We start from the raw sequence: 107500 nt of genomic DNA on the forward strand, positions 1-107500 counted from the left end.
TGTGTGTGTGTGTGTGTGTGTGTGTGTGTGTGTGTGTGTGTGTGTGTGTGTGTGTGTGTTGTGCGTGTGTGTGTTGTGCGTGTGTGTGTTCCTGTGTTGCAGTGCTGAGGGACTCACTGAATAAGAAGTTCTCGGTGGCGTTCTCCATCATCGGGATGTTCTCCTCCCACGCAGTCAGCAACCTCAGCATCTTCTTCTGCGCAGAGATCACGCCCACCGTCATCAGGTCAGAGGGGTGGGGGAGGGGGGCGGGGCTCAGAGACCACGCCCACCGTCATCAGGTCAGAGGAGTGGGGGAGGGGGGCGGGGCTCAGAGACCACGCCCACCGTCATCAGGTCAGAGGGGTGGGGGAGGGGGGCGGGGCTCAGAGACCACGCCCACCGTCATCAGGTCAGAGGGGTGGGGGAGGGGGGCGGGGCTCAGAGACCACGCCCACCATCATCAGGTCAGAGGGGTGGGGGAGGGGGGCGGGGCTCAGAGATCACGCCCACCGTCATCAGGTCAGAGGGGTGGGGGAGGGGGGCGGGGCTCAGAGACCACGCCCACCGTCATAAGGTCAGAGGGGTGGGGGGGTCGGGGTAGAGGGGAATTCTTGGAGAGCAAAAGACTCATGGAGAAGGGGTGGTAGGGGACACAGGTGTGTGTGCCTGTTTGTGTGTGTGTGTGTGTGTGTGTGTGTGTGTGTGTGTGTGTGTGTTTCTCTTGATGTGTGTGGGAGGGGGGGGGGGGTGGAATCTAGTCAGGATTTAAGAGAGGCGTCCAGGATTTGGGGACAGGGAGGGACCAAGAATCTGAGAAGCGGAGCCGATGGAGGCTGGAGGTGGGACCAGCCTTAAGGGTGTCTAAGTGGTGAAGGACACACAAGGTCTCAGTTCCGCAGGTCCAGTTGTGGCGCATGCTTAAGCTCTTAGCTGTCAGCAGTAGTGTGGACACTCTGCCAATCAGCGCAAGGACAGAAGTGTGTTTTAGGGATTAGCCGTCGCATCTTTCCTTATTAATTTATGAATCGTGTTCACACTGTGTTTTCTGATCACAGATTTGTCACGGCAGATGTTTTTTTGTATCATGGGTTTAAAAAGTTAATTAGAACTTAATCCTATAAAAGCGTTGCGTTTTAATAGTACCTGTGATTTTCTGCGTCGTAATATACTCATTATACACATGTATATTAATGGCATTACATTTTTAAATATTTGAATATGGAATTATGGTATTAAGACCCTATGCTAATCATTATGCCACCATTGTAGTGACCACCAGCCAAACCCTTTCATTGTCATCACAACTATGATACTAAGCGTGAGATCGATGTGTTTTATTTTATCTTCAAACGATCTTGATCAAAGGAAGAACCCTGGTAGCGCATCCCTTGCGTGTGAACATCTAAAGACCGATTTAACAGCCTTTTACCTTCTGCCATATGGTTATGTGTTATACTGCAGAGCGCTGTGTGTGCCTGTGCCTGCCTGTCTGTTGGTCTGTCTGTGATAGCAGTGATATCAGTGGCCAGGGGTAGACCAGGCCTTTCTCCTCCAGAGAAGCTCTATTGCATCATCAGCTCAGCATCGGAGCGAGGGGACAATGCGCCTCTTTGATCTCCGCTGTTTACCCGTTTGGCTGCCGTGCGTCCGAGCTTTGTGTGACCGCAGAGCGAATTATAAAGGCACCGGACGAGGACAGAGAGCCTAAATTGTGTGTGTGTGTGTGTGTGCGTTTCTGTTTGTGTTTGGGTTTGTGTATTTGCGTTTGTGTGCGTGTGTATGTTGTGTGTGTGTGTGTGTTTGCATTTGTGCTTTTGTGTGCATTTGTGTGTTTGGGTTTGTGTGTGTGCGCTTGTGTTTGCGTTTGTGTACGTGTGTATGTTGTGTGTGTTTGTGTTTGTGTATGTGTGTGCGTGCATATGGTGTGTGTGTTTGTGTTTGTGTGCATATGTGTGTGTGTGTCATCCAGTTATATGCTATGACTATTTCTAATTTTAACAGTGCTGCTGTATATTGTGTGTAGCAGGCACTTCTATGTAGTGCGGTATAGAAGAAAATACTGGGCTGAGTTTTGGCAGGAATAATGTGCCAACAGTGCCACCCCATGGTTGATTCTGTGTACTGCAGAATCGCTGATCTCAGGATAATAAATCCTCATAGCTTTTAATTTGGCTGTTCACACATGCGTGAGTGAGGTGAGGGATATGTGGTGTCAGTGGGGGGATGGGAAGGGGGGGGGGGGGGGCGGGGGGGGGAGGGCTTTGTTTGTGAAACGTTCAGCATTTTACCAGTCAACTCTGCTTTTTTTTTCTGCCTTCTGAATTAGCTGTGTGTGCATGTCAGGTCAGCACATCTGACTCAAGATTCAGCTGAGAGGCCAAGAGGAGGCCAAGCGGTTTCGAGGGGCCTTGTGTTCCCCTGGGGGGGAAAGGGTTCTAGGGTCAGCTGAGGGTTCCACACGGGGGAACGTGCAGCAGTTTGCAGACCCTTCATGTGACATCATATCAAGCAGACAGGCGTTTGACTTGTGTTCTGCTGAGTGGCCCCCTGTGTGCAGATGTGTCTGTGCTATTGAAGGACTGCACTGTGTTTGTGTGTATGTATGTGTGAGTGTGTGTGTGTGTATCTGTGCTGTATGTGTGTATGTGTGTGGGTGAGTGAATGTGTGTGTGAGAGTGTGTGTGTGTGTGTGTATGTGTGTGTGTGTGTACTGTACATGTGTGTGTGAGTGTGTGTATGTGTGTCTGTCTGACCCTGTGCTCTGGTGCTCTGTGCTGTATGTGTCTGTCTGACCCTGTGCTCTGGTGCTCTATGCTGTACGTGTCTGACTGACCCTGTGCTCTGTGCTGTACGTGTCTGTCTGACCCTGTGCTCAGGTGCTCTATGCTGTACGTGTCTGTCTGACCCTGTGCTCTGGTGCTCTGTGCTGTATGTGTCTGACTGACCCTGTGCTCAGGTGTTCTGTGCTGTACGTGTCTGACTGACCCTGTGCTCAGGTGCTCTGTGCTGTATGTGTCTGACTGACCCTGTGCTCTGGTGCTCTGTGCTGTATGTGTCTGTCTGACCCTGTGCTCTGGTGCTCTGTGCTGTACGTGTCTGTCTGACCCTGTGCTCTGGTGCTCTGTGCTGTATGTGTCTGTCTGACCCTGTGCTCTGGTGCTCTGTGCTGTACGTGTCTGTCTGACCCTGTGCTCTGGTGCTCTGTGCAGGGGCGGGGGTCTGGGCCTGGTGCTGGCCAGCGCGGGTTTCGGGATGCTGACGGCGCCCATCATGGAGCTGCACAACCAGAAGGGCTACTTCCTGCACCACGTGATCTTCGCCTGCTGCACGCTCATCTGCATCATCTGCATCCTGCTGCTGCCGGAGACGCGCTTCCAGCCGCTGCCCGAGACCGTCGGCGACGGCGAGACCTTCACCCGCCAGCCGCTGCTGCCGCCCAGGAAGCCGGGCGAGCAGCACCTGCTGCTCACCAAGCCCGAGACGCGGGACTACTCGCGCGTGCAGGACACGCCCGTGCACCAGGCCGCCGCCATCGTCGCCACCGCCGCCGCCGCCGCCTCCGCCTCCGCCTCCGCCGCCCAGGCCTCGGAGAACAGCACCGCCAACGGCGTCCGGGCGTCCTGATCGCGGGCCCCCCCCCGCGGGCCCCTCCCCCTCCCTCTCCCTCCCCCCCCGACCCTCGAAACCTCAAAGAACGGGGAGGGGTGTGGGTTTCAGTTCCCTGTCAAACCTCGTCATGTGACTGAGGAGCGGACGGCTTGTCCCGTACACACGAGGGACTTCAGCTGCACCGCAGGTATCAGGTCAGGGGTGAGGAGGAGGAGGGAGGAGGAGGCAGGAGGAGGAGGAGGAGGAGGAGGAGGAGGCAGGGTCGGTTAGGGACGTTCGTTGGACCCACACCCCACCGCTGCGCACCAGTTCTGCCATGAAAGGACCAGAGAGGCAGGGATAATCAGGGATAGTCGCATGCCCTGGGGCACTCGAGCAGCGTCGGCCATTTTAACAACGCAAAACAGCTGCGGAATGTCACCGCTTCCTGCACTGCACGCGCTCAGTATCAGCAGCAACCCAGGACAGGGAGGGGCTTGTGCTTACTGCTCAACTGGGTGGGGCGGGGCGGGGCGGGGTGGAACGGGGCGGGGCGGGGCGGGGTGGAACAGGGTGGGGCGGGGCAGGGAGGGGGTTTTGGGACGCACCAGAGGTTTACCTATTTGGCCCGTATTTCTCCAAAACCACGTGGACATTTTCTGACTTTTTTTTGAATGTGAAGTCAAAAAGGAGAGAAGCAATATCGCCAAAAAAGCGAAACAAAAAAAAAAAAGCAAATTTGAACAAGCGCTTGCTTGACTGGTTGGTTTGGCGGCAGCCAAACTCAATTGTAAATAAGTAAGAATTGCCCTGTGATGGCAACATTTTTTTTGTACAAGTACAAAATTTGATGAAATTGAGACAGCCCTCATGTCTGGGGAAACCGAGGATGGATCTCTACTGGACCGCGGTTCTCTTAGTGATCCTGCAGGACGTATTCTCCGGAGGACGAAGGGAAAACCCTGTCTGAGGACGCTGAACGGCGTTGTAGTCAGTTTGGAGTAGAAGCTGGTGGGGAAAAAAATTGCACAAAAAACTCGTTTTGTCTGAAGTATTGAAAGTACGAAGGTGCGAAGAGATGATATGACGTTCTCTTGCCCACGTCTTTTGTTGTTTTTTTTTAGGCCATTACGTGAAGTGTGTTTTTCACTTTAATGCTTTTTGTTTTGCCATCTTTTTTAGTTCAGAGCTTTTAACGTACTTTTATAGATACTAATGGTCTTGTCACATTAAAAGATTAAAAATCAGGGCTTAATTAGGGAGATTCAGCCCTTAGCCATAGATGACGCAGCACCTTAAAATGAATTAAGCTCACCAGTTTAACAAGCTGAAGGCAGCATTGCAGCTTGGATGCACAACTTGTTACAGAAAGTTGTCATTTTTGGCTGTAAATCAACTATTTCTCTGGCTAAACGCTTTGGGCTTGACTTGATCACCCTTTAAGTTCAGAATGTACAAAAAGTCCTAGAAGCCAGCTTCACATGACCTTCAATCAAAGGCTTGTGTGGCTGTGATTGAAATGGGTGGTTATTGCACCATGAGCTTTTATGTTAATTAATTTTAAATTTTTTATGAAGCATGCCGATAAATTGTTCTTAAAGACTGAATTGCCTGTGACAAGACTTTTAGGTTTGCTTTTTAAAAAATAACATTCCTTGAGTTTTGCACTAAATTCAATGACACAATCAAATGTTTTTGCCAACTTGCTAACTCTCGTAGATGTAGTGTCAGTAATTTTTAAATGTCTTGTGCTGTGTTGCTTAATTGCTATCAGCTTAATAGCAAAAAAAAAAAAAAAAAAGATGTTTCACCATTTTAGCATTTGAGTGACACAACCCTAATACATAAGGATTCTGTCGCTATGAAATTGTTGAAACTGAGGAGGCCCCCCATCATTAATTTTGGATTGTTAAAGAAGGACATTGTTGACTATGACTTCAGATCATTGTATAGAATTAGTTCCAGGTCACAGGTCATCTCTGGCTCGGGATACGCAACACTACATGCCGTAAGGACGGTCTTCACAGACTGCTTATGAAATAACGCATCCCTAGTGCTATATACTTGTCAGTACTGTAGCATAAGGTTACTGGATCAGTACAGTTATTCATTTTTAAACTACTGTTTACAGAAATGTAAAGAAACACAAGTACTGTACAAACTTGACTTTTTCTCTCATTTAAGTTTGATTTCATTTCATTTTCGCTTTGGTTGGGCGCAGGCTGTATCTTGCCAAGTTTCATTAAAGTGTGACAGCTGTAGCCTTAATCTATGGGTCAGTTAGTGCAACTGGACAGGTTGGGACCGCATAGTCGTTTTTCCTTACGCTCGCGTGAATTGTGTGGCGCTCCCCTGACAGTTCTCAGCCTTTCTCTCCAAAATGTGAACGACGATTGTCAGAGGAATTGACCCGAAGCACAAACCTTTTTATTGTCCCCGAAAACATTAACCGTTTCACACACACACACACACACACGACTAGCGCTTCTCTTAGTCACGTGGGCTAGGATGTAGATGTGACCGAGTGTAGGAATGCCACTGAATTTTTATGTTATTTTATTTTTTTTAATTGGATATGCCACTCTCACTTCACTGCATTCTGAGGTGAAGTGCTAACTACAGTTGCAAAGTGTGTGTGCATTTGTGTGTGTGTGAGTCTGTGTAAGCAGAAATCTTTTCAGATGCCGGAGACTGGAAGTTGAGCGTTACCTCTTTTCGCCATGAATGCTGCAGTTTCTCGAACGTTAAAGGAAGGTTATTGACCCGTTGCAGGCTAAAATATTAAATTAAAATATGAGATATATTTTAATATATGCAAAAATATGTATGAAATATGAGAAGTGTGCCGATTACTGTCCCTTTCAGCAATGTGGTTCTGTTCATTTTGTAGAATGGAAAAAATATATTGTTTCCAATATATGCTAGAGGATGTGCAGAGAAATACATTATAAAATGGCAGTTATCCACACATTTCTAATGACTCCTGTTGGTGTATATTAAAATAATATTCCTCATATTTTGAATGTTTTGAACGTGTAAGTAAGATTTGGTGAGCGATTACTAAGAGTGAAAGAATGTAAACCACTAATTTTATTCTTTTTTTAAAAAAATCAGTATGAACGATGCACTTGTACATAAGCCATACATGTTGTTGTAATAATAAACTCTTTTATTTATTCATCACACATCAATAAAAGAACATCCCTCATGCGATTCCTCCGGTCGATGACACAAGAGTGAACCTCCAGACTGTGGCCAAAACAGTTTCAGCTTCTTCGAGAGGAAAAAAACTAAATTATTAGCTGTTGACTGTTGATTAATTACAGGCAAACCATTTCATGGATTGGCTTTTTTTATTCAGTGTGATAAACCTACACCCACAGGTAACAAGCAAGACCAGCTTAGGTACTGCATCTGATGGCAATTATTCAAGAATTCCCTTTATTTTTCCCTTGTCCATCCATTATCTATACCTGCTTATCCTGAGCAGGGTCGTGGTGGGGGCTGGAGCCTATCCCAGTGTGCATTGGGTGAGTAATTCCCTTGTGTTATAGCTAATATTTCTAATGTAGCAGTGTTCGAAGTGACTTAAACACTACTCCTCGTGAGAAGTTCTTTTTGTTTTGAGAATGGTACAAAAGGACCGTTTCTCTTGCACACATGCCGTTTGTGGGTCTGTGTATGTTCTGTAAGTGCGTGTGTGTGTGTGCTGTGAGTGCATGCGTGTGAGTGTGTGCAGGTGCTGCGAGTGCGTGTGTGTGCTGTGAGCATGAGGGCGTGTATGTGTGTGTGCTGTGAGTACGTGCATGTGTGTGTGTGTGCGAGTGCGTGTGTGTGTGTGTGCTGTGTGAGAGTGCGTGTGTGCTTATGTGTGAGTGCGTGTATGTCTGTGTCAGTTTTTGCTGTGTTCTATTAGCGTTATCCTCGAGCAAGAAGTTGCATTCAAATAGTCTGACACCAATTGCTTGATAAGAAGGACCATTTTCGACGACACCTTTTTTTTCCCCACTCTTCCATTATGAAAGGTTTAAACAATACTTACCGCTCGAGAACAGCAATGTTCTCATCCTTTAGAGACAGCTTCCCTAACGACAGCAGGCAAACACTCAGGTGTCATTTATTTATATCTTTTAACAGGTGTTGCCAGCTTTGGGCTTTTTTTTTGGCCAAACTAGACAGACACAGGCAGAGTCAGATTTCACACTCATACTCACAGGATTGAAAAGCCATCTGGCATTCTATCATTTGCCCCTATAACAGTATCGATACAAATGTACATTTTGATTTAAAACGGCAAGACTGACTCATTCCTTAACATGGTCAGCCCAATAATGCATCCCCCTGTGCCTTGTATGAATGCAAGGAGGCAGCTGGCAGTTTGTTTAACCACATGACATCATGGTTTTGGCTTCTTTGGTATACAGATTCCACTTTGGCCTGGGATTGGCTACCCCGATTCAAACCCATACTGCCAGACCTTCCATCACATTTCTCCATTGTAGCATTCCAGATGGCTGTGGTGTAAAACACTCTTAATAATAATTACTTTAGCGGCACAACACATACTGCATGATGTATGTAAAATTTGATATGGTAAATTGGAGAACTGGCACTGGCCGCCTGTAGCATTCGGTCCGCCGGAGAGGCGGATTGGTCTCGGCTGCGCCGGCTGGTGGAGAGAGCACACGCACCTGGGCTGCGTTAGCTAATCAGCCCAGGTGCTTAAAGGTGTGCTGCTCTCTCCGCAGTTCGGGGGCGAGAGCAGGAGCTAAAACAGAGAGCGTGATTCTTTATTTGAGTTGCGTTTAATTTCAGTTTTGTTTCTTTTAATAAGACGGGGAACAGTGAACCCCCACTGAAAAGTCGGACGAGCTGGTCTGCTGGAAAGCAGTTCAGCTACAGAGCGGGAAACGTAAATAGTTATCGCTCTGTTTTACTTTCTTTTGTCTTTGTTATCTTTTTAGTTTGCTGTTTTAGTTCATTGTTTTTGCCTGGAATCTGTGAGGGGGAAGGGTGAAGATGGCGTTTATTTTATTTCATGTTTGTGTGGGTACGCTCTCTCTCCCTCCATGCGACAGACAACGGTGTTCCCCGGCACTGCCGCACCTCCCTCCCCTCCCTTGGCGTGTGACACCACCCTCGTGGGAACAGTATCCCAGAGTAATGCACTCATCACGGTCAACACCTGAAAGCGCTCAACAGTTTTTACATCAGGTACGGTTGACTGGAAAAGCCATTTTGAAAAATAATCTGTAATGACTCTATTCCACAAAATATGTACCAAGATGATGTCTGTCCTGCTTGGCACTTCTGTTTTGAAACCGCTGCACTGCCATGGCAGACACCTAGCTGAATCTTTTCTGGGTAAGCATTTATCTGTCAGAGAGGAGCGATATCACTGTTTTGGAAGCAGGGTTATTTCAACTAGCAGGATATGACAACATTAGCAATTTCAACATGACGACCAACTGCAATGTCACAGTATAATAAGAGCCATCAGTAAAATAATTAATACATTCGTCTTAGGATTGTCTTGATCTCTTTTATTATTAATACTTTTAATATAAAACAAAAACACAAATTAAAATTTTTCAGGGAACTGCTCCATTTCTTTCTTTATTCGGTTCTCCACCAGTAAGGTTAAGTTGGCTTCTGTAGTGGGAAGACTGTAGCTGACAAAAACCTGCTTTTTTGTCTTCCTGGCTGAGATAGAAATAAAAGAATTGTTCAGAATTAATATAGTTTCAGTGCATGAATATATTCCAATAATATACTATCAAAAAAGGAAAAACTTGTGACATCACTAGGTTTTCCTACAGAGTAGTCTAAATTGATGGTTCAGTTCAACTGACTTGTTGAATCAGCATACTATCACATACACAGATATATATGACTGTGTATTACGTCCTTGAAATTGAGCTTACTGTCTTTTGTAGCACATCAAATCAGCTGTGGCGATATAAAAGGAAGGTAAACATTCAATTCACTAGCACAACAGGGAAGAAATTCAGCACCTGACGTCGAGCTCTGTGTATTGACTAAGGATGTCGGCTTACGGTTTGGCGAGTCTCCTTTTTTTCCCCCAAACCTCAAGTCTAATAATTATATTCTCCACTTGACAGACGACATCTTTAAAACCAAGAGAGAGGGCGAACGGTATAATGACACTCACCAAGTCTTTGAGACAATGAATTTGGAGTGGTGTCTGACGGGTCGCCCAGGACTAATGTGGACAGCGGCGTTGCGTCCTGTAAGTGCGAACAGAAATGATGGCTGGCTGTAGTATTAGTTACATCGATCACACACAGCCCGGTCCACCTTGACTCCAAAAGGTGTTTTCGTGTCTTAAAACTCGGTTTGTACACCACAAAACACTCAGTTTGCACGCTACACAATACGCTGGTAACTGGCGTCCTGGACAGTTAATTAAACTCATATGCTTTGGGGAAACAGTCTTCCTACCATAAGGATCTATATCTATAACACTTCAATACGAAGCTAGTTAGACAAACTCTGCTTCGCTTCAACTAGCTAGCGAAGTTATGCTAGTTCATTTATGTTGAAGTCAGTTCACTGGCTATGTGAACTTGTAGCTTACATAGAATGTATAATACGAATAATAATAACACTGATATAGCCACGATTACTTTATCATATGACATGCTTAAATGACCCGTTATTAAAAATTAAATAGGTCGTGATGGGAATGGAAAATGCGATGTAACAGAGCTACCTATGCAGGATTCCAATAACTGCCCACCACCATTCTCAGCATCAAGATACCGCACAGTTGTTATACGAGATAACAGTAGTAGTCCACGGTTTTTTTATTTAATTATTTTATTTAATTGAAAGTAGAAAAGGCACTGGTACTCACGTATTTGCTACTCATTGCAACAGCCAAATTGGACAGATTAGGAGTTGTACCGACCCAAAGGAAAAATCCCCCTTTCATTTTCATAACATGAAAATGCACAACCTGCTCCAGAATCTTTTCGGAAAAATCGTGGACAGAAATTGCATCTTCTGTAGCCACTGGATTTGAACTACAACTCTCCACGTTGTTCATGTTTGTTGAAAACAAAGTCTGCAAATATAAATAACTAAACCGTTTAAATCAAGCACGAGAAACATCAGCCAGGCAGCTCAAGCCATGTCTGAAAGACGGCACGCCAGTCACTTCCTGCTTTTTACTTAGTCCACTGCTGTGTCTCTCAGCAGGCAAAAGTAATCAATAACTGTTCACCATAGGCAACTACAATACATTTCTCAAATACAATTTTAAATAAAATGCAGAACCGCACACTGTATGCAAAAAATATTCTCTATTTTTAATCGTTCACAATTCTTTACCAGGCTACTACCGGGTTATCTAACGATACAGCTAGTTAAATTCCTACAAGTCATTGCTTGTCTAAATCACCCACTATAGAAGACTGCCCCTTGTGGTGGGAGGGTTTAAGTACAGACGGAAAAATTCAACACTTATTCTCTGATATTGTACATTGGTTTCTAGTGAGTAGCCTACCTAAAAAAAATACTATAAACACATTACTCATTATACTGATAGCATATAATATAAGTAATATAGTATAAAACAATATATACTATATACTAATAGTTCCATGTTTATTGAGAATTCATTGTAGATGTCGTTATCCATAGCACCGTATTGATAGTGGGACTATAAATTGTTATAGCCTGAATATAAACCGCTCGGCTACAATGCACTTTGCATTGCACCTGATCATTCGTGATCAGAAAAATAGCATAAGCCTACTTCGCCCTTTTCTTTCTTGTTTTTTTAAAAATTTATTTTATTTTATTTTTTACCGATTTTGAGGTGAAATTAGGGATTACAGGCAAAAAATGTGACTGTGGCCCAGTGTTAATGGGTCACTTTATGTGTGAAAGACAGTAACATTGCATAAAGCCTGCACCTCCCACGTAGCCTATCAGAGCAGTGCTCTAGAAATGCACTGATTAGACTTCGCCCAATCCGCTGCTGTGCGGTGTCCGCGTGGCTGCGCCGGTGAGCACTGGAATTTATAAACGTTGAAATCCGGGAGCCGGTCGCATCCTTCTGGACCGTGGGTACCCAAACCGTGAAGGGCGCGGCCATCAGTGGCGTGGAGACAGCTCAGCACATCCGACTCTCACCATGCGGGAAATTGTGCACATTCAGGCGGGACAATGTGGGAATCAGATCGGTGCTAAGGCAGAGTGAATTGTTGTTGTTTTCTCCCTGATTGTCAATAACCCTGTGTATCTTTTCTAATGTCGCACTTTGAGAAAACTGTCTTATTAATTCTGATTTTAAATTATTTACGCTTAGCTTACCCTGGGAAATGATCTCTTCTGCGTTTCTTTCAAATGTAATTGAGTATGGAAACTTACAAAAATATAAATGCATTGATCAGGAAAACAGGACCATGACATATAGAGGCTTAAAGTAATAATTGCTTGCATTTTGCATGAGCACATGGATTCATTACATTAAGTTCCAGAAAACCTGTTATATTCTTTGGGATATTGCATGACTATTGTTGCCGTTTCAAAATCATAATATAGCTGCAAGCAACAACCATAGAAAATGTACAATAAATGCATGTTTTTTTATGGAGAACATTTTTGTTTTTTAAATGACCTCATACATATTATTTTGCATTTGAATTATAGAATTCATGATATTTACCTTGTTTTCCATCCATTTTAAATGGGTTTTCTGATGTTTTCAATGGTACCAATGGCTTCAATTAGGGTTTAGGGCTCAAACTAGGGTACAGCTAGGGTTAGGGTTAGGGTTAGGGTTAGGAAAACAGTAAGTCTCAGGGTTGAGGCAAGTTTACGGTTGTGTTTAGCAGCTTGAAGAAAGGTTAGGACATGGGTTTCTTAATAATTTTGAATGAACCAAAAATGTTCTCTAGTAGCATGTGTACCTATGACCATAGAAAATGTTTAATAAATGCATGTTTTTTTTAGGGAGAACATTTTTGTTTTTTAAATGACCTCATACATATTATTTTGCATTTGAATTATAATATTCATGATATTTACCTTGTTTTCCCATCAATTTTAAATGGGTTTTCTGATGTTTTCAATGGTACCAATGGCTTCAATTAGGGGTTAGGGCTCAAATTAGGGTTCAGCTAGGGTTAGGGTTAGGGTTAGGAAAACGGTAAGTCTGAGGGTTGAGGCAAGTTTACGGTTGTGTTTAGCAGCTTGAAGAAAGGTTAGGACATGGGTTTCTTAATGATTTTGAATGAACCAAAAAAATTCTCTAGTAGCATGTGTACCTATGACCATAGAAAATGTGCAATAAATGCATGTTTTTTTAGGGAGAACATTTGTTTTTTAAATGACCTCATACATATTATTTTGCATTTGAATTATAGTATTCATGATATTTGCCTTGTTTTCCATCCATTTTAAATGGGTTTTCTGATGTTTTCAATGGTACCAATGGCTTCAATTAGGGTTATGGCTCAAACTAAGGTTCACCTAGGGTTAGGGTTAGGAAAACGGTAAGTCTGAGGGTTGAGGCAAGTTTACGGTTGTGTTTAGCAGCTTGAAGAAAGGTTAGGACATGGGTTTCTTAATGATTTTGAATGAACCAAAAATTTTCTCTAGTAGCATGTGTACCTATGACCATAGAAAATGTGTAATAAATGCATGTTTTTTTTAGGGAGAACATTTTTGTTTATTAAATGACCTCATACATATTATTTTGCATTTGAATTATAGTATTCAGGATATTTACCTTGTTTTCCATCAATTTTAAATGGGTTTTCTGATGTTTTCAATGGTACCAATGGCTTCAATTAGGGTTTAGGGCTCAAACTAGGGTTCAGCTAGGGCTAGGGTTAGGGTTAGGGTTAGGAAAACGGTAAGTCTGAGGGTTGAGGCAAGTTTACGGTTGTGTTTAGCAGCTTGAAGAAAGGTTAGGACATGGGTTTCTTAATGATTTTGAATGAACTAAAAATGTTCTCTAGTAGCATGTGTACCTATGACCATAGAAAATGTGTAATAAATGCATGTTTTTTTTAGGGAGAACATTTTTGTTTTTTAAATGACCTCATACATATTATTTTGCATTTGAGTTATAGTATTCATGATATTTACCTTGTTTTCCATCCATTTTAAATGGGTTTTCGATTGTTTTCAAAGGTACCAATGGATTCAATTAGGGTTTAGGGCTCAAACTAGGGTACAGCTAGGGTTAGGGTTAGGAAAACGGTAAGTCTGAGGGTTGAGGCAAGTTTACGGTTGTGTTTAGCAGCTTGAAGAAAGGTTAGGACATGGGTTTCTTAATGATTTTGAATGAACCAAAAAAATTCTGTAGTAGCATGTGTACCTATGACCATAGAAAATGTGCAATAAATGATGTTTTCATAGGTTCCAATGGCTTCAATTAGGGTTTAGGGCTCAAACTATCATCTATAGGTATCAACGTATAGCCAAGACACCTATATACGCACACACAAGAATGATAAAAATAAAAAAAAATGTATTACTGGATCGCAAGAAAATCATAGTAACATTCCTTGGTACAAATGTATTTATAATTATGAGAGAGACCTAGATTACAGTCCAGTGGCTACAGATTGAATCAGGCAATGAACGTGAATGCGTTTTTTTTTTTAAATTTATCCCCTTAGGATATTGGCACTCCTGAATATATGGCTGATGAATGAGATGGTTGCAGTTCCTCCAGGCTGCCGCTAGGGGGCACCCACCCCTGAGCCTCGACCCCTCAGTCGCAGAGGAACTCTTGCACCAGCTGGTTGAACTCTGTGGCAAACCTCAGGTGCAGATTGTGCTTTCCTTCCGGCATCAGGTGCAGGCTGCACAGACGGCGTAGAGGGAAAGAGGAAAAGCACACATTCGTTTACCATGTACATACCCTGCTTTATAATTTACAACTAAAAAGGGGGGGGGGAGGTCAAAGGGTTTCATTATGAAAATTTAAATAAGTATGCCCACCATATACACATGTACACGATCAATTACATCCTTGCATTTCAGGAACAATAATCTGCATTTTTGTCTAAATGAAAAAATACAAGTACAGAAGTTAAGAAAAAGACAAAACCAGGAAGTAATGTAGATTCTAAACCCCCCCTCCCCCCCTGTGGGAAAATGTTTAAAAAAAGAACTGCTGAGCCTACAGTAGTCTGACATTGCACCATCGTGTAAGTGGCTCTATGTTGGTCTTCTGCTGATTCATGCCCTTCTCTGTGCGTTTTCTCTGGAGTAATGAGATTCGGCATCACTTTCCGCCACAAGGGGGCGCCGTTTCTCACCGCGAGTTCCGGATGTGCTCCAGGAGGTACTGCGGGTGGCAGGCTGGCACCACGGGGTCCTTCTCTCCATGCACGATGAGGGTGGGGCAGCTGATGTGGGGGAGCAGCTCGCGGCAGATGTTTCCTGAGGAGGTGCCCAAAAACAAACAGGGTCATTCTGTCAGCAGAGCACCACAGAACCGTTCTGATCAAATGGGGGAGAAAATGCACCTTGAAAATCTCTGGCACACGTTGGCACACATAATCGCTCAGTTATTCTAATTACACACACAATATACTTAAATTTGATACCCATTGATACCAATATTTAACTCTGTGCCATTTCTTCTCGGAGATACTGTAATTACTTTTGCGAGATAGTGCCCCCCCCCCCCCCCCACACACCCCACACTCCACCCCCCACCAATGACATGGTTCTTAAGAGCTGAGTCCACATTCTCATCAGCTCTTCAGAGGGTTAAATGCCCCCCTCAGTCTGAACGTCGGGGTGCATGTCTCTGCTCACCGTCCGGCCTCTGCGCGAACTGGCTGATGCCGTCCACCCAGGCCCCCCAGATTTTGGGGAAGCCCCAGGCCCTGTACACGTCCTCCATCGGCTTCCTCATCCTCGCGCTCCAGACTGACACGTCTCTCAGGCCTGGGGGAAGGACAAGCTCGTGAGCCACACAGACAGGCATACACTCACATGCACATACACACATACACTTACACACACTCACACATGCACATACACTTACACACACTCACATGCACATACACACATACACTTACACACACTCACACATGCCCACTCACACACACACACACACATGCACACACACACTGACACGCACACACACACACACACAAACACACACTCACATACACTCACGCACACTCACACACACAGAATTAAATCAACATTAATCGTGGTCGCTCATAAAACCGTACAAGAATGGTGGCAGTGCTGTCAGAGACTAAGGGCAATAAAAGCATTCACCGTTGTAAATCTTCAGGTCCTGTTCTGACACGTAGACGTTGGATCCCCACACGACCAGCTTCCTGACGAGGGAGGGGTTCCGAGCTGCGGCAATCAGAGCACAGATTCCACCATCGCTCCACCCCAGCAAGGAAAACCGCGGAAACTTTAATGCCTGGAGAACAAAAGAGCGAACGATCTAAACGCTAAAATCGGAAATCGATTTCTTTCCTTCTAAAGAGTCGTTAAGAGATTGACGAAGACGGGGTTACTGTGTCGACAGAGTCTTTGTTATCAGAATGACGGACTGTTTAATCTGCCAGAGAGGGTTTCACTTAATAATTAATACTAAGCGCTTTGCCACATCTGCCACTGGAAAGATTTAGTGCAAGTGTTGAGCCGAGATGCCACAGGAGGATTGATAGGCAGATAAATGGCTAAGTGCATCATTTTCTTGAGCACTATATTTGGCTGGACCGCAACAGCGGGTCTGTGAATGTCTGTGACTGAGTGACTGAGTGAGTGATGAAGTTACACCATTGGTCGTACAGACACTACCACTGACTACCCCTGTAACAAATTGGCCACAATTTCGCACACCCATACATGGTCCAGCCATATAGTAGGTTTTGACCTGGTCTTGTCTCCCTGCAGACATCATAAATATGCATTTATACGACCTGTGTACGCAACACTTTAATAACACGAATACGAGCACTGACCAGCATCAGGTCCACCGCGTCTTTGGCGTCCCGCTCAAAAAAATCCAAGGGGAAGTCTCTCTCCGGGGGTCGCGAGTTTCCATATCCCCGAGGGTCCAGGCTCACCACCGTGAAACGATCTTTATCCAGGGACTCCAGCTGAGGCCCAAAATCTGTCTGTCCACTTCCTGATCAAAAACAGCAATCCCAGCAGTTACCCGTTTCTCTGCTACAGCAGGACCGAGCAGGGAATACGTGAATTTCACGGCAAATTGTGCTGTGACATATACAATTCGCTCTGCTATTAGCGCGACCTGATAGGTTAGCTAAATTTCTTGATAGGGTCACAGGCAGCTGAACACGTGCATCCTCATATGAAACTCAGTCCTGTGATCTCATACTTAAGTGAGCCATAGTGCTGTAAATATATGACAGCCAAAAACCTGAACTTGAATTTGTACTGCAGTAATCTGATAATCCCAGCAGACATGGGGTGACAGGCAGGAATACACCCTGGACAGGACACCAAGCCAATGTATCCTCCTTTGCTCCACTACCACCTCTCCTCTCCTCCATGTCCCAGAAACCGATCTTTGTGTCCTCCCACCCTCCAGTGTCCCAGTGTTGGAGGAGACTAGCGAAGCGCACAGAACTTCAGGTGTGAAGCGGCTTCACACTCATCTGTTCCCCTCCTTTCCTCCACATGCTTTCGGGCAGGAGACAAGTGGTAGTGGGGGGAGTGGAGGAACAAGTAATGGGGCACACCCCCTAAATACAATTTCAACTCTTTTTGGGAGGAATCTAGAGAACCTGGAGGAAACCCACGTGGATCCGCGGGGAACGTGCAAACTCCACACTGAGGGGTCAGGATTGAAAATCGGTACCTTCTTGCTGCGAGGCGTCAGTGCTACTCACTACACCACCCTACCGGCCAACCCATTATATCCCATTTTAAATAGTGAAAAACAAATTAAATCTATGCAATTCAAATTTATCTTCTGCTGCCACAAATTTCTGCCCATTTGTATGCAGCAGCTTTCCCTCTCTCTCTCTATCACCCCCCCCCCCCCCCAAAAAAAAAAAACCCAAAAAAAAAAAACAAATGGTGAGTTTATTATTATTATACCCAATGCTCCAGGAATTAGCATGACTGCGTGCTGCCCAGTGCCAGTTTGCTGGTAAAACAGATCCACGCCATTTACGTTCTGTTTCGCTGCTTTCATTAAGACGCTGTGAAAAAGAACACGAGAATAAATGACATTAACTGACTGACACCGTTGGCTAAGCTGATATAAAGAACAGATCTTTCGTGTCCATAGAAGTCACCGTAAACTGTCATTTTGAAACCACGTGATCAAAGGTTCTTGGTTACAGAATGTGGCCAGCTAATCAGGCAGTTGCAAACAATTTCATAATTTACTCAAATTCTTCTTCTCGTCTATTTAGAGACATCAGCGCGACCTACAGGTTCAATGTGTTAACTGCATGCAAAATGCTTAAAGCACTTTGTACTAAAATAGCAGTAATACACAACGCTACCAGCTCTTCCTAAATTATTGTAAGTAAATCACCGATCACCGATTCAACACTTCGATTTATGTTTGTAAATATCAAATGTTTATAAATAAACTATCCTGCAGATTAACAGTATTAACTGCAATTGAGCAACGCTTGCCATTGCAAGCTGATTTAGCAAAAAACAAAAAAACAAAATACGGACCAAATAATGCTGACTACAGCAGACAAGGGCAGCCTAAGAGACACAAATACACACAGGCTATTATCCTTAGTACCTGTAGAACCGTACTCCTGGTGCATTAGATGCAGTGCTTCGCTTTTTGCAAAACGAATTTAGTCCTCTTCTCCAAACGCGTAACGTTATTGCAAACGTAGCCATTTAAGTTGCATTTGCAATGACCGATCTAAGCTATCTATCGATTATCTAAACTGCACCATATGCCTCAACGTGTCGTTAACAGTTTGCTGGAATTTACCCACAAGTAATACTAGAATAAGTTCTGGAGCAGATTCTGTAAATTATTATAATTTTTTTTTCTCGAAAGTGCGGAAGTAAAACGTGTGTTGAGTTGCAGGGGGATTGTGGTAAATGCTGTCACAGTAGAAACTTTGTTGAATCAGTTCTGTTTTTTTTTTTTTAACTTTAAGAAACGACGTTGTTACATATTTGTATGTATGTGATTTGTTGAGAGTGAAACCTTTAAGTAGAAAATATTTTTTATATCGTTAATGAAAAATACAGTACCCACCAAAGTTAGTCACACCTTTGATAAAGATGAGCAACCACTCAAATAGATAATACAAGTGCATATATATTCACACCAGAGCCAAAGACAAACATTTTTACAAACCTCTTAATAATAAATCATTATTAAACATAATAATATTACACACAAGTAGCTACAATAACACACACCACAAGGTTTTTCTGTCATGTTTTATTTGTTGGCATGACATTTGCATTGTACAAATGCACGGTAATCAGTGCTGAGAACATTTGTGTAAACACTGATGAGATGATCTAAAAATCTGGGCTGAGAAATGTACAGCAGATTGGGGTAAACTCTGAAATCAATGTATTCCTGGTTCTTATTACAAAAACGCTAACAAAAAAAATATTGGCTGTGAATGAAACTGTTGCACAGTTAAGTGTCATACAACAACAAAACAGAGTAACAGTTGTCGGCACTGTGCACATTAGTTTTATAAAGCATCTTTGGTATAAAAATATTTAATGTAACTGAATAAAATATGAGTGATTATCCTAGTAAACGTGATTCAATGCAAAGTATTCAGGGGATGAGGCCTTCATGATACAATGATGTAACAACCGTTATGAGCTGCATCGGAATGTTCAATACTTTTAAAGGGGTAATGCGAATATTATTATTTTTTTAAATAAAAAAAATATATATATTTTTTAAAATCAGTCATTAATAATATTTACACGGTGCCCAGTGAGCAAATGCCAGAACCTAGACGTGTAGAGGGGTGGAAATCTAGGTTGAGAGACATTTTGACGTAAACGGACAAGGTTAACCCCAATGTACCCGATGTAGCCTGGCTATGCGATAGTCAGCCAGAGAACGTTCACCGTTCAGCCAAGCGTAGCTGGGGTTTTCACCTGAATGCCTAGATGGGGTTTCACCAACGTTTCACCGCAGAAATGCTCACTGGGTAGGCTAACGGTTTGTCTTGAGTTAACCGCGAGTTCTAAAGCCGTCACATTTTAAAAAATATTACCGTACACGAAACTGAAATGAGAGCAGCTTTTCGTTGTCGGAGTGGAAGACATTGCCGTAAACGTATCTTCACTCTCAGCGCGTTACCATAAGGCGGCAAGGTCTACGGCCCGAGCATAAGGTTGCGCCCAAAGACGGGGGGGGGGCGGGGGGGGGGCGGGTAGGGAGTCGCCCCGCCCTGGCACATCCGCAGCAGCTGGCAGAGCACGTCCACGCCAACGCTGCCCCTGAGCGCCCGGCAGAGGGCGCCCGTGGTGCACCCGACGGTGCCCGTCTTCATCCGCCACTTCTCCAGCGTCTGGTGCACCATCTCGGCCAGCCCGTCGCGGCTGTAGTCGTAGCCGATGGTCTGCACCTCCACGTCGGTCAGGCCCAGCGCCCGGGCGCAGCTCTTCCAGTTTCGCCCGATGTTCCGCGCCAGCAGGTCCAGGTGCTCCCGCCGCACCGCGCGGTCCTCTGGAAAAGGGGTGGGGGTGGGGGGGGGTAAAGGGAGAGCGTGCCGTCAGGGGTGTGCGGCGCCAAAAGATTTTTTGGGGACCTGTGCATGTGTGGTGTCTGTGGCCTTTCTTGTCCAGGCCTCTTGAGGCCCCCCCCCCACCTTGGGGTTTTAGGTAGTCAGTTTCACTATCCCTCCCCCACCCCACTGTGACCCCCCCGCAGCATCAAACATGTCCTCAGTGGCCGATATGGGGTCAATGCTCGATTAGATTTTGCATGCATTTCACCCTTGAATTCAGGGCTGCAGCTATGAACTCTCAGGCCTGGGGGAAAATGCTCTATATTGGGAGGCACCACCCTCAGTTACAAAACAGTTACACCCCATATCCAATCCCTTGGGTTTGGGCCCCGGGACAAAGTGTCTCAGATACCTTTTAAATTTTATATTACCCTTTATCGTTAAAATAACTTTATTAGTAAACCATCCTGTCAGATCACGACTGTAATGTTCCTGCTTTCTCAGACAGTCTGTGCAACTGTTTTTTTTTTTAAAGGAGATCAGGACAATCCACTCACCCTTTCCTTTCCACATTTTTTTTGCTTTATTCAGGCAGACAGAAAGACATAGAAGGGACGGGCATCACACCCCTGCCCATGCCCAACGAGGGCAGTCGGTCGAGAGCCGAATGCCCGAATGGACTGTCCCGCGCGTCTCGCCCACGTAACATTTTAAAATTGCCGCCATCCACACGCGCAGTCGTTCGTCGCTTTCGTACGTCGCTTTGGATAAAAGCGCCTGCTAAATAAATGCAACGTAACGTACAGTAATTTGCAAACTCAACGCAAACTCCCCTCGACTCGACCGGTCCAGAATCGCGACCGACGGCAGCTCAGAAAAAACATTCTTACCGTATGTCTGCAGCAGCTCTTCATAATGTGGACAGTCGGCAAAACTGGGCTGAAAGCCCTCCTCGCCCGAGTCCCCCATTTCGAGGGTTAGCCGGTTGTTATCCCCAATCTGTACCGCAGTTGCGTATTGTATGACCACGCCTGCTGTTGAAAAGACACCAAAAAAAAGAAGAAGAAGAAAGAGGCATATTTTTTTACGAGAGTTGATTTGATTGTGTCAGTGCGGTAAGGAATACAGCGTTTACCCACGCGCACAGTCAAAAGTTCAGTGTTAAATCAACTCTTACAGAGTACATATGGTCCCTATCGGGCTCACATGTAACTTGGACAGTTACGTTAACACTGGACGTCTTACTGTGCAGCTTCAAAGCCCATAAAAAAAGGCAAGTTTAGGAAGGCCAGTCCAGGAGATCCTAAATTATTATTATTATTTAAGTTTTAGTGTATGTTTTGGCCAACAGAATCTTCGTGATAAATATATTTTTAAGTACTTCCAGACGTTTCTGACTTGCAATGGCTAGTACTGGGGGATTCACAGGTTTGTGGTCTAAAGCAAGAAAATACACTTCAAGTAATTCCAAACAGCTTGTTATGACTGCAGAGGTTGTACATGAGTATATTACCTGACTATTATTATTATTATTTTAAATGACTTTTAAAAATCATTTTCCATTGGAACTATTTCTTATGGCACTTGGAACTTGAGTCTGCTGTGCTCAAAGACTGCAGTACTTGCACAATAGAGAAAAGGGATGAACAATATACGTTTATAACTGAACAAAACACTAAAATGAATGTGTTCATATGCCCCACCTGTGGATGCATAAAGACACTGTACACGCTGCTTTGAAGTTTGCTTGAAGTGTATTTCCTTTCTTTAAACCATAACAATCATGCAAATGCCCCAGTATTACCCACTTTAAATCATTGTGTAAACAACAGAATATTTTTCAGTGTGAGTCATATCACTAGAACCGAGGGAGAGATACCTCAGGGTATTCAAGTTCAGGCTTGACACGGTGTCTGGATTCTCTCTAGTTTCTCTGGTTCTAAATCGTCTTTCATAAGTATATTTTGTACAAAATTTTTTAAACATTACACTTCAAAACATCTGCATTTCAGCACACGTCTAGGCCCTGCAACACGAACTCCCTGGGCTGTGCTCATTGACTGCATAAATAACATGGCCAAGGTTTTCATGCGCCATATTGTGCAAATTGGAGCCAGAGATCGCACAGTGGGGAAAAGGGGGGGGGGGGACCCTTATATTGGGTATGTGCATTAGATACCACCCTCCTGAGTGACATGCAGTGGCTAAACACTGTCCCCCGATTGGTCCTCAAAACATTAAAATATTGCCCAAATGACACACGATGACTTAACAAATCAGCACACATGAGAAGACATTAGATGAAGAAAAAACTCCAAATTGCAACGACGTGTTCATGTGGGGGGAGGGGGGGGGGATTGACTTTGTATTTTTTTTAACCGTATTGGTACCGCTGACTTACGCTGACACGGGTGGCCGAAGGAACGACCCCTGGGAGCCGATCGCCGGAGCCTAAGCCTAGCGCTACGGAGCGCGACCCGGACGCTACGCGGGTTTCGTGTAGCAAAAACCTTACTAACTAACAAAAACTAACTCGTTTTTCGCGCGGGTTACCCGAGGGCGGGGGGGAAGTTACCCGAGGGCGGGGGGGCTACCCGAGGGCGGGGGAAGTTACCCGAACGCTGGCGGTGCAGCGACCTGGCGGAGTCGGCCCCGGCCCCGCAGCCGTGCGCCCCAGGTTCCGGGAACACGGGCCAGGACCGGATTCGCTGGCTGGGATGCTGCGGGGCCCAGCCGGGCCCGGTCTCGGCGCCGCCCGGCCCCTCCGGCTTCTTCCCGCGCATGGTCACGTCGGGAGGGGCGGCCGGGGGGTCCTCTCCGGGCCAGGGCTGCGGCTTCAGGCTGGCCTGCGTCGGGACGGGGGGCCGACCGGCGGCCGGGGCGGGGGGCGCGCTCAGGTCGGGGGAGCTGAGGAAGCTCCCGTGGGGCGCCCAGCGGCGATCGAGGAGGCGAGCGTCCGTTTGGAGCGACTCCAGCCGGAGCGCGTCCCGAGGAACCTCACGAGACCCGCCTGGAGCATCTTTTAGAGGACGAGACAGAGGGAACCAGGGAAAGAGAGATTTAAAAAAAAATAATAATAATAATTTAAATGTATGAAACAGGCATAAACTGTAGAGTGCAACATACTGGAATTTGAACTGTCGCTGGGGCTCGGGGTGAACGTTACTAAACTGTACCTGTCTGCCAGCACGGCTCACTCAGCGCAACAGCGCTCATCTTGGTCACAAGATCCGGGCTTTCACGCTGACTCTGCCGGTTAAATAAAGAGCTGAGTCAGCGCACATCAACAGGAAATGGAAGCGGTTTGCGAAATAAGGCCTAGTGTTATTTAAAGATGCAGTATGTAAGGTTTGTGTTAGCTATGTTTATGCTGTTCAAGCTGAAGAAAAAAAAAACATACAATCCAGTTCCAGATGCGCTTAGTAATGTTTATTTGACCGACGTTTTGCCTGTAATTTCGTCTGGGTCTCACACAAGCAAAAATGCCGGTGTTGTCATGGAAACCCCGGAAGAGAATAAGGGGGGATTAAATTTGTTGCGGGGATGAAATTTGGCGTGACAGTGCCTGCATTTAATGACTGTTGTTACAGTTCAAAGCTGTAAATAAAAACTAGAGTACTATAGCAATGTTCATTGTTTACGTGGATTATAATGACGTTATGCGTGTTATTTTCTACCTGTAAATGAGGCATGGTGTGTTCATTCATGCTCCCTACATTCCAACGCTCTTGTCCTCCTTACAGTTTGCAGTTGACAGGCAGCGCATGCATGGTTTTTGAGGGTGGGGCTAGTTTCCAAACTTACATACTGCACCTTTAAACAACACCTACACTGATCCTACTGTGCACACTTTTGATATTTACATTATTGGTATGAATTCCAGCGGAGTCCACAATACATTTCTTAAGACGTAAATCTTTGTCCAAATTTTTTTCCAGTTCATCGCTGTAGAAGCACTGGAAGATCTTATAGCTTTCTGTTAAAAGAAGAAAGAAGAAAAAAAAACAATGAAATGAAGGCAGAATTATATATTTTTATGGAAGGCTTATCTAGTGTATGAATATGGAGAGTGCATGCAAGGTATGTAGGTTTGCTCTCACAACCTCAAACATTTCCCCTTTTAAAAGGGGAATTTGTCCCACATACATTGTAGAGTTCCTCCTTCTGTGGCAGCTGCATTGTGTGCCCCAGTTTTTTTTTTTTTTACTTAATTACGTACACTGGCATAAAAAAGTATTTACCCCGTTCCTGATTTCTTCTATTATTGCAAATTTGTCACATTGAATGGTTTCTAAAGATCTGAAATCACAGCACTGTGTAACACATTATACTGATGTATTCAGTACATTAACAGCACTATATTCATAGTCATTTTTACCCCTATTATGATTTAAGAAAGCAGAAGCAGAAGGCTTATCAACAAAATTTCTTTCAGAGAAGAAACTGCACTCGACATTTTTAGTTAAGATGAGACAAAAAATATTGAAATGCCGAGGACCACAAGTGCGAGTTTCAAGCTTGTTTGTTTTTGTGGGCGGAGTTTGCGACGAGCTGAAACTCCGCCCACAATTAACAAGACAGGAGACGGAGCTGGAGGTGGCAGAGTTGAAGATGCTCCGAAGATTTTCGTTGGGAGTGACGAGGTTGGACAGGATTAGGAATGGGTACTAGTATAGGTACCTATGACCATAACAAGATATGGAATATATACAGATTTTTTCAGGGAAACATTTTTTTTTAAGGCCTCAAATATATTTTTTAGCATTTGTACTATGGAATTCACAGTCTTGACTTAGTTTTTCCACAATTTTAAATGAGTAATCACATGTTTTCAAAAGTTCCTATGGCTTCAATTACGTTTTAGGGCTCAACTTAGGGTTAGGGTTATGAAAACGATAAGTCTGAGGGTCGAGGCAAGTTTACGGCTGTGTTCAGCAGGTTAAAGAAAGGTTAGGACATTGGTTCTTTTTTGATTTTGGACGAGCCAAAAATTTTGTATATACTAGTATAGGTACCTATGACCATAACAAGATATGGAATATATACAGATTTTTTCAGGGAAAACATTCTTTTTTTTAAGGCCTCAAATATATTTTTTAGCATTTGTACTATGGAATTCACAGTCTTGACTTAGTTTTTCCACAATTTTAAATGAGTAATCACATGTTTTCAAAAGTTCCTATGGCTTCAATTATGTTTTAGGGCTCAACTTAGGGTTAGGGTTATGAAAACGATAAGTCTGATGGTCGAGGCAAGTTTACGGCTGTGTTCAGCAGGTTAAAGAAAGGTTAGGACATTGGTTCTTTTTTGATTTTGGACGAGCCAAAAATTTTGTATATACTAGTATAGGTACCTATGACCATAACAAGATATGGAATATATACATATTTTTTCAGGGAAAACATTTTTTTTTTTAAGGCCTCAAATATATTTTTTAGCATTTGTACTATGGAATTCACAGTCTTGACTTAGTTTTTCCACAATTTTAAATGAGTAATCACATGTTTTCAAAAGTTCCTATGGCTTCAATTACGTTTTAGGGCTCAACTTAGGGTTAGGGTTATGAAAACGATAAGTCTGAGGGTCGAGGCAAGTTTACGGCTGTGTTCAGCAGGTTTAAGATAGGTTAGGACATTGGTTCTTTTTTGATTTTGGACGAGCCAAAAATTTTGTATATACTAGTATAGGTACCTATGACCATAACAAGATATGGAATATATACATATTTTTTCAGGGAAAACATTTTTTTTTTTAAGGCCTCAAATATATTTTTTAGCATTTGTACTATGGAATTCACAGTCTTGACTTAGTTTTTCCACAATTTTAAATGAGTAATCACATGTTTTCAAAAGTTCCTATGGCTTCAATTACGTTTTAGGGCTCAACTTAGGGTTAGGGTTATGAAAACGATAAGTCTGAGGGTCGAGGCAAGTTTACGGCTGTGTTCAGCAGGTTAAAGAAAGGTTAGGACATTGGTTCTTTTTTGATTTTGGACGAGCCAAAAATTTTGTATATACTAGTATAGGTACCTATGACCATAACAAGATATGGAATATATACAGATTTTTTCAGGGAAAACATTTTTTTTTTTAAGGCCTCAAATATATTTTTTAGCATTTGTACTATGGAATTCACAGTCTTGACTTAGTTTTTCCACAATTTTAAATGAGTAATCACATGTTTTCAAAAGTTCCTATGGCTTCAATTATGTTTTAGGGCTCAACTTAGGGTTAGGGTTATGAAAACGATAAGTCTGATGGTCGAGGCAAGTTTACGGCTGTGTTCAGCAGGTTAAAGAAAGGTTAGGACATTGGTTCTTTTTTGATTTTGGACGAGCCAAAAATTTTGTATATACTAGTATAGGTACCTATGACCATAACAAGATATGGAATATATACATATTTTTTCAGGGAAAACATTTTTTTTTTTAAGGCCTCAAATATATTTTTTAGCATTTGTACTATGGAATTCACAGTCTTGACTTAGTTTTTCCACAATTTTAAATGAGTAATCACATGTTTTCAAAAGTTCCTATGGCTTCAATTACGTTTTAGGGCTCAACTTAGGGTTAGGGTTATGAAAACGATAAGTCTGAGGGTCGAGGCAAGTTTACGGCTGTGTTCAGCAGGTTAAAGAAAGGTTAGGACATTGGTTCTTTTTTGATTTTGGACGAGCCAAAAATTTTGTATATACTAGTATAGGTACCTATGACCATAACAAGATATGGAATATATACAGATTTTTTCAGGGAAAACATTCTTTTTTTTAAGGCCTCAAATATATTTTTTAGCATTTGTACTATGGAATTCACAGTCTTGACTTAGTTTTTCCACAATTTTAAATGAGTAATCACATGTTTTCAAAAGTTCCTATGGCTTCAATTATGTTTTAGGGCTCAACTTAGGGTTAGGGTTATGAAAACGATAAGTCTGATGGTCGAGGCAAGTTTACGGCTGTGTTCAGCAGGTTAAAGAAAGGTTAGGACATTGGTTCTTTTTTGATTTTGGACGAGCCAAAAATTTTGTATATACTAGTATAGGTACCTATGACCATAACAAGATATGGAATATATACATATTTTTTCAGGGAAAACATTTTTTTTTTTAAGGCCTCAAATATATTTTTTAGCATTTGTACTATGGAATTCACAGTCTTGACTTAGTTTTTCCACAATTTTAAATGAGTAATCACATGTTTTCAAAAGTTCCTATGGCTTCAATTACGTTTTAGGGCTCAACTTAGGGTTAGGGTTATGAAAACGATAAGTCTGAGGGTCGAGGCAAGTTTACGGCTGTGTTCAGCAGGTTTAAGATAGGTTAGGACATTGGTTCTTTTTTGATTTTGGACGAGCCAAAAATTTTGTATATACTAGTATAGGTACCTATGACCATAACAAGATATGGAATATATACATATTTTTTCAGGGAAAACATTTTTTTTTTTAAGGCCTCAAATATATTTTTTAGCATTTGTACTATGGAATTCACAGTCTTGACTTAGTTTTTCCACAATTTTAAATGAGTAATCACATGTTTTCAAAAGTTCCTATGGCTTCAATTACGTTTTAGGGCTCAACTTAGGGTTAGGGTTATGAAAACGATAAGTCTGAGGGTCGAGGCAAGTTTACGGCTGTGTTCAGCAGGTTAAAGAAAGGTTAGGACATTGGTTCTTTTTTGATTTTGGACGAGCCAAAAATTTTGTATATACTAGTATAGGTACCTATGACCATAACAAGATATTGAATATATACAGATTTTTTCAGGGAAAACATTTTTTTTTTTTAAGGCCTCAAATATATTTTTTAGCATTTGTACTATGGAATTCACAGTCTTGACTTAGTTTTTCCACAATTTTAAATGAGTAATCACATGTTTTCAAAAGTTCCTATGGCTTCAATTACGTTTTAGGGCTCAACTTAGGGTTAGGGTTATGAAAACGATAAGTCTGATGGTCGAGGCAAGTTTACGGCTGTGTTCAGCAGGTTAAAGAAAGGTCAGGACATTGGTTCTTTTTTGATTTTGGACGAGCCAAAAATTTAGTATATACTAGTATAGGTACCTATGACCATAACAAGATATGGAATATATACAGATTTTTTCAGGGAAAACATTTTTTTTTTTAAGGCCTCAAATATATTTTTTAGCATTTGTACTATGGAATTCACAGTCTTGACTTAGTTTTTCCACAATTTTAAATGAGTAATCACATGTTTTCAAAAGTTCCTATGGCTTCAATTACGTTTAGGGCTCAACTTAGGGTTAGGGTTATGAAAACGATAAGTCTGAGGGTCGAGGCAAGTTTACGGCTGTGTTCAGCAGGTTTAAGATAGGTTAGGACATTGGTTCTTTTTTGATTTTGGACGAGCCAAAAATTTTGTATATACTAGTATAGGTACCTATGACCATAACAAGATATGGAATATATACAGATTTTTTCAGGGAAAACATTTTTTTTTTTAAGGCCTCAAATATATTTTTTAGCATTTGTACTATGGAATTCACAGTCTTGACTTAGTTTTTCCACAATTTTAAATGAGTAATCACATGTTTTCAAAAGTTCCTATGGCTTCAATTACGTTTTAGGGCTCAACTTAGGGTTAGGGTTATGAAAACGATAAGTCTGAGGGTCGAGGCAAGTTTACGGCTGTGTTCAGCAGGTTAAAGAAAGGTTAGGACATTGGTTCTTTTTTGATTTTGGACGAGCCAAAAATTTTGTATATACTAGTATAGGTACCTATGACCATAACAAGATATGGAATATATACAGATTTTTTCAGGGAAAACATTTTTTTTTTTAAGGCCTCAAATATATTTTTTAGCATTTGTACTATGGAATTCACAGTCTTGACTTAGTTTTTCCACAATTTTAAATGAGTAATCACATGTTTTCAAAAGTTCCTATGGCTTCAATTATGTTTTAGGGCTCAACTTAGGGTTAGGGTTATGAAAACGATAAGTCTGATGGTCGAGGCAAGTTTACGGCTGTGTTCAGCAGGTTAAAGAAAGGTTAGGACATTGGTTCTTTTTTGATTTTGGACGAGCCAAAAATTTTGTATATACTAGTATAGGTACCTATGACCATAACAAGATATGGAATATATACATATTTTTTCAGGGAAAACATTTTTTTTTTAAGGCCTCAAATATATTTTTTAGCATTTGTACTATGGAATTCACAGTCTTGACTTAGTTTTTCCACAATTTTAAATGAGTAATCACATGTTTTCAAAAGTTCCTATGGCTTCAATTACGTTTTAGGGCTCAACTTAGGGTTAGGGTTATGAAAACGATAAGTCTGAGGGTCGAGGCAAGTTTACGGCTGTGTTCAGCAGGTTAAAGAAAGGTTAGGACATTGGTTCTTTTTTGATTTTGGACGAGCCAAAAATTTTGTATATACTAGTATAGGTACCTATGACCATAACAAGATATGGAATATATACAGATTTTTTCAGGGAAAACATTTTTTTTTTTAAGGCCTCAAATATATTTTTTAGCATTTGTACTATGGAATTCACAGTCTTGACTTAGTTTTTCCACAATTTTAAATGAGTAATCACGTTTTCAAAAGTTCCTATGGCTTCAATTACGTTTTAGGGCTCAACTTAGGGTTAGGGTTATGAAAACGATAAGTCTGAGGGTCGAGGCAAGTTTACGGCTGTGTTCAGCAGGTTTAAGATAGGTTAGGACATTGGTTCTTTTTTGATTTTGGACGAGCCAAAAATTTTGTATATACTAGTATAGGTACCTATGACCATAACAAGATATGGAATATATACAGATTTTTTCAGGGAAAACATTTTTTTTTTTAAGGCCTCAAATATATTTTTTAGCATTTGTACTATGGAATTCACAGTCTTGACTTAGTTTTTCCACAATTTTAAATGAGTAATCACATGTTTTCAAAAGTTCCTATGGCTTCAATTACGTTTTAGGGCTCAACTTAGGGTTAGGGTTATGAAAACGATAAGTCTGAGGGTCGAGGCAAGTTTACGGCTGTGTTCAGCAGGTTAAAGAAAGGTTAGGACATTGGTTCTTTTTTGATTTTGGACGAGCCAAAAATTTTGTATATACTAGTATAGGTACCTATGACCATAACAAGATATGGAATATATACAGATTTTTTCAGGGAAAACATTTTTTTTTTTAAGGCCTCAAATATATTTTTTAGCATTTGTACTATGGAATTCACAGTCTTGACTTAGTTTTTCCACAATTTTAAATGAGTAATCACATGTTTTCAAAAGTTCCTATGGCTTCAATTATGTTTTAGGGCTCAACTTAGGGTTAGGGTTATGAAAACGATAAGTCTGATGGTCGAGGCAAGTTTACGGCTGTGTTCAGCAGGTTAAAGAAAGGTTAGGACATTGGTTCTTTTTTGATTTTGGACGAGCCAAAAATTTTGTATATACTAGTATAGGTACCTATGACCATAACAAGATATGGAATATATACATATTTTTTCAGGGAAAACATTTTTTTTTTTAAGGCCTCAAATATATTTTTTAGCATTTGTACTATGGAATTCACAGTCTTGACTTAGTTTTTCCACAATTTTAAATGAGTAATCACATGTTTTCAAAAGTTCCTATGGCTTCAATTACGTTTTAGGGCTCAACTTAGGGTTAGGGTTATGAAAACGATAAGTCTGAGGGTCGAGGCAAGTTTACGGCTGTGTTCAGCAGGTTAAAGAAAGGTTAGGACATTGGTTCTTTTTTGATTTTGGACGAGCCAAAAATTTTGTATATACTAGTATAGGTACCTATGACCATAACAAGATATGGAATATATACAGATTTTTTCAGGGAAAACATTTTTTTTTTTAAGGCCTCAAATATATTTTTTAGCATTTGTACTATGGAATTCACAGTCTTGACTTAGTTTTTCCACAATTTTAAATGAGTAATCACGTTTTCAAAAGTTCCTATGGCTTCAATTACGTTTTAGGGCTCAACTTAGGGTTAGGGTTATGAAAACGATAAGTCTGAGGGTCGAGGCAAGTTTACGGCTGTGTTCAGCAGGTTAAAGAAAGGTTAGGACATTGGTTCTTTTTTGATTTTGGACTAGCCAAAAATTTTGTATTATTAGAGGGACAGCTCAGGTTAGACGGTTTGGAGACAAAGTGAGAGAGGCGAGATTGAGATGGTTTGGACATGTGCGGAGGAGAGATGCTGGGTATATTGGGGGAAGCATGCTGGAGATGGAGCTGCCAGGCAGGAGGAACAGAGGAAGGCCAAAGAGGAGGTTCATGGACATGGTGAGGGAGGACATGCAGGTGGTTGGTGCGACAGAGGAAGATGCAGAGATGACCTGCTGTGGCGACCCCTAACGGGAACAGCCGAAAGAAGAAGAGGGATAGAAGAAGAGGTGTCCTGACCTTCAAATGTTGGCCGCTTGTTCGGATCCTGAACCCAGCAGTTCTTCATCAGTGTCACCATCCCCATCGGAGAGGAGGGAGGAACGAGGTTCTCATCTGGTCCACTGTCCACTGAGGACAGAATAGAATTTTGTTCACAGATTTAGCGATCTGCATTACATTCACATCATCAACCCCTGACCTTCGCTCTTGGAAGATGTTATTTGTAGAAGTGAGGGAAGGACTTGACCTGGAATAATTTCCTGGAAAATCTGAACCAATTGCAAATTTGGGTAGTAAGATTTTCCGATCTGGACCTGGGGTTTTGATCAATTTGAGCAAGGTGTCTCATTCCGAGACCGCACGGGGGTGGGGGGGTGGGGGGGGGGGCGGGCAATTACCGACAGCCATTTCCAGAATAGGCAATCTGAAGAAGTAGCACAAACAAACATGGGCGCTAGTGTGGAGAAGGATGAACAGAACCTGGTCCTTACAGCTATCGGGCTCCTTGTGGGTAAGAATGACCCAGACGATGATCGCAAAGCTGTACACGTCAGATTTTTGGGTGAAGGGGGCATTGATTGTCTCTCGGTTTTCGGGGGCTATGTAGCAGAGGGTGCAAGCTCTGCGGGACACGCCCTTCCTGCTCCGCCTGCGGGACTCCTCCATCGTCAGCTTGCTCCAGGACCGGCAGCTGGCCAGTTCCAGGTCTGCGATCTGTATGTACACACAAACATGCACACACACATACACACACACACACACACATACACACACACATACACACACATACACACACACACACACACACGCACGCACACACGCACGCGCACACACACACACACGCACGCACGCACACAGACACACGCACACATGCACACACACGCACACGCACGCACACACACGCACGCACGCACACACAGGCACACATACACACGCACACAGACATACACACACACACATACACACACACACACACACACATATACACACACACACACACACACACACACACACACACACACTGAATTGCTTAAATAACATATAACTGGAGTTACACTGGATGACAAAAATTCTAGCTGCATTCATTTTGAGACAGTAGCCTAGCTCAAATTGTTAACAAAATGTATTTATTTTGTACTTAAAATCATCTGAGGTTTTATACCTGCCCATCACTTATCAACGTCAAGGCTCTTAACTCACAAGAAGGATCAGCCAAACCTTTATGTGAAAATCCTCTCCAACAAGAATGTTTTGTGGCTTCAGGTCCCCGTGTACGATATCGCTGTTTGTTAAGTACACCATTCCGTCAAGGATGTCCAAAATGATCCTCCCCTTGATGGACACAGGTACAGTCCCCTGAAACAACCAACAGAGGTCAAAATGAGAGAGGAATCTAACTCTGTTCCCATAAGCTCAATAACAACAGTTACGGTTTGCTGTTACTCCACATAGCCAAATTCTGTTCCTCACACGTCTTAACTCAACATCATTAAGACTGACACGGAAGCACGGACGAACACACTTAAAACATACGGCTTTCCCCTTTTTGCCTCTATTATCTGTACATCCCTTTGCAGGTGAAGGGAAAAGGGTGCAAATGAAGAATTCTCCAGACAAGACATGACTCTGTTACAAGGTACACGTGCACACACGTACACACGCGTACATACAAAACACACACACACGTACACGCACACATTTCACGGTACTTACTTCTTCAAGTACAGCCGAAAGGTTTCCAATGGGGGTGAACTGCATAACCAGAAAAGAGGGCCCGTCGTCCAAAACAACCCCGAGGACTCTTAGAACGCGACTGTGGTTCAGCCTGAGCAGCGGCTCAACTTCTTTCAGAAGCGATTTCCTCTTACTCCTGAATTAAGAGAGAAAAAAGTGAGAAATCACTGCACCCAGGATTTTTTTTCTTCTTCAAAGACAAATCACTGTGTTTTAGTTACCTTCAGACTAAATTATTATGATACTAGTTTGCTCTGATTAAAGAATTCAGAATTTTTTTTTGTTTTCAATAGGTACACTAAGGAATTGTTGCAATTTTATTTTTGTGAATTTTTCAAGATATACAGCCCTTTATTGCCAAGATGGCATGACATTTTGTTCCTGCAGTGAATTTTTTTTTAAATACATGATTCACGTGACCTTTTCAATCTATGTGCTTTTTTTTCTCCGTCCTTCTACGTAGTCACAAAGAGGAAGCGAACGAACCACCGTTTCCGTAACGCAGGACCTTTGTTCCATCGCACTTATTTCAGCAGAAGAAAAAAAAAAGAGAAAACAATTTTTTAAAAGTAGCTTTTTAAAAAGGTTTATAAGGAAATAAAGGAACGTCCAAAGTCTTCCTGGAGAACGGCGAGGGTCGGAAGCGGTGAACGCGAGGTGGGCCTTACTCGTTGAGCTGCCGTCCTGTGTAGAGCGTTTTAATAAGCACCGGGCCGTGGGTCTTGTGGTGACTGAGGTAGAGGTCGTGCCCAAAATGGGCACTGTCCAGGGCAACCTTCTTCAGTAGGTCTGCTGGTGCAATTAAAGGGGATCTCTGATTCACAGCCATGATGACTGTACGGTACTGCACACCTGCACAGCTGCCACACAGGTGGCTGATGGGTGGGGGGGGGGGGGGGGGGACAGGGATAAAAACAATGAAAACACAAGGCCAAAATAGCAAAGCAACAATAAGCACATTGAACACCGTCTGTATAGAAAACAGAAGCCACAGAAGCCTGCTCTTTCTTTCATTCACCTTATCACGTGGATTCAGAGTATCTTCACCCTAGTCCTTCTTGTCTCATACAAGTTGCAGCAGGCATTGTTAAAAAAAAAAAGGGGGGGGGGGGGGGGAGGAGAGAGAGAGAGAGACTTTGATGATGCCATTTTAAAAACTTTTTCTGAAACAAAATTAACACCAACTTATTTACAAAGAAATTAATACTATGACCACAACCACAATCATGACAGAATATTAAACAGTACAATGTGAGAGAACATCTTAAATCTGAGACTTTGCCATTTGCCTCCGTTTTATATGACAGAAGATGATCCAACATGACTTAAAAATGCCATACACGCCAATATTAACAACTTCTGTCATTTACAGTAATTGTAACAACTCGTTAAATAAATAAATTAATAAAACACAATCAAATACCCCTGGGTAAATTCCTGATTAGTCTTTGTGCACGGTGAATATACGATAATTCCGCGACAGTTATTCTCAAACATAATTTAAATTTTCTGGTACTCCAGATTGCAGCGTGTGTATTAGAATTTTGCTGCCAAAGTATATCTGCCAATAAAAATCACAATACTAGTTGGGCACTGACTGAGATCGCTATAGCCTACACCACGTATTTCGTCGCGTTACTACAAATCGAACATACAGATCAAAGAGGACTAAAAAAACCGGCATGAAAGAATGCGTAATTTCAATATAGGCTACTGCTTTCATTAAACGACTTAGGAAAATTAATGCTAACGTGCTAGAAGAGACACATAGGCTATAGGCTACTGAATTAAAAACGTACCTGCACTCACACCATCCCGAAGTGCAAAAACATGTTGGCACTTCCTAGTTTTTCTATTTCCACCCGAAAGTGAAAGCAAATTTCAACTTCAGGAACGCCAAATGTTTAGAATGAAATTACACTTGTGTTTGACTCATTCTGAGAAAATATCAGTCTTTGGGTAATATGTAATATGTATCAAATGTGGCTTACTTTCGGATTTAATTGGATGATTCTTGATGAGACAATATTATAGCCTATACTAAACGTACAACTATAATCCCAACAAGACAAATAATTATACGAAGAGAACCGTAGTATTATTGCTGTTGCTGAATATTATTGTTGTTGTTGTTATTTTTATTAGTTGTGTGCTTGGTTGGTATGTAGGCTAAAACACAACTTAGTAAAACGACGTAATAATTCAGATGCTCTTATAATCATAATGAACCATTGAAATGCCACTATAGATATAGTACCAGATTTTACCCTTCTCGTCTCGCCTTCTATTAAAGAGATAGCGCTGAAATCAGCTATGGTCTCTAACCCACATCCGGTGTGTAGGATAGACTGAGTTGAACAGGAAGCGACTGCGTTAAATATTTTCACCTTGAAGTTTTTCTGCATCGTTACTTGTACAAACCAACAACAAAACAACAACAAAAGACTGCACAAAGCTACACGTAAACTAGCGCTCGGTGTGGGCGGTATCTGTAGTAACGTGTGTCACGGCCACGAGTCACGACTAATAACTGCGAAGGTGTGCTTTTCCAGTGATTTACAAAGAATTATGACTGGAAAAATCACTCTACAAACATCATAATATCCGGTCTAGACAGAGGGTCACTGGGGTTTAGAACAACGAAGATTATTTCCCCTCTATGTTAAAAAATAGCCACGACATTCAAGAGCACTGATTGCAATCTTCTCTGTGTTGACAAAGTTTATTCTGTCAGGCTACAAAGTTTAGTCACAGGTAAGTAATTAAATTGAGCCCCAGGGCAAAACAAATGTGTGACTTCAACGGAGAGCTACTTCATACCGAGGTTTTAAAACACACCCAAGTTACTTAGGCCTTCAGTCGTCCTCGGCGAACTAGGCGTCGCAATTTTTTGTTTGTATGTATTGTACTGCCATCTAGTGACAGCTACACGTATTACAGCCATTCAGAAGGTTTCGGACGTTTTTTCTTTAAATGATAGCTTAAGTTTGGAGTTTCATTCATTCATTTATTTATTCTGAAAAAATAATTTAATCAGTTGCATTTTGGAACTGTAAAAAAGTGGTACAAGTGACAAACAGATGAATAGCAAAGATTTGTGTATGAAAGTTAACTAAATGTAATTACTGTCTTCATGGCCAGGACCACTTTGAAGACTGAGGTATGAACTCAGGAGTTCAGAAATTGACTTTAAAGGGCCAATTGACGTTTGTTTACAATACACCGTAGTCGAACTGCAGTCTTACATACACAGTTTTCCCGGCACTGGAAATTAGTTATTCAAATTTGAAATGAAGTAATTTTAAGTCAGTTCCATCAATCATTCCAATGTGAATCCCTTCACTGCAAACATTTGCAATTGCTGCTCTTGAATGTCTTGAATTTTATTTTTACTGGTTGTGTAAACAATGTTGTCTCTCCAATTCAATGTTGCTTGTTATTTTCCATCTGATCCGGGCTGGCTGAGCAGCTGTGTGAGTCTGGTGCCAATATATCACAGGCCTTTCCTGACCTAGAGCTGCCAAAAGGCAAAAATGGAGTATGCAGCTGCATGGTGGGAAATTGAGTTTTACTATTCTACCCAATGAGGCGGTTGGCCTTGGTACTACTGACACACAAACCCTCACACAGCCTCTCTGGGAGGGTATGAAGGATTGTGTAAAATAATGCTTTTTCAGTCCTGTCTTGATCTCGTCAATGTTTCCTGCTTTCTGGCTTTCCCCGTCCTCGTTTCCCCACCCCACCCCACCCCACCCCACCCCACCCCACCCCACCCTACCTCTCCCCACCAGAACTGCCTCCTAGCTGACATTAGTTCATTAACGTGAACACTGACTGACCGACCGTGTCGGTCAATAAACCTCGCAACCCTGAGACGACCAGAGGAGGACGGGCTCTCCCCTTTGAGTAATAAATAAAGACCCTTTATAATTGGATCTGGTGTGAAGCGTTTTCTCGACTAGATTGCCTTTCTATCATGAGGCAAAAGTGGAGTTTTCCTTCTCAATATCTCCTCCAGCACAGTGGTCCCAGAACGAGGGAAATACGCCCCCCCCCCCCCCCCAGCCAATCAGCAACCACATCAAATAACCAATCTTTGGTGTCCGTGGTTTCGTATGCAAGAACAGTTCAAGCCCTGGATCACTCTTTATCTGGTCCGTATATCCAGATAAGGCCACACACCGCTGAGTCATTTAGACAGTAGAGCATAGTGTTCAGACTGAGGTTAAGAAAGCTGCTAGTGAAGGCAGCGGTATGAATGGTAAGCCTTTTCTCTGTCAGCTCTTTGACTTTCATTAGAAGGGTCCCGTCAGGTTCTCATTCACAGTGGCTCTGTTTTAAACCAGAGCACACCATTTCCATGGAAAAAACAGTCACAGTTTCCTTGCAACAATCAAATTTTTATTAAGTAGGTGCACAACCACACCTTGGTGCACACACACACACACACGTGCACACACAGACACACACACACTAACAAACACGCTCACACACACATGCGCACACACACACATGCACAAACACGCGCACATAGAAACACACAAACACACACACGCACACACATATATGCCAGCACACACACACACATACAAAAATGTGCGCTGACACATACACACATACACACACACAATGAAATTTCCTCCATTCCCTTCACCACAAGAGCAACTCCCCCCCCCCCCAACACCCCTTGCTTCTCTGTTCACATGTCAGCCATTTCCTCAAAACACAGCTGCATCCACTCCCACCTCCAATCCCCCACACTTCCCCCCCCCCCACCCCCAGCTCCTCTTCAGCTCTGCTTGCCCACTTCCCTTCCTCCCTCCCATCGCTTCCGGCCAGAGACTTACCCCCCCCTCCCCACCAACCCAACCCCCACCCCCTACCCCTACCCCCACCCTCACGCCACCCCTACCCCCCACGCCCACGCCACAGCCCCGCTTGTGATTCAGCAGTAGCCCCGGCAGTGCCAGTGAGAAAGAGCAGCGGGGGTTTCCTGTTGCCTCGTGTGTGACCCGACCAGGGCGCGGGAAAGATCTGGGGGGTGGGGGGTGGGTGGGTGGGTGGGTGGGGGGGGGGCGGGGGGGGGGGGTGGAGGGGGGAGCGTCAGTCAAGATGTCACCGCTTGCGTGGTTGGTTTCAAGTGATTTATGGTCACACACTATTTTTTTTGCTTTTTCTCTCTCTCTCTCTCTCTCTCTCTCTATGCCTCTCCACCATCTCTCCCCATCAAATGTTAAAATTTTCAAATTTAAAAAAAAAAAAAAAATCTTTATTGGCAAATGCAGGCACTTGTGTTGTCAAAAGCACGGGTTACACAACAGAACTCTGTACAATACGCTGGATGCTGGATCATGGATCGTAGATGCTCGAGCCGTGACGCATCTCCCATCCGAATGACTGCAAATCCCCTCTCGTGAGCCAGCCAGCCTGTGCCGTGCAGCCAACTACAACTCACCCGAAAATGCTACTGCGTGTCTTGCCTTCAATCTGGTGACCGCCCATGACCTTTCCTCTCATGCCACCCTGGGTGGGGGGGGGGTGGCGGGGGGGGGCGGGGGGTGAAGGTCTGCACTCCACTAAGTGCGTTCTTTCTAGTTTTAGTGTTAGATTGGGATACGAATCTCAGATTTTCAATGGGTGGCATGTACAGACTGGTGCTTGCGAAACGTTCGAAACGTTCACACACTTCCACATTTCCACTTCTTGGTTTTTTTTTTAATGCACACGTGGCGCAACACAAATGTGACTCAAATCTCTGTCTTCTAAGAACACAGATATAGTGATTCGTGCTTTTATGTAACATGGGTGGACTGTTACAATGTCCTTTTCTCCCCCCCCCCCCCCCTTTAAATGCAAACTGTCCGTCTTGAACTGATTAAAAAAATACTGTCTCTTGGCCTTTTCCAGTCATGAGGGGAGGAGTCTACATCATTCTCTCCTGGTTTAACCTGAGTTCATTTGGACATTATTTTACTTCTATCAACATGTAAGACATTAACCAATGAAGAACCCAAATATGTATACTTATATATACTGTATATTCTATAAATATCGTGTTACGATGTGTATTTCTGAGTCGCTGATATCCCTGTTCCAATGGGACCATCAGATCCTCTATACTGTGGATCCCAAAAGCCAGAAAAAGTTGACTTAGCCTTCTCAGTTCAGACCCCCAGTCTGAGTGTATTAGGGCTGCACGGATTCTCCAGATTCAAGTCGCTTAAGTAAAGACACACGAGCCACTGTAAAACACTATTTTAGCATTTAATTTTACACTTCTTTCAAAGTTGTCTTGTCTTTTCTTTCATTGTTCTCTGCCTTTGTTTTCAATGTATTTTTGTGATATGTTGTATTTTAGTGTGTTATTATTTGTAAATTATTATTATTGCTATTATTATTATTAATAATAATAATAATAATAATACATAGTTTATATTTTTTATTATATTATTATTACTATTATTATTTTCTGTACTGATGACAATGTAGTGAGAAATATGTATTATGACACCTAATGCAGCTCAGATTCTTAAATGGTACGAGATCATTCAGCGGCGTAAAAAAAAGAACAATAAATAAGAAAAATGACTTTCACTGTTGTGCCATTGGAAAACCACTACACTGGAACATTATCCAAATGTTTGATGACAAGGCCGCAGCAGCGGTCGCTCGCGTTTGACCACTATAAAAACAACACTTCTGAACAACGGCTGCCTGCTTGCTGTAAATACCTCGCGGGATTTTCTCCCCGCCTGTCACCGTACACAAGAAAAACCACAGACCGGAACTGCCAAGCCCGACGCGACAAGCTGCTATAAATACAACGATACGGACCGGAAGACGGATGAGCACAAAGCTACTGGAAATGACGCGACGCTACATGTGACTGTAGGCGTGCGTTACAAACAAATACACCCCCGTTAACTTGAGAGAGAGAGAGATAGAAAAAAAAAGAAAACAGCGGAGTTACAGGTAAGATACAAATGACGCTATTGCATTCCCGTTTTTAATCATTTAGCAAGTACTCTTATCTAAATAATGCAACCTGCATTTAAGCAAATGTGTGTGTATACAATCCCTTTATAGAGCATATTCATGAGCACCTTGCCCAAAGGTACAACAGCAGAGCAGTACCTGAGAGTCAAACCCACACCCTTTCAGGAGTAGACTCCCTAATTGTTGTGCTACACAATGTTTTTGCACTAAGTTGGTAAACCTACAACAATTGCAATGACAACAATTTCCTGCTTCTCGCCCAATGCATGCTGGGATAGGCTCCAGCACTCCCCGCGACCCTGCCCGGGATAAGCGGGTATAGACAATGGATGGATGGATAAACTAATTTATGTACATTCATCTATTTTTTTATTAATTTCCTTTGATATAAAAAAAAACTCAACTAACCTTCCATTTACACCCAGACAATACTGAGACTAAAATGTATCGCAACACAAAATGTCATTTTGTTGGAGATCACACCTGTAACCTGTAAGTTGCCATAGTGCGCAGTACTAAAAAAAAAAAATGCTGACGTATCAGAGTGCTCCTTTTGCTTCCTCGGTCAAGTGTCAGTTGACATCATGGGCATCACGGGGTCTTTCGCAGTTCCAGAGCTTCCGAACTTCCTGAGCCCAGAACCTGTTGAATGAGCAGACATGTACAATTCCAGCCTTCCCTAGCTAGTGTGCTGCCTTGGAGTGAAAACATTTGCGCAAGGAAACAGTCAAGCATTTTGAAACTACTGCACGTGCGCTGCACCTACCTCTCTGCGTCCAGTATATAACCATGGCAGAAGTTCATTTGACATCTGTGTCTGTCTCTGGAACATAGCTAGCACATACAAAACTATGTTTTCTCCCATATTTCATGACCCACCTCTACCCCTCCTGGAACCCACCTGCGGGTTCCCACCCTGTGTGCGATCTACAGCTTAATTCCCTGATTCCCTCGCCCAAAGAATCCGGCCAAACTGCAGCACTGACTGCGGATTGAGTGACATCAGCAAAAACACTGGTACTGCAGGAGGTCCTGTTTTTGAGACCCCTGACCCCAAAGGTATAACCCACAAAAAAGCACCTTATAGACAAAAATATGAGAAGACTGAGGATGTTGGGGCAACCCCAACACACGGAACACACTCTAGCCAGCAATGAATTTTCACAACAACAACAAAAAAACAAAAGAAAACTTGCGGTGAAATATAACGACTCGTTTGTTTGTTTGTTTGTTTACCTCTCTGTGCAAGGCGAACGAACGTGTGCGGGGGAAAACCGGCGGGACGGAGAAATTTCTCTGGAAAAAGCGCCGTGTCGCTAAGACCGAAAACAGAAAACAGGATGCGTATTTTGAAAGAGTGGGCGCCGAAGAAAGTACCGTTCTGCAGACCTTACGGGCAACACTTAATCACCGCTCAGTTTTTTTTTTGTTTTCTAGTAAAAGTTTTGGCCATTTTCCATCGCATGTGCAAGCACCGCAGATGCGGTAGACGGCTAATGCGGTACCTGAGTAAATTCTGTATGCAATTTGTATAGACTGAGAAGATCTCATAAATTAACCTTTGCCGTCTTTGAGGGATGTTGGCTTTCTTCTAGACGCAACGGAAGCTGCTTATGCAGTGCTATATAAGAAATCAGATACCATGAAATAGACAGCCTCTGCTGTGGATTTCTAAAATAATGTCGGCCATTTAAAATGCCATGAAAAGCCTACTTACTCGGTACAGTTTGTGTAGACATTCAACAGATTTAGAGGTTTTCTTTCAGAAATGTAAGAATGCCTTTTTTGAAAAATCTAAAACATTTCATCATAAAGGTCGTCTAAATTCTTTTATATATAATCTTTAATAATTATCTTTCCCCTGCCCCAGATCATTGTGATTATTGAACACCATACAATGAATGTATTCTTTTTTTTTTTTATCATGCAAAGAAATTAACACACAATTGCCGAACTGAACGTGGTCCTATCCACAGTGGCCCATTAGATACGCACAGGCATAGGTGGTGACACTTCTGATCGTTAACAACTACAGTAAACAGGCTGGGACAGAAGACAGAAGGGTTTTTTTATTTATTTATTTATTTTATTATTTATAAAAAAGGCCCCAAAACTGTGGGATGATTTCCCTCACAGTTTGCACACAGCAGAGACTCGTCAGGTCAGTATATAAACCCAGAGCGAAACCCCCGTGGCTTTAGTCTAACTGATGGTGTGAAAGCTCCTTCTCTCTCCGCTGCCGCCGCCGCCGCTGCTGCCGCCGTTCTCTTTCCTTTAGCCACAGCCCAGCTGCCGCGGTAAAACTGCTGCCGAGGTCTCCTGGCAACGCCACGGCGTGAGGCTGAATGATGGCGCCGCGTGGCTGTCACATCGCTGCAGTAAATTACGGGGGGGGGGGGGGGGGGGGTGAGAGGGTCCCCCCCCGCATACCTGACTGGCTTCACCTTCAGCTCCTGGGACGCGATGCCTCTTAAATCTCCTCGACCCCGCCGCTGAGCTGGGGAACGATGGCTCTCGGTCGCAGCAGCTGGAGGAACATACCTTAAAAAAACAATTTCTTTAAAAATAGCTTGACATTATAGCTCTGCGTGACCGGAGTCACCTTTGCTTGGACTTAATTAATACTGTGTTGGCTGTTTATGTATTATAATTGATCTGTTTTCATGTGAGCCATTGCCATAACAAACCGGTGCCTGCCCTGCGGCAGATGGGTTCCCCCTCTGAGTCCGGTTCTGCTCAAGGTCTCTTCCTGCTATCAGTCAGGGAGTTTTTCCTTGCCACTGTTGCCTTAGGCTTACTCTCTGGGGGCCGGTTCTCTGTAAAGCTGCTTTGTGACAAAGCTCCTTTGTTAAAAGCGCTATACAAACAGAAATTGATTGAATTGATTGATTGATAACTCAGGGTCTGAGATGACTGGGTCAGATGGCTGGCCTCAGGGTGGGTGTGGGTGTTACCCAACACTATTATCCAGAGGGGCTTTTAAAAAGTGTGTCGATTTTGACGATCATGAGATCAGAGTTGATGCCTGGGTGACAGGGAGGGTGACCGGAGATTGAGAATGTCGTGTTTTAAGCCTCAGATGGGTTGGATTTTTAGCAAAGCCCATTGTGCCGTAAACGCTCTCATCTCCAGCATTATTTGAGCCATGGTTCGGGGCAAACAGGTGCGTTTTCAGTCTACCAGCAGAAGACCGGTGGTGACTCGGCTGTTCTGAGCTGTTTTTGGGGAGCTCATTCCACCGCTAATATGGAGCAGAGTGATTTGACAGGAATGTAAATGTTTAATAGCGGACTGTAGGCAAAAGGGTGCAGAACCTTCAGTCCAAAAACCAAAAACTAATAAATGATATTTTTTAATTACTCGCCAAAACAAATTTACCAAGCCGAGAGCAGCAGTTTTCTAAAACAGTGCACCAGAATTGGAGATTAGTCAGATTCTTTCTCTGGAGAAGGCGTTATATCAGGCAGTTTTTCGCCTTCAAAGTCAGGTGCTTTTCGGTGGCAGAAAATATGTCTGCCATTACAGCCTCATGGTTGTGGACTGGGCTTGAAAAAAAAGAAAAGAAAAGAAAAGAAAAGAAAGATTGGCCCTGCTCTGTGAAAGGTGAATTAGCAGAACAAGCTGTTGCCGATGGCGTCAGGTGGGTAAAAATGCAACTGAGGAGCCGGAGGGCTGCGGGTTTGAATCCCAACTGAGGCACTGCCGTAGCCACGGGCTCTATTTAGTCACCATGGGTTTCGATAAGAATTGTTTTCAGCTGCATGAACAGGCTGTTTTTTTAGTGCTGCTCTGTTACATTCTGGAACCAAACAACAGAACAAATGGGTTCTATTTTTTTCTTTTCTTTTTTCTTTTCTTTTTAACCACAATGACAGCGTGAATCCGTGGATCTTTAGAAGGATCTTTATTTTTTTGCAGTGTGAACTCAGCATTAAGAAATGTGTATGCTATTCCATAAGGATCATAACTGTTCAGTAACTGAATTACTGAAAACCTAAAGGATATTGATTACTGCATCTCCATTTATGGTGTTCCATTGCATGAGCAACGAGTCAGGCATATCCTTAGAGAAATCCATCTGCACATCCATCCATCTCCAACTGCACAAGAAACTTAATTCAGTTCAGATGTATGTAAATTCCTGAAATAAGACTTGTTTAAACCACTAGTCGATGATTAACATAATATATGAGTGCTTATCCAGTCCAATTCTTTTAAAATTATCATTGTTTTTCCTGTTGTTGGCTTAAACAAGGGAAATAATATACTGTTATTGCAACTGTATGTGCGACAGATCTTGAAAACATGCGCCTCATCTTGAACTCCTTAAATTACACAATCATACAAAAACGCATGTTTGAAGCTAAGTAATTGAGGAAGCATAAGCCTGGTAAATGTAGTGTTTATGGCTTTCCGAATCGAAGGCAGGCGGCTATAAAAAACTACATTTCCCAGGATGCTTTACAAACCGCTGTCTTTCTGGTGGTTTGTCAGCGGGCGCTTGACAGCCACCTCCAGGGAGGTGAATGTAACCAAATGTAGTATTTAGCCTGCAATATCAAAGCTTTTAGATAAGGGACAGAAAGTTAACTTTTGCGTTACACCGTCACGCGCCTGTCAAACCTCGGTGAAATGGGAAACGGAATAAATAAGGTAGGTTGCATCTCGAGCGTCGGTTTTGTGCGCGTTGGTAAACTGCTACTGGCTTGCTAAGTTTGTGAATCCGCATACTTTTCTCAGTGCTCAGTGAGATATTCGAGAGGAAAAAAACGGCGAAGAAAAACAAAAAAATTGACTTGTTTTCATACTTGTAAAGGTTTTACATTTTAACACCAAATACGTCTGTAGGTATGCCAAGTAAGCAGCCCAAGTCTATACAAGGATTTGATGCTGCTTGTTCCGAGCTTTCCCCTTTATTTTGGGCGTATTGACATTGCCATGTACAAATTGCTTTGAATAACAATTTCCTTGCATATGCCTGCGAGTATTACGTAGTATAGCCTATAACAGCATTTAGCTCTCACTCTCTTTCACGCACACACACACGCAGGCACGCACACGCACACACACTCTCGCACACACGCACACACACTCTGTTATGCATAGCATCGATATTCTCCAGACTCCAGAGCACATTGAGAACAGTTCAGCACGGTGACGGTACTTGATTCAGCGCTGGGAAGGAAATGACATTTGTGCCTCCCAGTGCGCTTCTCCTATTCGAACGACGTGCCACATAATTACTGACGCGTCGGGTGGTTGCACCGTCCCGTTTCGCAAAAGCCTGGCAGAGATAGATAAGTGGATAAGAAGATATCGTATGCCACAAGGAAACCCGTATGCTTCCGCATTTCTAAGATTCACTTTAGACATTGTGGTGGTGTTTTATTTATTTTTTTCAACCTGCCATTTTCCACCGGCGACAGTTTCTCACAGCGCCGACCCCCCACAGCAATGACGGCATTGAATACCAAATGTGATTTTGAATACCAAGTGTTCAATTATATTTTATGAAAATCGTAATAATCCCACCCAAGGTCACGGATAGTTAAATTCTTCTTTTGTGTGCTCCTCTTGGATTGTTTTCTTAAGCATTTTCTAAAAAAAAAAAATAGAGCTAAATAATTCCTCTTGGATTATGTCACAAAACAATGGAATGATTTCACTACAGGTCGAACTCGTTCCTGCAAAATGGTTGGTCCAAGAGGCGCGTGTTGTATGCGCGCTTGCTGGAGCTCTGGCCGCCGTTGTACATTGTTTGTGATCGCCGTTCATTTTCACGTGGATCCTTGCACGTTCTGGCACGAAAGTGCGCAGTCCGTGCGGGCTGCGCTCGTCACGTGGGCTGTTGCTGTAGATTACGTAGGGCCACATTCTTCCAGGGTATTATCGCACCGATTTAGGACGCGTTCCCAGTGAGTTTTTAATAAGTGTTAAGGCGAGGTATGATGGATTAGCTGATGGAGTACTCCTTCCGCCACACGTGCCCTTTTACATTACATTACATTACATTATAGGCATTTAGCAGACGCTCTTATCCAGAGCGACGTACAACAAGTGCATTGGTTCATGCTTTTAAAGCGAACTTAAGCCCATTTACTAACCGGGATGTCCTGCCAAATGGGGAAGAAATTATTGTGGACAGAAACATGCACTCGCTGGGGTCCTGACTCTGTGCAGTATCACCATCGCCCTACTCCTGCTGGCACACAATGCTACATCATTTGATCACAGCATGGTTGTGTCATTAGTCAGTGCTCAAATTCAGCTTCGGGGCTTTGTGCCATCTGTCCCCGGGGGTTAAATATAACCCCTCTCCCTGCATGCATGAGTCATTGTCCCAGCCATTGTCAGGGATTCAGAAACAAAAATTATTTTTACAATTTGATCTGTTCTTAAGTGCATTAAGTGTCAACTGTGTGGATGACAGATTTACCAGATTTTCGAGTGTAAACAATTCAGATGCATTATTCAAATCGAATGAAATTCAAGTTTTTTTTCCCCTATTATTTTATTACATAATTGTTTGATGTGGCAGTGTTATGCAATATGTTATTATACTTTGGTAGTTATATTCACCGCTATTTAGATCTTATTTTTAAAGGATGACGATAAAAGGAATATTGTGGGCAGTAGGAACTCACTGAACAGCATGGGCACCCGTTGAGAGGCATAAAGTACTCAAGGCAATTGCAAATGCACTATTTATACATGCAAATGATCTCTTGTTGCAGGTTCTGCCCGATTTATACCTGGGGAACTTCAAAGGTAGGTTTGTTTGCCTCTTTCCCTTAAACGCAGAGATAAAACGCTGTGCTGTGTGATGGTTAAAAAGTTTATGTGACTGTTGTTAAGATCCTGGCTGGCAACTGTTTTTTATAACTGTGCAGATGCAAATGGACTGACTGGGACAATAACGCTATGGCCAAACTTTTGTGAAATTAAATGTCAGGAGAATGATTAAACTGTGTCCAAAGAACAACGTATGGATCTCTTAAGGAAATTAAATGATGTCTTGACGAGAGAAGGGTTGTCATCATGCTCTGCAGAAGCCTGATAATGACCCATTCATTTGAATCAGGTGGGTTGGAGCAGGGAAACATCTAAAACATGCAGGGCAGTGGGTCCCCAGGACCAGGGTTGAGAAACACTGATATAGGGCATGATCACATATATGATAACATGCTCGTATGTCAGTCCTTAGCGGATATGACTCCAGAACGAGGGAAATCTCTTCGCTAATTAAGTAAAAAGAAAATTTTTTTTTTTTTAAATTTAACACTGAGGGTTTGTGACCGGGTTCGAATTCGAAACCACAGAGGGGCACTCTCTGCAAGCGTGAGCATGTGAAGGGGCTGCACCCACCTTGTGGGTTCCCCCCTCCCCGTCCCATCCTGGGATGTCCCATGAGACATCGAAAAGCATAGGGACGGGGAGGACTGGGGGGTGGGGGGGGGACGGGGGGGTATGGTGAAAGCTGCACCTCACTGAGCCAGCTGAGCTTGTTTCTAAGCTGCACTGGCTGCTTTTGTCTTCTGCTTAATTTTGTGAGTTTTTAGCATGACATTCTCCCCTCCTTAATCGGGACACTAATTTCACTAATGCGCACTATATTGCTGCATGAAAATATTATATTTATTGCATTGCAATATATTTTATTTATTTATTTATTTATTTGAATTTATAAAACCAAGGCACATGCCATAATGTCTCATAATGTCATCTCTGTTTTGGTCACAGCTTTAGCTTAGATTGTGTGAGGAGTTAATTCCCTTCAAGTTGCGTGTGATATTTTTTTAGTCATTTTGTTATCGTGTTGTGTGGACATAGCTAGATATTAGCTCATTAAAGTGGTGAAGGTTAAATCCTACGATAGAGCACATTACTGATTCACACATTGTGGTTCCAGAAGAGTAAACATTCTGAAATATAATTCATTCACTTTTTAAATTTATTTTCAGTCCGAGATAGAACTTTATGCAAATGTCCCCCTAGACATAAATCTGTCCGATTGTTTAAAGCCTCCATTATTTCATATGAAAGCTCAAAAGACATTTATTTATTTTCATTAATAACAACGTTGGTGATCTGAACCAAAGACTTTAATGTGCCTTGTCATAATTTCGTCAAATGTGTTTATGATCACACATTATTTTGAGGAACAGAAATTTTCTGCTTGGTCGCCAAAAAAAAAAAAAAGACCCGAAACCAGGTTTGGTTTTGATCTTGAATCCAGAGCAATGCCCAAGTGGCTTCACAGATTGGCATTTTGTATTGTGCAGTTATTCTTTAACAAATGTGTATATTCATCTTTCTATCTTATTTATATTGTTGGACTAACAATACACGAGCAATAAAAAAAAAAAAACCTGTCTACAACGGTAATGGCAATAACAAAACAAATCAAAGGGTGAAAAATGAAAGCAAACCATCTGTATATCTGGCGTGCAGTTTTCAAATTACTTGTGAAATAACTGTTCTGAATCATAAGAAGTTGTGGATGCAGGCAGTATAAACTGTGTGCATTCGGTCTTTGCCATAATCATTTGCCTGTATCCACTGTTTAAAGAAATACAGGTTTTTCTTTGAAGAATTAATTTTTTAGACTCAGTGAAATTACCAAACCAGAAAATGGCTGTCGTGACAGAATGTGTCAGGAAGAAATAAACATTAAACTGCCACCCATTGATATTACTGATATAATAATTTAATTAAATGTCTTCAGCTGTGGTTTTTTTGTGGTGGCTTTGCAACCATTTGTCTGCATAATAGAAGTTATACTGCATTGGAAAATTAAGAAAGTAAAATAGCTGCAATTTCGACAGCTTTAGGACGGACTTAAACCAAGAACACACCTATTCTGTGCTTTTTTTGGATTTTTAAATTTTATCACGACACTTGATCACCCTTCCTCTTACAAATCCTTAATTCTCTTTTCATTTATTATACTTTTGCTCTATAAATCGAGTGTGATCTCAGCTATCAAATCTCTGCAGGGCCCAAGAGGACTATTTCACAGAAATAAAATTTTATTCCTCCTCTTCCAATTAAAAATGTCCTGGTTTGAGTGCTGAATGCACAGTGTGACTACAAGGGCATGTCTTTCTTAGGAGTATCTTAAGGTATCTTACATTATTTATGATGTGTGTGTGTGTGGGGGGGGGGGTGTTTATTTTCAAGTAGTGCAAATAGTTGTTCATTATAGTTCTAATTTTCTAACAGTGTTTAATATCTATTATTTTCACATCAATGTTGGTAATAGATTTGCCTGTTCTCCAAGCTGTAGGTCAGTACTGCAGGTCTGTTTGTTATGTCCTTTCATGCTTAACCCTTTAAGGTGTAATATGATAAATATAAATATATTTTAAAATAAATATGTGTTTAGAATGTTCTTATATGTGTTTAGAATGTTCTTAACTGAACATTCTAATGCTGATGTAACAACCACTGCTGGTTACTGAAAGCAGTGGAGTTCTAGAACACTTAGAATTTCGAAAAAAAAAAAAAAAAAACCATTCCAAAAAGTGTTAAATGAGACAGTTATGGCCTGATTTCTGTCAGTGTGTGATCATTTTAATCAGTGTGATTCTGTATATTGATTTGAATGTTGCAGCAGCCTCTTGTGCTTATGGGATATGGTGTACTGTATATTCTGTTCATCATGTCATACACTGTATATATGAATTCACCTCCTCATCAGGTGGTTGCAGAGCTGCTTGAAAAAAAAAATCCAAAGTACATCTGTACAAAGCAGAAAACCTTTGGCTTCCTTTTGTAGAACAAAATTTGATTATAACATTTGCTGTTTGGTGCTTTTGAGCCAAGGTGTTAGACTGTTTTAGAAACATTGGCTTTCCGGTTTTTTCTTTCAGTTCAAAATGAGAAAAGCTGTTTTTCTGGCCAACTGGGGAGGTGCAGGCCTGCAGTTTCGTGGGGGAAAAAATGGCATCAAATCTATCTCACGGACACACGACGGGCCTACCTGATTGGTCGGCTAGAATCTTATGATTTTGTTTATTTCGCTCCTATCTCCCCCCCCCCCCCAAACCCCCTCCCCCACCCCTTCACAGATGCTCGAGACAGGGAACAGCTGGCAAGGAACAACATCACCCACATTCTCTCCATCCACGACAGCGCCGCCCCGCAGTTACAGGTACGACCCCCCCGCTCTGGCCCGGTCGCCCCCACCTGGGCCCCCGGACCCCCAGCTGGCGAGGGACACATGCTCAGTGCAGGGTACCTGAAACAAGGTGGTCAGAGCGCAGCAATGTGCGTTTCTGCACTGCTAACCCTGCCACAATGCAGGTAAAAGCAGGTTCTGCCAACATCCCAGCGTCCGGTGGCACAGTCTGCAGTCTCTTCTGGGTTGCTAGCTCCACTCCAGAATTAAAGACATGGCGGCACCCTCAGTTATCCTGATAGCCAGACCCGTGTTACATTAGCAGAACTGAGGGGCTCTCCTGAGCCTGGTAATGCGCTTTTTCTTTTCTTCTTTCTCATTGAACACCCTTGAAAATGGCAATATTTGCCCATAGAGTGGGTTGGTGACTGATTAACGCATGGTAGTTTTTAATCAGTCTGGTGCAGCCTGCAAGGTCAACCTCTCCGATCACAGTTGGCATTGCTGACGTCATCACTTTGCGCCATGTCCACAGAGCGGTCAGTGATGATGTCATTGATGCCGACTGTGATGAGAGGTCGACATTGCAGGTTGGACCAGATCCAACCCCTGTCTTACCTACCAACATTTCCTGCTGCTTATGGTGCTGTATGAGATGGGCCTTGGAGTGATTAGCCAACTTTCATGTGTAGTTTGTGAGTGATACGTTAAAAGAACGAAAACAGTCCTGACAGGACATTGGGCATTGAGCTTCTAGCGTGTCAGTTTACTTTAATGGAACTAACTATCCAACGAAAAGCAGAATGCATCACAGTCATCTCCATTACAACAGTGGCATACAAATGACTTTGTTACGGAAAGGTTCCACTGTGGTCCGTTTGTCTATCCCATGTCTGTCTGTGCTTTTAAATGGCAATTTTATCTTTATTATTTTGTATGCTTGTTTTTTTTTCTCTCCTATGACGATCTGTGCCCTGATATTTATATAATAGTTCACAGTGCAGCAGTAGATTGCACAATATACACACGTTATGCAATTAATTTAGAATAATGCTTTCAAATGGATTGAGAGAGGTTTTCGTTCATCAGTGTGAAAACTGCGCTAAAGCTGGGATCTGCGCCTACGACATGCTCGTTCTCTCGCTCTTGCTTCTGAGCTCGCTTTGAAAGTGCCCCTTTCTGCCATTTCGTTGTCGCGAAGAAAGTGTCAAGTGTAAGTAGTCTCGCTAGCAAGGGTTGGAGTTTTCACTCCTAGTTATGTAACGGGGATGAAAATACAGTACCAACCGACCCTGCCCTGGTCAACGCGCTCCCGCTGCTGTTCGTGTCCTCGGCTTGCTTATAACTCGCACTGTGTTCGGCTACGGGACGGACCGGGCTGCAAGCGTTCATAAATTCAGCGTACATTTCTAAGGATCTAAAAACAAATATGTATAATATATGTATTTAATTCTCTATGTTCCGTAAGTCTTGAAAGTGCAACTTTCTAAAACAGTCGGGTTCGGTTTCTCGGGTGTGCTGCCGCTTTTAGAGCCGAGATGCGAGAGCGAACTCATACTGAAAACTGCCAAAAGTAGACGGGGGTGCGGTTTGGCGTCCCCGTCGTCAGCGGCACCTGAACTCAGCCGTTTCGGTTGCGGGGCCGCTCCGAGCCGGCTGAAACAGCCGGTTCTCATGGCGACCAGGGGACCTTCCGTCGCGCCGAAATCGTCCCGAAATCGTCCCGAAAAGAGATTCGCGTCAGCAAAAAAGAAAGATTAAGTTCGGTCGGTTCCCGGACATTTTCTCATGTAATGTGCAGCAGTGTACGGTCTGACTGGAAGACTTTTGCTATATTGACGCTGTAAACTGTGTGTGTGTGTGTGTGTGTGTGTGTGTGTGTGTGTGTGTGCGTGTGTGTATGTATTGTCATTTGTGTGAGGAACACAACAGGTTGCAATAAATACACAGGTTGACTTTTTTTCACGGACAATAATTCCTGGGTGTTTCACCAGTGAGTAGCGGTAACTAGGCAGATGCTGTCTAGCTTTGTCTCACCTTCACTGTGTCTACCCAGGTCTGAATCAGGAATCCTGCTCACAACCCCCCCCCCCTCCCCGTCTGGGGAGAACCTGTTTGTCCAGCTGTCACACCCAGCAGCCTACTTCTGCAAAATTTGGGGCTTACTGACGTGGAATGTTTGCTCTCCCTAGTGCTCATGGGAGTTTTTTTTAGGCCCGGAGCTCCACTCCTGTTTTCTGAGCTCTTTGGGGTGAAAGGTTTTTCAGTATTCTGGGGTTCAGAGTGGTCAGCTGTCCCACTGATTACAGCAAGGGGTGTCCATACTTATCCAAAAAGGGTTGATGTGGGTGCAGCTTTTTGTTTAAGCCTGGCTTTAAGATACCTGATTCTACTTAATCAAGCTTTTGATTGACGACCATGATTAGGTAATTAGTAGAATTTTTGGCTGGACCACAACCTACAAATGCAAATGTCTGTGACTGACTGAGTGTGACTGGGTGATGAAGTTACACCATTGGTCGGCCGAGTTATGAAGTTACACCATTGGTCGGCCGAGTTATGAAGTTACACCATTGGTCAGCCGGAGAGGTCCAGCCATACACTAGGTTTTGACCTGGTCTTGTTTTGCCAGTTTATCTGGGCTAAAACAAAAACCTGGTCCCACTCCAGCCCTTTCCTGGTGAGAATGAACGCCCCCGGGTTAGAGGAAGCAGGTTCAGGGAACGCAGTGTGTAGATTCAGGTATGGTTTTTTGTACAGTACAGTAGCGGACGTGTTTGGGTTGACAAACCCGGCAAACGTAAAACCAAACGCCCTACATTTATGGGAGCGGCATGCTCGCGCGGAAGAACCGCTACCATGAGCAGGTACACAGCTAAAAACAAAAAATAAATAAATAAATAAATAAATAGTGTCTTACTAAGGACGCAGGTTTCTCTCAGTTACAGTTCTCCTAAATAATTTCCTCCGGTCAGCTCACATCAGGAGGAAATGATCCTAAAATGGCTGCTCTGTAGAGCCCCTGGTACCTTCTCTAGCACTTTCCCCCTGCGGAGGCGGCGACGGGGGGGGGGGGGGGGCGTCTCTCTCTGGTGTGTGCGACGAGGACGCGCATCTGAAAGGCCTGGGTGGTTCTGACCCCCTTTCTCACGACTTTCTTCTCTTTCGCTCGGAGAACAAAACTGAAAGCCGGGCCCCATTTTCAGCCGGGCCCTTTTTTCGAAGACGGCGACACACAAGCTCTGTAGTGGTAGCTGCTGAATTGCTTTCTCTGCTTCTGAGCTGGGTGCTGACTGGGCTGTTTTTTTTTTTGGTGTTTTTTTTTGGACCTTACTCCCCCCATATGGGGACACATTGCCCGATGTTGTGTAGCCCTTGTATGTGTGGCGTGCCAGAAGTGGTAATACTTCTTTGTCACAGCCATGTCTGTTCATACACCTGTCCTGCACCTGCTAAGGTGTTGTGAAACCTTATTTAACTTATTGACTATTATTGTTTTGTTTTTTTCTCCCATGGCCACTAGGGGGGAGAAAATATCTGTATTTTTAGTTATAATTATTGAATAATTTGGTCTGCTGTAATATCCAAAAGCTTTTTTTTTTCCTTGCAAGAAGGCTAGTGGTTGTTGGCTAAGGCTCCTGGTTTGCTGAAAATACCTGAATGTACAGTAGCTGTCTGCGGCTTCCATGCTGAAAATAACGTTATGCGTTTTCATGATCGGCGAAGCCTTGCTCCGTGAAATGTCGGTGAACTTTAATGCTTGGCATCTGTTGGCATGTAGAGTTAAGCAACTGTGCTCACCAGTTCTAAACTAGTGTCTTTCAAGATGTATGTTGAGCACCAGGTTGCATTAGGTTTCAACAGCAGCCAATCAAGGACAGGTATATGCTAATGTGTGGCATGCAGTAATATGTTTTGCTGTTCAAGAGGATTGACTTGAGTAGAAGTGTGGTAGTTAATTAGCAATATTTGTTAATGTAATGTTTGTACAGAGTGTAAGTGTGTGGTAACTAATGAGCCGTATTTTTGTTGATAAATACTGGGTTAGAGGCATGTGGTAGTTATTGAGCAGTGTTTCTCTGGGTATATATTGAATATAAGTGTATGGTAGTTAATGAATAGTCTTTCTCTGGGTGTATATTTAATATAAGTATGTGGCAGCCAATGAACAGTGTTTCCCTGGGTATACATTGAATTTAAGTGTGTGGTAGCCAATGAACAGTGTTTCCCTGGGTATATATCGAACACAAGTATATGATAGTTAATGAACTGTCTATACTGTTTTTATCTATACTATACTATTTTACTTTTTATCTATACAGAAGCATGTGGTAGCCAATGCCGCGTATATCTGGCTGTACATTATGTATAAGTGTGGGGTAGCTGACAAACGGTCTCTCTGGATGTTTTTTGACTAGTTTTCTGGAGTTAATGAGCATCTCGTTCTGCGGCTTGCGTGACTCGGCACTTTGGTGGTACAGGGATGTATTTTGGGGGGGGAATTCAAACGATCTTTTGGCGTGCTTGACTGAGAAACGAAAAGTCAGTGGCCAAATTTACATGCGAGCCGTAACGTTTCACCAGCATTACGCGCAGAAGGATGTCCAGTGGGGTTGACTTTGCGCTTTTTTTTTTTTTTTTTTTGGTTAGCATGACAGATGAAGCCAGGTGTCTGGGGGTTTTAATATTTGCATACCTGACTGTTACCTCTTAGACATATTTCTTGGAAGTCAGATGGGGGGGTGGGTGGGGGGGGGGGGGGGTTTGTTCAGTCCGCAGCAAAGCTGTGAGCCCTAGTTGTGTCCAAACACTCTTCATTAAGGGGTGTCAGCCAGAATTGGTTTGCTGTACCTTTTAAAGAGATACTGAATTATCGTTTTTCAAGATATATGTGACGATTATATGCAGTTAAATGCAAAGTATCGGGACAGAGACACAATTTTTGTTCCTCAAATCTGGCCCTCAAGCTCTGTAGCAACTGCTGCTTTTCTCTTCTGCCTGATAGTCCGCAGTTTCAGCGGTGTCACTGATTGGCCGGAGATTCAACTCTCCTGGTGCGGCAGGTTTAACGCGGTCCCTGATTGGAGGAGAGGGGAATGAACGCCAGCGGTGCTTCTGTTCCCCCCATGGGCCCATATTTGAGCCCAACGAGCGCTGCTGTTCTGGGTGAACTGTTTGCCGTTTTCAGAAAAAAAAACCCCTTTTTGTTGTGATGAGACGAGCTCAGCTTCGATAACCCTGCAATTACTAAGCATTTTAAGCATAAGTGAAACCTATGACTAATTACTCTGCATTGACAGGACACGCTACGACCGAACCAACCCCCCCCCCCCCACCCCCCCCAAGAGACTCATAGGCAAGTGCATCTGAGACAGCTGTGGGGCGTGTCACAGTTTGGGTGGGGGTGAGTTCGGGGGGGGGGTCTGTTGGGTAGAGAGCTGCACCTCTCGTTAAGTCCAATGACGGGACGATGCACAATATACTGCATTCAACTTTCCCATTCAATAAAGTGTCTGTGGATGTTCCACCACACAGAACTGTCCAAATGGCTAAATGTCGTCGTATTCATTGTAAAGTAACCGAGTGAAAGCTGAATTTATTGAGTGTAGTCACACACTGATAATCATAATTGGGTTTACAATCAGGGATATAATTTATCATATTTGTTATTCCCTGCCTTGAAGTTTTAGGTGAGAAATTCTCTGTTTCATTTAGTTTTAGTTTCTTATCTTAAACCTTTCTCAAATTTGGAGTGCTACCCCCAATACAGAGCAGGCCCAATAACACCCCTCCTTTATCAAGAATAACTTGTTATTTTATATATAATAACTTGTTAAGTTTAAAAAATTTCTTGACATAATGTATAAGTATCTTGGATGACAAAAACATGTTGCAGTGAAAATATTTCCCAAACTTATTTATAATTTTTTTTTTAAATGTAGCTTATAGTATAGGTTTCAGCATAGTAGAATATGTGGGTAAATTAATTGCTGGGTCTTTGGAGGACATACAGCTCGCCCAGGTAGACTACAGGCACCCCTTTGACCAGAGAAGCAGTTCCAGTACAGTGAGATGGGGGGTGTCCTAGTAACCAGATCCCTCCACCCCTAGGAGCTCGGCAACGCTGTGGCAACGGCAAGGCAAACGCCACAGCTATGTTTTTTTTTTTTTTTCTCCCGCGGTGCAGAAATGTTCTGTTTGATAGCCGATAGTGATAGTGATTTTCACCTGGAAATGAAGAGAACACAATACGGCGGTTTCAAAATCCTGCAGTGTCACTTTCAAATGCGCGCAGTGACGCACGCACACGCGCGGGGACAGTACTCCGAAATAGGGGTGTGGTGTGACTCGGCAAATTTGGAGTTTCTGTGTGTGTGTGTGTGCGTGCGTGTGTGTGTGTGTGTGTGTGTGTGTGTGTGTGTATGGCCTAGTCTTGCGGTAAGGTCCTTGCTTCCTATCTCGTTACTGATTTAACAATGAATCCTTTCTGCGTATATTAGAGAAAATTGCCGTTTTTCGGTGAAGTTTGTTACTTTCCTTTCCGGTGCAGTTCTGTAAGGCTTGAGCCCCGTTCGTACAGCAGCGAGTCCGTTATCACACAGTACCTACAAAACCCACAGGAAAGCCATCAAAAAATGTGCTTAATATCTGACACAAACGACCGCTTTATAGGAACAGTTGAGCTTCTGGTTTTTGTGTGCGTTGAAAAATGTATTAGATATTTCATACGCTGCGGTTGGCCAACCAACCGGCTTTATTTTGGCAAGTATAGGAGCTTTTGGGGCTTATGGTTTAAAGAAACCACACTTCACGTAACTCCAAAGCAGGTTGTACAGCAACGCCGTGCCGCCAAAGGTTTTATGCGTGTATATTACACAAGCTGTATTCCAAAAATGTATGATTCATCTTACGTTTGGTGTGAACTATTTCCTGTGATGCAAGCAACCTGAGAGAACCTGCTGCACTCAAGGAAATGAATACCAGCGTGATGTTAAAACGGATAATTTTATCTATAATTGAGAATAAACTGTTAAGTTGCTCATAATTGACAGCCTCTGGAAATGTAACACATGCCCGAACTCACACACGCACACACACGCACAAGCAGGGCATACTAATAAATAGGCTGCTTAATAAAATTAACTTCAACTTTCAACTGTATTTGTCCCCGGAGGGCAATTTGTTTTGCAGCAAGACAGAGATACAAGACGATAAAATATAAACGAAAGCCTACGTAGGGTACCTGAAAAAGGGGGGGGGGGGGGGGGGGGGGGGGGGGGGAGGGGGGGGTGGGGGCGGTGCACTGAAAATAGCATTATATGTCCAGCCAGTAGGCTGTTGGAGTTAGCTCTAATTAGTGGGCGTTAGCTCTGCAGGTCCTGCCAGATGCACATCCCTGGAAGGAAGAAGCGTTGCTCGGCAGCAGTCACACGGCGAAAAGTTTCTGCGCACGCCAGCACTCGTTTAGCGGGTTTATCGTAATCGTCTGCCAGGTGCAGGTTTGGGGGATTCGGTTCGTCTTGTCCCTCCTTGTGTACGCTGGCTAGCCGCACTTCCGTTGAAGAGTAACGCGGCGAATTTACCAGTCTCAGAAAACCCTTTAAAAAAAAAAGATGTTCCGAATTAACCTCTTTTTATTGAAAGAGGCGCCACATTTAGCGATTTATTAACTTTTTTATGTAAACATGACAATGGTTGATTAAATATGTGTGTATATATATATATATATATGGAGGTTGTTTACATTGCATTGCATGATTAATATTTTTTGTTTGTTTCCATTTGCCTTAATGCACATGTATACCAGTTATTTCACATTTTGAGCTGTTTAGGCTACTTGATAAATGTAACAGTAGCAAATATAAACCTAGTATTGATTTTATGTGTGGTTGAGTTGCTAAGGGCTATTAAGTTAGCTAGTTAATTTAAAATCTGTCAATTTAAATGTGCACATCAGAGTTGTGCACCATTCAGAACTGAATTGTGAATGCCTCTAATTCTTAAATTTGAATAGAGTTTGAATTGAAACAGCAATCGGGATTCGGAATTGCAATTCGAATTTGACTTCGAAAGGATTCAGAATTAAAATGAAATGAAATTAAAAGAAATTCATAGACATATTTTAGGTGCAGCTTTCGCTGTCAGGCTTTATGTCCTAATATTAATTTTTACATTAACCATGGCATCTTATAAACAGCATATGAAATTCTGAACCTTATTATTTTCATTATTATTCTTAATTCCTAAAATGAATGTTTTTCTCCCTAAAGTGAGTGTTTAAAGTGCCCATTAATTAATTAATTCCAGTATGGTGGAAAATACTTCATTTCCCAAAATGCTTCATTGTTATGGCATTGTCAACCCTAAAGCCTTCAAAATGGACCCACTTGATACTGGGGAATGGAAGGGAACTATTTCAAGAAATTAATGATGTAATTGTCGGTGTTTGGTCAATTGTCAGATGTAATCAAGTTCTCTTGTTGTGTCACTAAGTGGAATTTCTTTAAATCCCACTTCTTTGCTTTCCAATTCAAATTCCAGTTCATCATCCTGTGTGGTGTGGCCAATTCAGTTCAGATTCCAACTCATGAACTGAATGGGAGTAAATTCCCTAAAATTCAGATTTTTGCACAACCCTGGCGCTCGTCTCGTAAGTTGCCCAAACTGTGGGATTGCCCTGCTGAATTAGTGCAAAGTAATGCTGATTTCATGCTGCCTGCTCTTAAGTACGTTATTGCGGTGGAAACGATAAGAACCGCTTGAAGGAACAAATGCACCTCCCATCCGCGTGTATCATATTATTACCAGTGACTCATACCAAAAGCACCGCGATGTCAGATTTGATTAATGTAATTCAGTAATGCATGTAGTGCAGAACATCGGTTTGGTATTACAGCCTGGTGCGTATAGGCAATAATCCGGAGTCGGTCCCTACCAGCTGTGGGGATCTGATTCGGAACGTCCGTTTAATTTTAATCTTGAATTTTAAATTATCTCAGTGGGCCCTTTCACCATTCTCATAAACCCATTTTATGTGGCTTTGTGTCATCTGTTAATATTGCACTTCTGCATTTAGCTGATTTCTGCACTTATCTGAAGTGACTTAGACAGATTCATTTTTTTACAGGATTCCTGTAACGCGACGGTTGTGGTTTTGGGGAAGTTCTCCTTGGCTGCTAAATGGCTTTCTATTTTGGTAGGGTGGGAGCTATCGTGTGACTGCACTGCCTTGCTCTTGGGGGTCACACAGAAGGAAACTCACCTGTTGCTGTGGGAGACAGATTATTCTCTAACCAGCACCCGATCTGAGCTGGCCCTGGAAATCGTGCTCTTAAAGCCCTTTCAGGTGTGACATCACAGACACTGTATGTGATCAGAATGTCCATAACTGAACATTCTAATGCTGATGTAAGAATTTCGGCTGGCAATTGAAAAGCAGTGGAGTTCTAGAACACTGACTAAAATTTATTGAAAAACCTTCCGAAAAAACTGTTCTTCAAAGGGGATTTGTCTTTTTTAGACAGTCTGACTGCAAAAACCCTGTCATTCCCATTCATATCCACAGCGAGAGAGAGAGAGAGAGAGGATATCACAAATTAATGCAAACTGTGACGCACACAGGCCAAAGTTAACATTTGCTCACTGACACGTGTCCTGTGAATTCACATGCTTATCGGTTCACGCAAGATTGAGCGCAGCAACAAAAATGTTTTAAAAATTAAAAAAAAAAAAACACCCCACTCAGCCATATCACTGGTCCCAGGAACTGGTCTACAAAATGGAGGCACTTGCCTGAGTGACAGTCATCAGCTGCAGATAATGGACACAAGATGGTGAAAGATAATGAAGGCTGTATACATAAGAGCTCTTTTTGAATATGCACATTAAAAGGCACTTCTGTTGGTCATACAAAACTGCCTGGTTGCAATATATAAAAGTTATGTGTGCTTTGAAAGGAACATTGACTTGTTTGTGTGGTTGTGTGTGTGTGTGTGTGTGTGTGTGTGTGTGTTTATCAGCATGTGTGTGCACACTGGTGTGTGTTTGTGAGTGCTTGTGATTGTCTGCGATGTGACCTCAGAATCCCCGACCAACCTTCCAAATACATTTTTCAAGTATTTATTTAACTTGCGCGTAGCTTTAAGTTAACGATAGCTGTGAACTGAGCCTGAAAATAGATGCGCTGCGCCTCAGAACATTGTGTCCCGGGCTGCGCGCGCGCTCGTCGTCTGATGCTGTCGGTCGCGCGCGCGCGTCAGCCCGTTCGTCTCCGTGCCCCTGCGTTCCCCCGGCTCTGCTCTGCAGATGTTGAGCTTCGGAAAGGAACAGGTGCCGATCTCCTGACCGCATGACCTCTCTCTCTCTCTCTCTCCCTCCCTTACAACGTTCCTCTCTCTACTTTCTTTGGGTTTTTCCTGATTTTTTTTTTTTTTACTTCTTTTTTTAAATTTTTTTTTAACGTGACTTACTCTGAGGGCCAAGGTGGCAAAGCACCGGCACCATATGCTTGAGTGACCTGGGCTAGAAAGAGAGATAGAGAGAGAGAGAGAGAGAGAGGAGTTCTTCCCCAGCTTGCTCGGCCAAGCATATCTAACAGCCGAGGGTCTGTCACACTCACGGGAGTTCCCAGGCTCAGTGTTCGCTGAATGTTTCCGCTCTTACTGTCAGTCACTGCGTTAATTCCTACGCTAAAAGTTTTTAAAAATTTAACTTCCACAAAAAAAGAGCATGTCACTGTTTATGTGCTGTGTCTTACATATGTTTGTTCCAGACATGACGCTCTCACAGATGAAGATTTATTGTTTAAAATTTAGCTGATTTACTGTTTAAAATTTAGCTGATTTACTATTAAAAATTTAGCTGATTTACTGTTCAAAATTTAGCTGATTTACTATTAAAAATTTAGCTGATTTACTGTTTAAAATTTAGCTGATTTACTATTCAAAATTTAGCTGATTTACTGTTTAAAATTTAGCTGATTTACTATTCAAAATTTAGCTGATTTACTGTTTAAAATTTAGCTGATTTACTGTTTAAAATTTAGCTGATTTACTGTTTAAAATTTAGCTGATTTACTATTCAAAATTTAGCTGATTTACTGTTTAAAATTTAGCTGATTTACTATTCAATATTTAGCTTATTTACTGTTTAAAATGTAGCTGATTTACTATTCAATATTTAGCTGATTTACTGTTTAAAATTTAGCTGATTTACTGTTTAAAATTTAGCTGATTTGCTATTTAAAATTTAGCTGATTTACTGTTTAAAATTTAGCTGATTTACTATTCAAAATTTAGCTGATTTACTGTTTAAAATTTAGCTGATTTACTGTTTAAAATTTAGCTGATTTACTATTCAAAATTTAGCTGATTTACTGCTTAAAAAGTAGCTGATTTACTATTCAAAATTTAGCTGATTTACTGTTTAAAATGTAGCCGCCTGGCAGATGACTGTAAACCAAGTGCGTTTGAATCATGGCTGCAAAGTCGCCACTGTGGAGGTAGGCGTCCGTGGCGTTGCCTGACCATGTTTGCTGGAGTGCGCGCGCGCCCCAGGAATATTTTTCTGCGGCCCACCAAAATGATCATGAAAAAAAAATTGAGACCGCTCTTGCTGTCAAACAAGCAGTTTGACACCTAAGAGGAGTGAAAAAAGAGTTTACCTTGTCAGCCGTCGACCGCGAATGCTTGTGAGTGCGAGGGTGCGAGCACACGTGAGGCTGACTTATAGAATGTGACGTTGCTTTGAGTCAGTATGGCTTTATGTCCAGCGAGGCCCCGATCATATCAGGGGAGTCTTGGGGACCTGTGCCACGAGGTCTGTGAAGCAAAGGGCCGGGAGCCCTACAGCCCAAAGGTTGCAGGGCATCAGTGAGCATGCGCTTGTGTATTGTGTGTGTTTACACGAGCGATTAGTAAACACCGTGGGCGGCTTGGTGCTCAGACGCACACAGGGGAGGGTGTGAGGTCACTGAACTTGAGTGAACCCAGCAGTAAAATCTGTGCGTGAGAGTGTGGGTGGCTTTTGTTTTCGGTGCCTCTGTTTGATAATGTGCTAAACTTGTGGTCGAGACCCTTTCGGGTTCTGAACTAAAACAGGCAGGGGTGTCCAGTCATATATATTTTTTTAAAAAGGCCGGTGTGGGTGCTGACATCTGATTGAAGACCATGATTAGTTAACCTAAAAAAAAAAAAAAAAAAACAACTGTGGGATGCTACTTTGTGGCCTATGTGGAGTCATGGTCCTCTTCACCAAGTACTGCCATACAGATGTGTGTATCACATCCAGTGCATGACACTATTTCAGTTCCTCTTCTTCCAGATGTCTGTATCACTTCCGGTGTTTGACACTAGGTCAGTTCCTCTTGACCCTGTATCTCATACAGATGTGTGTGTATCACATCCAGTGTGTGACACTAGGTCAGTTCCTCTTCTTCCTGTAATTCATACAGGTGTGTGTGCATCACATCCTGTGACTCTGGCTCTTCCTCTCTGTCCCCAGGAGATGACATACCTCTGCATTCCAGCAGCCGATCTGCCGACACAAAACCTGTGAGTACGCGTGCCTGCCCAATCACCTGACCCGCCGCGTGCCTGCCCAATCACCTGACCCGCCGCGTGTTGGCCCAATCACCTGACCCGCCGCGTGCCTGCCCAATCACCTGACCCGCTGCGTGTTGGCCCAATCACCTAACCCGCTGCGTGTTGGCCTGGCCTAGGAGCTTCAGCCATGGCTGCTGTGCGGCTCATTCGATTTGGGCACCACGTCGTGGTGCGTGGATGAGCCCCCGCGGTCTCACACCAAATCCAAATCCGTACCCGTGCCAAATGTGGCCAATGAGTACCATAGGGCGACGCGATCCCCATTCCAGCACCTTTTGTCATTTGTATTTTCGTCCTAATATTGTAGCTTGTTCTTCTCCCTAGTTTGACTCGGCATAAGTTAGGTCAGAATAATGTTCACTGCGTGAACTGAACTTGGTTCTTGGTTATGAATAGATGTACAAAATGAGTATTGTACCTTATCGAACCTGTGTTTTGTAGTTGTTTCAATGACCAATGATATATGCACTTTTGTACGTCGCTTTGAATAAAAGCGTCTGCTAAATAAATGAATGTAAATGTGTGGTCGGGTTCAGTCGGTTAGGGATCCACGTTTCTTCGCTGACCAGCAACCCCTACTGGTCAATCAGGTGCCAGTGGGCTGCATGTGAAAGGTCTTCCTCCGACTCCACCCTGCACAAGCTCACCCTCAGTCTGCAGTGGAGAAAAGAAGTTGGCTGGAGACCGCACCACATGTTTCACGGGAGAAATGTGGCCCGAATGACACAAGATGCTCAGATTTATTTCCTTTTTTCCCCAACGGTTACATCATCCCTTTGTAGCAGTGTGTAGTCTCTGTGGTAGCGAGCGGCGTCTCGTCTTGCTCGTCTGGCGTCTGGGCGAATTTCGCAATCGACACTCGAGAAATGAAAACGGACGAATCTTGTGGTGGCGCGTGGGGTCTTTCGCCAGGTTGTTTTTGTTTTTGTTTTTTTGTTTTTTTTTTTACATCGGCGAAGCAGCTGCTCACTTGGTTTTTGGTTTTTAAAAAAGTGAATTCGTTTTAAACTGAAAATGAGATTGGCGACTTTTTTGCGAGAGAATTTCTCCTGGATGGCTGTTTTGCTGTTGTACGTGTGGCCCGGTGGGAGTGGTAAGGCTGGTGGCGATGGCTGTCGAAAACAAAAGTTTCTTTGGCTCTTCCGTCCCACCTCCAAGGCCTCGTTTCAGTCTTCCCTGCACTGAATATTTTCTCCTAGGGTTGGCACGACATCACATCCTGTCCGTCTCTGCAAATGGGTGGAAGTGCGCTCTGTCAGGGCTGATCACCCCCCTGATACAGCACAGTTTGTGCTTTTCTGCCTAAAACACAGCGGTGGTGCTCAGATATGTAGATTATAGACACACACACACACGCGCACACACACATACACACACTCACTCACACACACATACACCGGGAAACCCTGGCCTCCATCAGAGGAAGGAAGCCCTAGTCTCTGGGCTGTGACTCCACCCCACCTTCTGCATGCCACTATTTTTACACCCCTACACCACTGCTCCCCCTCCCCCTCCCAACACCCTCCACCGCTGCCCCCCTCCCAACACCCTCCACTGCTGCCCCCCCACCTCCCCCCCAACACCCTCCACCGCTGCCCCTGCCAACCCCATCCACTGCTGCCCCCCCACCTCCCCCCCCAACACCCTCCCCCGCTGCCCCCCCAACCCCATCCACTGCTGCCTCCCCAAAACCCTCCAGCACTGCCCCCCCCACAACGCCCTCCAGCACTGCCCCCCCTCCCCCCCAACGCCCTCCATCACTGCCCCCCCTCCCCCCCAACGCCCTCCATCGCTGCCCCCCCCACCCCCCCCCCCACCCCAAAAAAAAACCTGCGGCCCGGGTCCTGAAACCCGTCTGTCAGGCCTCGAAACTGGCCTTCCTGACCATGACGCACACCCCAATGGGTTTCTCTTCCGGGACACTCCCCGTCAGGCCGGGGCGGGGGTGGACTGTCCTGCCTGGCCTCTGCCGAGCTCCCTGCATCCTCTGGCTACCCCTTCAGATCTCAGGAGAGGAGTTGGCCACGTACCCGTTAGCTAGGGGCTAGTACCCGTTAGCCAGGGGCTAATGCTTTAGCAAGCCAGACTGAAGAACAAACACGGTCTGCCTGGACTGAGATTAAGACATCTGCTAAACACATAATGTTCTGCCATAGGCTGACTGTGAAACATGTTGGGAAGGTGAACTCATGTGACACACACACATACACACACACACACACACAAAACTTCCTTGTATGGGAATCCTACATTTAAAATTAATTAGAAGACCTTATTAGGAAACGTCCATGCCTGGCCATATCAGAAGGGAGATTATGTTAGTCCCTCTGTGTCCATCACAGCCCAACCACAGCGCTCTCAGGAGGATTGTTAGCAGCCCACCGCTGGGGCGTTCTTCATCCTAGACGCTCCCTTCCGAGGGGATATTCACTGGGGGTTTTTTTTTCCCTCCTGTGTCCTCAGGACCCAGCATTTTAAGGACAGCATCGCGTTCATGCACGAATCCCGGCTGAAGGGAGAGGGCTGCCTGGTGCACTGGTGAGTGGGACTGCTGGGGGACCGCTGGGGGACCGCTGGGGGACCGTGAGTGACCGCGGAGGACCGCATCCTGGTGGTCGGAGGCTGTCTCTTTCCACATACCGCACTGTACACACACAGCCCCTGTGGATTGTGCAGTCGATGGATGTTCACTGGATGGCTTGCCTCAGTACATGCAGACACAAACGCACACCCACACACGCACGCACATATTTACAGCGCAGTCGTAAGTATTTGGACAGGGACACAATTTAAGGGACACGCCCTGCTATATTCTGCTATACTGGGCTCTGCTTTTAGGGCTGGTTACCCAGACATGGATTAAGCCTAGTCCTGGACTAAATAACAAAATTTCAATGAATATCTCCATTGAAAAAGAAATGTAGTTTAGGACTAAGCTTAATCCATGTCTTGGATACCAGCCCATACTGTACTAGTAGAGGTGTACATGCCATTCCAGGAGACTTATTTGTGATAGAGTTTCTTGCCTGTTCATACTGCTCTAGTAGGTAAATTGACTAGCCACAGTAGACTGAATGGGCTGTTCTTTCAATCACACATTCTTATGCACTTATGCTCTCATTTGGTTTCTATATTGTGTATTAATTAATTACACAAGCAATGCTTTTAATCAATAATTACCTTTTCTAATAACCCTCGGTTGCAAATGGTACAATGATTTCTTTTGCTTTTTTTTATTTGAAATTGCTTTTTTGGATTGACTGACTGAATGCCTGACGGGCTGACTTGACTGTTCGATGGCTTGACTGACTAACTGACTGCTCATTTTTGATTGGTTAATTGGTCGGCCTGCCGATCGACTGACGGACCAATCAATGCCCCTCTGCCGGCAGCCTGGCGGGCGTGTCCCGCAGCGTCACCCTGGTGGTGGCCTACATCATGACGGTGACGGAGCTGGGCTGGCAGGACGCCCTGGCCGCAGTGAGGGTGGCCCGGCCCTGCGCGGGACCCAACATCGGCTTCCTGCGCCAGCTGGAGGAGTTCCAGAACACTCAGGCTGTGCAGGTAAGCCCTGCGCCGGGCCAGAGACTCAGACTGTGCAGGTAAGACCTGCGCCGGGCCAGAGACTCAGGCTGTGCAGGTAAGACCTGATTCAGGCCAGAGACTCAGACTGTGCAGGTAAGACCTGCGCCAGGCCAGAGACTCAGACTGTGCAGGTAAGACCTGTGCCAGGCCAGAGACTCAGACTGTACAGGTAAGACCTGCTTCAGGCCAGAGACTCAGACTGTGCAGGTAAGACCTGATTCAGGCAAAATACTCAAACTGTACAGGTAAGACCGGGCCAAATACTCTGAGTGTATTGGGAGGAAAGGAATGAAAAAAATGGAATCAAAAAAGAATTGCACTGATGGATGATCAGATTTCAGTTTTAGTTCATAATGGAAAAGATTATGATATGTGGACTGAGGAAATATGGCCTCAGATCTGTGCTCTCTGAGAAGCTGGGCCCGGGTCCTGAGCTCTTCATGTGGTGCAAGAGTGCATCATCTGCTTCTCTTGGTTTCATTCGCAGATTTAGTCTCAGAGCGATTCGTGAACAAAGCGGTTTTGATTGTTTTGTTTTTTTTGTCTTTTCTTTTTTTTTTCTGCTGATTTGTTTCCAGTGGGGGGAAAAAGAGAGAGTTAAGAAAGCAGGTGGATTTTTACATTTTGTGTGGTTTCGTCTCTTGTGAACCCTGTTTGCGAATGTATGCTGGTCAAAATGAGAGCTGTTGCTTTGACTTTGTGCCCAAATAATTATTCTCTCTGAGTTTTTTATTTCATGCAGCAGTCTTTCTTTCATCTGATATTTATGTAGCACTTATGAACTGGGTCAAACCACAAATCATAAGATTGGCTTGAAGAAGAAATGTTTTCAAACATTTTCTTTGGTGACATTTTGTAACTTCAGAAAGTAGTGCATCCACCTGCACTAACAACCTCATTGCTGTTGGAAGTCTTTGATTACTTGCACTGCTTTTTAGCAGAAAATAAAGAGTGCACATATTGATTTGGCATGATTAGATTTGTTTTACTGCTGTTTAATTAAAAGTAGAGACACAAGGATTGACTCGGAAAATGTTTTGTATTACTGTTGAATTTAAATCCAGAATTAATTTGGAAAAGACACTATGCCTCATAACTGAACTGAAGTGTTTAAGGATAGATTTAACAAGTAAGCAGGCCATTCTGTGCAACTGAGTTGGTGGGTTGTGACAAATAGTGCCACAGTTCTTGCTTGATTTAGAATTTTTTTACATAATTCTCTGGTGATTAAAACTTAAAATGTATTTTTTTCTGCATGTCCGATTGTTTCTCTGTTCCCAGTATAGGCAATGGCTGAAAGAGAAATACAAAGGGAACCCATTTAACGACGAGGAGGAGATTAGGATGCTATTGGCCAAGAACCCGAGGTCCTGTGCGGAGGCCAGGCCCTCAAGGAACACCTGACAGGCGTCGCCATGGTGACCGATCACTGTTTTCATCGGGACACAGCCACGGACTGGAGCCTAAGCTCCATGCCAGTCACGTCCTTTCAGTTCTTTCAAGTGTTGGACTGAACTGTGCATGAGTTTGTTTGTTTTTTTTGTGTACGTTTGTGTGTGTGTGTATGCGTGCGTTTGTGTGTGTGTATGTGTGTGGGCGTGGGCATGTGTGCGTTGTTTGTGTGTGTGTTTATGTGTGTGTGTGTGTGTGTGTGTGTTGTGTGCGTGCGTGTGTGTGTTGGGCTTTTCCTCTGAAGTAGATTGGCAAGGAGAGCCAGTATTGTTGAATATCATGTGCATTGGAGTTTGTGTTGGCTTGTTTGACAGGAAAAAAACCACTGCTCAACACCACTTTTAACCTATGTAAATACATACAGGATATATATTGTTCACTCGGTTTTTATAACAATAAATGATAATGCCATTTCATTGTAATTTATGTAAAAAAAAATCTTACAAGTATGCAAAACCAAATTCTATTTGAAACCTTTGTGAAATAATTATTTTGTATTTCATTTTGCACAATAATCAAGTTTGTTAGATAGTAGGTGTCCTGAATGTCTCAATGAATAAAAAAGTTTGAAAGCGTAGTCCACTGCCCATGATGCGGCCACTATTCACCTGCAAAAAAGTGTTAAAGAATTCAAGGTGCTGTAAACAGTCAGTTATTCCTATGACTGAGTCCATTTTAAATTGTTGAAGGGGGTAAAAAAAAGGGGAGGGGCTTCAAAAAAATGTCCTATTACCAAAGGGGTCTGACTGAATGAGTTTGAGAAACACGAGATATATATATATATATATATATATATATATATATATTCTTATATATGAATGAATGAATGAATGAGTGAATCATTGCATTTATATAGCACTTCTCCGAACGCTCAAAGTGCTTTACAGTGACGACTCGTGGGAACTCTCCTCACCCGCCACCAGGGTGATGCACGGCAGCCATTTTGCGCCAGAACGCTCACCACACATTATCCAAGGTGGAGAGAGAGAGAGAGGACATTTTTTTAGCCAATTAAATCGGGATGATTAGGTGGCAAGTTCGAGTGAGCCCCCCCCCCCCCCCCCCATCCCACCCCCATTTGGGAACAGTCACGGAAGTGCAAGCCCTGCCACACCCTTTGCTAGTGCAGCTCGCTCATCTGCGTTCGGGTCTAGTTCAGGACTCGTCTTTGTTACATTACATTGCAGTGCATCACAGGCATTTATCAGACGCTCTTTATCCAGAGCGACGTACGCTAACCTTTACACCGCATGCGTTCACGAGGGACTGCCACCGGCTGGCTTGGAACAAAGTGTTTTGGGGGGGGGGGGGGGGGGGGGGAATGAGCCCAGGGTCCTTTGCCTTGTGTGGCGCACAGGTGTGCACCCCACCTGTCAGGCCCTGGTGCAGAACCCCGCTCGCCGCTGACCGCCATCTGCACTGCCGCGACCTGAAAGTTTCGCGACTTCTCGTCTCACGTACCCCCAATGTAAACACGGGGTGCCTGTTCTCTCTGGATACCGAGCAGGGGATTTTTTTTCTTTTTTTTTTTGCTTCAGTTGATTAATTCTGCTGCTGAAGGGTTGAAACTGTTCATGCACCAGTACCCTCTGCTGGAAAGCACACACACACACACACACCCACACACCCACAAACGCACACACACCCAACAATACACTCGCGCTCTTCCACTGATTGTTGGAAACGGTACCTACTCTTCTCAATAAAAGGGTAAAAAACTGAGATGTACTTTATTATTACTGCTTGTAGAAGCATGGAAATGGATGATGGCCCTTTTCACTCGAAAATAATAGTAATAATAATTTCAATCGAAACACATTTACCAAATCTGCACTGCAGATTTGAGTGTAAAACCTTAAATGTAGTGGATTACATAATCATCATCATCATCATCATCATCATCATCATCATTAGTGGAGAGCATTTTGAACTCCAAAATTAGTCATTTAATACCTAATTTTGCAAACAGATGTTTTGGCAGCATCTGTCGGTTAAGACTTTTAGCGTTGGTCACCTATGCAAACGAAGCACATGAACTGCCGAGCCATTTCCCAGACTCCCGCAGTCTCATCGTTTCTGGGGAGTCCCATTTTCGGTCCCCATCTTTGGCAGGTGTCCAGGTATTTGAACATTCTGACTGAGTGCTTTCTCAATGAATGACAGGAATCAAAGGTAGCCGTCCCTTGCCCCGTAATTCTGTGTAAACGTGAATGACACGCAGCGTTCACAAGCTTCTGACAAATTTTGGGGAATGCCTCTGGAACCTACTATTTTACAAACGACGTATATATTCAATGTTTTGTGAAGGAGCAGCAGATGAGCTGAATTCTCAGTAAAAGGATAAAAAACTGAGATGTACTTTATTATTACTGCTTGTAGGAGCATGGAAATGGATGATGGCTCTTTTCACTCGAAAATAATAGTAATAATAATTTCAATCGAAACACATTTACCAAATCTGCACTGGCACCATTTAGGATAAGGTACCATTCCGCACTTTAGAGTTCGTTCAGTGCCATTAAAAAGGCTTTATTGTCTGTGTCTATGCGGAAACTTGAAAAGAATGCACAACGCAGCACTTCACAATGGAAAAACAAACATGCAATGTTAGAAGTGATTTTCAGTACTGCTTTTTTTAAATGCAGTGCAAACTGTTAAACAGCATTGTTCATGCGATGCATCCTAAGGCACTTTATTTTATCGCTGCAGTAAAAACCGGTTAAAGAGAACTTAGGGGAACGAACAGAAGGGAGCTCTGTGCAACAGAACCTCTTGATCTGGCATTCAATAGACAAGTGTGCATTCACACCTGTGTAAAAGCTCACCTGTCTTAAAGCTGTCATACCTGTCCTAACAGCTCTTTCACCTAACAGCTTGCCTGTCTAAAAGCTCTTACATCTCAAAGCTTTCTCACCTGTCTACTGTACATGCTCTCACCTGTCTACTGTGCAAGCTCACCTGTCTACAAACTCACCTGTCTACTGTGCAAGCCCATGTGTCGACAAACTCTTTCACCTTTCTAAAAGCGCACCTGTCTACAAACACTTTCACCTGTCTACTGTGCAAGCTCACCTGTCTACAAACTCACCTGTCTACTGTGCAAGCCCATGTGTCGACAAAATCTTTCACCTTTCTAAAAGCTCATCTGTCTACAAACTCTTTCACCTTTCTAAAAGCTCACCTGTCTAAAAACACTTTCACCTGTCTACTGTGCAAGCTCACCTATCTACAAACTCACCTGTCTACTGTGCAAGCCCATGTGTCGACAAAATCTTTCACCTTTCTAAAAGCTCACCTGTCTACAAACTCTTTCACCTTTCTAAAAGCTCACCTGTCTAAAAACACTTTCACCTGTCTACTGTGCAAGCTCACCTATCTACAAACTCACCTGTCTACTGTGCAAGCCCATGTGTCGACAAAATCTTTCACCTTTCTAAAAGCTCACCTGTCTACAAACTCTTTCACCTTTCTAAAAGCTCACCTGTCTACAAACTCTTTCACATTTCTAAAAGCGCACCTGTCTACAAACACTTTCACCTGTCTACTGTGCAAGCTCACCTGTCTACCAACTCTTTCACCTGTGTAAAAGCTCTCTTCCCTGCTTCTGTGTGTGGTCTGAAAGAAATGGTGAAGGAGAATGGATTATGGCTTAATCTTGAGTGAGTCTGAGCTCATCCTGGCTCCATTCTTTATGGCCTTGCATTCCTCTTAAACAGTGAGAAAAGTGAAGCTGTATCATATTTGCTATCATAATGTCGTTTATTTTTTTGAGCGTAAAACCTTAAATGTAGTGGATTACATAATCATCATCATCATCATTAGTGGAGAGCATTTTGAACTCCAAAATTAGTCATTTAATACCTAATTTTGCAAACAGATGTTTTGGCAGCATCTGTCGGTTAAGACTTTCAGCGTTGGTCACCTACGCAAACGAAGCACAGGAACTGCCGGGCCATTTCCCAGACTCCCGCAGTCTCATCGTTTCTGGGGAGTCCCATTTTCGGTCCCCATCTTTGGCAGGTGTCCAGGTTTTTGAATGTTCTGACTGAGTGCTTTCTCAATGAATGACAGGAATCAAAGGTAGCCGTCCCTCGCCCCGTAATTCTGTGTAAACGTGAATGACACGCAGCGTTCACGAGCTTCTGACGAATTTTGGGGAATACCTCTGGAATTTACTATTTTACAAACGGCGTATATATTCAATGTTTTGTGAAGGAGCAGCAGATGAGCTGAATTCTGTCACACCTTCATGCTTGATAGATGTTAGAACTGAGCGAGGTCACATCTATTGAGATATTGAGTGGCTGTGTGCCCTGAGATGCATTGGCACCTTGTCCTGGGTGTATCCCTGCCTCTCACCCACTGCATGCTGGGATAGGGTCCAGCCCCCCTGCAATCCCCCGCCAGGAATAGGCACGTTAGCAAATGGATGGATGAGTGGCCCTATGCCCTGTGACTGAGGCTGTGAAGTAGAAATATTCTGCTCATTGAATTATGGGTAAAAAAGAACAAGACACTGATGATGTTTGATGATGGGGGACCCAAATACAGGTACTGCCAGGAAACGTCACCTTTGAATGTTAAGTTTGATGCTCTTGAAAAGTAGTTCGTTGGAAAAAACGAGACACTAAATTGTGCTGTGCATTGCAGCTTCTTTTTTTTTTTTTTTTTGGTAGCTGGTTCTGCATTTTCAGAAATGTCAAATGAAAAGAAAAAAAATAGTAGGAAAAAGGTAAGAAACTACAATGATCGTGAAGCGGAAATGTCAGCGATCGAGACGACTGTCCTCATGTGTTGAAAATGGAATGGAATGAAAAATGGTGGCTTTGACTTTGACTCTGCCTATTGCGCATTTTAACATCTCCTTGTATCTATCCATGTTCCATTTGAGCTGTCGGGGTGGAGGGAGTATGAACATTTTAAGACCTAATTCAACTACACATCAGATAGCTGGTAAAGATGCCGTTTTGACTTAGCAATTTAATGAGGTCGGACTCCATTGGTTATCTGCTAGAGTTACCATGGAAATCTATAAGTTAGCAAGGAAAAAACTAGCGTTTATTTTGCTCGCAATGTAGAGGAAAACATAAAAAGTCAATTAATTCTAATTTTTATATTGTAATTAACATTTAATATAAATATCAGCATTGTTGCCCACCACGTTCATTTAGTAATCTTACAGAACTTTATTTATTTATTTACTCATAAATAAATGTCGTTAAATTAATTAATTAAATTATTTATTTATTAATAAATCAGTTTCCATTGGTGAAAGGGACGTGCACTACTCCCCCGCGGCTTCAGGTAGCGAGTAAATTAAATTAATAATTGAATCTTTCTTATGAAGGCGAATTTAGCCGATGAAGATGCACTGTGCGTGTTACATGATGCATGTCAGAAGTCTTTCTGTTTATTTTGAATGATATACAGGACCAGGAAAGTCTCAGCCCCAGTTATTTTAAAGCGAGGGAGGCATGCCGTGAGCAAAAAAAAAGACATATCATCACAGTTATTTCAATGAAGTGTCACAGTTTTTTAAATTTTTTTTATTATTAAGGTTGGTACCAACCATCGGCTGTATGTGCCGATACTGTCAGCTCTCTCTCTCTCTCTCTCTCTCTCTCTCTCTCTCTCTCTTTCTCTCTCGTTCATTAGGCAATTTATTGATTATGCAGACGCTTAACAGATGATTGACTGTTCATATATTTCGGACAGAATCTGCTCTTTTAAGACTGACTTTCGAAGTATTTAAGAAAACTTCGGTATGTGGAAAAAAAATCCAACAATGTTCTTATTAATACCATAGACTCGTGTTCTTATAATCAGAATAAGCACGCATTTACTAAAAAGTTTGAATTAAATATAGATTACCGTTTAGTTTGGGATTAATTGACCCCATGTCCAAGATTTAATTCGAAATTTGATTTCTTTTTCGGATTTGATTCGTAAAATGTACTTGTTATTATACCTGGCAAGTCTTTAAGTGTGCTATGGATGTATGATTTCAGTTATTAATATTGCTACTCTTCGGATTTAATATGCTATGAAAATAAGTAAGGAGTGAATTACTGAAGCCATCATAGCCTACTCGTTATTATGTTAGCCAGAGCATATTTTAATTATGGAATATTATAAATACTCCTTTTAAAATTATGAAACATGTAGATTCTTTAAACGTTGGTGATTAAACATAGTTATACATGCTAGATAACCCATTGGTACTTCTACCGATTGGTAATATTTATATTTTATTCAGAAGGGACGGAACACAATTTCATTGTTTAGCTTTGTTTTCCTTCAACCGCACGCCGTTGACGAAGAGATTCTTTAGATAAGAAAAAATGAAAACAAATGGAAAATCTCAAAAACAACCGTCTAGCAAACTTCCCCGGGGATAGACACGTAAATATTTTTGAAAAGACTTGCACTTGTACTTGTAAAAGACTATATTACGTGAAAAAAATTGTGGACAGATATAATAAGTCATCAAATAGGCTAGACCTTTAGCGTCATTGGTGTTCCGTTCTGCAGTAATGGGACAGTTGTCATATTTGAGAAGCTGGTATGTCTATAAACACAATAGCATCCGAATTTTAACCAAATCAAAACCATGGCTCTAAATTTGTCATGGCATTGCTGTGTTTTCTTTTCAGTTATAGCCTATATATTTACGTATTGCTACTGAAGTGTGCAGATTGCCTAAACTGCAGTTTTTAAAATGACCAGAAGATGGCAGTCTCCTACGTCTGTCTGATTTCTCACAGTAATGAAGTTGGTTATCATCATCCAGCCTCAATCCTGAATACCAAGTAGACAGTGACACTTAAGAGGTCGCTTTCTTTCCATCTATAATTGATTTGTATTTATGTCTTCACTGCAAAGTTTGAATTATATGGCGCGAGCTACATAAATTATTACTTTCTAGGTTAGACGTCATCAATATTATACAATCACTTCCTTAAGAAAACCTAACATTTTATCAGCATTTAAGCAGTGTAAATCGTTATTTTCCAGTGTATTGAAAAAATCTAGCCAATATGCTACTTTGCGTACGTTTGCCTTGGATTTTTAAGTTAATGTGGGATTTCCCGTGTGTTTACGGTACGTTCACTTCAGATAAGGTTCAGAGAACTGTCGCGTGGAACGGTGCACAGCCACTGAACCGGTTCAAGGCTTCCACAGAAGCTCCTCCTATTGTGACGCCCCTGAGGCAGTAAGAATATTTAAGAAAAAAGTTACCTCTCTTTAGAGCTGATCTGTTCAGAGAGTGATTGATTTCAGAACTTAGAGGGTTTCAAGTTTCACAGGTAAGAAAACGCACTGTTCTTAAGGCTCATCGAAATAATATTAACAGTGAACTAGACCTTGCATTTAGGTACGATACAATTATCGGTTCTGCAGATGCTGATGACATCTGCAGTTACAAATATGCTAATTATTTCGTTATTTTGAGGGGATGTTGTTCGTAAAAATTACATTTTTCCAAATATCATAATTCACAAATGTAGGATAGATTATAATAAATATTGTATTAAAATCTGAATAAAGAATGCTTATTCATTTTTAAGAGAACTAAGAATTGTTTTTCTTCTTTTACGGTTTACAAACAACTCTGTGCATAACAAATCTACGGTTATAAACCTAATGTTGTCGCTGTAATAATTTTGACAGCTTCTATTTTCATTTATTTATGTTTTCAAGTGAACTTGTGACTAATCGTAAACATCCCTGCTAGCTATTTTGTTATTAACTAACCGTTATCTACTGATGTATTGCATGTCACCTAATCCTTTCTTTGCACGATGGTTTTCAGCTGTGAATGCATTTCACCTCGCGCACATAATTATTTTTTTGTCCTGTGTTTGGTGTGTCTGCATGACCTGTCCGCTTGGTGCTCAGTGTTTGCAAGTGTGTCCTCAGTCGCCCCCCCCATTGTAACCCATTCTGTTGCATGCGTTTTGACAGAGATGAACTTAGACAATGACTGCAGCATGTCAGTCAGTTGTGGCAATGGGAAACTTAGACAATGGCTGATTGATCAGGTTGACAACGGAAAGTACCCCGGATTGGTTTGGGAGAATGACGAAAAAACAATTTTCAGGATCCCCTGGAAGCACGCGGGAAAACAGGACTATAACCGAGAAGAGGACGCCGCGCTCTTCAAGGTATAGGCTACGCTCTCGTCGGCTGAACGATGGACTCGCATAGTCCAAGTACATTCGCTACACACCTGTTTGCGCCAAATAAATCACGGAATCTGCTAGATATTTACGCATTTATGCATATTTATGCATTCCCCTATTTATTTATTTATACTCAGTTAATTGAAAGTGTTAGGCTAATAAATATTCCTCCCCACCCATTTCCCCGCGTGCACGTGTATTTTCATGGTTCACTTTTTATACCCCTCGTAGTTATTTAATTTTAATGTAGCTTTGTTAATGGTAATGAAGGCTAGACTTCCCTTTCATTCAAACTAGGCACTGCAGTCTGCCTATCACTGTGCATAGCTGGTATATTCAGTGTGAATTCAGCAGGAAAAATTAAATGTTGAGATGGTCCTCTATCCAATGTGAAGTGTCATATTCTGTGTCACTGACAAAAGACATGGCACCGATGTATAAAAGATGGAACAGTGGTGTACCTCACCGCAACATCTTCAGTGTAAAATCATTGAGTAGTTTAAACTCTTATCAGAGTGCACATCGGGCCCTGTTCATTCGACAGTTCTAGCGTAGGCTTAATGCTCGTATTTGTGCTGAGTAGTAATGATGAGGATGGTGATGATGATGCTGGTGGTGGTGATGTCACAGTGACAGTGCTGATTTTCATCGCTGCAGGCATGGGCACTGTTCAAAGGAAAGTACAGGGAGGGGGTTGATAAGCCGGACCCCCCAACGTGGAAAACCCGGCTACGATGTGCGCTGAACAAAAGCAATGACTTTGAGGAGCTGGTGGAGAGGAGCCAGCTGGACATTTCTGATCCGTACAAAGTTTACCGGATCATTCCCGAGGGCGCAAAGAAAGGTAAGCGCAGAACTGCCGGCTTTTTAAAAATATTTTTTTAAAGAAGCATTAATATGACTCGTGTGCATTCTTCCGTCTTCATCCAAGCGAGCGATAACCAGCTGCCTCTTTCCTAAGGCCGAAAGCGTTGACTTTGCTCACGTCGAATGTTCCTCAAAGTTGAGCACGAGATGAGCTAAAGTGAGGTGTGCAAAACACGCATCTCGCGCCAGCAGAATACTTGACCTTGACAGTTCGCACGTGGCATTTTTCTTATTGGAGGACCTGACGTGGCAGTCGGACGGGGTTGCCCGCAGTCTAAACTGCAGTGCAAGCACGCCGTGCCTTTCAGCCGAAACATAATCGACACACACACGGTTTTGAGCACGCTCAAGAAAGCAGGAAGTGCCGAGGAAGCCGACGCATGTGCTGCTGCATGCCCGGACGGTTTTTTTTTTTTTTTTTTTTTGCAGAGAGCTTGAGTGACTTCAGTGCAAAGTGTAATAACAAGGTCCATTTTGCAGACAAAAAAATAAAAAAACACAGAAGCCCATGCCTTCTGAACTCAACATAGCACATTATGTTAACTTTTGTTTTAATTTCTGCGAAAGAAAATTCTAGTGGAAACTGTAGCTCTTCTGGGTTATTCGCCTGAGGGCCTTGGGGCCGGATGTAGACCTGCCACAGATGCCCTCTTGGTCCATTGAGCACCAAGAAGAAAAATCCATCAGATGCATAAATATACTTCATCCATGGATTGTTATTACAAACAGTGTGACAACGCTTGGCCCATATGCGGCACTTCATCCAGCCCCAAATAAGTAGTTGAAGAATTCTGAATTAACCCTTTAAGGAGTAGGTTTTTTGGAATGCTTTTTTTTTTTCTTCAAAATTCCAGGTCAGTGTTCCAGAACTCCCATCAGCAGCGATTGTGACATCAGCATTAGAATGTTCAGCCGAGAACACTCTAAGCGCACATTTGTGTTCTCACCTCTTAAACGTTTGAACTGTGGTGTAATTTTGGCAAGGGGAAGTCGATCGGTTCTGGGTTGTTGCGGACATGTCACAGAGCGATGGCACGCGCGTCTGTGCTTCTCTCCTGTATCGCAGGGGGAAAACAGATCAGCGTGGAGGAGCCCTCGGCGCACATGAACACGCTGAGCTACTCCGTGCATCCTTCCTATCCTCCACTGCAGACCCAGGTGAGGTCTCTCTCCGCAGCATCGCCCTACACCATCTCCCTGAACAATGTCACCACTCACAACAAACCTCTTAACCTCAAAAGAATGACCTCAGAAAATGACCTCTTCACTCTCCGTGACCTCAAAATTTATCCCTAACATGCTTCAGCCCAGCTAATAAAACAAGTAGAAAACAACAGGACAATTGGTGTAATACATGCTTTTATTTAGCATTTATTGTAGCCGATGGATGCTTTTATTTTGCATGCATGGTGACAAATGCAAGCTTTTATTTAGCATTTATTGTGGCAAATACTAGCTTTTATTTTAACATTTATTGTAGCGAATGCAAGCTTTTATTTGTTTGATCAAAAGGTGATAGCAGCACAGGCACCGTAAAGTCCTTTGTGACTATGAGATGGAAGGTGTAGGCAAAAATAGAATCCATGACCATTGTTATTATTATTATTATTATTATTATTATTATACACTACATTGCTTTATTGTGGACAGTCCAGCATGTAACTGCCACAGATTCAGGGGTGATGCCCGTGTCGGGGCAGTACCCCCCCCCCCCCCCCCCCGAAACTGACACTCACCGCCCCCCAATGCAGGTTCCCAACTACGTGGTGCCCCATGAGAGGAGCTGGAGAGACTACACCCCCGAGCAGCCCCCCCTTCCAGACCTGCAGTATGGCCAGTGCCCCTACCCACCCCGGACTCTACCCTGGCAGAGCCCAGGGCTGGAGAATGGTAATACCCATTTAATTTCAAATCAAACTGGGGAAAAAATAAAATAAAATAAAATAAAATAAAATACACGGCCATAATGTTCCATGAGGAGTTTTCGACTAATCTCCATAGAACGTCACAGACATTTCAATATGGGACATGGGAAATTCAGTTTCCTGAACTGAGTGAGTTTAACTAACAACTGACACCAGCTCTTGCCTTGTATCTGAAACATGGGTTTGTGAACTTGTGTGTGCAAGTTGTTCATGACAAAACGAAAAGAAAAATGAAAAAAATAAAATAAAGTAAATAAAAATGGGAGCGATCGGAAGAAGCAGGAAGCGCGTGTAACCTTTGGGAGGTACGCTCAGCTTCACCTCCCCGTTGGCTAGCGGGGGGCGTCGCCTCTTCTCCAAACATTGAGGGTTTTTTTTATTTGGCGGCCAGTTCCTGCTGTAGGATGAAAGCCCTGCATTCATCTTGGCTGGCCGTGCCTGTGGTGGTAACACACTGCCCTGCCCAACGAGGGCCAGGGGCGCAGGTTTGGTAATTAAGGAACCAGAGTGGGTAGCGGACAGGGGGGAGCGCGTATCAATGACTCCTGTGTTCCCCGGCCTCGCGCCTTTCAAACGGTCTGTTAAAAACGATCCATGTGTGGCAGAACGGGGAGGGGAGGGGAGGGGAGGGGAGGGGGGGGGGATTTTTGGTTAACCTGTCGTTGCCTGTAGAAAGAAACTCTCTTTGCAGAGAGAGCGTGTTAAAAAAAAAAAAATTTAAAAAAAGGTTGACGACTTCCTCTTCTGCATTTGAAGTTCGAAGTGAGGTGGTGATGTCTCACCCTGCTCTCGAGAGGAGAAGAAAGCACTGTGGCAGCGTCTCTCCGTGCGAGCTGTCACAGGCAGAGGTGCTCGTGCCATAATGTGACCGTGGCCTTAATGGCTTTTTCCAGGGTACCAGATAACCGGATCCTTTTACGCGTGCTCGCCCACCGACTCCCAGCCCCCCGCCTTCTCCCTGGACCCCAGCATGAGATCGGCTGAGGCCATGGCCCTGTCTGGTAAAGCCCTGCTAAACGCGCTGAACGTGGCCTGTGTACCGCATGGGAAAACAGGCACACACACACACACGCACACACACACACGCGCACATACACGCACATACACACGCGCACACACACACACACACACACGCACATACACACGCACACACACGTGCACACACACACGCGCACATACACACGCGCACACACACACGCACACACACGCACACACACGCACACACACGCACACACACGCGCACACACACACGCGCACATACACACGCACACACACGCGCACATACACTAACGTGCACACACGCACGCACGCTCACACACACACACACAAACACACATACACGCACATACACACGCGCACACACACACACACACACACGCACATACACACGCACACACACGTGCACACACACACGCGCACATACACACGCACACACACGCGCACACACACACGCGCACATACACACGCACACACACGCGCACATACACTAACGTGCACACACGCACGCACGCTCACACACACACACAAACACGCACACGCGCACATACACACACACACACGCACATACACACGCACACACACGCGCACATACACTAACGTGCACACACGCACGCACGCTCACACACACACACACACACATACAAACACACACGCGCACATACACACGCACACGCGCACATACACACGTACATGTGCGCATAGTTAGTTTATTGTATCTGACCCAGGGCAACAATGCCGCTTTGTACAATGACTTCCTCAATTTAGGTTCATTTTTATCTCAAATCATCCTCAGGTTATAAACCAGTAATTATGGCAGTATTTTTTTGGGCGGTGGTTACAGTTTGTTTTGTGGACTGGGTATTTTTATAATGAGGAAGACGGGCTGTATTTGCCCCTTTTATGAAGTCCGTGTATCAGTCCTCTTAGCGCTCCTGGAGTTTTGACATAAATATAATATAAGGCCTCAGTTTGGGGAGTTGCCGTAACATTTCATTAAAGTGTCTGAATCATTGATATTTGGACATTTCTCCTAGTTTTCTTTGTATGTTTCCCTTTAGAAGGGACAGATTTCTGAAAATGATTTCTTTCTAGATTGTCTTAGCCGTTCTGCGCTACACCTGTCACAGGTAAATAGGTGACGCAGGTGTAGCGAATGGCACCTCTTCTAAGGGGCACTAATCACAGCCGGACCTTTAGTTTGACTGTGCGGCACTGCGCTTTGAAAAACAACATCACCCACAATGCACCACTGACTGACTAACCACTCCGACTCCGCCCCTTTCCAGACTGCCGCCTGTACGTCTCCCTGTTCTACCACGAGATGCTGGTCAAGGAAGTGACCACCACCAGCCCGGAGGGCTGCCGGATCTCGTCCTGCCCGGAGGACAAGCCCTACGGCAGCGTGGACCACGTGGTCTTCCCCTTCCCTTACCCGCAGTCCCACAGGAAAGGGGTGGAGAAGCTGCCCAACGCGCTGGAGCGGGGCGTGATGCTGTGGATGACCCCGGACGGGCTGTACGCCAAGCGGCTGTGCCAGAGTCGGATCTTCTGGGAGGGGCCGCTGGCCCCCTACGCCGACAAGCCCAACAAGCTGGAGAAGGAGCAGACCTGCAAGCTGTTCGACACTCAGCAGTTCCTCACTGGTGAGCAGTCACACGCTTTATACCTGAGCTAGGGCCTACCTGTACTACCATCTACCTGCGCTATGGTCTACCTGTACTACCATTTACCTGAGCTATGGTCTACCTGTACTACCATATACCTGCGCTATGGGCTACCTGTACTACCATTTACCTGAGCTATGGTCTACCTGTACTACCATATACCTGTGCTATGGGCTACCTGTACTACCATTTACCTGACCTGGGGTCTACCGGTAATACCACATACCTGAGCTATGGGCTACCTGTAATACCACCTACCTGAGCAATGGCCTACCTGTACTACCATTTACCTGACCTGGGGTCTACCCTTTATACCACCTACCTGAGCTATGGGCTACCTGCCCCGCTATCTACCTGAGCTAGGGTCTACCTGTACTACCATATACCTGTGCTATGGGCTACCTGTACTACTATATACCTGACCTGGGGTCTACCCTTTATACCACCTACCTGAGCTATGGGCTACCTGCCCCGCTATCTACCTGAGCTAGGGTCTACCTGTACTAGTACTTACCTGTGGAACCACCTACCTGTGCTACCACCTGTACTGTCATCTCCCTGTGCTACTGTCTAACTGTGATACCATTAACCTGTGCTTCCATATTCCTGTGCTACCCTTTCACTGCGCCACTGTAAAGCTGTGCTATCAGGGGAAGATGCCTTCAGCCCTTTGTTACAGGTCTACCTCCTGTAGCAGAAACACTAATGTGTCCCACACATTCAGTGCGTTGACGTGCACAGTTGAAATCGATCTATATTAATAGCTTTATTTGGCCAAAGATGAGATTTAACTGGACTATTGTCGTTGTCCCAATATACATGACTCGGAAAGAATCGATTTATTGACGAGGTGTGTCTGACGAAGACTTTCTTCCGGTTGACCTTTTGCGTCACTAGTAGCAAGCGGCGCCCTCATCGAACAGCAGACTTTTGTTGGTTTTGTCTGTCCATGTTGTCTGTGCCTGGACTATTAAAGACAAACAATGGACAACTTTACAGCGCTGTACATTTCGTACGTTCTATACGCTTTAGTTTTGGTACAAATGATACGAGGTGCTTCCATCGTACACGGATCTGCTCAGGGCTTCTCATAAATCCTGCTTCCTCCAATTTTGTCGCAACTTTTTTAAAAAGTTCGCCATTCCGCGTTTTTTTTTTTTAAATCCCATCCATGTATCTTAGGATATTTAACTCCCTTAGTTGCGACAGCATGAAGTTGGTCTCCTCGTCCGTCCAGAAATGTGTTTTTTTTTCGCCATGATACCTCCTCCACTGCGCGCTCGCTGTTCGTCTTCCGGGTCAATTACCTGTCGCAGCGGAACCTCTCACCTACGGGACACGCACAGAACACCTGGGCCGATTTCTGACCTATCGAAGTGTACACATGCCGTAGTAAATCGACCCCCAACCGCATTATCTAGGTATGTTAGTCCGACTCTGAAAAAAGTACGATTTCAGCCGGACTACAATGTTTACATGATTTTTAAAAGTCTGGTTTTAGTCGGACTAAAACAATAAATCGACTTTTTCAAACATTATGTAAACCCACTGACTGCTCTGACTTTCGCGTAACCCTGGAAACTCTAAACCCTGTGGTTTTAGCCCTTGCTCTTTTCTTTTTTTGTGTGCCGTAACTGTATCTATATCTCATTTCCTGTACATAGGCAGTAGACATGCAGTCCTTCTCACAAGCGTAGATGCTGGCTTTCTCCCTAATGGAGGTGCTTTCCGGTAGTTCCCAGAAGCACAAACCTGCTGATGGTGAACACAGCTGGGAGGCCAGAGCGTTCACAGAGTGGGCCAGTGTGTGAGTAATGCCCTGGTCATGTGACCAGTGGCTTATCAATGAGGTCTCCCGGCAACAGCCCCCACCCACCAGGCCACCTCAACCCCTGCTATCTTCAGCTCGGGCCGTGTTTGATGGCTAATTAGTTTTATTTGCATATGCGCTCAGGACTTTCCAGTTGATCTGGCTGCATGATATCACCATACAGAAATACCTTTGGTGTCATTTTTCTCGTGAAATCTATGGCACTGAAGCGCACTGAAAGCCCCACCGGCCTGCATTTACATGCAAGGCGTTTAAGTTGACGCTCTTTTCCAATAAAAAATAAAATAAAATAAATTTTAGGTGTATATAGCGCTTTTCACAGAATACTGTCAGAAAACCGACGCTTTGCAGAACATCAGGAAAAGCACAGTTTACATTGTGTAAGCTGGATATTTACTGAAATAATAATTCAGGTTGAGCATCTTGCACAAGGGTACAATGGCAGTGCCCCAAACGGGATTTGAACCCACCTGCCTTGGAGTGGCAAGCCCAAATTAATTCCCCCCCCCCTCCCTCCCCTTCTCTCTGCAGAGCTCCAGGGTTACGTGCACCACGGGCGGCCCATGCCCAGGTTCCAGGTGGTTCTGTGTTTTGGGGATGAGTACCCCAACCCCCAGCGGCTAAGGAAGATGATCTCAGCCCAGGTAAGGTCCTCGCATGGCTCCTCGCAGAAGCATGCCTCGCCCCCCCCCCCCCCCCCCCCCCCCCCAAAAAAAAAAAAAACACTTTGAGTGAATTACTGTTACTATGGGGACACGTTAGAAACAAACGTCCCTCGCAATGACTGTGAGAACCGTTGACTGTGCTGTTGAAGCACCTCAAGTTCTCTGCCATGAAAAAAACAAGCCATTCCCTTTTTTTTTTTTTTTTTTTAAAGCGTTTTTAGAAAAAAATATTCCATCTGTCCTTCTGCGTTCCAGGTGGAGCCCATGTTCGCCAAACAGCTCCTCTACTTCACCCAGCAAACCAGCAGCCATTTCCTCCGGGGCTACGACTTTCCAGAGCACAGCTTACCCCCAACGGAGGACTACCAGCGGATCATCCACCAGGAGTGACCTGCCTGCCCGTCACCCTGGCCCCCCCAGCCCTGGGGCTGATGCTCCTCACCTCCCCACCCCAGGGATGGGTCACCTTAACCCCCACACCCCTGGGCCTGATGCCCCTAACCTCGCCACCCCTGGGGCAGGTCACCCTAGACCCCCCAGCCCTGGGGCTGATGCTCCTCACCTCCCTACCCCAGGGATGGGTCACCTTAACCCCCACACCCCTGGGCCTGATGCCCCTAACCTCGCCACCCCTGGGGCAGGTCACCCTAGCCCCCCCAGCCCTGGGGCTGATGCTCCTCACCTCCCTACCCCAGGGATGGGTCACCTTAACCCCCACACCCCTGGGCCTGATGCCCCTAACCTCGCCACCCCTGGGGCAGGTCACCCTAACCCCCCCAGCCCTGGGGCGGATCCGGTTCCGGAAACAAGGCCTGAGATGCCTGAACATTACTGAGGGCGGTTTTGGGGGCGGAGTCTCGTCCCACCACTAAAGCAAAGGTCTCCGACACCTGGGGAAATACCTGGACTGAACCAACGAGGGCTCGGACCCTCACAGAAGCCGAACACAAACTCACTCTTGTCTGCGGAAAACGTAGAGAATGAGATGCCATCTCTCTCTCTCTCTCTCTGTCTGTCTGTCTGTCTCTCTTCCTCTCTTTCTGTCATTCCTCTCTCTCTTTCCCTAGCAATCTGCTAAATTCTACTGTCAGACAAGTGTGAATGGAAATGTAGTTCTTCTCTCTCTCTCTCTCTCTCTCTCTCTCTCTCTCTCTATCTCTCTCTCCTTCCGTCTGTTTCAAGTGTACTGTAGGATCCAGAAGAACTCCGTCCCTCTCTTGAATCTGCCGCCAATCATTGTGTTGAACTCCTTTCTCAGCAGCCAATCACTGAAGTACCCTCAGGTTAAAGGCGCGTCTGAGTTGTTTCTCCGTGTGTGTTACGTGTGTGTGTGTGTGTGAGTGTGACCCTCAGGGCCAGCCCTTTGTTGTGGAATTGTGTAAATACTGAACCTGAGATTATCTGCCTCTTTTTTGTCTACTATCAGGATCCATGACTGACACCACGAGAGCCTCTTTTCTGATACACATATGTGTGAAAAAAGCTATGACTTGTCACCGTACGAAACATGTATTTTTAATGAATAAATTTTACAAAAAAGGCTTAAATGATTTCTTGTGTGTGTGTGTGGTACACGTGTGTGCGCGCATGTGTGTTTGTACATATGCTTGTGTGTATATGTATCTGTGCGTGTGTGTCACTGGGCAGTGGAATTGGCCGGGAGGGGGGGGGGGGGTGAAGGCCACTATTAGCTCTGATAAAAGATAAAAGCTGTAGCTGGTGTATTTGGGAGGGGTCAGGAACCCCCCCGTCCTCCCCCGTCCTGCTTCAGAGCTGCTGAGAAAGGAGCAGGTAGCAGGATGAACACACCGCACGCTAAGGGTACGAAGCGGCTTTACAAGCCAAGGGGAGGGGGAGGGAAAAAACCTGCCCTCTCCCTCTCTCTTTCTCTCTCTCGCTCTCTCCCTCTTGCCCTCTCTCTCTCTCTCTCTCTCTCTCACTCTCTCTCCCTCTCGCCCTCTCTCTCTCTCTCTCTCTCTCTCTCTCTCTCTCTCTCTCCCTCTCTCTCTCTCTCTCACTCTCTCTCTCTCTCCCTCTCTCTCTCTCTCTCTCTCCCTCTCTCTCTAATACTAGACTGTTAGACATACTGAATTGATGTAATGAAAAGAGCAACACCACTAGTAAAAATAAAAATGAAAATAATAATAATCCATCCATCCATCCATCCGATATCTATACCTGCTCATCCTGGCCACGGTCACTCACACACTCATACCTGTTAGCAGTTTGGTTTTCCAACTGGCCCACCTGCATGTCTTTGGACTGTGGGAGGAAACCGGAGTACCCGGAGGAAAAACATGCGAAAAATGCTAACTCCTTCTTTCTGCTAGGCGACAGTGCTACACACTGCACCACTGTACCACCCATAGTAAATTTGTTATTATAAATAATAATAATAATAATAATAATAATAATAATAATAATAATAAAAATCATTTGAAAAATCATTCGAAGAACAGGAAGAGATGCATGAGTAAGTACACTGATGACAAAAAAGCAATTGTTTCCACAGTGGACATTTCTGTAATCATTGCGTCTCTTTTGCTGTGGCATGTGGTAACATATTTGGCTGCCAGTGAGGCTGTGGGCATGGCTCGTAGAGTAGTAGAATGGCACTACACTTTACTTCGCAGAGCAGCGGCAAGAAGCGCACTCGATTCCACGAAAACATCATTGCAGCTTTCGCCTTAGTGTTCCCAATGACCAGTTTGCCATGCCACCAGTTTTAAGGGTTACAGCTCTTGTACTTTCTATTGCTTTCTATGCTGCTATACATGGAGACAGAGTGAGTGAGTGAGCGAGGGAGAGAGAGAGAGGGAGAGATATGCCGCAGCACTGAAACCACAGTTGTTGGCATATAAATGGGTCCCTGATTTTATAAAAAGCAGACTGAGTGGCTTTTTTCAAATTTTGCACTCAACGTGTTAACTGTTGAAGAAATCAGAGGAAGTGTGATTTGCCTGGCAAAATCACATCTGAAGGTCAAGCTGTAGAATACCACAGAATTACAGACCTAACAGATTTGACTTGCTCTTGGCAAATCATTTTTTCCCTTTATCGTTTTATCGGAGGCTGTGTGTTTGTGTGCGAGTCTGTGTGTGCATATGTTTGTGCGTGTGCCGGGCGTGTGTGTGTGAGTGTGTGTGTGTGTGTGAGTGTGTATTTGTATGTATGTGTGTGTGTGCGTGTGTGAGTGCGCCTATGTACGCATGTGTGTGCGTATGTTTGTGCATGTGTGTGTGTATGTGTGCGTGCTTGTGTGTATGTGCGTGCTTGTATGTGAGTGTGCATGTGTGTGCGTGTGCAGGTAGGACCACAGTTTGCAACATATAATGGTTCTGTCTGGTTTTGTCTGACTGGGAAGCCCACAAATAAAAGGTCACGTGTAACATTAACCTGTTCCATAGAGTCCTCATTTTGGCATATAGTCTGACCTTTAATACACATGCTAGTAAGTACACTACACCCCCCCCCCACACACACACACACACAAACACACATGAGTAGAGAAACTGACGTACAGATTAATCACTTTGACAGAACGGCCTCTTCTGACACACAGTGGGGGGGGGAGCAAATGCCATCTGAAGATTTGAAACAGGAAGCATGTCACAGATGCACAGGAAGTCAACCCACAAGAAGAAGAAGAGGAAGAAAAAAAAAACTATGCATATAAATAATGCTTATGGTTCCCCAGGTAACTGAATGTCAACTTGCATTCATGCTCTAGGTTTTCATCCTTATTTCTACACATAACAATACACAATTCTACAATCCTATATTTGTGTGTATATATATATATATATATATATATATATATATATATATATATATATATATATTTGTATATTAATAATAGCCCCATTAAAGAATATACAAAGTAGGATTTTGATATTGTATGAAGATGGCGTGATAAAGTGAAAGAGTCACTAAGATAATCAACTGCTTCATTATAGTGGGCTTGCCAGTGTTTATTTAAAAGAGATGACGATTATTGTGTGTATTTTTGTATTGAAGAGTTGTGCCAATATCAGAACGTCGACAACGGGATTTTAAAAATCTGAGACAAAGATGCTGGAGTGTGCGGTTGTGTTTAATGCAAAACAAAGATAAGGTGCATGGCTGCATTCAGTTGGAATGAAATGGTGTGTAGGGTTAGGATTTGATGAAGATTCTAGTGTGTAGTGTTCTGTTGATTAGTGATGATGACGTTGCTGTGTAGGGTTGTGTTAATTAGTGGTGATAACGTTGGTGTGTGTGGGTTGTGTTAATTAGAGACGATGATGAAGTTGTGTAGGATTGTTTCAATATCAGATAACGTTGTGTGCAGGGCTGCGCTACCATGAGATGATGGCGCATGCTGGCCTGTGTTAACAGGCGATGTCGGTGGGGTTGCGTGTCTTCTGACAGCACAGGAAACTGTGTTCAGAGACAGGATGGCGATGGTTAAAAGGGGAAAAAAGCCCGCGCTGCGCGACCGAGGAGACGCGGCGTGACTGGGGTAGCAGGGGGATGCCGTGGCAAACAGACTGTCACCGAAGCAGCAGTCAGGAAGTAAACACGCGTTCCACTGGGCAACGGAACGAGCGGCGCGCCGTCATTCTGCGTCCGCAGAACACAGACGCGGCTCGGTTTCCTCGTTTCTCTCCGCTGTTATTGCGCCGTTTCCGTGTTAAAAACCAAAATGAAAAACATCCTCGGTAGAAAACACAAATATGTACTTACCCCTTTTTCGGTGTTCCGATCATCCAAATACAAAAATACAAAAGGTGTAAAAAAATAGCAGCGGTTTTCATGCCTTGAAGTTCTTTCAGTTTTTTTTGTTTACACTTAAATGGAAGTGTGCGCAAACAAGTTGCCCTATTTTAGGCTCCGAGTGAAATCATGGAAGTGATTTCACATCTGTTCCTTCAGACACTCACTAGCCTTCTGGGAACAACAGTACTTCACAGTTACTGAAAATAATGGGTTACAACTTACAGTACAACGAGCTGACTGAAAATTAAAACGCAGCATTCTGACGAGTGAAGATATAACATGGTATTTTTAAAATATCTGTCCATCAGTGTCCGGGTACTTGTTGTGAGAAAGAAATAACTGAAATAGACACAGATTGTGTCCACAAAATATTTACCCATTTTTGTTTTTATAAAACATATCATTGGGTGTTGGGAGAGCACTGGCTACTGGCGCAGTTTGATGGGGAAATATGATCCCAAATGGAACCAAACCTGAGCACACTTGGACTGGTAATCTTGATCTGTGTTAAAAAAAGAGGGAACCTCGTGGTAAACAAATGCTTGTCTTTGCCCCGCTGCATTGGCAGAGGACATTGCAGTGACGGGGCAGCCTCCTGATAGTATCTAAAGCCGTATCAAGCCTAGTCTCGAAAACCCACAGCCTGGGTTTCAGCCTCTACTACATGACCGACACACAATACTCAAAGTGTGGTCTAACAGATGTGTTGTCTAAGATAATCAATCAATCAATCAATCAATCAATCACTTTTAATGACCACACGACCGAGGTCGGTGGTATTTGCTTTCAGTACAGCATGGTGGGAAGCTCAATACAACGGTGTCAGTGCCATCAAACATAGACAGATATCAACAACATTGCATTAAACACAATAACTATAAGTATAACTTCCTTGGATTTATATTCAATGCTTTTGGCTATATAGCCCAGCATCCTGTTGGCCTTTTTACTGCTACAGTACAGTCTCTAGAACGTGTCGATCAACCATTACCCCTAAGTCTTTTTCAAATTGAACACATTCCAATTTTGTTCCTCCAATTAAGTCATTCTGCCTTATCTTTTTGTTTCCCACACATAGAACTTTGCATTTAGCTATATTAAATGTAATTTCATCTGGATTTTGTTTAAATCTTATTGAGTTACTTTAGCAGATTCCGAACTGTTAGCTGGGACTCCCAGTTTTGTATCACCCACAAATGTAACTTATGTACTTTCAATGTCCCTGTCAAGGTCATTTGTATAAATGAGGACGATCAGTGGTCCCAGCACCGATACCGCCTGCAATTCCTACCGGCTTCCAGTCTTTCATTTGCCACTTTCGTCAAATGCTTTTTGGAAATTTAAGTATATAATATCATAAGCCTTGTTATAGACATAACACTAGGTAGCAAAAGGTTTTTCAGGCATGACCTTCCCTTGCAAAAACCATGCTGGCTATCCCATAGGATGTTCTTGTCATTATCATAGGATAATTGAACATCACAGGAAGTGATGTTCAATTAATGCTGAGGGATTTCAGAGGAGAAATTAGGTTTATATTATTCAGTGTAACAATATCAATAGTAGTAGTGGCATAATAAAATGGAGCAATTTTGTAATAAATTCCTAACCTAAAGGGTTTCTTTTTTTTTTAGCAGATGACACATAGTTTTTTGGTTGTGCTCCCTGCTTGACTAAGGCTTCTGAGAGCCTGTAGTATGCTTTCAACATTTTACAGTCCGAAGCATATCAGCTGAATCTTGTGCAGGACCCAGATACAACTAAACAGATGATACGGTACGAAAAATCTGCATCTTTAGATCACTTCACAGTAACACGATAAGGCAAATGTGTTTTATGGCAAGCGTGAGATTTTGTGGTGAGCATTTTGGTGCAAAATGGCTGCCGTGCATCACCCTGGTGGGTGCTACACATTGGTGGTAGGTGAGATGAGTTCCCCTTCATCACTGTAAAGCAATTTGGGTGTTCAGAAAAGTGCTATATAAATGCAATGATGCATTCATTCATGTTGATTTTGGTTTACTTTAATTTTTTCGCATCCTTATGTGTTTTTACATTTTTGAGCGAAATATATTTTTCATATTAAATGCCTTCAAACTCAAACTGAAGATCTTTAACTTGGTTTTCATCAACCTTCATTGAAGAATCATATATTAAAGTGACTTCTAGTTCTAGACACAGGATATAGGGTTGAAATTAGGGTTAGGGTTAGGAATGCTTAGGTTGAGGCAGCATTAGGGGTCTGTTAAGGAGCTTGGGAAATGCTTAGGGCAAGAGGTACTGTATACTGAGACTCACTGTATTTTTCAGGCAGATATATCATCACATTAAATGGCTGTCATGCTTACTAGGTCAACTGTGGGAGGGGGGGGGCAACAAAAAACCAATCACCGATTGATCAATCAACCAATCGATCAATCAATCAATCAATCGGTAAATCAATCAAATTTTAATTTTAAGGCACATTTTTCAGCATGTTTGTCACAATACTATTCATGGCATGCCCTGGTCTAAACCCCTATAGAGTGTGCCAGGGGCAGCAGTGATAAGGCCTATGGGGGTTAAACCGGAGGAGGAGTCAGACTCAATAGGAGCCCGCCCCCCTCTGGCTGACCTAGGGCATGGGTTCACATAGATCACTAGTGTTACCTCACCAGTCCGGGACTGGTTGTAATGAAGCGTTCGGAGGTGAGGTTCCTGGGACCAGGTGGCAGTCCGGAGCAGGGGGGGGTCAGGCTCAGGGCCATACGCATAGATTTTTTGGGGGGAGAGACCGGGACACATGCCACCCACCTAATATTTTCGGATAGAATCGGCCTGCAGGCTAACGTGCTTGTGAGTTTTGACCCAAGCCTACACGCGAGTCGAGGCGGCCCAGCAGCGCGTCCCACCTGCCCTGAGTTTGACATGAAACCTACGCCCGTGCTGAGGAAACGCGGCAGGATTTAACACATCGCCCTTCGGCTTCCCAAAAATAAACTCAGCCAGCCACCACGCCGCTGCAGAGATGTCCTGTGGCCGACCTAACGCACACACGTTTTTTTGAGTTCCCCCTTCGACGGCGCTCGAAAAAAAATGAAGAGGTTTCACCGTGCAGGTGGAGGATTTTCAAATGAACTGATCATTATTTGCCTGTTTACATCCAATTCTGCAAAAGGATCTGTTTTTTTGCAAACCAGTGCACTAGATTACACGAACTACCAAATGTGGAAAAAAAAAATCCCTGAATTATATTTTGATACAGTTTTTCTTCAGAGAAGAGAATTCCTTTGAACCTACCTTCTTCTGAATGAAATTCGTGGGCGATCAGGATTCTAATTTTAGCACTTCTGGTTTCATGAAAGAGAAAAACAACTTAGGGGGTAAGGTTTCCTTTTGTTTTTGTGTTTTTAGCAAAGGTTAGGAACAAATTTCACTCTTTGAACCTGTGCATATCGAGAGCGATCATCTTGATGAATGCTTATGAATGAATTTCAAAAGAAACAATTGAAAAACACCCCCCCCCCCCCCACCCCCCAACACACACACACACACACACACACACACACACACACACACACACACACTTTTTATGATATTTAATTGGGTGTTAAAGATACTTAGCAAAGAAAATGATGTTCATATTTACTCACATTGTGTTGTCAGATGTTTATTAAAAGTTAGAAATTTCATAGACATGTTTGCCCTTGAAGCTAAAATTCCAGATAAAAAATGATTATTTCTAAGGATTGAAACTACCAGGACATATTCTACAAAAAACGAATTTGCAGAAATTATTGTGAAAATGAATAACCTGTTTTATCGTTCACTCTCAAGATTGAAATTTTAAATGACTCAAGGTGGTTTGGTTTCACTTGTTTCAGAATAAATATATAGGCTATGGCTAAACAGTTACATCTTCGTGTCAATTTTTTTTTATATCTTGGTCATTTTGACTCAGCATTTCTTTTCCACAATTAGTCATAACAGATCCCAAACCAATCGGCAGACTGCCTGTTTAACTGTCTGTCTCCAGCGTCGTCTTTCGCGGCAGACTTTCGCCACACCTGCGCGAACGCGGGACGGGCGTGGCAGCTGTGATTCTCATACCTGTCAGCCGACAGGAGAACGGCAATCTCGTATCCAGACCACGCTCGCCACCAGACTCCAGATATTGATATTCGCGCTGTGCTGCACATTCGCTGCCTCTCGCTGTCTCTTAACAGGTTCCGCGCACCACGCCCCTCGCCTTGAAGGCACGTTTAACCGTTCATTCCGGGGATGACACAGATGCGTGCCACGCCGCGGCCGGCTTCTCGCTGTCGCTTTCCAGACGGTTTTTTACTTCTGCAGCGCATCCTTCAGAGACGCTACTTAATCATACTGTTAAGTAAAGCTGTGCCACTTCATCATTCGTGTTTAAACATTTTTCTTACTGAAGAGAAATATAGGCTATATATATATATATTTCTCTTTGAAGTTTCAAATCGCCAGAATAGCCTACAGTGCAGTACATTACTTTCACTGAGCAGAGCGACGTAAAGGAGGCTCGTGCGTGCATTTGCCCGATTGCATTGAACAACAGCGTCAGACCGATCCCAGACCATTGTGTATATGCAACATCACTACATCCCAAATCCTAAATCCAGAATCCCAGCCTTGTCTCGGTGATTAAATGTTAAAATAATGTTTTAGGTAGGCTAGAGTCGGTATTGACTAAACGTAACGCATTATACATGTACCACGGTGAATAACCTTTTGTATACTGCTGCTACAGAAGTCATTTCATGTTTGTACACTCCCAATTTGACAACCTTCGTGGAAAATATTTTTTTTTTACTGTTTTTGAGTGAGGTAAATAAAAATATGAAGTAATTTTCGGATATAAGGCATTGTTTTTTATTTTAAAAAACCCCAAATAATTTAAGCATTCACCTGTCCTGGAAAGGTGGTATGTATACTGGGTCAATTTTAGCGAGAATCGTTTGCAAGGTGACCAAAAAAGTAATAACAATTAATAAAAACATGATGTTCCCATCTTTATAAGTGTAACAGCCGCTGAAATTATGCCACCTCCATAGTTTCTATAACAAACATCACGCTTTCTACTGTTATGTTATGTTTACAGAATGCCATCTGAAGGAGAAAACCAGGGGGCTGGTGGTACCCAAGGGGGTCATGAAGTGGGGCGCCAGATTTGAAGATTAGGGACACTAGAGGGTACTGAAATCCATCTACAAGTAGCGTCCCTTTGGGGAGACCGTAGGCAACCTACACGGGGTTTAATATTTGTTAAATAAATTAAGTGTACCCGTTAACACGTTTGACTTTTCATGTTAGCTCAGTGTTTAATGCTAAATGCCTTCAGCTAATTTGGATGCTCCAAGTGATCGATGAAAGAGCACACACCAGATTGTGCTGTGTAGTAGGCTATTTTCTTTGAAAAAAAAAAAAAAATCTCCTGGGTGTTAAGAAACAAACAAATTTGGACATCACTACAGCCCGTTCCATGTTAAGTTACGAAGCTGCTTGCGCATCGATGTTCAGACACACAGTCTTTCTTCACAAATAATAACCCATGCTTCATAATCTGATAATGCGGCTGGTCTCACATCACCATTGGAAATGTGCTTCCTTGATTAGCATTAGCATGTGCAGAATAAAAAAACCTCCATATGCACATGACAGGGCGTTTTCATTTACCGTTCCAATTATTCCACCCCTTTGTTACAATCATACCGACTGCTTGTACTTTGGTTTACATTGTATCCGACTCGATTGAGTTATGAATGTAATCGAAAAGGGTGATGACTACTGACACGACAAAGAAAAAATTTACTTCATAGTGCTAGGGTAAATATGAAGATACACCCCAAATGTTAGACGTACACCCCTATTTCTTAATACTGCTTTCTGTACAGAAAAACCTATCTGGAGCCACAACTGAAAATGATGTTAAATATTACTATAACATAAAAAATGGGGTGGAGGGGGGGGGGGGGGGGGGGGGGTGTTGGTGCACTGACCAAAAATAACTCAAATTCCCAGAATAAACAGTAATTTGGCGCATGCTGCTTCAGTGGTTTGCAGGGTAGAAGGGGGAAATTTAGACATGATCTGTGTTGTACCAGATAGGAAAGAAAAACAAATTCACTGTCAACAAACTTACACGACTCACAACACTTCATCAATGACGATCAGATTAACAGGCCACTCAAAACTCCTTTTCCATTCTCCATGTAAAATGATTTTCCTTTTAATTCTTTTTAAAAAAAAATCTCTGTCAGCAAGTTGCTCTCCTTGTCTGCTGTTATAATTTGACCTCTTTTTTTTTTTTTTTTTTTGTTTTTTTTGTTTTTTTAAAGACTTGCCTGAAACTTTCAAGTCATTTCAGAAAGAGCTAACACTCATAACTGGATGTGATTGGCCGGCTGTAAGAAGAATATGCAAAGTCCTGATGAGAAAAAGCACCAGCTTAACCGTGAGCAGCTCTTCTGCAAACCCATGGAGAACTGGTGGCAGGATTTTGGCAGCGCCAAACAAGGGGTAACCATGAGACAGTAACGTGGCCCGTCCAGGGCTGTGGCCCTGAATAACCGTAGACCCTGAGTAGACCCATGTGTGCCAGCAGCAGCCGGCTCTGACGGACAGCAGACGAGGGGAAGCACGGGGAAGCACGGGGAAGCGCGGGGAAGCACGGGGAAGCACGGGGAAGCACGGGGAAGCACGGGGAAGCATCCTCGGAGCGTCGGCGGAATCAAGGCAAACGTTATCGTTATCACCATGTCGACCCAAAGGAAACAGGAAGCGGGAAACGACGGAGCAGGGGTCTCGAACTGCCGCCGTGGCCGCAGGTTTCTGACGTGCTCCTGCACTTAAGTGCTTAATTAGAGTCTCTGATTGGCTAATGAGACTGCACGCCTTGTTTCCAAGGCCTAAACTGCTCCTGACAGAAAGGAAATAACAATAACCAGGAGTTTGAGATCCCTGAACTAAAAGAAAGACTAAAAGAAAATCAACTAAGAAAGTTCTATCATCCTTAAGACTACATGATCGACTAAAAGGAAATCTAACAAAAAGAAAAGTGCACTCATTTAAGGGTTTTTTTTTTTTTTTTCATTTGCGCGCATTAAGTGCGTGCAAAGCTTTCCACACATGCAGACAGACAAAAGCCTGGAGTAAGAGCAAAAACAAGGAAAAAAGGCTGGAGTGGTCAGTGAAATCAGGGCTAGGGAGGGGCATACAATCACATTCTAGAAGACTCCGTGCTTACCCAGCAGTTAGGGGAAGGCTCTTTCCTGTTTCAGTATGACAATGCTCCCAAGCGCACAGTGAGGTTGATATAGAAATGGTTTTGTCGAGAACAATGTGGAAGAACTTGACTGGCCTGAGCAGAGCCCTGACCTCAACCCCATCCAAAACCTTTGGGATCAATTGGAAAACCAACTGCGAGCCAGGCCTAGTCACCCAATCAGTGCTCAGACCTCACTAATGCTCTTCTGGCTGAATCCAACATCTAGTATAAAGTCTTCCCAGAAGAGTGGAGGTTATTATAGCAGCAAAGGGTGGACCAACTCCATATCATTGGCCATAATTATGGATGAGATGTTGGACGTCAGGTGTCCACATACTTTTTGGCCACATAGTGTATTTGCGTAACTGCAAGTGTTGTATACCGTGCAGGGCCAGGAAAAGTGCAGCACAGGAGAGAGACTGGTGATGCTCTCAGGTCAACTCAGATAATGGCAGTAAGGCAAAAACAAAACAACGGATCACCGGATCGACAGTCGCCAAGGCTCAGAGAGCCTGACAGTGATTGGTCTTCACTGGATCGACAGTCGCTAAGGTGCAGAGAGGTTCACCGTGATTGGCTCTTCACCGGACGGACAACCCATGACAAAACCTTTCCCAAAACCCAAGGCAGAGGGGTCCTGTCGAGAGGAGGCCTCTCTTTGTAAACAAAATGCGTGACAAACGATTCGACTCGGTCGATGGCATCAGCTGCTCAGCGGTACAGGAAAGGAAGCGGTGATTTTTACATTGTTTCCCCTCTGCGTCTGGATGAAAACACCAAGCTCACCTGTGACGAGACACTGTTCCATGTACACCGCCCCCTCCGCCCCCCACCCCCCACCCGCCACAAAACAAATAATACCGCAGCCGTGTGAAGTTCTCTTATTGCACCGAGGGTAGAGCGAGAGAGAGAGAGATAGAGAGAGGAAGAGAGAGAGAGAGAGAGAGAGAGAGACAGAGAGAGAGAGGCTGTAAGACAGACTGTGGGAAACACTGAAATGGTCCCCGGGTGCTGAGCAGATGTAGTGTTGGGCAGCAAAAAAGCTGAGAAAGGAGCCAGCAGCTGTCAGGTGGATTTCGGTAAAGATGAGTCAGCGATCCTTTGAGGCTGACATTTTAAGGCCCCCACGGCCTGCTGCTGGGAAGGAGGCCCTGCTTCTCTGTGAAGGTCAGGTCACAGTCTGGCAGAAATGGATCGTGGGTAATCACACAGACGGGCCTCGGCGTCCTGCAGATGATTGGCTCGGACCGATCCCAGTGCGCGCCGCGTGCGCTTGACACGGGTGACTAACGCTCAGCCTCGCTGCAGTGTCCAGTAGCCTTGCGAGGCAGCTAACGACATCCGTGCCCTGAACTAGAGCCTGTCTGGTTTCAAGTTCAGTCACTTCAAAAAGAGATCCAATCTGAGAGTCTGAAATATGCACTTTCATGAACATGGGAAAGTAACAAAACGTCCTTAAAAGGGCTGTTTTTTTATTGTGATGAAGAGCCCCAGGGAATCCTTCACAAATGCAAGTTGGGAACCCCTAAAAAAAAGCACATATGCTAACTCTGCACAGAGAACACTCTCCTTCATAGAGCCAAAATGGTGCCAAAATAGAGCCAAAATGGTGGGCCAGGTGAACCAGCCCTTGCAGGTAGTGACTGCTCCGGGCTGCGCTCCCTTGTGCAGAGCGCGGTAGAGACGCATACACAGCGGCGCAGGACGCAGGTGTTTCACACGCCAAGCCTCAAACGCGCTCCAGTTTCGCCACTTCCTCTTTCCTGTCTGCGCCCGTCTGGAGGGGTGGGGGGCGGCGGGCGGGGGTTTGTGGGCGAGCGAGGTGAAGGCGCTCGGCTATCGCTGGCTGGGATGGGAAAGAGGACCCGAGATTAACTTCTCCATTTCTGCCCCGTGGCCAGCGACAGTCGCCAAGGTACAGAGAGCCTCACCGTGATTGGTCTTCACCGGATCGACAGTCGCCAAGGCCAGAGAGCCTGCCCGTGATTGGTCTTCGCCGGATCGACAGGCGCTTAGGAATAGAGAGGTTCACTGTGATTGGCTCTTCAACGGATCGACAGTCATTTGTCAATGGTGCTCTCTTTGGGAATAAAACCTGCAACCTCTGCACACTGCCACCCAACAGCAGTTACGGTGTTTAACATTAAATCTACACTCCCACGCAGAAAGGTCCCCTGCTGAGACTCAAACCCACGACCTTCTTGCTGTATTTGTTCATGGCTGTTTCCTTATGCTAATCACATGAACAGGATTGCACATGAAATTTACAAACCACCAGCATTCATTATCTCATACACCTGGGATATGCACAAAAACAAAGGTCAGCACACGAGTCATGAATCCCATATTGGTTTTTCGTTGGAAAATTCTTAAGAACAAAAGTAAAAACAATTTAAGAAAAGTTTTGTGAATGAGACCCAATGTTTTGAATGAATACTTCACTGTAGTTTTATGTCAAAATGACTGATATTCTTACAATTTCCTGTGCATTTTCAAACTAAATTTAAAAAATAGTAATTTTTGTTTATTGCTTCCGATTAACAGCTACCTAATAATCAAAAGTACTTTCATAAAACATGGATGGATTCAAAGTTGAGTTTTTGTTATATTAAGAAGAGACAATGGAACATATTAATTCACAACGAAAGTGTTATTTTTATTATTTCATACTTAAAGACAGTAAAACAACGTAATTATCAATGTAGAGGCATATTTGGATGAAATGAGGCTCATAAAACTGATGAAAATCCTGACAATAACAGGATACACAAAAAAGCTTGAACTTTAAAGCTGTGTATTTTGTAAGGTCTGAACTGACCGACTTGAACTTTAGTTTTGCAGTTTTAAAGTGCAGGTGGTTTTATGTTTTTAAGAGTGACATTCAGAAAAAGAAATGAGAAAAACAGCAATTTAAGGATCCACTGCTCCACATACATATTTTCATTTAATTTCTTATGACAAAAAGACTCATATTAGTAGTCATATTCATACATTTTCCAATACATTAACCAGGTAATGCTTTGCAATGCAAAAACAGATTGAAATGTGTAATACATGAAAAAGAAAAGAAAATGACATGACAGTGATGTCAGCGCTGTACTTTATTCCTACAGCTTGCAGTAACAGTGCCTCTAAACCGAGGAAGGGAGATGTTGGCGATGTTGGCGATGTTGGCGGTGTACGGACACACTCAGCTCTTCCCTGGCAGGATGGCAGGAGCAGGAAGGGCGATGTGTCGGCCATGTTTTTGGCGGTGTACGGACACACTCATCTCTTCACGGGCAGGACGGAGGAGGGCTGGAAACAGGCCAGCTGCAGGTGCATGCTGCTCTTGAAGGTGTTCAGGAGCTCCTCCAGGAGCCTGCAACACAAGGAGGGGAAAAGGGAGGGGGGGGGGTCAGTGTAATATAACGGCTCCTTACACTCTGTAGTATAATAGTTTGATTCCCTGGCAAGCAAGGTACTTAATGCGAATTGCGTCGGCATACATACACCGATATAAATGGACACTGTAAGAATGTGGAGAAATGGAGGGGGGGGGGGGAGGGGAGGGGAAGTGGGGGAGGAAGGGGGGGAGGAGAGGTGGGGGGGGGGGGCTCACTTCTTATCCGCTCCGCTGTGAAGCTGAGGAAGGGCCTCCACAGCCTGCTTGAAGCTGGCGCTGAAACACAGGGCAAAGGGGCCAGCCTGTTACCACGGCGATGGATGCAACATTCACGGGGAGGCCGGCCTGTTACTGAGAAGAAGTGCACTGGCACCATCATCAACAAGTGTAATGGCCTTACGGTGATGTTCTGCCAGTGTAACAAAAAGTTGTGAAAGTGATTGCCAAATGCATGTAATGTAATGTAATGTAATGTAATGTAATGTAATGTAATGTTATGTTATGTTATGTTATGTTATGTTATGTTATGTTATGTTATGTTATGTTATGTTATGTTATGTTATGTTATGTTATGTTATGTTATGTTATGTTATGTTATGCAGTCCTCCAGCACAGCTCTTAGGTCACAGGTAAAGAAACGCATTCACTGCAATAAAGGGAATATTAATTTAAGATTAACTAAATTTTAAGTTACTACAGCAGGTGAACGGGGAGTTAAACTCCACCAATATAAACTGAGCCGCGATTAAAACGGACACATTGATAATGTGCAAATCTCAGCTCTGCTAATGGTTGCCAGGTGAACAGCGCAGAGCTGCACGGGCGGATAAACAAACAAGAACCCGAGAGCTCGGTTCGCACTCAGGAGGAGCCGCTTTTTTCGGTGGAGGACGAGTTTCGCTTCCCGTTGCCGAGGCCCCCAGGTAGCATGTGAGCGTGCTCGCAGACAGGGGAAGAGGTTAACCTCAGAGCGCAGGCTCCCCAAACGAGCGATCCCACCCAACACCCGACCCAACCTCGCCACAGCCGTGACGTCACACCGGCACAGACCGCCCTGCCGCGGCCCCCGTCCGTGCGTGCACCAGAGGCCTCAGCCAACAGGAAGCAGCGCCTCTCAGACGTCCCCTGCAGTGACTACCAGGGGACGCGCGCATAACATAATAAAGTGGGTGCAGAGAGTACTGATTAAAACCTGCCCCCCCCACCCCCCCTCCCCTCTCCTCCCCTCCCCTCCAGGGTGGCCTCAGTTATAAATGAAAATAACGTGAAAGGGACGAGCAGTTGCTGCAGCTATTGACGCCTGAAGGAGCACGCCATAGCATGCTTCATGATTCAGAGTGATGTAGCATGCTTCATGTTTCAGAGTGATGTAGCATGCTTCATGTTTCTGAGTGACGTAGCATGTTTCCGAGAGATGTAGCATGTTACAGAGTGACGTAGCATGCTTCATGTTTCAGAGTGACGTTTCAGTGACGTAGCATGCTTCATGTTTCAGAGTGACGTAGCATGCTTCATGTTTCAGAGTGATGTAGCATGCTTCATGTTTCAGAGTGACGTAGCATGCTTCATGTTTCAGAGTGATGTAGCATGCTTCATGTTTCAGAGTGACATAGCATGCTTCATGTTTCAGAGTGATGTAGCATGCGTCATGTTTCAGAGTGACGTAGCATGCTTCATATTTCAGAGTGACGTAGCATGCTTCATGTTTCAGAGTGACGTAGCATGCTTCATGTTTCAGAGTGACATAGCATGCTTCATGTTTCAGAGTGATGTAGCATGCGTCATGTTTCAGAGTGACGTAGCATGCTTCATATTTCAGAGTGACGTAGCATGCTTCATGTTTCAGGGTGATGTAGCATGCTTCATGTTTCAGGGTGATGTAGCATGCTTCATATTTCAGAGTGATGTAGCACACTTCATGTTTCAGAGTGACGTAGCATGCTTCATATTTCAGAGTGATGTAGCACACTTCATGTTTCAGAGTGACGTAGCATGCTTCATGTTTCAGAGTGACGTTTCAGTGACGTAGCATGCTTCATGTTTCGGAGCGACACGCTGAGCCCTTACTTGCTCTCGGCTGTCAGGTATGAGGCTATGGCATCTCTGAGAGCGCAGATCTCCAGCCGTGCCTGAAGAGAGAGAGAGAGAGAGAGAGAGAGAGAGAGAGAAGGATGGAGTGAGACAGAGAGGTAGGGGGGAGATGGAGAGAGGGAGGGAAGAGGGAGAGAGAGAGAGGGATGGAGTGAGACAGAGAGGTAGGGGGGAGATGGAGAGAGGGAGGGAAGAGGGAGAGGGAGAGAGAGAGAGAGAGAGAGAGAGGGGGAGTAATTCATAAAAGAGAAATGAGAGAAGAAAAGAGAACAAACTGGGCTGCAACACAACTGGTTATAGCAGCCAATGTTTTTTCTTTTGTTTTTTTGAGTCCACACAAAGCACTTGTCTCTGAATAAACAGTGTAGTCGGTTTGGTTTATTTGGCAGTGAAGCGCAAAGACAGAACTCATTTGTGATGGCTCGTGTTGTTATAACAAAGCACAATTCATCAAAAAATTCAATAATTCCATTTCTTAGGTGCTGACTGTCACATTACAGATAAGGACCTATGGTGTTACAATCATTATGCATTAGGTGTTATCTGCAGTTCTAATGCAGTTCATTCCTTTAAAAAGTTTGTTCTTTGGAAAGAGTCAAACTCACACCCTGACTGCTGCGAAAGAGTGAGTATTCTTATGAACGTGCTCTTTTGAAAGCTGACACCTCAGGGTGACATGACAATGCCAGACACAAATTCCCCCCTGAGGTTCTGCTGAACTTACTCATCTGCTGAGCGCCTGGGAAACTGAACCTCACACACTGAACTGCCCTCACAGCAGCAGCCAATCAGAGGCCTTCATGGAGGTCTTATAGTAGCAGTGCCCCTGAACAAGCAACCGTGTGTGTGTGCGTGTGTGTGTGCGCATGCGAGTGTGTGTGCGTGTGTGTGTGTGCGTCTGTGTGTGTGCGCATGCGAGTGTGTGTGTGTGTGTGTGTGCGTGTGTGCGTGTGCGTGTGCGTGTGTGTGTGCGTGTGCGTCTGTGCGCATGCGAGTGTGTGTGTGTGTGTGTGTGTGTGTGCGTGTGCGTCTGTGCGCATGCGAGTGTGTGTGTGTGCGTGTGTGCGTGTGCGTGTGCGTGTGTGTGCGTCTGTGCGCATGCGAGTGTGTGTGTGTGTGCGCGTGTGTGTTTGTGTACATGGAATGTGTGTCTGTGTGTGTGTGTGCGTGCACGTGTATGTATGTGTGTGTGTGTGCGCGGGCGTGTGTCTGTCTGTCTGTGTGTGCATGCGTGCGTGTGTATGTATCTGTGTGTGTGTATGCGCGCGCGTGTGTGTCTGTGTGTGCGTGCGTATGTATGTATGTGTGTGTGTGTATGCGCGCGCGTGTGTGCGTGCGTGCGTGCGTGTGTGTGTGTGTGTGTGTCGGTGTGCGTGCGCGAGTGTGTGCGTGTGTGTGTGTGTGTGTGTTCACCTGCAGTGCTCCGTTCTTGCTGAAAGAGGACACACACTGCATGAGGCGGCTCATCTCCTCGGCGACGGACTCCACGATGCGGGACAGGACACGTGACACCAGCTCTTTGGACACAGTGAAGACCTGCGGGGGGGGGGGGGGGGGGGGAGTCTCTTCAGCACGGGCCCATTTAAGGACTAATTAAGCCCCCCCTCACACACTGCTCCACACAGACATCCTGTAACACGGAACCCAGACTGATCCCACTCTCCATTTCACCACCTCGACAAGTCACACTCAACTTTCACCTCAGACAAGCAACCAACCGAGAGTTTTATAAAATGCACTTCAACGTTTCAACCACTCAAGCACAATGAAAGTGAAATTTCCATTCGTCACTTTCAGTTATTATTCAAGCAATCTGGCAGAATGTGAAGACACCGCAGAACATCTTACCTCCGCGTGAACTGTGATGATGTTCACCAAAGCTTCCTTCAGATAGTTTCTTACCCCTGCACAAAATTCACATCGTTCAGGAAGTTTTCTTCACATCCACAAAATTAACATGTTAAAAAAACACCAGTTTTGTATTGGGAATGACAACAGATATTTTAAAAAAAATACATTATTATAGCAGCAACACCAGTAACCAAATTAAAAACAGTAAATAAATAACTAACATACGTCAGTGTGCTGCTGCTTTTCGGGACACCATTGGGAGAACAATGGAAGTAAAAGTCAGAGAAAACAAAGCAACGAAAACCGGCAGCGTTTCAAAGATTAAACCTGAAAAGATGAAACCGGTTTCGAACCTTCGGTTCTCATTTCAGGCATAAACCAGAGGAAGCAGGGAGTTACGGGCCTCCTTCCCCGCGGGGCGGTCGAGCGGCCATCTTGTGCTTCTACAGACCGAACCGAACGAGCAGCGAGCGCGCAAACGAGCTGCGGATGTGTTTACCAGCGGCCAAGGAGCGCAGAGCGCTCGACCGCTGTACTGTAAGCAAACCAAAATATATATAAACATAAATTTATATACACTATATACTAAATATAAATAGGGAAACTGCCAGAGCAGTGACCCTTATTCGTAAAATAAGAGCGTGATCTGTTACACAGCGGTGTTTGGGGACTGCGCGGTACATAAACGCGATCTAGCAACAGGCACGGACGTGTTTAATCTGCCATAGGAAGATAGGCCAATTTGCGATAATAATGATTCAAATTTTAAAATTTAATAGCCGCTGCAAATGGACAGTGCCTGGCGGCGCTCTGTCTAGTCCAGTTTTTACCTGTGTACCTGGTGATCGCTCGTCTAGACCAGGGGAGGGGGCAACTCGGACCCTGGAGGGCCAGTGTGTGGGCAGGTTTTTTTCTGCACATATTACCCTGGATAAATGAGCTAACTGGCTGTACACACACACAGGCTCACTCTGAGATTAGATCACAGAAAGTTTTTATATAGGTACACAAGAACAGAATTTGCCTGTCAGTCATGCGTATCACGCTGAGAAATGCAGCCAAAAAGCCAGATGACGTAAAAAAAAAAAAAATCAGGGTTAATTAAATAATTAAGGCCAGAGGTTCACATGAAAACCAGGAACAGATACGGGCCCCTTGTTTCCGATCGCTAGATAGAGATGAGCCAAACATGTTCCTAAGGGGAGGGGCCATTATCTCTCCGCCCGTCCCAAAGCAGTGATTGACAGGTGAAATGACAAGCGCTCTAGACAGAGATGAGCCAAACATGTTCCAAAGGGGAGGGGCCATTATCTCTCTGCCCGTCCCAAAGCAGTGACTGACAGGTGAAATGACAAGCGCTCTAGACAGAGATGAAGCAAACAGGTTCTAAGGGGGCGGGGCCATCATCAATGCATCCGCCCCAGAGGAGTGACTGACAGTCTTAACAACAAGCGGAAGGCATGTTGAAATTGAACAAATTCCAAAACTAAGAGTAAAGCTCAACGCAGTGTTCTTTTTTTAAATTTATTTTTTTAAGTGTTAGTGCAAATGCAACATGCACTGTGTGATTTTTATAAACTATTATGCGATTTCAAAAAAATGCCTGACAGGTGATTAGAGAGAAGGGACCAAAAAAAACAAAACAAAACAAAAAAAAAAAGACCAACGAAAGTCACCACAATTTCAATCGGCTTCCTGTAGCAAAACCCTAAATGGTGAAAGTCTCATATCCTTGTGCTGGTGGTTGATCTGGTCAAATGTTCCTCTTTCTTAATACGTAATACAGACCGTGTAACTGAGCAGCAACTACAAGGAACTTCTCGGCAAACACGACCCAGACCTCAGTGAGATCTAACCATAACAACTGGAAAAAAAAAAAAAAGAAAAAAAAAAATACACCAACTGTATGTATGCGACAACTTTCAGGCCTTTTATATTAATAATCTAGAGCTTTCTTATTCATTCTAAAAAAAAAAAACAACAACAAAAATCCAATCATAAGTATGGTTAAATACACATAGATATTCACAGTGTATATGCATACACTATGAAACTTAAAATAAATCAGTTCGTCAACAATGGACCCACCCAACCAATTGCTCAAGGAAATAAGAATAATATATGTGAAATATATTTCCTTATGTTTTCTACACATATATACGGGGAATCGAACCGGCGACTTTTAGGTTACAAGACCAACTCCTGAGCCATTATACTGCACAGCAGCCCACTGTCAGAATGATGGTCGTTGGACTTAGCTGGCACGTGTACTCTGCTCTTTCCACACTCCGTCCCAGTTAATTTGGGTTCTGCACCCTCACCCCCCCCCCCCCCACCCCCACTCCCACCCCCACCCCCAACACCCTCTCACTGGAGCAGGAGTCTCCTCTTCTTTTAAAAAAAAAAAAAAGCGACTCATTTCTCGGCTCGGACCCGCCGCACGGCAGCAGCTGCAGAGCAGAAGCTACAGCGCGCCTGCGTTGAGGGAAGCGGCTCCCAAAATAGCGCAGAGAGGCCGGAGGCGGGAGGAGGGGGAGGTCCCGCTCGCGACCGTCCAGAGCGCCGCACCCCTGCAGCCCCACACCTAAGTTCCCTTAAGCAACTCGACCGCACGCAGTTTCACCTTCGCCGTGAGGAGAAGTTACGTGCCTGTTGCACAATCCGATACTGAAGAGCTTTACCTCGGGGCACTGTGCTCCTCTCTCTCTCTCTCTCTCTCTCTCTCTCTCTCTCCCTCCCTCCCTCTCTCTCCCTCCCTCCCTCCCTCCCTCCTCCTCCTCCTCCTCCCCTCCACACCCGTTCTGCTGTTAGAACTTCACTGCAAAACCAGGGGACACAGAAACCAGAGAGACTCCATCAATGAAATATCACAGCCATGTAATCTTTTTATTTTTTTTTTTTTTTTTTTTTTTACAACTCTCAAAACAAATGTGTGATTGTCTAGTTAAGGACGACACGTTCTGTGTTACTTTCAACTCCATCTGTTAAAATGCCGCCCTTTGTAACACATAAATCGTACATTTGTAAGACACAAGTAACTCTGACACCAAATTTGTTGAAAGTAGCAAAAGTAGCAAAACAAGAAGGAATACAAAAATCACCTATAAAGTATTCTCTGAACGTTAAAAAAAGCATATTTACACTGAAGGAAGGAGAGGCTTTATATACAGAATGGGAGGAACCACCACTAAAAACGATTGACGGACTCAATCGCAGCGCTTTGCTGTGGAGAACTCTTCACGCGAGACGGAGATTGACAGACAGCGGTAACGGTACGTCCAGTTACCACGGTGCTGACGAAGCCTCGAATTTCCTACCATTGCAAATTCAGCGGACAAGAAAAAAGATGACGCGCGAATCTGAAAGCATTCTGGCAGACGCGTCCTGAAACGCGCAGGGCATCGCCAGACACGCCCCCCAGTGACCTCCGCTCTCAGAATCTGCGGTACTGCAACGGGAAAATTAGCGCCCAAGCAAACATAAAACTACGACACATTTTTATTATTTCTTTTTACTGTAAAAGGGGGCCGCTGTTTACAGAACACTGACACAAGTCAGACGCGCTCGTCCGCGTCGCCGAAGGCACTGCAGATTGCATCAGTGCCACTTACTCACATCCTCTTAGGCCTAATAAAGTCCACCGTTTCCCAGTAAGCCAGCTAATATAGCACCGCAAAACACACGGCTAACAAGAAGTGAGGAGGACCAGCGTTTGCATTCACCTGCAGTTTCTCTGCAGGCCAAAGGGGCTCGCGTCTGGAAGAGTTGAGTCTCGTCAAGTCTTGACTAGAACTGATCTGGAATTATCTGGAACTGATTAGCCAGATCTAGTCTGCTGTAGCCGTATGATGAACAGCTGCTAATGCAAACCAAAGTTTAAATCAGTCAGTGAATGTAATTATGAATCACCTAAGT

General features: G+C 43.8%; 7 protein-coding genes across 13 annotated transcripts in view; 3 read left to right on the forward strand and 4 right to left on the reverse strand.

Annotated features, from left to right (window-relative positions):
* LOC118224740 (solute carrier family 22 member 23) overlaps window positions 1-3629 on the forward strand; it is a 37569-nt gene extending 33940 nt beyond the window's left edge. For both annotated transcript variants that reach the window (XM_035412403.1, XM_035412402.1), the window contains exons 9-10: window positions 103-226; window positions 3192-3629. In XM_035412403.1, coding sequence (XP_035268294.1) covers window positions 103-226; window positions 3192-3606 — 539 coding nt within the window. In that variant the 3' untranslated portion in view covers window positions 3607-3629. The remainder of the gene's footprint in view (window positions 1-102; window positions 227-3191) is intronic.
* A 5463-nt stretch (window positions 3630-9092) lies between these two features.
* psmg4 (proteasome (prosome, macropain) assembly chaperone 4) lies at window positions 9093-10954 on the reverse strand. The gene is made up of 3 exons (XM_035412734.1): window positions 10448-10954; window positions 9743-9818; window positions 9093-9273 (listed from the first exon to the last, which is right to left on the reverse strand). Exons 1-3 carry the CDS (start codon window positions 10637-10639, stop codon window positions 9152-9154), a joined length of 390 nt encoding a protein of 129 aa, XP_035268625.1. The 5' UTR covers window positions 10640-10954; the 3' UTR covers window positions 9093-9151.
* Window positions 10955-14105: 3151 nt separating this feature from the next.
* bphl (biphenyl hydrolase like) lies at window positions 14106-18604 on the reverse strand. 2 transcript variants are annotated; one of them, XM_035415477.1, is made up of 7 exons: window positions 18326-18603; window positions 17659-17762; window positions 16554-16720; window positions 15853-16006; window positions 15379-15510; window positions 14874-14997; window positions 14106-14414 (listed from the first exon to the last, which is right to left on the reverse strand). In XM_035415477.1, exons 1-7 carry the CDS (start codon window positions 18427-18429, stop codon window positions 14324-14326), a joined length of 876 nt encoding a protein of 291 aa, XP_035271368.1. In that variant the 5' UTR covers window positions 18430-18603; the 3' UTR covers window positions 14106-14323. The 2 variants fall into 2 exon arrangements, with proteins under 2 accessions (XP_035271368.1, XP_035271369.1); XM_035415478.1 differs by lacking the exon at window positions 17659-17762 and having other exon boundaries at window positions 18326-18604.
* Window positions 18605-18969: 365 nt separating this feature from the next.
* LOC118226129 (receptor-interacting serine/threonine-protein kinase 1-like) lies at window positions 18970-35577 on the reverse strand. 3 transcript variants are annotated; one of them, XM_035415475.1, is made up of 12 exons: window positions 35138-35577; window positions 34357-34395; window positions 34007-34213; window positions 33318-33474; window positions 32823-32960; window positions 32096-32318; window positions 31623-31733; window positions 24113-24225; window positions 23426-23498; window positions 22864-23268; window positions 21140-21280; window positions 18970-20248 (listed from the first exon to the last, which is right to left on the reverse strand). In XM_035415475.1, exons 3-12 carry the CDS (start codon window positions 34165-34167, stop codon window positions 19896-19898), a joined length of 1875 nt encoding a protein of 624 aa, XP_035271366.1. In that variant the 5' UTR covers window positions 34168-34213; window positions 34357-34395; window positions 35138-35577; the 3' UTR covers window positions 18970-19895. The 3 variants fall into 3 exon arrangements, with proteins under 3 accessions (XP_035271366.1, XP_035271365.1, XP_035271367.1); XM_035415474.1 differs by having other exon boundaries at window positions 21140-21283; window positions 35138-35576; XM_035415476.1 differs by lacking the exons at window positions 34357-34395; window positions 35138-35577 and adding an exon at window positions 33759-33861 and having other exon boundaries at window positions 21140-21283; window positions 34007-34145.
* A 9238-nt stretch (window positions 35578-44815) lies between these two features.
* On the forward strand, window positions 44816-68670 carry dusp22b (dual specificity phosphatase 22b). 2 transcript variants are annotated; one of them, XM_035412388.1, is made up of 7 exons: window positions 44816-44987; window positions 47069-47102; window positions 50405-50487; window positions 62956-63005; window positions 65520-65594; window positions 66449-66620; window positions 67923-68670. In XM_035412388.1, the coding sequence occupies exons 1-7, from the start codon at window positions 44967-44969 to the stop codon at window positions 68043-68045; spliced, it is 558 nt and encodes a 185-aa protein (XP_035268279.1). In that variant the 5' UTR covers window positions 44816-44966; the 3' UTR covers window positions 68046-68670. The 2 variants fall into 2 exon arrangements, with proteins under 2 accessions (XP_035268279.1, XP_035268280.1); XM_035412389.1 differs by having other exon boundaries at window positions 67928-68670.
* A 6651-nt stretch (window positions 68671-75321) lies between these two features.
* On the forward strand, window positions 75322-85770 carry LOC118226493 (interferon regulatory factor 4-like). Of its 2 annotated transcripts, XR_004765048.1 has the most exons (10): window positions 75322-75400; window positions 76059-76258; window positions 76934-77120; window positions 78210-78301; window positions 78895-79033; window positions 79962-80069; window positions 81354-81710; window positions 84094-84206; window positions 84483-84868; window positions 84989-85770. XR_004765048.1 is itself a non-coding variant. In XM_035416170.1 (9 exons), exons 2-9 carry the CDS (start codon window positions 76061-76063, stop codon window positions 84615-84617), a joined length of 1329 nt encoding a protein of 442 aa, XP_035272061.1. In that variant the 5' UTR covers window positions 75322-75400; window positions 76059-76060; the 3' UTR covers window positions 84618-85770. The 2 variants fall into 2 exon arrangements, 1 of the variants encoding a protein (XP_035272061.1); XM_035416170.1 differs by having other exon boundaries at window positions 84483-85770.
* A 13119-nt stretch (window positions 85771-98889) lies between these two features.
* exoc2 (exocyst complex component 2) overlaps window positions 98890-107500 on the reverse strand; it is an 85700-nt gene continuing 77089 nt past the window's right edge. Inside the window, exons 24-28 of the mRNA XM_035414926.1 lie at window positions 103583-103638; window positions 103148-103270; window positions 101711-101772; window positions 99860-99919; window positions 98890-99619 (exon numbers count right to left, since the gene is read on the reverse strand). Coding sequence (XP_035270817.1) covers window positions 99526-99619; window positions 99860-99919; window positions 101711-101772; window positions 103148-103270; window positions 103583-103638 — 395 coding nt within the window. The 3' untranslated portion in view covers window positions 98890-99525. The remainder of the gene's footprint in view (window positions 99620-99859; window positions 99920-101710; window positions 101773-103147; window positions 103271-103582; window positions 103639-107500) is intronic.

The sequence above is a fragment of the Anguilla anguilla genome, chromosome 4 (assembly GCF_013347855.1).
Source record: "Anguilla anguilla isolate fAngAng1 chromosome 4, fAngAng1.pri, whole genome shotgun sequence".
In the NCBI taxonomy this organism is placed as follows: Eukaryota; Metazoa; Chordata; class Actinopteri; order Anguilliformes; family Anguillidae; genus Anguilla; species Anguilla anguilla.

Excerpts from the sequence above, each read along its gene's own strand:
- psmg4 (XM_035412734.1), bottom strand. The coding sequence starts at position 10,639 with ATGAACAACGTGGAGAGTTGTAGTTCAAATCCAGTGGCTACAGAAGAT. Across the intron at positions 9,819-10,447 it reads TTGCAATGAGTAGCAAATAC|GACGCAACGCCGCTGTCCAC; the intron begins GTGAGTACCAGT and ends TCGCACTTACAG. Across the intron at positions 9,274-9,742 it reads TTCATTGTCTCAAAGACTTG|CCAGGAAGACAAAAAAGCAG; the intron begins GTGAGTGTCATT and ends TTTCTATCTCAG.
- bphl (XM_035415477.1), bottom strand. The coding sequence starts at position 18,429 with ATGGCTACGTTTGCAATAACGTTACGCGTTTGGAGAAGAGGACTAAAT. Across the intron at positions 15,511-15,852 it reads GGACCTGAAGATTTACAACG|GCCTGAGAGACGTGTCAGTC; the intron begins GTGAATGCTTTT and ends TCCTTCCCCCAG. Across the intron at positions 14,415-14,873 it reads GAGCACATCCGGAACTCGCG|CCTGCACCTGATGCCGGAAG; the intron begins GTGAGAAACGGC and ends CCGTCTGTGCAG.
- LOC118226129 (XM_035415474.1), bottom strand. The coding sequence starts at position 34,167 with ATGGCTGTGAATCAGAGATCCCCTTTAATTGCACCAGCAGACCTACTG. Across the intron at positions 32,319-32,822 it reads GAGAGGATTTTCACATAAAG|ATCGCAGACCTGGAACTGGC; the intron begins GTTTGGCTGATC and ends GTGTACATACAG. Across the intron at positions 20,249-21,139 it reads AGAGCTGCTGCAGACATACG|AGGACCGCGCGGTGCGGCGG; the intron begins GTAAGAATGTTT and ends CCCCTTTTCCAG.
- dusp22b (XM_035412388.1), top strand. The coding sequence starts at position 44,967 with ATGGGAAACGGAATAAATAAG. Across the intron at positions 44,988-47,068 it reads TGGGAAACGGAATAAATAAG|GTTCTGCCCGATTTATACCT; the intron begins GTAGGTTGCATC and ends CTCTTGTTGCAG. Across the intron at positions 65,595-66,448 it reads GAGGGCTGCCTGGTGCACTG|CCTGGCGGGCGTGTCCCGCA; the intron begins GTGAGTGGGACT and ends CTCTGCCGGCAG.
- LOC118226493 (XM_035416170.1), top strand. The coding sequence starts at position 76,061 with ATGAACTTAGACAATGACTGCAGCATGTCAGTCAGTTGTGGCAATGGG. Across the intron at positions 77,121-78,209 it reads TCCCGAGGGCGCAAAGAAAG|GGGGAAAACAGATCAGCGTG; the intron begins GTAAGCGCAGAA and ends CCTGTATCGCAG. Across the intron at positions 84,207-84,482 it reads GGAAGATGATCTCAGCCCAG|GTGGAGCCCATGTTCGCCAA; the intron begins GTAAGGTCCTCG and ends TCTGCGTTCCAG.